At 41.2% G+C, this 141,130-nt stretch overlaps 3 protein-coding genes, 1 non-coding gene and 1 pseudogene across 6 annotated transcripts; 1 reads left to right on the top strand and 4 right to left on the bottom strand.

Moving 5' to 3' along the window:
• Positions 1 to 24,219: 24,219 nt before the first annotated feature.
• LOC136327775 (small nucleolar RNA U3) lies at positions 24,220 to 24,330 on the bottom strand (annotated as a pseudogene).
• Positions 24,331 to 29,402: 5,072 nt separating this feature from the next.
• SHCBP1L (SHC binding and spindle associated 1 like) lies at positions 29,403 to 47,776 on the top strand. The gene is given in 18 exon segments (XM_066255133.1): positions 29,403 to 29,650; positions 29,652 to 29,885; positions 31,802 to 31,954; positions 34,257 to 34,465; positions 35,356 to 35,439; positions 35,511 to 35,522; positions 35,524 to 35,727; positions 38,963 to 39,015; positions 39,018 to 39,064; positions 43,308 to 43,461; positions 44,631 to 44,652; positions 44,654 to 44,794; positions 44,796 to 44,877; positions 46,081 to 46,173; positions 46,175 to 46,204; positions 47,183 to 47,272; positions 47,626 to 47,678; positions 47,680 to 47,776. Coding segments are annotated over 18 exon segments (1,947 nt in total). The 5' UTR covers positions 29,403 to 29,461.
• Positions 47,777 to 51,638: 3,862 nt separating this feature from the next.
• DHX9 (DExH-box helicase 9) lies at positions 51,639 to 95,409 on the bottom strand. 3 transcript variants are annotated; one of them, XM_066261305.1, is made up of 28 exons: positions 95,267 to 95,409; positions 92,477 to 92,609; positions 91,427 to 91,567; positions 85,226 to 85,340; positions 84,083 to 84,195; positions 83,368 to 83,516; positions 79,529 to 79,575; positions 77,135 to 77,271; positions 76,703 to 76,792; positions 76,449 to 76,610; positions 76,236 to 76,313; positions 75,547 to 75,738; positions 70,852 to 70,993; positions 70,365 to 70,447; positions 68,729 to 68,885; positions 64,563 to 64,663; positions 63,077 to 63,290; positions 62,588 to 62,682; positions 62,227 to 62,300; positions 60,609 to 60,761; positions 59,681 to 59,841; positions 58,779 to 58,890; positions 58,043 to 58,204; positions 57,802 to 57,929; positions 55,794 to 56,023; positions 55,506 to 55,621; positions 54,598 to 54,798; positions 51,639 to 52,475 (listed from the first exon to the last, which is right to left on the bottom strand). In XM_066261305.1, the coding sequence occupies exons 2-28, from the start codon at positions 92,585 to 92,587 to the stop codon at positions 52,091 to 52,093; spliced, it is 3,849 nt and encodes a 1,282-aa protein (XP_066117402.1). In that variant the 5' UTR covers positions 92,588 to 92,609; positions 95,267 to 95,409; the 3' UTR covers positions 51,639 to 52,090. The 3 variants fall into 3 exon arrangements, with proteins under 3 accessions (XP_066117402.1, XP_066117403.1, XP_066117405.1); XM_066261306.1 differs by having other exon boundaries at positions 95,271 to 95,409; XM_066261308.1 differs by lacking the exons at positions 83,368 to 83,516; positions 84,083 to 84,195; positions 85,226 to 85,340; ... (1 more) ...; positions 92,477 to 92,609; positions 95,267 to 95,409 and adding an exon at positions 82,059 to 82,187.
• TRNAI-AAU (transfer RNA isoleucine (anticodon AAU)) lies at positions 80,363 to 80,438 on the bottom strand. Its single transcript has one exon. It is a non-coding gene; the product is annotated as a tRNA-Ile (tRNA).
• Positions 95,410 to 106,064: 10,655 nt separating the features above from the next.
• On the bottom strand, positions 106,065 to 140,583 carry NPL (N-acetylneuraminate pyruvate lyase). Its single transcript, XM_066261304.1, has 12 exons — positions 140,146 to 140,583; positions 136,486 to 136,572; positions 127,282 to 127,355; positions 125,577 to 125,664; positions 123,494 to 123,551; positions 121,639 to 121,714; positions 119,945 to 120,037; positions 118,699 to 118,847; positions 118,525 to 118,571; positions 116,157 to 116,241; positions 112,600 to 112,639; positions 106,065 to 107,668 (listed from the first exon to the last, which is right to left on the bottom strand). Exons 2-12 carry the CDS (start codon positions 136,551 to 136,553, stop codon positions 107,484 to 107,486), a joined length of 963 nt encoding a protein of 320 aa, XP_066117401.1. The 5' UTR covers positions 136,554 to 136,572; positions 140,146 to 140,583; the 3' UTR covers positions 106,065 to 107,483.
• Between the last annotated feature and the right edge of the window lie 547 nt (positions 140,584 to 141,130).

Here is a 141,130-nt window from a genome sequence, read left to right as displayed (position 1 = left end):
ACCCCGGGCTTGCCTGGTCAAGGCACATATGGGAGTTGATGCTTCCTGCTCCTTCCCCCTTCTCTCTCTCCTCTCTCTCTAAAAATGAATAAATTTTTTTAAAAAAGGGACAATGAGGAAGGGCGCTGCGGCCTGAGGGATGGGCTCAGACACAAGCCTGAGAGACCTCAAGAGGTTGGAGGGGTCTAGGAGCAGCAAGAAGAAACTGGTAATTAAAATGGAGGGTTTCAGGGAAGTAGAAGAAAATAAGTGATTATGAAAATTGGGAAGGGCATAAATATCATTCTATGGAGGTTGTTGTATTCTGATCTATAGGCAAGGCTGAGCCACTGGCTTTTAGACAAATAAATAACTTTATCAGCTTGGTGAGTAAAAACGACTGCAAAGAGAAGACACAGGAGCTAGGAGAAGTGTCTAGGAGACTGTCATACAGTCCACCAGAGAGGTGAAGAGGTTCACGCTTGGAAAAGGCAGTGCAGATAAGTATCAATACTTAGGAGATAACATGGGCGGGGCTTAGAGAACCACTGACTTGTGGCCGTGAGGGAGGAGAAGCTGTGGAGAACAAATTTCAGGTTTCCAGCTTGGTCAGCTCAATGGATGGTGAAGCTGTGAACAGAGATAGGGAAAATAGTCATCGGAACAGATTTAAGAGTAAAACTGTTTCTACAGTTAGAAATTCAAGACTCTAGAATCATCCTTTGTCAAAGTTTGTTCACCAAGAACTAATAATGCATGTTGTCTTGATATTTTCCTTAAAAAATAAAAAAAGTTCTTGTCACGGAAACACCGAAAGGGTGGATTTTGTAATTAGCTCAAAGCGCCCCCTTCTTTGGGTCTTGGTCCAGTTTCTACTGCCTGCTGGATCCGAAGCGCTTGGAGCGTGGAAGCATCTGGAGCCCCACACTTCCTCATTCAAGCCAAAACAAGTTAACTCATCTGTGGCTTATCTCATATCCGCCCTGTAGATCTCATGGGAGGATGTAGCCCTTCTTTCTAAAATAATGTGTAAAAAACAAAAATAGCGTAGAAAGAAGTTTCTGAGCGTGATCTTTATAATTGCTTTTCAACATAACTTACTCAAATAAAGTTAACCTAAGTAAACATTTGTGTTTAAATTTTGCTTGGTATTGATAAAGTATCTTTGTTATTTTAATTTTTAATTATTTTTGGTATTCTTGTGTGCGTTCATTTAACTTTGGAGAAATCCGTTTTTGTAATAAGAAAAGAAACTCTTAAATTCTGTTTTATCCTCTACTGACTGACTTAATAACTTGTGGAAAGCCACTTGATGTTTTGACAATTAAAACCCTTGATTGTGAAACAGGATAATAATATTTAATTCTCCTACAATAATGTTATTGAGATTTATTTTATTAAAGTCTTTAAAACATTATTGTATCCTAGGGTGAAATGTATTTGTAAATACTAAGTATAAATAATTGCTGCTATTTATTTTGAATATAATCTTTATTTGGTTCTATATTTAGTGATATTTTATGTTAGGTGTTGAAGATAAAACGATAAATAATATATGGCTCCTACCTTCAAGGACTCCTCTATTTTACTGTGGAAGATAAATCAGAAGATCAAAAAGTCAACATAAAAATGTACAATTAAAAAAAAAAAAGTACAATTTCAGCCCTGGCCAGATAGCTCAATTGGTTGTAACATCTTCCCAAGCACAGAGGTTGCCGGTTCAATCCCCAGTCAGGGCACATACAGGAACAAATGTTTCTATCTCTTTCCTGCTCTCTCCTTTCCTCTCTCTAAGATCAATAGAATAAACATAAAAACAAAAACAAAACCACATACAATTAATCCCATGAATGGTCAAGTGAATCACTAGAGGGAAAAAAAACTGAAAGAGAAAAAAATCAACAGAAAATTACCTGAGATAGCTGTTCCAAAAAACTTCAAGAATCTTGGTCAAATCTCTTTTCAACTAATCATATTATAATAATTTTCAAAGCTTCCTTTTGATGGCAAGTTATTTGAAGCAAGTCATATTTTTCACCTTAGTATCTTATCACAACAAAGTAGTTAAGAGAGTTGACCCTGGATGTGAACCACCTGTATCTAATTATTGATGTGTGACCTTGAGCAAGCTTCTAAGCCACTTACTGTATTTCCCCATGTATAAGATGCTCCCATGTATAAGGCGCACCTTAATTTTGGGCCCTGAAATTTGACAATGTATTACATAAAGTTACTGAACTCAAGTCTTATTCATCATAAAATTCATACAACTCCTCATCACTGTCGAAACTCCTATCCATTAGTTTGTCCTCGTCTGTGTCTGATAAGGAATCACTGTCTTCAACAATGAGCGCAAAAACAAGTATGAAAAAGTGGGAAATGCAAAAAAATCTACAACCACTGTATAAGACGCACCCAGTTTTTAGACCCCCAAATTTTTCAAAACAGAGTGCATCTTGTAAGTGGGGAAATATGGTAATACCTCTGTTTCTTCATCTGTAAAATGGGAATAATAATAGCAACATCTCATACTCTGGCTGAGAACTAAACAAGTTATACATGCAAAGTACTTAAAAGTGATTGGTATTCAGTAAGTTCAAACTATGGTTATTATTATTATTACTATTATTAGCCATACCTCTTAGCATAGTGTTTTGCATATAGTAGATACATCCTCTTTGAATTAAATTAGCAGATACTTAGGCCTAATCCAAAATCAGATTAAAAGATCCATTCAACTGTCACTGTGATTGACAAATAAAAATCTGTAAAGATTTCACCTCACAGAGAAATATAGAATATATGAATAATTACTGAGAGATAAAAACTAAGTGTGGATCATGAAAACGTTTTGCAGAATAAGAGAAAGGAACAGTATCTTTAATGTCATGGAGCAGGGACAATGGCAGTCTTACAGCCTGGACAGCTACCTAATGCCTGGCATGGAGAAGATTCTCCATAAATATTTGTTGACTGATAATCCAAATGGGGGGATGGGAATAGGTAAGTAGAACGTAAGTTTGAAAGATTACCTACAGGATTATTCAGAAGAATATTTCCATTTTTCTGACCTCTGCCATAAAATGCAAGAAGATACATCCTCTATGTAACAGTATCAGAAAACCAAACGAGAAAAGGATGGGACATTGGTAGACCAAGCACCAGTGACAGAATACTTAAATGACCACCTGTGATGACCTTGAAGGAAGTGTCTCTAGAAGGAAAGGACCTAGCAGATGTCATATCTGCTGCAATACATCTTAACGGGAGGTAGGCGTGCGTACACAAAAAGTTAAATCTGTCAGACTGTGAGAACAGCGTCTGCTTCTAAGTACTATTTTCTATTATCCAAACAGTGAATATGTGTGGTAATGAACTCTAAGGACGTTAGCTCAGGAGGCAGGAACATAACATTAGATTGGGCTGAATTTATCAATTGGCATGCATCCATGAGAGATTCTGAATTCAGTGAGCTAATCCAAGCAGCTGAGAATAGCTGTGTTAGCTTTAACAGTGTTCTATTCTGAGTTAAGTTGAGATAACAGAAATTCCTTGGTATTAGATGAAACAGGGATTTTCAACCCTGTTAGACTCAATGCCCCCTTTTTATGATAATTTATGAAAATATACCCTTTATTCTCAAACTAAATTCATAGTTAAGATAATCTACTTCTATATATTATTTTAAATCAACATAATATTCTAACTGTAACATAAAGAAATAGAAGGAAAGTATTATTTCATGTGTGAATGCTTAGCCACAACTCCACTGGAAGATACAGCAAAGTAATCATGTCTGGAGCTAGTATGTGTGAAGCCACCTGACCCACAGCAGCCCCAAGGCACTGATACTGATGTCAGTATCATTCTGAAGATGAAAGCTCACAGGCGGTACTGCTGTCACACAGGCGGTACTGCTGTCACTGGTACAATCTTTCCAAAAACAATAAAACAAGTATTGGTAAAGTTCTGAACAAAACAATACAGAACTGAATTTCACAGTCAAGTTGCCAGAAAGGCTGGGAAAGGTCGTCTTTATTCTGGGTAGCCAAGGTGACCAGCTAAAAAGAGAGTACTGTTGTATAAAAAAAGAGAAAGGACACACAGGGATGACTGTGCCCGCCGGTGCCCAGCGCTGCAGAACTCAGCACTGAGGCCTTGAATTGGCACTCTCCGGGCTCCAACGTTGAACGCTTTCCACTGTAGTGAAGGTAAACAAAACATTCACTCTGAAAATGGATTTCCCTTTACTGCTTACCATGCTTCCTGCCAGCAACACTATCTGTGGGTTTACTGAACATCTTAATCCTCATCATAGCATCTCATGCAACCTTGCTTCTGTCTAAATAATTCGTTTATGGTGAAAGAAGCAAGACAATGAGCTGATACCATTGACATATGCTCATCCCTGGGCTCTGCTGTTTAGAAATCTTAGCGACCCACAGGGAAATGTCTCCACCAATGGTTCCACTGAGTGGGACCTTGAGAGTCCCACCTGGTCACTTAGCCTCTTCACTGCTGGACTATAAGCAAATGGGTGGGGTGGTGGTAACGGGGTTATTCTATTGACTGAGGTGATTGATTACGATTATGATACATTAGGCCAAAGAAGAGTATGTTTAGAACTCAGAATCCTCTAGAACACCTCCTGGTGCTGCCATGTCTCGTGCTAAAACTTCATGGGAAACCAAGCAACTCAATACAGGTAGGACTGCCAGAGGCGCCAGCAGCTCGAGAATAAAGGTTAAGTCCCATCACCAGGTGAGAGCCCCGTGCCAGCTGAGGGGCTGAGGCCGAAAGGAACGCGGAATGAGTTTTAGAAGTACAATACGTCCTCACTCAACGTCATCAGAGGGTTCTCGGGAACTGTGACTTTAAGCAAAGCGACATATAACAAAACCAATTTACTATAAGCTAATTGATAGAAATAAGTTACAAAATGTCACCCAACTTATAATATCCAAAACACTTCTAAAATTAAACACTGAAATAAATGTGAGCTATACATCCGTTTAAGAAAAATTAATAAAAATAAGTAAGATACGGATTTTCCAGGCCTCTGGGTCCATGCCTCAGAGTCACAAGGTGGCCAGAGCCTGTCCGGGCATCTCAGGATGCAAGGCGGGACCCCACCCTGACCACGACGCCCTTCCATGGTAGGGCCTCTCACACACACCCAGTCACTCAGAACAGGACAATGTGGACACGCCAGTTCACCTCACATGCACATCTCTGGGGCGTGGAGGAAGCGGGAACACCCAGAGAAAACCCGTGCAGACATGGGAAGAACTCTACACACATAGGGCCCTGGTCGGGAATAGATTTTCCCCTCATCTTTGTTATGACAGAACAACGTTGAACTAAACAAGCTTATTTGAGGACCTGCCATAGGTGGTAATGAACACTATTCCTTAGGATCAGTTACAGAAACTAGACTGCAGTCGCTATGCATATGTTCTTTTTTTCTGTTCCATCTATATTTATATAGAGAGGCCAATTGTCCTTTTCCGTATTGCTTTTCTCTGCTATTTCATATAAGATGTGTTGGACGGATGAGTCTATTTAGTCCACATTTCACGGGTTACCAAGAGGGGATTGTGACTGAACCAGAGGAAGAAAGATCCCCACCCAGCGGTGAAGTGACTGAGATCTTGGGTGTTCTCTCTGGGGAAGATGGGAGGATGTTTCTATGTGTCCAAAACTGCATTGTGTTAAGTGGAAATATATTGTTGTTGGAAGAAGTGTCAGTATGGGAAGAAGGGTGTGTATAGATGTTGGGTCACTAAGAGGACTGGTGCACATACTGTAATCCTCTAAGAGGACAATCTACATACTATAGAATGGTTTGCACAACACTTATTGCACACCTGTCCCACCCAGATGCCCTCCTGCATGCAACACAGAGGTTGGAAAGCTGAAAGTCAATCATCCCAGAATTTAGATCTAAATTGCAGCTAAGTTTCCAGATTCGAATGACTTGGATTGGGCCAAGCAGAGGCATCCAAAAGAATTTGCTTGGAAGTGAGATATGTGAAGCTAGAGACTGGTACCGACTATGGGCAGGAAGTGTGGTTCTGAGCTGGCAGCCGTGGCTGTAGCACCCTGAGTCCCAGGGAGCCTCCTGATTGAGCAGGAGGCTTTCAGATTTAGCTTTGGTGTGGCAGAGGTGCCCTGGGTCTGGTGCCAGCCATTGTGGAAGCAGCTTCCTGACCATGACAGAGTCAGCCCCTGCCTAGTTCTATGATGTGACTTCGGGAGAGATCCTGGAAGCTCAGCCTGGAGATTCTTCTTTCAGCTCAGTCGATGAGCGTGTAAGTCAAATAAATGTCCTTGGCCTTACACTAGACAAGTGGTAGTCAACCTGGTCCCTACCGCCCACTAGTGGGTGATCCAGCTTTCATGGTGAGCAGTAGCAGAGCAACCAACATATAAATAAAAAGATAGATTTAACTATAGTAAGTCGTTTTATAAAGATTTATTCTGCCAAACAGCGAAAATCTGACATAAAGTACTTGGTAAGTAAGTATTATTATATGCTTTAACTTGCTGTAACTCTGCTTTATAAATTTTATAAAGTAAAGTTGCTTCCCTAACTTATAAATCATCATTACTGTGGAACCAGTGGAAGGTTAGAAAATTCTACTACTTACAGAAATACAAAAGTGGGTGGTAGGTATAAAAAGGTTGACTGCCCTTGCGGGGGTCTCAAACTCGCGGCCCGCGGGCCGCATGCAGCCCGCCGAACAATTTTGTGCGGCCCGCAGACTAATCCACAAACTACAGTTTCTGGTCGTTTTGTGACACTGAAAAGTGTTGCGTAACAGTTGCCTTTTGTAGACTTAGTGCGGCCCGCCAAACGGCTGTGATCTTGCTCTGCGGCCCACATGCTGAGTTGAGTTTGAGACCCCTGCTTAAGAATCTACAACAACACATATGGGAGCTAGATAAGAGGAGCTCTCTCACTGGAGAATGGTAAAGAAAGGCTCCACTAACAACTACACACCAAGCCTAGAGGCTAATCAGTTCATCTTAGAGTGGAGGACGGCGGACTTTGGGACAATGGTATCCAGCAAACTACAAATGGAACTCACGGGTTCTCTGCAGTGACTAAGCATCTGGAAAAATCATTACTGAGTGTATTGGAAAAACTAATGGTAGAAGTATTTGGAAAAAGCTGAAAGCTAGGTACAGAAAAAAACATAAGCAAATAAAAAAGGAGGCAATTATTACCAGCAAAATAATCAGTACGTTTACCAAAAAGATGCATAATCCAGGTACACTATTTGGCTCAATAGTGAACTATTTACATAACCAGAAAAAATATAAATTATTGCAATAAAAAAATTGGGGGTGGTGGAAGAAATTACAGAGGCAAATCCTCAACTACCATAAGAAATAATCTATAGATTCTATCTAAAATTGATAAATCAAGAAATAGCAGCATAAGTATACTCTTGGAAAGATGGCGATGAAGAGCAGGAGACACAGCTAAAAGAATCCAAGATGCTCCTGAGGAGTTCTGTCTGATGGTGGAAAGAGGAGAGGCTATGGCTTGATGTAAGCCTTTAGCGCTACTTGATCGTTTATCTATTATAAATTATTACTTTGATGAAAATTTTAAAAATTCAAAATAAAATACTGAAAGTTAGAGGAAAATAGAACAAAATATACCCAAATACGTGAAAAGAAATAATTGATCAGAACAAAGAAATGACTAATATATAAGAACTACACCAAAAATAAAAATGGTGTCTTAATTGAGAAAACCAAAAGCTGCTTCAGTGATAACACCAATGAAATAGAAAAGCTTTAGGTAAGATTAATTTTATTTTATTTTATTTTCTGTGAGGTTTTTTTTTTTTTTTTAAGATTTTATTTATTCATTATAGAGAGGGGAGAGAGAGAGAGAGAGAAGGGGGGAGGAGCAGGAAGCATCAACTCCCATATGTGCCTTGACCAGGCAAGCCCAGGGTTTTGAACCGGCAACCTCAGTATTTCCAGGTCGACGCTTTATCCACTGCGCCACCACAGGTCAGGCTAGGTAAGATTAATTTTAAAAAAAGCAGAAATCAGTAAGCACCATCAAAACCAAGACGAGGGCCCTGGCCGGTTGGCTCAGCGGTAGAGCGTCGGCCTAGCGTGCGGAGGACCCAGGTTCGATTCCTGGCCAGGGCACACAGGAGAAGCGCCCATTTGCTTCTCCACCCCTCCGCCGCGCTTTCCTCTCTCTCTGTCTCTCTCTTCCCCTCCCGCAGCCAAGGCTCCATTGGAGCAAAGATGGCCCGGGCGCTGGGGATGGCTCTGTGGCCTCTGCCTCAGGCGCTAGCGTGGCTCTGGTCGCAACATGGCGACGCCCAGAATGGGCAGAGCATCGCCCCCTGGTGGGCAGAGCGTCGCCCCATGGTGGGCGTGCTGGGTGGATCCCAGTCGGGCGCATGCGGGAGTCTGTCTGTCTCTCCCTGTTTCCAGCTTCAGAAAAATGAAAAAAAAAAAAAAAGAAAAGAAAAGAAAACCAAGACGAGGACACTCTGCATATAGTGAGATTAGACATTCTTAGATAAAATTGTTAAATATTATATAAAATTTATTTGACAATGTATTTGAAATAAATGGTTTTCTTGGAAAATAAAATACAAATATTACTTTTGACTCAAGAATAAGTAGAAACATTGAATATATTGAAACCTTGGAAAAAATTGGAATCTGTCAAAGAACCACTCTAGAAAAAATGAACCAGTTTTGTACAATTTCTTTATGTAGTTTCAAAATTTTTTATGTTGTAGAAACTGTTCAGGGACATGTGTTTAAAACATATCTTTCCAAGCCACTCAATAAATCCAACTCTCCTTTTTTGTTTGTTTGTTTTTTGTTTTCTGCAACCACTAAAAAAAAAAAATTAGATTACTTACATCTACCCCCATGTTTTTACCTTCTATCTAATAATTTCCATTAGCCTTTTTGTTCTCAATTATGGGATAACTGACCAAAACTTAATTCATATATTTAATTTTCCACAATTTGGTGATCATTCAGTCACACTCTATTTTAACTGGTTTTGTTTAAAATATATCAATAGTTCTCTTTCTCATTCTCAGATTGTTCCCTGAGCAGAAGTAGAGCCTATGACCACAGGGACAGCGATCTCCCCAGAGCAAGTGTCAAGCAGGCTTCCTCTTTGGTAAGTGGTTTTGAGAAGCTGGACATACAAACCTGTGAAGAGACTTCACCAATGGGGGAGGCTAGTAAGTATTTATGGGCCAGTCAGCTCTTCTAGCAAGCAAAAAAGAATATGAGCCTGACCTGTGGTGGCGCAGTGGATAAAGCGTCAACCTGGAATGCTGAGGTTGCCGGTTCAAAACCCTGGGTTTGCCTGGCCAAGGCACATATGAGAGTTGATGCTTCCCGCTCCCCCCCTTTCTTTCTTTCTTTCTCTCTCTCTTCTCTAAAATGAATAAAATAAAAAAATAAAAAAAGAATATGAGCTAAAGCCAATCCGCCCACCGCTCCCTAGAGAGAAGGGTAAAGGTAACCACAGGACAGGCTGGTGCGCCTCTTTCTTATGTTAGCTTGGTGACAATCCCTTGAGTCTTAAGATACGTAGGTGGGATCAGTCTTTAGTTGTCAGTTTCAAGCAAGTATATTCATTTTATATTTGCTAGACTATTTTAGTAGATGTTTCAGAAGGAAGGTCATTATATGCATGTGCTTATGTTATTTTCTTAACTGCATCACAGGGAGAATTTCCAACAGTGTTCATTGGAAAGTAAAAAAAAAAGGATGTGCAATTAGAAAAATAGTAATTATAATTTCTTTTCTTGTAGAAGTATATTATGCATACTGTAATGTGCACAAAATTTTATGTGTATAACCTGATTAATTTTTACAAAGTGAACACAATTCTGCAACCACCATCCAGGTGATGAGGCCTCTAAGAGGCCTGGCTGCTTCTTCTGCTGCCCTGGCAATCCAGTCATCCGGCTGAAAGAAGCTTGGGCTAGATTCCTGAATGATGAGACACCATGTAGAGAGAGGGGACCACATGGAGGAGCACGGAGGAGCCAGACAGTGAGTGAAGATTTCTTGGAACTCCTAGCCCAACCTCTAGCTGAGTGTTCCTAAGTGACCCCAGCCTTTGCTACACGGAGCACAAAAACTGCCCAGGCTGAGCCCTGCCTGAACCCCTGACCAAGTGAATTGTGAGAGAGCTGCATTCCTTTTCTTTGTATACATCACATGATTTTGATATTACCTTGAACTTAGAGAGAAGTTGCAAATACACTACAAAGGATTTCTTCCTAAGTCATTTGAGTTATGTTGCTACCTTGATGCCCTAACACTAGGAATACTTTGTGAATTCATAACCACAATGCAGTCATCAAAATTAGGAGATTAATCTCATTTATCATCTCTGTTATAGGACACAGATCTAATGCAGAATCACCTATTACATTTACTTGTGATGTCTCTTAAAACTCCTTAGCCTTTCTTTGGCTTCCATGATTTTGATATTTTTGAGAATCACTGGCAAGTTACTTCGTAGACTGTCAACTTGGATGTGTCTCAGATTTCTTTATAAGTTCAGGGGTTGCAGCTTTGTCAGGAACATTGTGGAAGTAATGCTCCATTCTCATTCCCCCCAATCTGGGCACAAAGAGTTTTGATTTATTCTGTTTAACTCTGATCACTTGATTAGGGTGATGTCTGCCAACCTTCTCTACTGTATACTACTCTTTTTCTCTTTGTCATTCATAAGTAAAGCAATACTTTGAAACTATGCAAATCTTCATCAAACCTTCAATTTATTCATTTATGTTAACATGGACTCACAAATTCATATCTTGTTACAAGCATTACCTTGCTGTTCAATGAGTCCCCACTGTGGCCAATAAGAACTCTCTTCAAACTCACTTCTGTGTCCTTTTGACATGTATTTCCTTTCAGTCTGGCTCATCTGTTAACTTCCCTGAACCAACTCTGGAATCAGCCATTTTTATAAGGAGTCCTGATTCCTTTTAGTGGAGGATGGTATTTAGAAGCCAACTTCTGGATAGTTGGTGTGCTCATTGCTATTGAGAGGGTTGCTACTCCAGACCAGAATTAGGTATCTTTTTTTTTATGTATTTTTCTAAAGAGAGGCAGAGAGACAGACTACCACATATGCCCAACTGGGATCCACCCAGCAAGCTCACCAGGGGGTGATGCACTGTCTATCTGGGGCATTGCTCTGTTGCTCCATTGCAACCAGAGCCATTCTAGTGCCTGAGGCGGAGGCCATGGAGCCATCCTCAGCACCTGGGCCAACTTTGCTCCAATGGAACCTTGGCTGCAGAAGGAGAAGAGAGAGATAGAGAGAAAGAAAAGGGGGAAGGGTGGAGAAGCAGATGAGCGCTTCTCCTGTGTGCCCTGGCCGGGAATTAAACCCAGGACTTCAACACGCCAGGCCGATGCTCTACCACTGAGCAAACTGGCCAGGGCCTCAGAATTAGGTATTTTAATATGTGTATCTTTTACCTATGTTTACATATCTCTCTGTAAGATTGAAATCCAGGAGTTTAAACCAATACTTCTCATTCTAATTCAATACAAAGTGCTTGTTCTAGTTTTCTCCTTTTCCAAATTGTTAACTACCTTCTCCAAAAAAAGTGAGGAAGCTGATGCCCATTATTGTTAACATAGTTGTTATTTTTGTGCATTTTTATTATTTATGTTTATGTATTATCTCCCATTGCTTCTGCTGCATGTTTAACTTGTTCAAGAAATAGCAATCAGTCTAGTTTAGGGGGAGCAAAAAAGAAAATCAGTAGAAGATGAAATCCGTATTGTTCACTAGCATCCTAATATTAAATCTTTGTTCTAACTTCATGAGAACACTCAATAGGTATTATATATAGATGTGAGCTAAATTTAAAGTAAAGGGCGATCTTATAGGTGGACTTCATTTTCAGATGTGTACTTTTTTCTTCCTGTTTTGTTTTTTAAATTATTTCTGTCTTATTTATGTTTGTGGGCTTCATAATAATTACTTAGTACATAGCAGATGACCCATATAATTTTATCATTTAATTTAAATTTATATTTAAAAAATTTAAACTTAATAAATTAAAATTTGGTTTTAAAAACATGATTGAGCCTGACCAGGCGATGGCTCAGTGGATAGAGCATTGGACTGGAATGTGGAGGACCTAGGTTCAAGACCCCAAGGTTGCCAGCTTGAGTGTGGGCTCATCTGGTTTGAGCAAGGCTCGCCAGCTTGAGCCCAAGGTTGCTGGCTCAAGCAAGGGGTCACTCAGTCTGCTGTAGCCCCCAGTCAAGGCGCATATGAGAAATCAATCAATGAACAACTAAGGAGCTGCAATGAGGAATTGATGTTTTTCATCTCGCTCCCTTCCTGTCAGTCTGTCCCTATCTGTCCCTCTCTCTGACTCTGTCTCTGCCACAAAAAAATAAAAAAATTAAAATAAAAAATAAAAACATGATTGAATATTTTTATTTTCTAAATAAGTATTGACTGCATTTTTTATAAAGGAAATAATGATTTGCAATATTTCCGAGGAAACTGGCTTATTTTTATATATTCTTAAGGTTTTCTTTTTAAAGCGTTCTATTGTTTTAAATATGTAGCTTAGACTCCTAAAAATAACATTTCCTTCCCCTAAATACCAATATATTCTTTTTTCCTATTTGGCAAACATTGATTTGGGGCTTCCTAGGTTTATAATAAAAGGAACATCAACCCACACCATTATTATGAATTAAAATTAACACATACCTTATTGCATTCTTCTTTTTGGATCTTGTTTCAGAATAACTATGTAATATCTTTTTAATACTATACCTTGGTGAGAAAATGTATTTTGTAGAGTATAATAATAGGGTTCATTCAGGAAATGGAACCACTCTAAGGCCTGTGAACAAAGGGACTAGAGTATAAAGACTTGGGAATGTACGTGATGAAGGTACTGAGAAGACTCACAGGGATAGGATGGCAGCCCAGGTATTAGTGGGGGCAATGGGGTGGGGACCTCTTACCAGAGCCTAGAGGCCAAGGCCATGGGTGGGGGTGGGGGTGAGAACCACAGTAGAGTGTGGCCAGGAGGTGCTAGGACCCCCACGGAGAGAGGCACCCAGTTGGAACTGTGGCCACAGAGAAGGCACGGTGACTGTTGGATGTGTCACCTGAAGCAGAATGAGGAACACAGCGATACTTTGGTTTCTTCCTCCTACCATCCAGTCTTTTGCCAGTGCCTCCCATTTGGGTAAACCTAACAGGAGCTTAAGTTAGCAGGGAGCTGGGAAATGTAATTCCCCATGATACAGACCAGCGCAGGGGAATGTCACATTTGAAATCAAACAATCTATGGCTTTAGAAGGCACGTCAGTCATTCTTTTTGAAGAAAGAAGGCATTAGCAATTAAGGGAGGGGAGGAAGGACAAACCTGTGGATTCCAAGGCCTGTTATTGTTCTTCCTCTGGGTTGTGTTATAGGATGTGTTCACTTTGTAATAATTCATTTACGTGTCTATGAATAATGCAATAAAAAGTTATTAGTCAAATATATCCAAGTGAAAATATACTGAACATGTTCAGTAAAATCATAGTAAAGGTTGTGTTAAGGTATTAAAATTGTGATTTTTGTTTTTGGCTTCCATTTTTTTCCAAAATTTCTGTACCATTGTTACCCATTTATAATATAGTCATTTGCCATAAAATTACCTCTATTATTTTTAAAAATATATGCTTATTAACATGATTTACTTTTTTAAATGGAAATCGGATCTGAGATATCTGTGAGACAATTTTTAAAAGAACCATGCATGGAAGTCATGAATTCTATTAATTTAGAAATCTTTCAAAACAGATGATCTCTGTTTCTCATAATCATGGTTTGGTAGATGCTCTATTATAGCAAGTTATACTTAAGCACTTTAGATAAAAACTAAGTAACTTCCTCAGGTGAGTTACTTAGAATGTGTTCCCTTCCTACAGAAGCTAAACCAGTATATCTAACAATACCTGGATGAAAATGAAGTCAGGCATAAACACCATAGTTACAAAGGGCAATTTCCTGTTTTGTATAGTATAAATTATCTGTTCGTTTTTAGTTGTAACACAAATGTTTGATTTGTTCTAGAACAAATCCTACTCTGTAAAAATTAGCATGTTGTTAGGTCTCCAAAGATGGACCATGACAATGAGCCATTATAGATTATTTAAAGTGTAGCATTTTATAGCCTCCCCACGTCTCAATCTAATTCCTTTCTCTTCTAATAATGTATCTTCATTTCACTTAAAAAAAAAAAGTCGCCTGACCTGTGGTGGCGCAGTGGATAAAGCATCGAACTGGAAATGCTGAGGTCGCCGGTTCGAAACCCTGGGCTTGCCTGGTCAAGGCACATATGGGAGTTGATGCTTCCAGCTCCTCCCCCTTCTCTCTCTCCTCTCTCTCCCTCTCTGTTTCTCTCTCTCTCCCTCTCTCTCCTCTCTAAAAATGAATAAATTTTTTTTAAAAGTCTTCTTTATGTGCTCAACCACAAGTACATCAAGATGTATTTTGATGCTATAGTAACTCAAACTAAGAAGCATAAGTGAAGGGACAAATAAATAGATCAATGAAACAGAATGTAAAAACCAAAAACAGATTAATGTATATTTGGGAATTTGGAATATGATGAAAAAGGCTACTTAAAGTTATGGGGAAATAATGAACTTCAACAAATGATCTTAGGAACAACATTTTTAAAAAAGCTTTTAGATCTCTACTTTAAATCTTACCCAAAATTTAGTTTGAGATGGACTGATGATTTAAATATGAAAAGTAAAACTTTTAGAAAAATATTTATGACCTTAGAAGGAGAAACTTTTCTTAAACAAGACATAAAAATCATAAAATGTTCATTGCAGTATTATTTACAATAGCCAAGATCTGGGAAATAGCCCAAGTGCCCATCAGTAGATTAGTGGATAAAAAAGCTGTGGTACATTCACACAATGAAATACTACTCAGCTGTAAAAACCCATGTTAAAACATTCACATTCATTACTCTATACTATTCCATTCTATGACCAAGTCACAACTCATTTATCTATTCTCCTAAGGATGCAAATCTGGGTTATTACTAGTTATATACTACAGTGAACAAAGCAGTTACAATCACCTTGTGTAGGAGTCTCTTGGTATACTTGAGCTAGAGTTTCTTGATTCTAAAACTGAGGGGTAGAATTTCTGGGTTATAGGGTCTGATCTAGCTTTGACCCTTCCAGTCCACTAAAGGCCTCCATGGTGCCAGGTGGGTAACTTCATATGCTCATTATGCTTGTTCCTCAACTCAGCTTTCCCCTCCTTGAAACACCCCACCCCGGGTTCCTGGGACAGCCCTCTCTGCTGACCTTGCTCGCATCCCAATGACAGCACCTTCTCCATCTAATTGCCAGCTCCTCCTAATCCCTCCATCCTCCCTCTCATCCCTAGAGCTCCTTAGGAGTCCTTCCTGAGCCCTTTCTTTTTCCTCTCTGTCCATACTTTCTCTAGATAAACTTATCCATCTGACTTTACATACCATTCATTTATTTTAGACCCTAATTTTATTGATCCTCAGCTTTCTTCTTTAAACCCCAAGTTTATAATTAACTGCATAGATCACTCATAGTCATCTCCAACTTGTGTTTAAAGGGAATGTTTTTTCCCCATTTACATCCTATTCTACTCCAGTCGTCTTTATCCCAATAAATATAGATAGCTCTAACACTCTCTCCGTTTCTGAAACCAGAAGCTTGGGACTGGCTCTGGATGCCTCCCTTTCCCTCATCCCCATCCATCCAGCCCATCACTGTGCCTGAGGGTCCTACTTATGAAATACACCCTGAATCTGAACACGTCTCTTCGCCTGCATTGCCACCACCCAAGCCTACGCGACTACCATCTTCTACCCGGGCTTCTACAGAAATACTAAACCGGAGCCCCCCACCCCCCACTTCCATTTGTGTGACCCTTCACTGTTCCTACAGCTGCCAAAATGATTTCACTTACAAATCCTGCTTCCCCTTCCTTAAAGACTTCCAACAAATTTCCAATCTCTTTACCCTAGCCTACAAGGACCTTTGTGTTTTTGCAAAAATTCATTAGCTGGTCAGGAAGTCAGTTTGGGGGGAAGAACCAGCATTAGGAAATGATGGAACAAAATAGAAAAGATCATAGACATTCACACATAATAAGGGGAGGTTTCGTTTCGTGTGAACATTTTGCTACTAGTGCTGAGATATAAAATACATTTCCTACTGTGAGTTATGGTGATGCTAAGTAAAGCTTCCCTCCAGCACCTGCACGCACCTCTCTCCTCAGCCTCACGTCACGCCTCTGCCCCCTGGTCCCAAGGCTCCAGTCACACGGGCCTTCTGTCAGGTCTCTATAACTGCCAGCCCTTTGCCATGTGGGCTTTTGCCCGCCCAGTGCCTCTGCCTACGTTGTCCCTCCTATCAGGCTTCCCACAGATGGCTTCATTTCATGTTTTGGATCTCAAGTTAAAAGTCCCCAACTCAGAGAGGCCTACTCTGACCATCCTATTTACTTAGTTCCCCACAATACCCTATTTCTGCAAAACACTAATACAACCCTTGAAACAATATTTTAAAAAGATATTTAAGGTCTGTCCCTACCAGTAGGATCTGAGGGCCATGGGAACAGGAGCTTTCAGTTATTGTTGAATCCCAGCATCCTATAAACTCCACCCTGTTCTAGTTGCTAAAGCCTTACAGTTGTGAATAAGACCCATATCACATCCTCAGATTTCCCACAGGGAATAATTTAAAATTATTTGTAAAATATTCATCAGCCTTGACAGATATCAAAAGAGTCTGTGCATACTGTGGAAATAGAGGGGAATTTCCTTAATATATTCCTGTCTGACTCCATCTATCTTATGACTTTGCTTCCTTAGTGGAGGATGTTTGGTGGTGGCTTTCGAAATGCCATTGAATCATTGCTTAAAATTCCATCTAGCTTTTTAGCCTGGCCACACAGCGCTGATCAAAAGTGGTCTTGAGGAAATGAGGCAATCCCTTTTTCTTGGCTTGGAGTCCACCTGAACAGTCACCAAGAGTCTCTTTGTTTGGCTGAGTGGATCCAACTTTATGAATGAATAGCCCCTTTGCCAACAAACAATAGCACAGACCTGGACCACTCACTGGTTGGGAGGTATTAATCTCCATGCAGGTCATTATTTCCAGAAATCTAGCAACTACTAGAATGATTCAATCTACTGAGTTCTAAAATCTGAACACACTTAAAATGTTCTTTAAAACTCTAGAAATTTCATAGTTTTCTGCTGCAAACTTTTCAGTTCCAAATTCATGTTTTCATTGAAATAGTGAAGTTCCAAATATTTTTCTTGAAGTTATTAGGAATTTATAATTTAGAATCTAAGAGACCAATTTCATTGATAAGTTTAATTCACTTTCAACTCTTCAACGTGAGGAACTGATACAGTACACTGATCAAACGGATAGTTTACCCCTGTACCTGAAGTGATATGTAAACCTACAGAGAGCCACTGCCGTGACCTGCAAATGTTGACTTCAGGAAGTTAAACATGAGACCTCAGGCAGAGGTTAATCAACAGTCTATTTCTAATAGCTTGCTGACAAAGGCATCCTTATTCTGTGTGTTTCTAAAAACCAAGTGAGTTCCTGTGACCTCACCATGAAAATGACAAGCGTGCTTTGCCTCAATGGCCCGAGAAACCATGGAGTTCTTCAGAAACAAAAGTAAACTTTAGAACAAGAAAATAACTTAGACCGATTTTCCTCCAAGTCGAACTGTTGCAGGTAAACCGGGCTCCTCCCACACCTCCGTGTGAACCGGAACATTTCATGCTGAATCAATTGTGTTGAGTAACACACCAGGCTGTACTTAGCTCTCATCTGGAAAATACCACAGCCAGGCTCTATTGTTTGAGGGCATTCACTTTTTGGCAAGAAAGAACTTCCAAGGGGTATTCATTCTCTCTCTGTTTCTCTTAGGCGCTGAACCTTCGTTCATAGTGCTACAGCCATGTATGGTGAGACTTAGGTTGAGTCCTATCGAAGTAGAAAGGCATTATTGGATTTATCTAAAAATACCATTTGAAGACACTATCCATGTCTTACTGTGTTTTGAATTCATCCCAGTCCACTTTTACACAAAATTTCTGACTGACTTAATGTTTAAGATGTCCCACGACCTCAGATTTTTTAAAGGAAAGAAAAAAAGGTAACAGAAAAACCCGGAAGCTCCTTCATTTCTGATTTAATCTTGCTGTTGTTTAGATATCAGTCTCTTCATTCCTTTGCTGTGTCTGTCAATTTTCAGTTTTTTCATTGAACTGCTTCGGGATAATCATGATGTGTCTGTTGAGTGACCCAAGCTTGGAACATTGAGGTGTGCAGAACCTAATATTATATCACAATGACATTAGGGGGGGCAGCCTTCTAGAAGGGGGCTTCCTGTTTGGTAACATTTTATTGTGACATTTCCATTTGTATTTATCTAATGACATTATTTTTATTTAAAATTTTTAGTTTAAAAATTTTAATATAAAGATTGTTTTTGTGAAAACTAAATTGAATGAATGCTTTGGAAACAATAAGATCAAATAGCTTCTAACTACTTAGCTGTCAAACTAGGTGTGGCTTAAACAATAAGTGTGACAGGCACACAAAGGCCTCAGGACATACATCTCAGGCACAACAGAGAAGCCAGCTGGCCACAAGAGGGAACGCTGTGGGCGGCAGGTAGGTCAGTTAGGGGGGGAGGAAGGGGGAACCATAAGACAGAACCTACTTAATGTTGACCTAGCCATTTTTATGTATTCCTTAATTTAAAAATATAGCACAGGTGTTATAAACTGTGCCAGAAATATGCAATTGAACAAATAAAGTAAGAGAGACTGATGAATACCTTGACAACGATGACAGTAAAAGTGGGAACAAAACATCCCAAAGAAAATGCCATGTCACTTTATGATTATGAACAACTCACAGAGTTTTTGTTACAAACAACAGGACCTGACTTTAGATATTTAAGCAGTTTATTAAAAGAAGTTTTTAGAGAATATTGGGTGAATATTATGGATGCATAGTTTGATAAAACTGTAAAAGAAAAAGGAACAAGTCACTGGGTGTCCAGAGTGTGTTCTTTCAACACCACCAGGCAATTAACCTGGAGATGGAGTCACATCCCACAGGTTACAAGCTCAGTCCTACGAGGACAAGGCTGTCCCCAGCCATACACACTTCAGACACCAATGGCAAGTCCACATTGTCACCTGTGCTATACAGAGGTTCCTAAGACCTCACCTTGAGTTCAATTAATATGCTAGAGTGGCTCACAGAACTTGAAGAAACATTTTACTTACTAGAGCACCAGTTTGTTATGAAAGAATATACCTTAGAAACCACCAGGTGGAAGAGATACGTAGGGCAAGGTATGTAGGAAGGGGTACGAAGCTTCCACTCTCTGAGTGAGGGCTACTCTCCCCTCCTCTCCAAGTATTTCCTAACTTTGAAGCTCTCTGAACCCCATTTTTGGGATTTATTACATAGGCATGATTGATTATATCTTCAGTCATTCGTGATTGAAGTCAATCTCTACTCTTCTTCCATTCCCAAAGATGGAGTGGGGAAGGGGAGCCACTGAATGCTCCAACCCTTTAATCACATGATTGGTTCCCCCAGCAATGAGCCCCCATCCTTACTGTTACTTAAGGGTTTTCCAAAAGTCGCTTCATTCACATAACGAAAGACATGTTTAATGCTATCGTTACTAGAACAAAGACCAAGTCTGTATTTATTATAAATCACAATATCACAGGGTAGCTCACAGCATCAATGAGAGGACTGGAGAAAACAGGCTTGAGGCGACCCTTCCAGGCACAAAACTGAAAACCAGGATGCAGAACTGGTCTGGTGAGGAACCTGCTGCTTCTGGCCCTGCTCTCCCCTCCATGGAGGGCACACCATGGCCCTTCTGCCAAGGGCCAACTCCACAGTGCTCATACTGCCGGCCAGGACCAAAAGCGACTCCTGGGTAAGAACTCAGCCTGACCACCACAGTCACTCCTCTGTCTCTGTCTGCAAAGATGTGCATCCTCTGTGGAGTCTGATTTCCTCCTGCAGCTTCTTTTTTTTTTTTTTAATTTTTCTGAAGCTGGAAACGGGGAGAGACAGTCAGACAGACTCCCGCATGCGCCCGACCGGGATCCACCCGGCTCGCCCACCAGGGGCGATGCTCTGCCCACCAGGGGGCGATGCTCTGCCCCTCTGGGGCGTCGCTCTGCCGAGACCAGAGCCACTCTAGTGCCTGGGGCAGAGGCCAAGGAGCCATCCCCAGCGCCCGGGCCATCTTTGCTCCAATGGAGCCTTGGCTGCGGGAGGGGAAGAGAGAGACAGAGAGGAAGGAGGGGGGGTGGAGAAGCAAATGGGCGCTTCTCCTGTGTGCCCTCGCCGGGAATCGAACCCGGGTCCCCCGCACGCCAGGCCGACGCTCTACCGCTGAGCCAACCGGCCAGGGCCCTCCTGCAGCTTCTGAAATAAAATCTCACGCGCTTATGCACCCGCTGCAAAGCGTCTCAAGCAACTGAGTTTTCTGGGTTTCCATCTTGGGGAAGCAGAACTCCTGGACCAGAGATGTCCTAAGATGTCCTAGCCTTAGCAAGAGTGATCAAATGATGCCAGACAGCCTGAAGATGTAAGCAATGGCTACTTCAGCAGCTTTTCATTTTCCATGGATTTACTTCTATTCAGTCAAATCTTCCTAATCTAGTACTTGTGGCATCAGACCTCTAAAACTCCACTTCCAAAGTGTGGCTTATCAAAGTCTCTAATTTCTCCAAAAGAATACAATAATTAAGATGAGTGGTGACTCTGTACACATCTCTTCGTAGTTAAGAGCATTACTCAGGAACCAGACTTCCTGGATTCATGTCCCAGCTTTGCTAGTCATTAGCTAGGTGGCCTTGGGCAATATATTGTAACACCTCAATCTCCCAACTGTAAACTGTGGGTCATAATGGCAGCCTACCTCATAGCAGTGTTGTGTATTTTAAATGAGTCAATATCTGTAGAGCCCTTAAGACAGGGTTTGAATGGGTAAAGATGAGCTATTATTTTGAGTAGTAAGGCAACGTGAATACAGAGTCTATAAACTTTACGGTAGCAAAGGTCAGAGTTGAAAGCTCAAAGGTGAGAGAGACATTGCCCTTGCATTCTGAACTGGAAACCTAGTGTGGGAGCCAAACACATAAACAGCTGACACCAGACAGATGACAGTAAGCGCACAACATCGTTACATGAAATACTGTGAAAATATATTAAGGATGGTGACATTCTTTCCTGTCAGAAGAATCTTGTGAGCCACTGTGGAGTATGTCAAATTTGAGCTATGTCTTCAGTAAAGAGTTTAAATGTGATGGGCAGTGTAAGGTCGGTGGATAACGGGGGATGGTCACATGGGGAACCCAGGCCCGTGAACTTTGGCTAGGACCGCCCACAACCAAGCGGCCAAAAGAGGCTTCACAGGAACCGTTTGGGAAAAAGCGACCGTCTGCCAACCAGTGAGATTTCACCACGTCATATTAGCTCGACTTCCCTAGAGGGACCCTTTAAATATCTCCCACGGGTTTTAATCCTTGCAACTTCCCTGGCCTCCATCTTACCTCAGGGCCAGGGAACCTTGCCGGGTGGGATGCCTGCTCTGTACTCACTCTGTACTCAATAAAGCCGTTTGCTATTCCACACTTTGTGGCTTCGAGCCCTCTTCCTTCCTTCTCTGTGCGGGGGTGGGGGTGGGGGAATACCTTCAGGCAGATGCCGAGGGGAAGGAGAGGAAGAGGGCATTTCAAACAGGAATGGAACGGCTTTAACAAAAGCCTAAAGGAAAGAAATGGCATAAAAGGCGTCACAAGTGTCGGTCTGGGATAGAGAAAGTTTAGCAGGAGATCAGCCTGGAAGGGCAGCAGGGACCAATGTGTAGAGTGCCTTCAGCTCTAGGCTTGGGAGCTACACCTGATTATGAACGCAATCACATCTTCCTTTAGTACCAGGATGTCTCCACCCACCCCATCATCCCACTCCAAACCTCTCCATTCTTTCTCTACTCCATTAGCCTCAGACTGTAAGTTCTATAGAAAGATACGAACTTTTCCAGGCTATAAGAGACAAAATTAATGACAATTACAAAGTCTATTGGAACCTGTTTTGAACTGGCCTCGCCTGGAGGTATCCCACCCCCAGTGCTGTACTCCTCCCCCAGCTGCCTGAAGGAGGTTTTTATTATCTAAACAGGCAAAAGCCAGCTAAAAGTATTTGGTGGTTCAGGTTTTTCAGCATTGAAGAGGTAAAGACATGACTTGCATCCTCTTACTCACTCTCCAAGATCTAAGAGAAAGGCATGGAGAAATTCTGTTTAAGTCAAGCAGTTATTCATTTAAAATGTAGCTCATTTCCCTTTCCCTTAGTGTTTGGTATGTTCCCTCCAGGGACAAATTCCCAGAAGTCAGAGGGTGACAGCCTCCCTGGATCAGTGCTTGCTCACAGAGTTCAGTGGAGCTGGGGGTCCCGGGCCACAGCCAGATCTGGCCGACACCACAGGGCACCCAGGGCTCTGGGACCTCTCAGCCAGAAGTGACCCCTGCAGTAGGCGAGCCTTCCAAATCTGCAGCCAATCAGTTGACTTATGAAATGTCTTCACCAGTAAAATATATGATGGCTTAGACTTTTAATACATATGAAATGAATCTTAGTTAAGAAGTAGTCCAAAAGAAATACGATTTAGAATTGCTAGTGATAGGAACAGAATAGAGAGCCCAGAAATAAGCCCATGCCTATATGGTCAATCAACACTCTTAGAAGAGAACATAGGCAGTAAAAATCTCTGACATCTCTCTTAGCAATGTTGTTCTTGATATATTTCCTGAGGCAAGGGAAACAAAAGAAAAAATAAATAATGCGACTACAGCAAAAGAGACAATCAACAAAATGAAAGATAACCCACTGAATGAGAGAACATATTTGCCTACGATACATCTGATAAGGAGTTAATATCCAAAACTGATAAAAAAAAAAAACAACCTCATACAACTCAACACCAAAGTAACAAAAATCCAATTAAAAAGTTGTCAGAGGACCTGAATAGTCACTTCTCCAAAGGGGAGATACAGATGGACAATAGACATATAAAAAGATGCTCAATGTCATTAATCATCAAACCTGACACCTGTCAGAATGACTATCACCAGTGAATCAACAAATACGTGCTGGGGAGGCGGTGGAGAAAAGGAACCCTTATGCATTGTTAGTGGGAATGCAGACTGGTGCAGTCATTTGGAAAACAATTTGGAGATTCTTCAAAAAATTTATAAGAATTTTAATGATCCAGCAGTTCCACTTCTGGGTATAGATAAAAAAAAACCCAAAACACTAATTTAAAAGAATATATATGCACTGCCATGTTTATTACAGCATTATTTACAATAGCCAAGATATGGTAGCAGCCCAATTGTCCATCAGTAGATGAGTGGATAAAAAGTGGAGTTACATATATAATAGAATATTACTCAGCCATAGAAAAGAATGAACTCTTACCATTGGACCACTTTGTAAAGTATGTTATTGTTTAACCACTCAGCTGTACACCTGAATCTAAAACAAGATAATATTGAATGTAAACGGTAATTGAAAATAAAATTTAAAAGTAATTTTAAATAAATATGTTTGCTGTACTATTAGATATCTATGCACTCTTCCAAATGTAAGCTAATTAGCTATTGTCGTTCTTAGTGTCCTTTACTGTCAAGACTGAAGTATATGACTTCTGATAGTTGTTAAGGCAAGTCTGGGCCATTAGTTTTTACCACGGGAGGCTGTGCCCTGAAACACGTCTGGTGATTCTTTACTTTTGTGTGGCTATGTAAAAAGAAATTAAAATCCTGTATATATTTCAAAAACTGCTAAAAACAAAACCAGAACACAAAACAAGTATCAGGGAGTTAGTACACATTGTCAAAGTTTGAAGATTTAGCAGAACATCGTGTTTGAGGTTAAAGAGGTGTTAGACATTAGAGAAATGTGTCTGAACTTGCCCTTTAGCAAAGTGCTGTGCAGCCTGCTTCTGAGTCAGAGGCAGGGGCTATCAGGACTCAAGGAATGCTTCAGGCTCCACCCCACCCTTTGGGATGAGACCCCTTAAGCATCCCAAAAGCTCTCTGATGCCCTCTTCTGGAAAAACTGAGGACCTACAAGCTTCCAACAGAGTTGTTCCTGCATTCCCCCATCATTCAATTTGTAACAAACTATAGAAATGATTCCTGAAAGTATAGTCTTCACCATTCAATTTGTTTACACAGTCAAGGTCAAAGTGTTAAGAAAGAGGGAAAGATCATTGTTCTAAGAGAGAAAAAAATTAAAGTATTTGGGAACAAATTGTTGATTGGAGTGTTCAAGTTCAAGTAGTGAAACTGTAGCTGCTCTGTGTTTACCTGTGTTGCTTGTATCTGAACTTCCCTCTGGGAATGACTGGTTGATGGGAAAAACATTCCTTCCCTTGCAGCTGTCAAAGTCTAATATTTTCCTCTAGACTTCCTTTAGATTTTTACTCAAATGTCAACTATCCTCCCAATTCTGTATAAAAATTGTATCCCCAGCCCACTCTCCCAAACTCCCCCATCCCTGCTGACCCCTCCTCATACTTTTCTCATTCTCCCTAGCACCTACCACCATTTAATGTACTATACCTTTTACTTTTTCAAGTGAGGTATAATTCACATACCATACAATTCACCCATTTAAAGCATACTATTCCATGGGTTTTAGTATATTCTCAAAGTTGTACAACCATCACTACAGTCAGTTGTACAACATTCTTATCATCCCAGAAAGACCTCCTGGGTATCAAGGAGTTCACAACCTCAGGGGTGAGGAGGACAGATACACAACCTAATCCTGGGTATCAAGGAGGTCACAACCTCAGGGGTGAGGAGGACAGATACACATTTCAATTCAGGAGTTAAAAAAATATTTATTGTGTCTCTATAGTGGTGCGATTCTTTTTTTTTTTTTTTTTTTTTTTGTATTTTTCTGAAGCTGGAAACGGGGAGAGACAGTCAGACAGACTCCCGCATGCGCCCGACCGGGATCCACCCGGCACGCCCAACAGGGGCTACGCTCTGCCCACCAGGGGGCGATGCTCTGCCCCTCCGGGGCGTCGCTCTGCCGTGACCAGAGCCACTCTAGCGCCTGGGGCAGAGGCCAAGGAGCCATCCCCAGCGCCCGGGCCATCCTTGCTCCAATGGAGCCTTGGCTGCGGGAGGGGAAGAGAGAGACAGAGAGGAAGGAGGGGGTGGGGGTGGAGAAGCAAATGGGCGCTTCTCCCATGTGCCCTGGCCGGGAATCGAACCCGGGTCCCCCGCACGCCAGGCCGACGCTCTACCGCTGAGCCAACCGGCCAGGGCCTATAGTGGTGCAATTCTTAAAACTTTTACTAGTTATGTGCCAAGGGTTGGCTAAGTACTGGGGATAAAAAATATGAATGTCATTGTCACTGCATGTGAAACTTCTGCAGATTATTATTATTATTATTATTATTCCATGCAGAAAGTACTCTGAAGCACAGAAGAGGGGCTCCAGGTGTTTTTTTTTGTTTTTTTTTTTTATTTATTTATTCACTTTTAGAGAGGAGAGAGAGAGGGTGAGAGAGAGAGAGGAGAGGGGTTTAATTTTTTTTTTAATTTATTTATTCATTTTTAGAGGGCTCCAGGTTTTTATAAGCCTGATGGCATTCCAGAGAAGGTCAAGTTCTCAGCTGGAGCAGGATTACCAAACCAAAGCCAGGCTCTGAATGGGAAAGAGTGAGATCCTGAGACTTGGGATGGTGCCACCTTGCCTGACACATTTGAAAATAGTGAATCCTCAGATTCCCCTGAACCCTCTGAGCTCACTTGTCACCGTTAAAGGCTAGAGTCCCTAGGGCTTGGAGATGATGAATAGGATTCTAACTGAAGGATTATGTGTACCACCCCCGAGAATCCACCCCATATTCCCTCTTGGCCACCAGTCCAATAAATAGTGCTAAGATATGACATAACCCAGCTCCAAAAGTACTGGGTCTGCCAAGGAAGGAGAAGGATACTGAAGCAGTGGCCCACAGATACTGGCAAGAGCTGGATCAGAGAGTGAATAAAGGAGAGTTTATTAATATGGCTAGAATTCAACTCTTACATACATAATACACATGATCCTTTGTGATATAGCTTAGGCCATATTATATCTCTCCAACCTGATGTTTTGTCTCGATTTGGCCTCTCTATTCCAACTATACCAACTACCTAGACCAACTTGTTTTACCCCTCTGTAAAAGCAACAACTCACTTGCCTGGAACATTTACTCCAACCCCCATTCTGCCCCTAACTCAGGTGCCTATAGCTTCCTTCCATTTCATATTGCAGCCTATATGGGAATTGTATCTGCTAACTAGGGTAGAAATGAACACATCCACTTTGGGAAACAATTTGGCAAGACTGAGAGTTTTAAACTGTTTACACTTCCTGATTCAGGAATCCCACATTTCCTTGGGTGGGGGGATCTGAAATATTGGCAAAAAATTATGCATAAATATTTTTAAAGGAATATTTATTATTATGAAAATGAATGTAACCCAAACATCTGATAGTTTAAATTAATGAAAATTATATCCATACACAGAAATTATGTGAAACTATTGAAAATAATGTGCTTAAATAATCTGTAATGATAAGAAAATGCTTATGATATGTAAGTTAAAAAAATAAAAAGCTAATATGTCAACTTTTTAATAATGTGATAGAAAAAAATAATTGAAAGAAAATATTCCAAAATCTAACAGTAGTTATTGCCAGACATTAAAAGTACAACTGATTTAAATTTTCTTCTTTCTTACTCTTTTCTGTATGGATTGACCAAACGGGCTCCAGGAACAGAGACTGTTTTAATAATCAAGATAGCTTAAATGTCCATTCTTCTGGAAAGAAAGGTCCTTTCCTTCCCCCACCCTCATGTAGATTATATGTGTGTGTGTATATCTTTATTATATGCGGCTTAAGTGTCTGTTTGTCGCCGATAGCTTATTGGTTGCTTGCGTAACTGTACTAGCCAATGGGGTGAAGTTGCCACGGCATTCAAATAGGCCCGCCTTCTGGCATGCCACCTCTCAAACTGAGGTTAAAGATTTGAGCAATTATTATGCTGTTAAGAAATCTTAACACCAGAAGGGGTCTTTGCAATGGTACAAGACTAGAGGTTCTCCAATTGAAAAATAATGTCATAATAGCTAAGTCTTTGACTGGCTCCTCTAAAGGTGAAATACATGTCATTCCAAGAATTGATTTGGCTGCATCTCAAACAGGGTTGCCGTTTCAATTGAGACGTAGACAATGTCCTCTAAAACTTGCCTTTGCTATGACCATCAATAAGTCTCAGGGCCAAACGCTTAAGCGTGTTGGCAATTTTTTACACGAGCCTGCATTTGGACACGGTTATGTTGCCCATTCAAGAGTTTGTGAAAGAACGGAGGTAAAATTAAAAATAATTGATGGTCCTCTGCAAGGCAGCTTAAAAATGATGGCAAGATCTACACAAGAAATGTTGTGTACAAAGAGATCTTTGACATGTGAATTAACATTTTATTATTTAAATCACCTTTATTTATTGAGCTAGCGGTGGCTCTTAAGAAATGTACCGCCAGTGGTTTCCTTCATTGCACTCTACTTTAAGCAATTAAGCAAGTAGAAGGGGGAAACCCCGTGGGGCAGTAAGCAAAGGGGCATCCTCGCCGCCTGCCCTGGGTAATTCAGTTTGAATTAGCAGACACCTTTGCACAAATCATTTTAATTACAATTTATAATATCTAGAACAGCGGTCATTTCGTATGACCGCAGGGTTTTCTAGTATATATATAATTTTTTTATGGTTCTTACTAAACACAATAATCTATTGACCATCTGCACCCTTCACTAGGATTATGAAGATAGGAATTTCTTTTATTTCGATAAATTTGGAATCTATGGACTGCCTGGCACTACCTAACAAATAATTGTTTGCATGGGGGCGGGGGTACAGGGAGTTGCTGTTTTTGAACTTTTGACTAGGACCAGTGGTCTCTTATTCTGAACCGAAGAAGAAAAACCCCACTACAACTTATTTAAAAACAAACATTTTGAAGAAACGCTAGAGTAATAGAGTTTACTGCTAGTGAGTGCAAACTCGAGTTGGGTATCATTTTAAACAAAATCCAGTACTCCTGACAAAAGGAAAAACTTTAGAGTCAAAACATGATGAATGTTATAATTATTCCTTGAACTGTAGTAACATAGTATTAATACTAATATTTTCCTCCAAATAAACTCCAAAGTTAACACAGTGTCCTTCCAAATGAGCGTGGAGGAAGGCAGGTGTTTTCCCAAGGCTGTGCTCCCTAGGGGCGGGGCCTCAGGGCAACGCTCCAGCTAGACGGTAAACAAAAGTTATTCCAATTGGCTCAACGTGCGCCCCAGAGTAAAATAACAGAAACCAGTGGTCTCTGTTCTAAATGTATTTGAGCAGACTTTTATTGTGAAAGTGCTCATAGTTTGCACACATTAATTACTCCTTGGCTAGAAATGTGTGTCCAGTTTAACTGTTACATAATTTTTTTGGTGTGTGTGTGTGTGTGTGTGTGTGTGTGTGTGAGAGAGAACTTTGAGCAGTACAACAGAGATATGAAAATAGTCCAACCTATTTTTCTTGGCAGAAAGTGGCTGTCTTGTTTAATATGTAAAGAAATCTTCATTTGGGAACCACGTGAATAGGCTGGGGAAACGCTAGGTCGCTGGATTTGTCAGAAGGGCCTCTTCTAGCAATTACTGGAGGGTGCCAGGTACTATTGCCTCCCAGTACAAGCATAAATATTCCAGTCAGAAGGCTGTGTTTGTGCAGATAGGCGTGTGTGGAACTGTAGGTGGCGCATTTGTTAGGTCACGATGACCTGTAGGTGGACTCACAATCACCCAGAAAAGTATGAGGACCTAAGGAATCCTCCTCTAGGGGTGAGAGTTCTGTCACGGGGTGATTCCAGGGAGAAGGGGGTGAGGGCACAGCACTGAGGTCAACACTGTCCAACCCACTCCAGCCGACCTGTCCAGAACCTCAACCCGTGACACCCCATGCCCAAGCCCCGCCCCCACAACCATGCCCCGCCCTCTGCCATCACACCCCACTACAGCTCCGCCCCTTGACACCTGTCTTGGAACCTTCCCCTCCGCCCCGCCCCGCCCCACCCCACCCATCCCCAACGCCCACCTCGGACACGTCATCCCCAACTCACCCGGCGGGACTCCCTCGAGCCACCGCGCTCGTTGCGGGCACAGTTCGCCCGTTGGCCAGCGCAGCGCAGGGCGGGAAAGGTGACCAACGGTTGCGCTGGCTGGCCCTCGGGGCGCTGAGATGGCGTCTGGGTCCAGCGCTGTGGTGCCTGAGGACTGGGGGCGAACCGGGAGCCCGGGCAGGCGAGGCCAGAACGCCGTCTCCACGCTCAGCGGGGCCTGGGAGGCGGCGGGGACCCTGAGGAACAGCGTGTCCCCGGCGCGCTCAGTGGTGGCCTCCCCTCGGCCAGTGATAGAGGAAAGTGGGCTGCGAGGCGGCCCGGCGGCGGCTGCAGCTCCTGCCGGGTCTCAGGCCGAGGGCTTGGGAGAGAGGGCCCGGGGAGGGGGGGGGGGGGGAGAAAGAGGGGCCCCTTCCCCCTGTGCCCGAGAAGGACGAAGAGGAGGCGCGGCCACTGCCCCCGGTCTGCGAGTCCCCCATGAGGGGCATGTTGCGGGGCGAAAAGGTGGCGCTCTATTGCGACGATGTGCTGCGGGGTTGTAAGGAGGTGAGGCAGAAAACGGACCAGAATCCAGCGCGCGGGGGGGGGGGGTCACCAGGAGAATTGGGGTCTAACACTTAGGGTAATGGGGGCACAAAAAACACCTGCATTTCAAAAAATCAAATTGATTTAACATTTATAAGGTTTCCACCTTTAAATAGGCCTACATATATATATAAATAAAGGGTTTTGTTTGGGGGGTGCATTTTTCTGAAGTTGGAAAAGGGAGGCAGTCAGACAGACTCCCGCATGCGCCTGTCTGGGATCCACCCGCATGCCCACCAGGGGGCGATGCTCTGCCCATCTGGGGCGTTGCTCTGTTGCGACCAGAGCCATTCTAGCGCCTGAGGCAGAGGCCATAGAGCCATCCTCAGTGCCCCGGCCAACTTTGCTCCAATGGAGCCCTGGCTGCGGGAGAGAAAGAGAGAGGAAGGAGAGGGGGAGGAGTGGAGAAGCAGATGGGCTCGTCTCCTGTGTGCCCTGGCCGGGAATCGAACCTGGGACTCCTGCACGCCAGGCCGACGCTCTACCACTGAACCAACCAGCCAGGGCAAATAAAGGGTTTTAACCATATATATGGTTACCTAGGCCCTGACCTAAAGGAATTGCAGTTAGGTACCTGTCAAATGGAAAATTTGTCAGTTAAAGGGACAGCTCTAGTAGTAATTTTTCTGGTTTTCTTAGAGCTTATAAAAAAATGAAGCTAGATAGGCCTTATCAACAGAAGATATATACTGTACCTGGTAATAATGAATAGAATATTGTATGTTTCTGACCTATTTTTTTTAAGTTACAGCAGAATTTATGTACCCAGATATTTATTGCAGTGATATGTATAAAAGTTAAAAATTAGAAACTTATTTCCAACTATGGGGACAGTAAAGAACTTTTGGCTTCATATAATGAAAAACTATGTACCTGTAAAAATTATATTTTCAAGAACTGTAGCTATTCCTATGCTATAATGTTAAGTAAAATAAAATCGGGAAACAAAACATCGATTCATAGGTATGATGAATTAATTATATGCTAGAAAAAAGACTGGAAGGAAATACACCAAAATATCAACAATGGTTACATTCTGGCTGCCAAGATTAGGGGTGATTTTGTTTTCCTTATATTTTCTGTATTTTTTTCAGATTTTTCTGTAGCTTAACCATATTTTATAATTAAAAAAGTTTCAAAACACTGTTATCATAAAACTAGGACAGTCTTAATAACCAACTTTAATATTGAGGGTTGGAGAAGGCTAGGTCTCTCATAGGCATTGAAAAACTATCGTGACATTAATTGAACAGGGTCTAATGACTTTCATATAGCTTAGATTATCATCCTTGAAGTAGACGAATCAAAAAACTCAAATGGGAAAATATTGAATGGTTGATATACTCATTTCTTATACAGAATTGGCTTCTATTTAAAATTTTTATGTACTGAATATGTTTTAAATAGTTGTCATTACAGCTTTCAAGTTCAGAAAAGTAACTTTTTAAATATAATAATTCTTGCCTGACCTGTGGTGGCGCAGTGGATAAAGCGTCGACCTGGAAATGCTGAGGTCGCCGGTTCGAAACCGGGGCTTGCCTGGTCAAGGCACATATGGGAGTTGATGCTTCCAGCTCCTCCCCCCTTCTCTCTCTCTGTCTCTCCTCTCTCTCTCTCTCTCTCTCTATCTATCTTTCCCTCTCCTCTCTAAAATGAATAAATAAAAAAAATTTTAAAAAAAGTTCGTAAAAAAAAATAATAATTCCTATGTTTATATTTCCTCTCCATTAAATATATACTCAGCTCAAATCTATATTTTTCAGCTTCATTACTTAAGAATATATTGATTTTTTATTTAAAGTAGAAATCAGTAAAATCTATATATAAATCCAGAATTTCATATACTTTACACATATATGTGTATTTTCTTTTGCTAGGCAGAAGATGCTGATAAAACTATGAGTAGTAAATACCTATCAGAAAAATTAAAGTTGAAAGATAAATGGCTTGGAGTCTGGAAAATTAAACCTGAGGTGTTCTTTGTGAAATATGAGGAAGCTTCTATCCCTTTTGTTGGTATACTAGTTGAGGTAAATAATTTTTACCTGACCTTTGTTCTTTTGAGTGAAATTATCAGCTCTTTTTAAGACCAAAATATGACCTTATTAATTTAGGGCTTTGATACTTAAACAGAAGTTGGCAAAAAACTTACTTATATTTTAAGTTTCTAAGCAAATTAGTGAAAAAGAAGATTAGGAGGAATATAAGTACCCATTTACCTAGAAACAGTTATTAAATGTGATCTAGTAGTATCAGTCAGTGTTCTTAGCTTAGTTTTAACTGCTCAAATAATGTAAAAATAACAAAAGTGTATTAAAAATTAGTAATTTAGGTTTTAACAAATTTGGGGATTGTCCCACCATTTCCCTTCATTTTTCTCCAGTATGATAGATTAGGACAGAAAAAATGGATTAGAAAACTATCAGCCTGACCAGGCAGTGGCGCAGTGGATAGAGCATCAGACTGGGATGCACAGGACCCAGGTTCGAGACCCCAAGGTCGCCAGCTTGAGCGTGGGCTCATCTGGTTTGAGCAAAAAGCTCACCAGCTTAATTTTTTTTTTTTTAATTTTTTTTTTTTATTTATTCATTTTAGAGAGGAGAGGGAGAGACAGAGAGAGAGAGGAGAGACAGAGAGAGAGAAGGGGGGAGGAGCTGGAAGGCCCAGGAGAGGGAGAGACAGAGAGAGAGAGGAGAGACAGAGAGAGAGAAGGGGGGAGGAGCTGGAAGCATCAACCCCCACATGTGCCTTGACCAGGCAAGCCCAGGGTTTCGAACCGGCGACCCCAGCACCTCCAGGTTGACGCCCTATCCACTGCGCCACCACAGGTCAGGCAAAGCTCACCAGCTTAAACCCAAGGTCGCTGGCCCGAGCAAGGGGTTACTCGGTCTGCTGTAGTCTCACGGTCAAGGCACATATGAGAAAGCAATCAATGAACAACTAAGGTGTCGCAACGAAAAACTAATGATTGATGCTTCTCATCTCTCTCCGTTCCTGATTGTCTGTCCCTATCTATCCCTCTCTTTGACTCTCTCTGTCTCAAATAAAAAAAAAAAGAAAGAAAGAAAACTAGCAGTATATTTTGAAATGTTTTCTTACAAAAAGTACCCTTTAAATAGCCTTCATCTGAGAAAATTTTGCTTTTCTATGTCTGTAGGTAAAACATTGTGGCACAGTTGATATCATAAATTTGATTCCCTTAAAGGTCACTTATCCCCATATGGACACTAATATTTACAATCATAAATGGTACCCCTACCTCAGATTAGAAATTTCAAATCTTCGGTTTTGTTCTCAAGAAGAACTTGTGTTTGAAACATAGCATTGCACGCACCTGAAAACAATTCAATTCTGTGGTCTATGGGAAAAGGAGTTAGTGGTATTTTTACAGATAAAGAATGGCATATTTTTAAATCATAGAGACTACCCTTGCTGAGTTGTATCAAGGCATACTAACCCCATTGCCAGAGTGGTGGTAGAGAAGACCTTGTGGGAAGAAAATAATACTGATTTAAAAAATCAAAACTAAAATTTAATAAGGTATTATCAAATTTTATACCTACTTTTTGGAAATATATTTTTGTTCTGTTAATTATAAAGACATTATTTTTTAGATCATTTTTAAGTTCAAGCATAATTAAGAGGAAGATAAGATTTCCCACAACCCCCCTGACCGCAATCATGCGTAACTCCCCTTTATCAGCCTTCCCCACCAGACTGGTACATTTGTTGCAATTGATGAACCTAAAACACTGACACATCTTAATCACCCAGAGTCTATAGTTTACACTAGGGTTCACTCTTGGTGTTGTACATATGGGTTTGGACAAATTGGTAATGTCATATATCCATCGTTATAATATATATTATACCAATATTTTCACTGCTCTAAAAGGTCTCTGTGCTCTATTCATCGCCCTCACTCCCATCCAACCCCTGGCAAGCAATTATTTTTTTGTATTTGAATAGCCTTTCTTTTACAAATGATGTATTATAAATAGTAGAATTTTTTTAAAAAAGCATACATTCATGGCAAAATTATTCCAAAAAAGTACTTTTAAAATATTACTGTTCTATAAAATCCAGGTCTGGCAACTGAAACTTAGAAATAAATAATATAGGAGATGTGCAATTCCTTTTATTAGTCTTAAAATCTAATGTCTTTAATAAATAGGGTTTCAAATTTTACATTGATATTTAATATTAATCTATACTTTGTATTGATTATTAGAGAAGTCATAAAAGTTTTTTAAAATTTTGTAAGTAGCTAATATATGTGAAAAAAAGTCCTTGTGTCATTTGTAATTACAAGTTTTATAATATTTATTTTAGGTGTACACACCACACCAAAGCTCATCATCTTGTTTCAAAGTGACTGTTTCTGTTGCTGAGCCTTTTTCTTCTAATATAGCAAATATCCTGAGGGATTTGGTTGATGAGATTTTAGAACGAGAGCATAGCGTGCCCCTCTTGGAAGTGTACCCTGTTGAAGGACAAGATTCTGATATACATGATACTGCTTTGGCCTTGGAAGTTGTAAGGTATGACAGCTTTATACTTCTGAAAATTAAAATGATCATATTCAAAATTTTAATTTAATATATAAGTTTAGTTCATACAAGCATTCTGTGAATATTTATTGATTTAATTTTTACTCACTGCTGAATTCAGTTTGTCTGTTTTTAATGAACATTTTTGTAAGTCAGTTAAAACAGTCTCTTGTGGCCCTGGCCGGTTGGCTCAGTGGTAGAGTGTCGGCCTGGCGTGCGGAAGTCCTGGGTTCGATTCCCGGCCAGGGCACACAGGAGAGGTGCCCATCTGCTTCTCCACTCCTCCCCCCCTCCTTCCTCTCTGTCTCTCTCTTCCCCTCCGGCAGCGAGGCTCCATTGGAGCAAAGATGGCCCGGGCGCTGGGGATGGCTCCTTGGCCTCTGCCCCAGGTGCAAGAGTGGCTCTGGTCGGGGCAGAGCGACGCCCCGGAGGGGCAGAGCCATTTAAGGGCATTACAAATACTAGATGTCATTCACAATACGATTGTTTCTTATAATCTGGTACAATTTGAGAAGCTATCCATAAACTTAATACAGAATATTTTGGGGCATGTTTTTGTTTTTCTAATGCTTTTTCCCCCCTCAATATACAAAGTTGATGATATCTTAAGTATTTTTTTGGTGAACAAAATAATCACCCAAATGTATGAAACTTACAATTCCACTTCAGAACATTATTTAGTCTGTAGTAACCTAAAATAGAATCCAGATAATCAAAAATTTAAAGTTTACTTTTAATATTCATTTATTGAAAGGTCATTTAAAAATATTTTTCTTAGAAGTTAGAATTCATGTAAAAAGAATTCTGACATCAGAATGTCTTTTTAGTCCTAAATGTGGTACTGGTTTTGATCACTTTCATCTTAATTTGATTTATCACAGGTTTTTTAATGACTTTCTTTGGAGAGACTGGGATGGAAAAAATTGTGAGCATTATACTGCTTTGACTGAAGAAAGAATTAATTTGTAAGTATACTTAAAACCTTGTTCAGCACATTATATGAGATCAACATTGTAACTATATTGATACTTTTCAGGTAGTGTGATATAAGATGGAACAATACCTGGTCCTATCGCACAATGTTACAGAAAAACTTTGGAGAAATATAAAAACAAGTGTGTCGAGCTTTCTGAGTATCAGAACAATATTAAAGAAGATGGGTCAGCAGCAGAGGCTGTTGAATGCTGGCAAAAATACTATGAGATAGAAATGCTCTGTAGATTATTGAAAATGTGGGATGATTTACATCTCCGGTAATAATTTGCTCTATTTTATTTATTTATTTATTTAGCAGAGACAGAGAGAGTCAGAGAGAGGGATAGGGACAGACAGACAGGAAGGGAGAGAGATGAGAAACATCAATTCTTCGTTGCAGTTCGTTAGTTGTCCATTGACTGCTTTCTCATATGTGCCTTGTTGGGGGGGGGGCTACAGCAGACCAAGTGACCCCTTGCTCGAGCCAGTGATCCTGGGCTTAAGCTGGTGAGCCTTGCTCAAAGCTGATGAGCCCATGCTCAAGCTGGAGACCCGGGTCTTCTGCGTCCCAGTCTGATGCTCTATCCACTGCGCCACGTCTGGTCAGGCAATTTGCTCTATTTTAAGTGGAAAATAAACTATTGTTTGGTCATTCTTTTATCATGCCACTTAAGTTATATATGTTACCTTGATTGATATAATTATAAAATTAGATGTCCAAAATATGAGATAAGCATAAGGTGCAACTACCAATATTGGAAAATTATTTTATATAGCTTATTGACTGAACAATTTTTATTTTATTTTTTTTTATTTTTTTTACACAGAGACAGAGAGTGAGTCAGAGAGAGGGATAGACAGGGACAGACAGACAGGAATGGAGAGAGATGAGACGCATCAATCATTAGTTTTTCATTGCGCGTTGCAACACCTTAGTTGTTCATTGATTGCTTTCTCATATGTGCCTTGACCGTGGGCCTTCAGCAGACCAAGTAACCCCTTGCTGGAGCCAGCACCTTGGGTTCAAGCTGGTGGGCTTTTTGCTCAAACCAGATGAGCCCGCGGTCAAGCTGGCAACCTTGGGGTCTCGAACCTGGGTCCTCTGCATCCCAGTCCAACGCTCTATCTACTGCGCCACCGCCTGGTCAGGCGACTGAACAATTTTTTAATGAAAAAAATCCCATAGATCTGATCTTTTTCTTATCTTTCACCTTCATCTTCTTGATTATGGCCAAAACATAAGAAGGGAGGTAGACTTCCTCCACATATAATATACAAAGTAAAGAGATTTGCCTAATTTGGCTACCTCATAATTTCTGCTTTTCTAACCAACATGAGTTGTTTTTTATGATAAATAAAACAATATAGATTTAACCAGCATCATTCTCCTTTAGAATACTTCCAAATCTATTAAAATATTTTTACATTGCTGTGCAGTAAAAGTATATATTTCTGTCTTTGTGTTAAATAGGGCAGAAACAGGATTTCTTGCTCATGTTCCCCAAATTAATGGAAAATCTTGAATGGAGCCAAAAAACTTCTATTTCATACTAAATTGCTAAGCCCCTTCTTTTGTATTCTGGTTGAATACAAGACTAACAATCTTTAGAAGAACATAACACAATCTAGAGTTACTAAAATATATTATATATATTATCCAAAATCTCCAGTGCTCAACCAAAAATTAATAGACCTGCAAAGAAACCAGAATGTTAGTTCCATACTTGGGAAAAAAGTTAATAGAAACTGATTTTTAAGGGGGCTCAGATGTTGGATTTATCAGACTTCAAACCAATTTTCATGAATATGTTTAAAGAATTAACAGAAAATATTGTGTTAATAAGTTCATAGAAAATCTCAATAGAGAAATGGAAACTACAGAAAAGAACCAAGAATTTCCAGATTGAGCTTGTGAGTTAACATTACCATATTTACCACAAGAAAATTGGTCTCCCATATATTAACTCAAAGTGATCCGTAGGCCTAAATGTAAAACAATACTATAAGATTTCTAAAAGAAAACATAGGCAGAAACTAAGGTGACCTTGGGTTTGGCGATGAGTGTTTAAATACAACACTGAGTGTGATGGGAATATTCTATATCTTGATTGTTTTGATTGAGGTAAATGTGTGTATATTTTGAAACCTCATGAAATGATTCACTTAAAATGAATGTCTGTGTAAATTATACCTTAATCAGTTTGATTAAAAGACACTGATATATACATCTGATTTTAAAACTAGGATTGCATGATTACTGTTATATCCTGTATGTAGGATGCTTTCTTCTTTGAGCAACTAGTAATCGGGTATATGGTGGGGAAAAATGTCTGAGTAGTTCCCTTTCTCAATATCAAAACCACTTGCTTAAATTCGTATAAAAATGCTAAGTGGATCTGATTTTGAAATGTTAAATGAAACTTTTGCTTTGGGAGACATTGCTAAAATGTTGGAATACACGTTTTAATAACTCTCACAATCAATTAGTATTATAACCAGTTTCCTGAGAATTTAAACTTCACAAAATATTTGATAAGTGAAATATAACTGGAAAAATATCGGTATTAAAGCTGTACCCTGTTATCATCAAGCAGTAATCAGAGTGCTACAGAGAACCCAAAAGTTTATACTTCGGGAGAGTAATGGTACATCCACATCTATTGGAAATGGAGTGTCCCTTCTCTGACAGCAATGATAAAAGTTATACTCAAATTTCTTTTCTTTCTTTTGATGACACTTAAATGATTAAGAGACAAAGGACAGGAAATTTAAAGAAAAGGAAAAAGAGAAAGAATGGAATTAAAAGTACTGAATAGCAAACAATATAAAAACAGCTAAGAGAGAAGCTAGAATTTCTATGGAGACCCTATCCTTTGAAACAAAACAATCTGTTAATTTAACAGTGCATCTAAAATTAGACGTACCCTAAAACATTCTTATGCTTCAACCCACCTCTGCTTTGTGTGAGTCTACAATTCATTCAGTGGATTATGAAAGTATGATCAGGAATTTTTTCTACTGTATTGAAGAGTTGAGGGGACTTAGGTACTGTATGTAGTGTGTTGCATACAGATTTTGGGTATAAACCATTAAAATGAAAAGATTTTAGATTTCAAAGGTTTAAACACTCAGTTATCTAAAATATCTTAACCAGTCAGACCTGTGGTGGCGCAGTGGATCAAGTGTCGACCTGGAACGCTGAGGTTGCTGGTTCAAAACTCTGGGCTTGCCTGGTCAAGGCACATATAGGAGTTGATGCTTCCTGCTTCTCCCCCCTTCCCCCCCCCCTGCTTCTCTTATCTAAAACGAATAAATAAAAGTAAGTTAAAAATAAATAAATAAAAGATCTTAACCATTCATTGTTCTCAAGTTGCTCATTGCTTTCCAGGAGCATAAAATTAGTGAAATGTATTTCTCAAAGATGCTTAATACCAAGTTTTTATTTTCTAAGTTAGTATAGCTTGTTGAATCTTTTTCCATCATTAATTTAATCATAAATGGTATCAACTTTAGAGTCCACGGACCTTTTTTCTCAAGAATTCTGAGGCACAGGAAAGGAAAAAGAATTTGGAAAGACTAACACATGTTGTAGCAAAAGTGATGACTACTGACATGGTAAGAAATACACTGTGTTCTTATTTGTTCGTGTAAGTTTATCCACATATAATCAGAAAGGGAGCTCTTTGAGGGTAGGGTTCTTGTCTGACTTATGTATGCCTTACTTCCCCCATTACATCCATCGTAGTGATTGGCATCTCGTAAGTACTAAAGGAATAAATGTCAACCATTATCTGCTGAGTACTAACCTTTGTTGTCAGGCGCTCTGCTGGAAGTATGGAGAGGACAGAGACAAATATGAGGAAGAATGCATCTGATGGAAATACAGGGGTGAACCAGACCCATAGTCTTGCTTCTTTATACATTCTAGATGCTTTTTATCCCTCCTCTGTCTTCTAAGTGCTTGGGACTTTTTTCTGCACTGTTATCCCTAAGTGATTTCTCTGCTCTCTACCCATGACTTCAGTTATATCTATGATGATCTAAAATGTGCATCCACAGCACAGGTTTCTGTGCTGACCCCCACACCTGTATGTCCAACTGCCTATTGCTGATCTCACTTCAATTCAAATCTCCACAATTAAATTCATGATCTTATTTATTGACTTGTTTATATTCCAGAGTTCCCTGTTCCAATAAATGGTACCACTGTGCACCCAGCTGCTAATTACAATTTTCTGAAAGTTATTCTATTTGTATTCACTTCCACGTATCCACGTCCTCCCTCAGGAACACCGCATCCTATGTATACTGTCATTTCCAGCCGTTCTCAACCTTCCAGAATACATGAGACTGCTGTGTACGATCACAGCACCCTGCCCTTTCCCTTTTCATGTCTGTATTTAATACCTTTTGTTGGAATCTACTGAATGTCCATCTCTTACTAGAATATGAGCTGCTTGAGAGCAAAGGCTATATAATGACTATACATCCATCATGTAGCATGAAGCTTGGCACGTGGTGGGTACCCAACTGTTTTGGTTGAATTAGTCAATGAGTGCATGCTTGACGAAGAGTAAGTATGTGTGAGAAATTGAAAGAAGTCCAGCAGGGAGGGGCGTGAGTTATAAAACTGGTTTATTAGACTGGTCTTGTCTCTTGTCCTACCCATATTGCTTATTGGACCAGATTATTCAACATTAACTGTTCTACCAATTATCTTTCCAACATCTTTATAAAAAGGTACAGATTTTGTGTTTATCTCCTGCCTTATTTTCTCATTTTTATTTTTGCTTCTCTTTTTTTTTTTTGTTTTAAATCTGTTTCTGGGCCCTGGCCGGTTGGCTCAGTGGTAGAGCATCGGCCTGGCGTGCAGAAGTCCTGGGTTCGATTCCCGGCCAGGGCACACAGGAGAAGCGCCCATCTGCTTCTCCACCCCTCCCCCTCTCCTTCCTCTCTGTCTCTCTCTTCCCCTCCTGCAGTGAGGCTCCATTGGAGCATAGATGGCCCGGGCGCTGGGGATGGCTCCTTGGCCTCTGCCCCAGGTGCTAGAGTGGCTCTGGTTGCAACAGAGCGCCGCCCTGGAGGGGAAGAGCGTCGCCCCCTAGTGGGCATGCCGGGTGGATCCCGGTCAGGCACATGTGGGAGTCTGTCTGTCTCTCCCCGTTTCCAGCTTCAGAAAAATACAAAAAAAGAAAAAAAAAAATCTGTTTCTAACTTTATTTTCCTACATGAGAAGTTTCTTGCTTTTTATCCAGTGCTTTGCAGCTCTTTCTTCTGTGTGTAAGTAAATGGCCATGAACTTGGGAGGTGAGGATCAGCTGAAAAGGCAGCATCAGCTCCCATTTGCTCAGATCTTTGATTTTATACTTACCTTTGAGGTTGACAAAATATTTGATAGTAGTCAAGCTGTGTATACAGCCTTGAACAGCTTTCCCAACTTTGAAGATTCCTGACTCAGCGTTCTGCCTGCTCTGTACTCTCTCCTGAAACAGTTTTTGCCACATTCATCATCCTGCTGGTGGTCTCATAAGCAGCACAGTGAAAAAAATGGACTTTGTAGTCAGATCACCCAGTTTATATAGCTTCTCCAAGACCACTTAGTAACTATGTAATCTTGGGCAAGCTGCCTAACCTCTGAACCTCGATTTCCTTATTTGCAGAGTGCTTTAAAAGATAGGTAAATATCTGTGTGCTGTGTGGATTAAGAACATGGGCTCTGGAGTCAAACTGCTGGGATTCAGATTCTGGCTTTGCCACTTCCTTAGTTGTGTGATTTTCAACAAGTCATTTATTTACCCATCAGTTCTTCAGTTTCTCACTCGTAAATTGGGGGTAAGAGTTTTTACAGTTTTAGATCTTATCATTTAGGTCATTGATCCATTTTTAGGTTTGTTTTTTTTATATATAGTATGAAGTCCAATTTCATCCCTCTGCATAGTCAATTATCCAATTATTCCAACACCATTGTTGAAGAGACTCCTTTCTTTACCCACTGGACAGGTTTGGCAACCTTTAGAAAATCAGTCGGCCATGATGGTGGTGTGTGTTTATTTCTAGGCTTTCAATTCTGTTCCATTGGTCTAAATGCTTATCCTTATGACAGTATCAGTTTGATTACTGTGGCTTTGTAGACATTTTTGAAATCAGAAGTGTGAGACCTCCAACTTTTATTTTCCAATAATGTTTTGGATATTAAAGGTCTCTTGTAATTCCATATGAATTCGAGAATGAGCTCTTCCATTTCTCTAAAAAAAAAAAAGCATTGGAATTTGGATAGGGATTACATTGAATCTGGAGATCAATTGGTAGTGCCATTCTAGCAATATTAAATCTTCCAATTCATGAATATGGGGTTTTCCAATGATTTATTCTTTAATCTCTTTCAGCAATGTTTTGTAGTATTTGACATACAGGTTTTCACCTTTTATGGAGGTTAAAGTTTATTCCTAGATCTTTCATTATTTTGGATGCTATAGTAAATGGAATTGTTTTCTTAATTTCCTTTTCAGGTTATTCATTGCTTGTATACAGAAACAAAACAGTTGATCTTGTACCCTGCAACTTCACTGAATTTATTAGTTATTACACATTTTTGATGAATTCTTTGGGATTTTCTATGTATAGGATATATAGGATCCTGTTGTCTGCATATAGTTTTCCTTCTTCCTTTCTAGGCTTATCTTACTGCTTTGTATAGAACTTCTGGCTAATATAATGTTGAATATCGATGTTAAAAGTGGGCATCTTTGTCTTGTTTTTGATCTTAGGGGACACTATGGACTGAGTTGTCTCTCCCCATAATTCATACGTTGAAGTCTTAACTCCCAGTACCTCAGAATGTAACCACATGTATTTGGAGATAAGGTGTTTAAAGAAGTAATTAAATTAAAATGAGGCAGTCTTAACCTGCTTTTCTAACAAGAAAAAAAAAAATATATATGAAAGATAATGCTCTATTAAAACAAAAGAATAGGTATTTTTTCAGAGTATATTTTTAGTTTCCAAATTTATAGTTCCTCACTCTTCATGGCACTAATAATGAAGCCCTCTACGCTTTTCTATCCCCAAGTGAAAATTCCTAATATTGTATTTTTTTTTTAGTTCTACAACCTTTACTACATAAGATTTTGTGGATTTACCAAAATTGTAGGGTTAGTCTGAGTTAAAGAAAACTAAAAAGTATATGAAAAGAGATCTGGTGTCAGAGGAACCTAGGCCTAAAGCTTAGCTTCACTGCTCATTTTGCTGTTTCCTTGGGCAACAACTTACCGAATGTCCCCATAAATGAGACGCACCCTTTTTGAAAAATTTGGGGTCTAAAAACTGGGAGCGTCTTATATAGTAGTTGCAGATTTTTTTACTTGCATTTCCCGCTTTTTCGTGGGAATGAATTTTATGATGAATACAATTTGAGTTCAACAACTTTACGTAATATATTTTTTTCAAATTTTGGGCCCCAAAATTAAGATGCGTCTTATACATGGGATTATGGAGAAATACTGTAATCTCATTGTTTCAATTTCTTTAACCTTTTAAAAGAACAGTAATACTTTACCCTCAAAGAACTGTTGTGATGCTTAGGAGATAACAGGTAAAATTCAAAATATGACTCCTGGCACACAGTATTTAATAGCTGTAAAATTACTAGTGATCATAAAAAAAAATTCTCATTTCACCACTCTCTTAAATGATGGACTGATGCTTTGAACATTTAACAAACATAAACACATATAATAACTACAGTGCATTATTTATGTACACGATTAAGTCTTGGGAAGAGCACGTTACCAATAAGTGACTAAAATGACCTTCCAGTTTTCACCTGTTGAAGGTGTGCTGTTTTATTTCTTCTTTTCAGGTAAAGGACTTCTCTTCAGACATGTTTCTCCAATAGCACAATGATTTGGATTTGGCTTTGGAGAGTTGTTATAGTGGAGACACAGTACTTATTTTTCCAGGAGAATATCAAGCTGTAAATCTTGCTTTATTGACTGATGACATCATTATAAAGGGTTAGCAGATTTTATAGTGATGTGTAGATTGTATATTATAAACATGGTTAATCAAATTATTAAAAATTAGAACAGGGTTTATCTTTCACAAAAATCCCTTATGTGCCTTTTACAATTGAGATTTTTTCATGTGTATGTTGTCTGTACAGATGACCTTGTTTGGCTATACTGTATCAGAGCAAATCAATGAGACTACTTTTACCCCATGAAAATGTAGCACAGATTCTCAATAAATGATCAAAACCAGAAAAAAAAATAAAACATCTGCTTATAATATTTTCTATTAGCACTATCTGTGTTTTTACCAAACAGCTTTCTTCTTGTCTGCCTCCACTGTACTTCATATCATTTTAGAGGGAAATCCAAATGTAAGGCTATATTAAAATATACTCAGTATTTTCTAAAAAAGGTTAATTCACATGCAAACTCACTAAAATAGAAGTATAAAAGCAGTTTATTAACTTTTTCTTAAGGTTCTGAACATACTTAGTACCTTTACTCTTGCCCTTTTATGTTGTAGCATGAGTATGTATTCCCACTGGCCAAAAGAACAGGTTATGTAAATTTTGCCTATCTATGCAAAAACTGAGCAAAACTTGCACTCGATTTTTATTATTATAATCAGTAGTATTTTGCTGAACTACATGAATAAGGTTCGTGGTTGTAATTTTAAAAATGTGTAGCCTTGAAGCTTCAACTCATTTTGGGTTGATGTTAAATTTAGGTGATTGTTTTGACTACTGTGGAGCAAAATTAGGGATATGACTGCATTACTCTTGTCACCTAATTCAAGAGTCTCTGCCCGCTTTTTATCAGTATGGTAATTTATTATGGTTTTAAAACTAGGTTATGGTAAGATACGTTTTGTGTCTTAGATATTGTGTAGAATGATTATGTAATTTAAGGAAATATGTAGTGGAAAGCATATGTTAAATAAATATCATAGCTAGATTTAGATGAACTATAAATCCAGAATCTGGCACCAAAATATAGACAAAAGATTATATTACAGGTAAGTCTCTAATTAGTTAACAACTGAATTGTTACAAATATTACTTATTAAAATATGTGAAAAGAAAAACTTCGTAATAGCAAGTATTAGTGAATGACCAAAGGGCTTTAAACTTTGGGACTACTGATTTAATTATGTATTTTTCCCTATGATTCAGGAGTTGGAAAGAGAGAGGAAATTGATTACTTCTGAACCTTTTCATGACAGTTTTGTGGTATCCAAAGCTGACAATGTGAAACTAATACATCTATCTTTGATACAACATGGGACAGTGGACGGTATTGTGGTGGTGGAGTCTGGTCACATGACTCTAGAAAACTGTATTAAAATGTGAAGGAACAGGAGTGTGTGTGCTTACAGGAGCTGCTTTGACAATTATAGACAGTGAAATGACTGGTGCCCAGGTACCAGTGAAATAACTGGTACCTCTGCGCCCAGGGCCAATTTGCTCCAATTGAGCCATGGCTGCCGGAGGGAAAGAGAGGGAAGGAGGAGGGGGAGAGGTGGAGACAGATGGGCGCTTCTCCTGTGTGCCCTGACTGGGAATCAAACTGGGACTTTCACTGGGTTGGCAGATGTTCTACAGCTGAACCAACCAGCCAGGGCCCCAGATAGTTCATTTTAAAAACCATGGCTGTACAGGACTATCTATAATTTTGAGTGATCTTAATATACAAACAACAGGTAACAATTACTTCATCTTGGAATTATAATTAAGCTTAGAAACTAATGAAAATAAACAAAATGAGGACAAGTACAAGAATGTCATAGTACACTGAGGAAAAGTGATCTGCCTAAGTCCAAAGTAAGAAATTGTTAGCTTTGCGTTATGTGATTTTTTAAAAGAAAATATAGGAATCAGTGGCTATAAAATAGATCATGAATCAATTACCTGATGGCTTATTTAAAAAGAAATAGTACTTATAAGCTGTCAGACAGTGTTGTAAGGTATTGTGATTAGTTCTGACAGTTTGAGTCTTCAAGTAACAAATACAAAGATCATTAAAGGACTGGAAAGTTGAACTAGAAATAAGATTAAAGGAAGCAGAAAAATGCGAGGATCTTATCACTAAAATGAGTAAACAGACTTTAGCAGCATTTTAAGGAGAGAGGGCCTGACCTGTGGTGGCGCAGTGGATAAAGCGTCAACCTGGAAATGCTGAGGTTGCCGGTTCAAAACTCTGGGCTTGCCTGGTCAAGGCACATATGGGAGTTGATACTTCCTGCTCCTCCCCCCTTCTCTCTCTCTCTCCCCTCTCTATAATGAATAAATAAAATCTTTAAAAAAAAAAAAAAAAAAAAAAAGGAGAGAGGATATATAAGTAAATTTTTATAAATGCAAAGAATTAAAGAAAACTTTGACTCCCTTCTAGAGACTCCATTTGGGTGGTGAGCAACATAACTTCTTTCTAGGCTTAAGACTCTCCAAACACGGATAAGTTTCCCACAATTTTAAAACATCTATATAATAGTGTTGCTTGCACTATCATGTATTTTCATGTAACTTAGTGTTATGTATTATAAAATTGTAACTTTCAAATCTTAAGAAAATTTTGGAGAGGTATGTTTGTGTTGAATAGATTGTTTTATTTGCTTTTTATTTACAGGGTGCTGGGGTTGAACTGTATCCTGGGAGCATAGCCACTTTGGAAAGAAATGAAATTCATCACTGTAATAACTTCAGAGCCAGTGACAGTTCAAAAAAGCACTTTAGATGGAGTTAATATAAAGGTATTCTTACATTTCTTAACATAGAATTGTTATAAGATTTATAAATAATTAAAAAGGTGTTAAAATATTATTTATTAGTCTAAACATTATCAATGATTTGTAATAGTACAAATAAACTATGGTTTAAATGATAGCTGATAGGAAACAAGTTTAGTTTTATAATTTAGTAATTTTGACTTGAATGCTTACCAAATAACTTTGAATATGAGAAAGTGGGTAAGTTTGCTGTTATAAAAAATATCTTAGATTTCTCAATGAGCAAAAATTAAAATGACTATACTGAGAAATATATTTTCAAACTTCATAATTTGAACCAATTAAAACAAATAGTAACAATTTACAAGTGAAATGCTCTCATTATTTTCCACTTCTGTAATTACAACCTTTTTAGATCCCTTCCTAGACTTGTGTAGTTAATGAAGTTTTTCCATAGAAATCTAGTTTACATAGCATTAACGGACATTATTTTCATTATCTGAAATAATTTATTTTTATACTTATATTAAATGATAAAAGGGGAGATAGCAAGACTCCCACATACAGCCCAACTTGGATCCACCCAGCAACCCCCATCTAGGACTGATGCCCAAGTACCGAGCTATTTTTAGCACCTGAGGCTTATGTGCTTGGACCAATGAAGCCACTGGCTGCAGGAGGAGAGAAGCAGATGGTTGTTTCTCCTTTGTGTCCTGACTGGGATTCAAGCCCAGGACATCTATACACTGGGCTGATGCTCTATCCACTGAGTCACATGCCAGGGCCAATCATGTTATATTAAAAGTCACCTTCATGGGATATTGCTGTAACCTCATCCAGAATCAGTTATCTTCATCAATAATTAAAAATATACTTGTTCAAAACTGGGATTCTGTTGTCTTAAAACATGTAAACCAAAGAATAAGTTCTAGAGTTTATGACATGTTCATTAGTTCTTATATTTATAGATTGAAAAACTAATTTTCTTGAATCCTATAACAGGCTCTTCCTGCACTGAAACTGAAGATAACTAATAATCATATTCATAGCAACAATGGCTATGGAGTAAGCATTCTTCAACCAATGGAAGTTGTTTTTGTTTTTGTTTTCCCCCTGAAGCTGGAAACGGGGAGGCAGTCAGACTCCCGCATGCGCCCGGCCAGGATCCACCGGGCATGTCCACCAGGGGGCGTCGCTCTGTTGTGACCAGAGCCAGTCTAGCGCCTGAGGCAGAGGCCATGGAGCCATCCCCAGCGCCCGGGCCATCTTTGCTCCAATGGAGCCTTGGCTGCAGGAGGGGAAGAGAGAGACAGAGAGGAAGGAGAGGGGGAGGGGTGGAGAAGCAGATGGGCACTTCTCCTGTGTGCCCTGGCCGGGAATCGAACCTGGGACTTTCGCACGCCAGACTGACACTCTACCACTGAGCCAACTGGCCAGGGCAACAGTTTTTTATTGTATCAGAAGCCCTCAACAGAGGGGCTGTTTCAGGAGACAAGATGAAAACATGCTATTGAAAAAATGCAAAATCTGAATCTGGAAATGAATAAAATAGAAGCAAACTTAAAAGGGGGATATATCAGAATAGTTACAAGTTAAACCATCTGGGTTTATGTTAAAGGTTTTTTATTTGATAGTTGCTTAATCTCAACTCCCACAGAAATAGCAGTTTTAATTAAAGTCAAAACTTTAAACATTTTAATGCTTTCACTGATTCATTTTAAGATTAAAAAAATTTTTTTTTAAATTTTTTAGAGGCTGAGAGTGAGTCAGAGAGAGGGACAGACAGACAGGAACGGAGAGAGATGAGCAGCATCAATCATTAGTTTTTCATTGCGCATTGCAACACCTTAGTTGTTCATTGATTGCTCTCTCATATGTGCCTTGACCGCGGGCCTTAGGCAGGCGGGGTAACCCCTTGCTCGAGCCAGCGACCTTGGGTTTAAGTTAGTGGGCTTTTGCTCAAACCAGATGAGCCCGCACTCAAGCTGGCAACCTCGGGGTCTCGAACCTGGGCCCTCTGCATCCCAGTCCGACGCTCTATCCACTGCGCCACCGCCTGGTCTGGCCATTTTAAGATTTTTAAAAAATGTTTTGAAATATAACTCACAAACCATAAAATTCATCCTTTTAGGTATTTAACTCAGTGATATTTAGTGTATTTTTAGTATATGTACCATCATCATCACTAATTCCAAAAACATGTGGTTTTAAACTGTTTTTAATATTCTTAGTCCAATAAGAAGCATTAGATGTTCTATGTAGAAGTTTACAGCTAATTCCTGATTCGCTGCCTTTTATATGAGCTAGTAACTGTAAGACAGCACTATTACATAGGACCAGGCTCAACTGTAGGGAACAAGGAAATTCAAAATAAGAGAGGTAAACAATACAGAAATCTACTTCTCCCTCATATTCAAGTCCAAAGGCGTTCGTATAAGACTAGTAGATGTTCCATGTGGCTATTTAGCATAGAACTGGTAGGTCTAGCTGTCCCATGCTAGAAAATCGTTTCCTCTATCTTGTTTTACCACTGCATGGTTTCAATTCAAAATTACGTGGTCCAACACAGCAATCATTGCTCAAGCCATTGTCTAAATCCCAGCAAAGCAGAGGGATTGTTCCAACTTTCATGCCTCTCTGCAGCTAGAATCTAATCACATGGTTATATCTAACTACAAATGAAGGTAGGAAATAAAATCTTTAAACTGGATGGCTATGTGTCCTCTAAGAGGGGATTCTTCTTATAAAGTGAATTTATATTGACTTCAGGATATGAAAGGAAATACACTCAAATACTTTTCCTTCATCAATTTGCCTTTTACTTTGTTACCTGTACCTAGCCAAGGTGAAACTGTCACCATAAGGAATTTTTTGAGGCTGAGTTGAATAAGGCATAGTTTTTCTGCAGTGTTTGAAGAGTCCTTTTTTTTAAAAAAACAAAACACATATAAGGTCTTTTTAGGTGGGTGAAAAAAGACAATTTCAGGGATCTTCCATGGAGGCTGTAACAAGAACAATCGCTGTTCCATAATGAATTTAATGAGCTGTAAGAGTGGGGATTTTCCTTTCCAGGCCTCTTCCTTGACCTCTGTTTTTGGCTTCAGTAAGTGTAGGTGATAGACAAGTAGATCTTTTGAGTGTGAGCAGACGGCTCCCTCATTGGCCATCGGCCTCTGTTCTTTTGCTGCCATTGGTTTCCAATTGCTTTCCCACTTTGGAATAGTTTTCTCCTATTCTTATTCCTAAAGCATGCACAAAGCATTAAGATTTTCTAAGAAATTTGATCTTTCATAGATTGTTTTATGTCCCTCCTTGACCTTCCCACACCTACCTTTTCTCTCATTAACAAATTACCACAAATTCAGAGGCTTGAACATTATCTTAGTTCCATGGGTGAAAGTCTGACATGGGTCCACTGGGCTAAAATCAACGTGTTGACAGGGTTGTTCCTTTCTGGATGCTTTAAGGGAGGATTTGTTTTCGGGTGTGGAAAGAACTCAGTTCCTTGCAGTTTTGAGGATTGAGATGTTTCAGCTAAGGGCTGTTCCTGCCTCCAGTGGCCAACTGCATCCCCTGGGTTTTGGCCCCCTTTTACCAGCTCCAATGCCAGCAACAATGGGTTGAGTCCCTTTCGTGCTTTGATTTCCCTGCCAGCTATTCAGTCTCATCTCCCTGACCTATTTGTCTCCCTCTTCTACTTATACAGTTAGATTGAACCCACCCGGACCATCCAGGATAATTTCCCCATCTCAAGGTCCTTAACTTTATTTTAGTGTGTGTTGGGGAGGGGGGATTGGGGGAGCAGACAGGGAGAGCAATGAAAGAGGTATCAAGTCATAGTTGTGGCACCTTAGTTGTTCACTGACTGTTTTCTCATACGTGCCTTGACTGGGGGATGGGGGGTCCCAGCAGAGCCAGTGACCCCTTGTTCAGGCCAGTGACCTTGGGCTTAAGCCAGCAACCATGGGGTCATGTCTATGGTCCCATGATCAAGCTGCATGAGCCCGCACTCAAACCTACAACCTCAGGGTTTTGAACCTGGGTCTTCTGCATCCCAGGCCAATGCTCTATCCCCTGTGCCACCACTTGGTCAGGCTCAAGATCCTTAACTTGAATCACATCTGTGAAGTTCTTTGTGTCACATAAAATTGGTAATTCACAGGTTCCAGGGATTAGGATGTGGACATCTTACTGGGGGTGAGGGGGACTATTCTGGTCATTGCTTACCTTAACCACTTTTCCAGGTTAAGGGAAAAGAAATCCTAATTCTACTACTCAAGTGGAATTTAATAAGTTTACTCCACCAAGACCAGATATACAATGCATAGCTTGTGTACATTTAAAAGAAATTCAAACTTAGTACCTAATGGAGATGGTTCCACATTTCTGTCATCTCATTTGTGCACTCATCTGGGTCTGAGTAACCATTACATCCTGTGCTATACTGTGCATTGCCACTAATAACTACTCAATAGTTAAAAAGAATGCTCATAACGAGTCTCTGCCTATGCAGAAGACTCAAGTGAGACACACCATCCAGGAGTTCTAAGAACATTTCATTAGTCAGAGGATGGAAATGCTAGCATTCTTCTAGGAGGGTGTCATAGAACCAATTCCCCGTGGATACTGAGACAACTGAAATTTTAAGTAAAATTTCTATGTGTGAGGGGTTGGCATTCCTGACCTGTGTTACTCAAGGGTCAACTGTATTTTTTTCCCCCAATTTCAATAGGACAGCTAAGCAGAAATGTTTGTCCAGTAAGCAGCTGTTTAGACCACTTCAGTAGCAGTCCGATGCTCAGAAAGAAAATCTCAGTTGGAGATAGATTTGAGTCGGTAAATAGATTGGAGCAATTGGCTCATCAACTGTAATTCCTGAAAGTGATCTAAAGCAGTGGTCCCCAACCCCCAGGCCATGGACTGGTACCAGTTTGTGGGCCATTTGGTACCAGTCCACAGAGAAAGAATAAATAAATTATTTCCGTTTTATTTATATTTAAGTCTGAACGATGTTTTATTTTTTAAAAATGACCAGATTCCCTGTTACATCCATCTAAGACTTACTCTTGATGCTTGTCTCGGTCACGTGATACACTTAAGACTGTAAGGTATTATAAATGTTGTATACACATCTCTACTAAAATAAACTAGCTAACAAATACCCCTTGAGATATTTGTATGTTAATGTAGGCAGTTTATTGTCAAATATACAAACTTTATGCATTGGTGAAATTTTCCTTAATTCTTTGCCTAAATAATATAAACTTTATTCACGAGGTTTATGGGTTAATTTTTAATTGTAATTAAAATTAATTTTAAATTAAGTTTTACACCGGAAACAAACTTAGAAATGAGAAAGCTGAACTTGACCTTAGATTTTTCAAAAACAAAGCATGAGAAAAAGCCAAAATGTTCAGCCCTACATCAAAAGTCTTATTCAGATGCAAAGATCCATGTGAACTGTGTACTAGCCAGTATTTATTACAAGAATAACAATTCCATTCCAAGGCTAATTATTCTACTATAAACATTATCACTTGGTATACTTTTGAACAGTACAGTTTTTCCTCTGAGGTTTTAAAATAACAGATGTAACTAGCATTGTAAAATTATTCTGTGTAGACTCAATAACTACACTGTCTATATTTAGTGTACTACTTTATTTTCTATTGTATTAAACTAAAAAGAAAAAAAAACAAAACTGGGGTACTTTTACGACAGATCGTTATATTTTACATAATACAAACAAAACCACTAATGTATCTATCTATGCTTGGTTTTCTTAAACTATGAGCCAAAGGCTAGGTGAAAAATGGGTTTACTTATTAACAACAAATAAACAACTTGGGAAAATACGGAGCATGCATTTTTTGCTTACTGTCTATGAACTGGCCTCAACACAGCCAAGCTTCAATAGCCACCACCCCCTCTTCCTTGCCCAAAGTAGCCACCCCCAAAGCCCCCTCTGCCACCTCCTCGCTGGAATCCCCCTGATCCTCTGTAGCCCCCTCCACTGGACCCTCTGAAGTCTCCTCCTCCACCGCCTCTGTAGCCACCTGGGGAACCTCCTCTATAACCCCCGCCACCACCACCTCCACCATAGCCTCCCCGATAGGAGCTGGGGCCGCCACCATAGCCTCCGCCACCTCCATAGCCTCCGCCACCTCCGTAGCCTCCACCACCTCCGTAGCCTCCGCTGCCATAACCGCCACTGCCATAACTAGAGCCTCCCCTTCTATAGCCGCCTCCATTGTCATATCGGGCCATCTTGGGAGGACGTGGACCATCTCCATACCTACAGAAAGCACAAAGCCACCTTTTTAACAAAGCACCCTTAATACTTCTAAACTAGTCACAAAACATAAACATTTAGTCATATTTGAAAATATAATGCATAAAGGGAATAGAGCCCCATGTTTATGGCAGCATTGTTCACAATAGCAAAGATCTGGAAACAGCCCAAGTGTCAGTGGATGAGTGGATTAAAAAGCTTTGGTGCATATATACTATGGAATACTACTCAGCCATAAGAAATGATGACATCGGATCATTTACAACAACATGGATGGACCTTGATAACATTATACTGAGCGAAATAAGTAAATCCGAAAAAACTAAGAACTATGAGATTCCATACATAGGTGGGACATAAAAATGAGACTCAGAGACAAGGACAAGAGTGTGAGGGTTACAGGGTGGGGAGGAGGAGAGGGAGGGGGTTAGGGGAGGGGAGGGGCACAAAGAAAACCAGTTAGAAGGTGATGGAAGACAATTGGACTTTGGGTGATAGGAATGCAGCATAATCGAATGTTAAAATAACCTAGAGATGTTCTCTGAACATATGTACCCTGATTTATCAATGTCACCCCATTAAAATTAAACAAAACAAAACAAAAAAACAACTTCAGCTTTCCCTTAGTATCTGTGGGGCATTTGTTCCAGGACCCCCTCCCCCTCAGAAATCCAAATCCACAGATGCTCAAGTCCCTTACATAAAATGGTGCACAACAATGCACCCAACCAGCTCTCTGAATGTGTGTATTCTCAACTGTAGATCAGATATACGGTTTCCAATCAGCAGTTGATTGAATCCTTGGATATGAAACCCAGGGATATGGAGGGCTGACTATATATTCATTTGGAAAAACCCCACGTTATAAGAGGACCCATGCAGTTTAAGCCCATATTATTGTTCAAGGGTCACCTATATAGCATCATAAATGAAAGCACTGTTTTCAGGAGCCATACTGCCTTTGAACTCAGCTTTACCATTCACTAGTTGCACAACCTTGGATTTTTTACTTCTCTGTGCCTAGTTTCTTTATGCATATATTACAGGAAATAATGACTTATGTACACCATAGGTAGATCAAATACTAACAAGGTAAAATCAGGAAAGCACTCAGCGCAGTGCTTGGCACATACTAACTACTGTGTTTAAGTAATAAATTTTTAAAATACTCAGTTATAGCCAAAATGAGAAACCAGAACCCATAAAGCACAGAGTTTTATACGTTAAAATTATAACAGCTTATAACTAGAAGTATTTTAGTTTTAGTTAGCTTGTACATTAGTGTTACTATAACTTAAATTTCTGGGGTGTGACCACGTTATTGTTGCTATGTTCTTAAAAGATATATGGATTATATTGATGTAAAATGTGACAATGGCTGCAACTCAGTCACAAATGATTTAGCAAAAAAAGTCAGCGTGTATGTAATATGTATACATGAAATCATGTGTCACAAAAATCTGACTAATCAGTGAACCTAAGTTAATAAATTATTTAGATGCTCACTTTTTCTGCAGATATCAGCTATTTTCAAAAGTTGTGGGCAAAAAATTAATTAAAAGGTGGAAAAAAAGCAAATAAAACATTTAAGAATTTAAAAAAAATTACACACTTAAGATATTCATGTTTTTCTATTTCCCTAGATAAACTCACATAATGCTATTGCACACTCAACAGACTACATACAGTATACAGGGTGAGGCAAAAGTAGGTTTACAGTTGAGTATGCAAGTAACAGTTTAATTTTGTATTATTATTTGTTAATTACTGTGTTATCTTCCCTACAACTGTAAGCCCACCTTTACTGTAAACATAACATTTATATGCATCGGGAAACCAAAAATCCATGGGACTCGCTGTACTGCGGTCTGAAACCAAAGCAACAATATGCCTGTATGCACTTTAAGGGCCCCACAATCTCTAACATGTACTGATTTAAAAGATTATTAACACAGACACAAGTAAATAGCCTTATTTTCAGTGTGGTAATCAAGAATTAAATGCCATATTCAGTGTATATCTAGAATTTTAAATAACAAGGCTTCTACCAACAAACTGGGAATTTGAGGCCATTGTAAGATCACTACTCTCTGCTTACCCGGAACAGAAGTTACTGTGTACTCACCGTGCAGTGCCTATCATAAGGCTGATGCCAGCAGCCGAGGGCCTAGAGATCTGGCGGATCATGTTCAGCATCCGTTCATTCACGGGGTCCAGCTGGCTGATAATTTCAGGCTGTTTGGTTACCTCAACAACCAGCGCCTCCATGGCTGCCCGGAGAGCAGTGATGCAGGCAGCTGCTTCATGAGACATCTGCAGCCTGATCCTAAAAGAGAAAAATGATTTAAACAATGAGAAGAAATACATAGAAAAAGATGATTATCACTCAACTTCACACATGTAAAGTGATGGAATAAATTTAACTTCTTACCAAGTACCAATACTTTCAAATACCATATTGCATCCCCCTGTGACATAGGCAAGCACAGACACGAAGAGAAACAGTAACGTCTGAAAATTCATCAAATTCACCGCAGGGGGTTGGCAGGAGTTGTCAACCACAAAGCTTATCAAGCACAATCCCATTAGCAATACAGATCACTCAGCCTCCAATTAAAGACTAAGAGTTCAGGTTGTTGATACTGGTGTTTTCAAGAATATGGCTGAGCCTAATAACTGTTCATTAAGTTCTATTTCATTTTTGCCAAGTGCTTACTATATGCTTACCCTTCATCTCTAACCAAAATACAGGAGTACATGAAAGAGGTACCCAGGCTCCAGTGTGATGCTAATTCCCTGGTAGAGTACTCATGTTGACAGATGCCTATAGGACACATTTGCTCTTATTGGTGCAGTCGATTTAAAACTTACTACCGAGTACAAATCAAAGGGAAGGAAGAGAATGACCAAGTTGGAAGCATCTCATTTGTGCCACCAAATTCTGCCATGTTTTACAAATTAAGTTAGATTGACAGCTAAATTTTATCTCAATTCTCAGACCTCACTTTGGAGCCCTTATCTGAAAATCCATACCAGTCATCAACAACCATAAGCTGCCCATCGGACTGGACTTTCTTGGAGGCAAAGAGCAGCAGCTGCAGTGGGGTGACTAAGGTCATGCCTTTAGCAGAGATGGCCCGGGTTCGAATCTGCAGATAGACAAAGAGGCAAGAGGTAAGAGTTGACATTCCACTGTCAACCAGCAGCTATATAATAATGAGTGATGCTTTGAATTTCAAAACTCATGTTCCCACTGCATATTAGTAAGTATGGACAATTTGAATTTTCAACCTAAACTCTTCTAAACTAATCTTTTCTTACCTTTTCACCAAATACAAAGAAGGGAGATGGGTACTTCATGTCTTGGCTGCTGAAAGGACAGTTAACAGATGACTTGTGGATAAGTGCGTTACGCCCTTCAGTGGTGAGAATCTTTCTCTTTTCCTTATGATAGCATACGTTGGGGTACACCCCAAAGGCCAGAAGAGAGATAACAACATCCAAGTTATTATCTGGTCCGGTGTTAGTAAACACTTGTGTCAACAAACAAGCTGTCAAGAGGAATAGGGTAAAGAAAAAAAAATCAGATATTTAGGTATTCCAAACAGTACATGCAAACTATTTAAGAGAATTAGAATGGACTTCTCCTCCATCCTCTTTTTTCAAATAATCTGCCTCACTTCCTCCTTGCTCCTCAAAATTCTTACACCCAGATTAAGTTCAACAAGAAATTCTGCTGAGTTTCCATAATAAGAGAGCTAAAATGCCAGTATGTTCTTACAGACTCAATCATAACATAAGGAGAAATTACTTAAAGAAAGAAAAAACCCTATTAATTATCCGTTTTCAGAATAAGAGTCAGAGTGACAGGACCAAAGTACTTCTGATGTTAACACAGTCTCCTTCTCAGAAGGACACAGAGGCCATCTGAGGGGAGTCCAGGGAACGACGCAGATGTTCCTCCCCTCAGACCACACCCTGGGACTTCCTCCTATTGGGAAAGTATGACTGCGAAGTGCAAGCAGCATGGATATAAGTTTGCTCTAGACCCGTGATGGAGAACCTTTTTATATAAGCCACCCACTTTTGCAGTGCTGGTCAACCTGGTCCCTCCAGCCCACTAGCCATCTGGGCTCTAGACAAACCTGAATTCTGGCCTGGAAAACCTTCTAACTAAATGAGTTTGAACAAGGAGCTGAAACATCTATGTCAGTTTCCTCATTGATAACATGTGGTAATCATATCTGCATCTCATGAATGTTGTGAAAATTCTATCATAAAAAATGCTCTTCCCTTTTCCTCCGATTTCAATAAAAATTACCAATTTAGTCAGTTTACAACATACGAGAACTATCTTGTTTAGTGTCGTTCGTATCCTTTTAAAACTTGCCATCCTGCCTTCTCTAACAGGTCCTACTTGTGGTTCTATGTTCCAGTTCTCAACGGTATGGGGAACAACTTGTCTATTATATCTAGTTAAAGAAGAAAAGCACAAGAGCTCAAGTTCACATGAAGATATAAACAGCTGGATTCCTGTTTTTACTTCATATATTCTAACATCTTCCGTGACTGTCCACACACTAAAAACCTTCATTAAAGCCACTTAACATGTAGCATGGTTGTTTACTTCATGTCAAAAATAAACACAAGGGCAGACTGATAAAATCACTTCATAGACTATTTGAGGTTATTGAACAGCTTATTCCAGAGGACTGAAAGCTAGACCAGTGCTCTTTTAAAAAAATCCCAAAGTAGCACAATTTTAAATCATCTATTATCATCTATCTCTACATTATAATGTGAGTACCACAGCCTTTTGCTTGCTTTTGTAAATGAGAGAATGTGAAAAACTGATCCCTAGCACAGTTCCAAGAATAGCCGGGAACACAGAAAAAGCACTGGGTCAAAGTCTGAAGCAAAGATAGATGGCATTGTCAATGGGGGTACCACACAAAAGTCCCTTCAGAAATGTTTTAAGCCTAACCAGGAGGTGGCGCAGTGCATAGTGTTGGACTGGGATGTGGAGGACCCAGGTTCGAGACCCTGAGGTGGCCAGTTTGAGTGCGGGCTCATCTGGTTTGAGCAAGGCTCACCAGCTTAAGCCCAAGGTCGCTGGCTCGAGAAAGGGGTCACTCAGTCTACTGTAGCCCCACAGACAAGGCACATATGAGAAATCAATCAATGAACTAAGGAGCCACAACAAAAAGTTGAGGTTTTTCATCTCTCCCCCTTCCTGTTTCTCTGTCCCTAACTGTCCCTCTGACTCAGTCTCTGCCACAAAAAAACCCCCAAAAAACAAATAAAAGTTTTAAGACTGTAAGAGCCTTACCTTTTGGAAATCCAGAATTGATAAGAATCTCTTTGAGCTGAACTTTGGCTTCCCAGGTCATTCTCAGTGTAGCCATATTGAGTCTTTTGTGCTCACAAAAACGTATCTCGGCTTCTTCTCCACCCATTCTAAAGTAGACAGGGATGATGAGAGTCATTCTCAGAGCCCAGAGAAATAGAGCCAGATTAGAAACTGGAGACAGTTCACCCAAATCTTAAACTGTCCTCTTTCAAACCCATACCTAGCATCATCCCACGCTTGAAATACTGATAAGAGGGCCACGTGGTCAGAAAATCTGTTTCCAGCAAAATTGCGATGGATGTAGCCCAGTCGCTTTCCTTCATTGATGAAAGGCTCGGGAAAGCAGGTGGCAGCTGAGATGGTGCACACGGCATCGCCCACACTGAAACAGAGGCAGGAAGATCCTGTCACCACACCCTCACTCCAGCAGCTGTGCTCAGCAAGGTTACTGGCTATGGTGCTGCTTTATTCGCACCAAAAGGGGCTGAACAAAGACCTTGACAGCTGCTCTCTCCCAAAGCAGAAAGGGTAAAGATGATGAGCTCTGATATTAATGAATGCGTATTTATTATAAATTATAACCAAGCAGTCTAATTTTCCTTTCCTATCCTCTCTTCCCCATCTCACTAATCTCTCAATCTTCAAACAAAACTTTCTGATAAAATATACATTTTCCTAACGCCATTTCTCTTCCAGGGATAGCTACTTAACCGAGCTCCTGGGAGCTTGGAGCAGCCTTCCTGAGACTTGGAGCTCCCCCCACCCCAAGATGGCCTCAGCGTGTCTATCTCCTGGAACTGCCGTTCTTCCCATTTCACACTTCTTCCAGTAGCCACTTCCCCACTGAAAAATATTTCCTTTTTTCTTCTCTGAGCCTATCCTTTCTTATAGGGAGAGGACTAAGATTCTGAAACTATCTTACCATTTAATTATCAGCAATAAAACAAAGCACTTACTAGAAAATACACCCCATTATCATCATTTTGCCAAAACGAGGCTCAATGGGGAGTTTAGCCAGGATTCGTCCCAGAGGAGTTAACTCATCATTGATATCTAATGCATCAAGCTCTGTGGGAAGAAATTTCTTTTGTGAGCAGAAACAGTCACAAACATCCCTTTATCCTAGGCAGAGATGACACATTTCTTTATAGATTAAAGTTAGGACAGTACACTTAAGTTTCATGATTTGTCAAGCCAATTGCCAGGGCTATGGCCATAGCCAACTGTTTTCACTCAGAAACAGAAAACCAAATTCTGAGCACTTAATATGAAGAAGTACTAAAATTGTGCCTTGCAGGTTATAAAGCTGAATACAGTCCATGAGGTCTGTAAATACAGTAATAAATATTATTAGCAGCATAAGTACCTATGTGCCATAGCAAGGGTGTTATCACCTGTTGATAATTTTAAGAAATGTTATCTTGAGAGCAAGTCTGAAGTTCACGCAGCACATGAGTACTAGATTCAAAATTCAAAATCAGATCTACTGGTTCCAATAACCTTATTTTCCCTCACTAAACTACATGGCTTCAATCTTAAGTGTGATTAGGAAAAAACAAATGCTCTAAGGTATACACAGAATACTAGATCATGAGTAATTCATGTTCTGATTAAATTAGGAGATGACACCCTGCCTTTTCTCAGTTTTTTTTCCTGAAAATAAGACATTAGTTCTTTCTTACCTCATGTTGCTAATTTTACAGCCCTAATTTTTAATACTAAGTACATGAGACAGCACTGGAAGCATTAGCATGAGAGCCCTGTGGACTGTCTCCTTCCTGATTCACTGTTAAGTGTTGACTGCCAGAACAAGACAGACCTAATTCACGTGTGCTAGGTAGGTCTGTTTTTGTAGTACCTCTGAGTGTGTGCTCGGCTTCAATCACAGCATCCAAAGGTGGAGGTTCAATTGCCTTGGCCAAAAACTGGCCAATTGCTCCTAGACGTAGAAGTTTTATGCTCAAAGCAATTTCATGTAATGGGGTTCGGAACATCTCTGGTGTCATGTGGGTTTCAAGTCTAAGAAAACAAGCATAAAATAACTATCCTCCCTTTCAAAGCCACACATTTGTTTAAAACATTTGCAAAGATAACCAAGAACACAGAGCTGCCCTTCCTTTATCCTTTTATAATTCTCGAAGAACATCTTAATTTTACTGCAAAAACTCTTTGGACAAGACCCTCTTAACTGGTTGGGTAGGGGTTTATGACTACACTTACAGGTTGGCAACATTTTCACTTTGAGTGAAGGAGAACGAAACAATTACCACAAATCCCTAATGTTATTACTTCCACCTATGTCTTCAATTCCCTCCTGCTGACAAATACGGGCTAAAAATGGTAGCAAGGCCTTTTGTGGGGATGCGGGGCTGATACGAACATTTTCCTTATCTAAATAATGGCCTCTATTTCTTAAAAACGAGGAGGATCATGACACAGGTGATATGCTGAAAAAAATAGAAATATTCTATAAATACAGATTAACATTTTCTAAAAAGTTACTTATTCCATAAATATCAGTAATACCAAAGTGATAAAGCTATGTGGACCCAAAAGAAATCTATTCTCTTAAAAGCTTATTAGTAAATAGTAAATGGTATAAAACAAGTCACCATCAACAATTTCTGATTTCTTCTCATTCTTTATTCAATCTTGCTAAGTTTCCTCCACTATGTTCTATGTTTAACTGCAGGTATTTATGCAGAGTTCACCCAGAGAGGAAGGAGAGAGAGAAAAGAGGTGTATAAAGAAAACCTTCACTCTTTATTCTATAACTGGTCTCACACCTCTCGAAACGAGCTCGACTGCAGAGGTGGAAGCAGAACCCAGGGCGTACGCGGCCGGCTCGTCCTTTCCGCTGCTCCAGGTTTGTTTTGGATGCCCAGACCGTGGCATAGTTGGTCATGTTGTTATGAGCAGTGAACAGCTTCACCTTCTGCCTACAGAGCAAACAGAGGTTAATTCTACAGCTCATACGAACTAATGATACAAAACTACTAAGATTGCACCAAGGGGGGAATGATTTCCTGACAGCCATGCCTACTGTGATGCTACTTGTGAACAGCACCATCCTGTCAACTTACTGAAAGGCAATGCACACCACGTGCCACCAACCAGCTGGTGATCTTGGCTAAGTGACTAACCTATTCTGTGCCTTTCCTCATCTGAAAACAAATAAACTATGATCTACTTCAGGTGGCTTTTTATTTTAATAATTAAGTCAGCTAATATATGTAAAGCATTTAAACAAAATCTGGCACATAAATGTAAGCCAACAATTAGAAGATCCACATTATCTATGTAGGTAGGACATGTGCTAAACTACAGTATGTGACACTTCTCATGACTTCACCAAAGAGTGCTCTGTGTTCCTTCTGAACTCCTATGCAACCTCATACCCCTCAATGTTACACACGGGCAGTTGGCACTAAAGACTGGGATTGGTACAAAAGAGCTGCAGAGCACTCATCATTCCCTAACTGGGCGCTGGCAAAAATTTTCCCATTGCCAGGCAGGCTGAGAGACCATCTAGAGAAGATGGGGGCACAAGCTGGCCAAATATAACCAAATTTGGACGTTTTATCCTGTGCATCAATTACCATAGAAGTACTTTCTATTCACAATGCCACCCTGTGTACTTCCCAGGACATCTCGTATCAAATATGAAGTCTTTTAATTCTGAAATGAGTGTCCTACAGGTAGGACGTTTGTCATATGCTAAATATTGACCATGTTTATACACCAAAGAGCAGCTACTGTATAGGCATTATCAATGGAAACACCTGGGACATAAGCCTAACACTTCAGACAAGAACTGTGAGAACCAGTCAGAAGTCAGAGCAGTAAGCTTGTTACTTGCTCCCATGATGAACTTGTGATGCGTAACAAGGAATTATTCCTCAGCATGTTACCTAGTATCTATAAATGCAAATTTTTTTTTTTTTTACAGAGACAGAGAGTGAGTCAGAGAGAAGGATAGATAGAAACAGACAGGAACGGAGATGAGAAGCAACAATCATCAGTTTTTCGTTGAGACACCACAGTTGTTCATTGATTGCTTTCTTATATGTGCCTTGACCGCAGGCCTTCAGCAGGCTGAGTAACCACTTGCTCAAGCCAGCGACCCTGGGTCCAAGCTGGTGAGCTTTGCCCAAACCAGATGAGCCCACGCTCAAGCTGGCAACCTCGGGGTCTCGAACCTGGGTCCTCCCCATCCCAGTCCGACGCTCTTTTGACTTGCGCCACCACCTGGTCAGGCAATGCACAGTAGTATAAGAACTACTTTGATGGTATAAGAACACAGGAATTTAAAAATAAGGTCTTTAATTCTGTTAATGGACACTAGACACTGCATGGAACACTCTAAAGGTTTATTTCAGGCAAACAGTGATCTTGTGTACTTACTTGCAAGAGTCAATGACATAAACAACATCGTTTATGGTAATGCTGGTCTCAGCAATGTTTGTGGACAAAATCACCTGTGAAGAAATGACAAGAAAAATCACACTTCAGCAATTATTTTCCCAGTATGTACTTTAAAAGACTGATGTGCTTATACACAACTCAAAAGAGAATTACAGAAGCCTTAAAAAAAAAAAACCACTCGTCCACTGACCATGTAATGAAAAGCCTTCTGAACTTGTAGAGAAGATCCCTTTTTCCTAAACTTAGAGCAACTACAATTTTTCTATAGCTCTCTGAAGGATGGCAACATCTAGGAATTCATGTCACCCACAACTCAGCAACTGCAATGCTCGTGACTCACCTTGGTCACGCCGACCGGTACTGGATCAAACACTTTGCGCTGCTCCTCACGAGGGATCTGAGAATGCAGGGGAAGGATCTGATACCTGTGGTTTCCTGTAACAACACAAAAAGGTTAAGGTCTAAGAACAGCAGCTAGTTTAAAAGTGCTCTACATTATGCATATTGCTATTTAAAAATGGTGCCTGGCCTGTGGTGGCACAGTGGATCAAGCCTGGACCTAGAATGCTGAGGTCACCGGTTTGAAACCCTGGGCTTTTCCAGTCAAGGCACATAAACAAGAACCAACGAACAACTAAAGTGAGGCGTTCTTATGAGTTGATACTTCTGGCTCCACTGCCACATTCTGTAAAATCAATAAAGAAAATCTTAAAATAATAATAATAATAGTAATAAAAACTCACTAAATTTTTGTTTTCACATACTGTCTGGGTACAAGCAAAAATATTCATGTTAACTTTCATATATGTGAGAATTCAAAGACTCATACCAAAATGTGGACTCATTTCCAACTGTTTCTGCATAGTGTAAATCAAATTCCAGCCAGGCAAAAAGACCAACACGGCTCCAGGAACATTGAGGGTCTCAATGTACTTAAGAAGAGCTTCAATGAGTTCAAAATAAGTTTCCTTTTCATTCAGTTGAGCCATGCTTATCCTTGTTTCTGGACCATATTCATCACCACAGATGAGGTTGCAATTTGCCTGCAAAAAGAGGCCTGTCTTAATTACTACAGCTCTTAAGTCTCTTATGTTTGTTCTTAATCTTCAAATGACACCCAATGTCTTCCTTCATTCTAGCTATGATTAATCTTTTCTGGAATGCAGAAGAAATTTAATTTCTGAAAATGGTGAACCTGCTTGCATGGTGACACACTGAGTTTATCTACTGAGCGATATTTCCCATAGGGCATGACTAAAATTCAGGCAAAAACTCTTATATTTGACTCTGAAACTTCTAATGGCTCCTTTTACCAACTATATTTCTCTTATGACTGATTATAACTCTTGGTTTTTCAAAGATATTTTCCTTTCTGATTAATGAACTGCTCCTATGATCCTCTGGGCATATCATTTACCACATAATTACTTATCACACACACTGCACTCCCGATGTAATTTCCAAACTCATCCCATACCAAACAGGAAGTCCTTTAGTTCTTAAACAGGTGTCCTACAGGCAGGGACTTTATCATGTTCATCTATTTCTGAATTAAAGTGGTCCGCCTTTTCCAAAGAGTCTGCCTTAGAATCAATCCATGACAAACCAAGTCTTCAGTAATGAAAAACAAAGTTGTTACAACTGGTCTTTTTTCCCCTGATAAACCTTCTAATTTGCTATTCATTGTCATTCTTGGGTCTTCTAATTAAAAATATCCAACTCCAGGTTAGAGTCTATCAAATTCTGAAATGCTGGTTGTCTTACTATTCATTTGGTCCAAATCTAGAGCTCCAAGATGAATTTTTACCTCATCACTGGTCCAACTCTACAGTATTACAAAATAAATGTCACTTCCCTTCCCTGTCTCTTCTTAGGAAACCTCTTATTCCTCCCTAGTTTGATGTTCTCCCTCCCTTTAATAATGCCACCAATGTGCTCTCTAATCTAGTGATAAAGCTGCTGCTTACACTCTAAATAAGGACCACCTGGATGTCTTGTTAGAGCAGATTCTGGTTCAGGAGCTCGGGGTACAACACAAGATTCTACCTGTCCACCACTTAATGACCCAGCTGCTGTGGCCCTGAAACATCTGTTTCTCTCCTTTTCCCCTAGAGATTATTTAGCTCGTGGTATGAAAAGAGGTTGTCACTGAATGTGAAATTCTGTGGAATGAAAGATATTAACTCAAAGGTAGACATCAGTCAGTTTTGTAAACAGTTTCCTGTAATGCTAACTTACTGTTTTTAATAAAATTGATCCTTTCCTCTGTAACAATCATGTGCCCATAATGAAAATACTTCATGAAATTCACTTACATCATCCTCCTCACAGCCGTCATCCTCCTTGTCCTTCTTCTTTTTGTCCTTTGGTGGAGGAATGAAGTGGGTCATCTGAATGCAGTCTTCCAAAAAATATTCTGCCAGGACAACCCAGTCAGTTAAGTACTATCAATTTTCAGAATGGAGCAGACTTTAAAACTCATTTTCTAATTTATCATTCAAATTTACGTAATACCCATCACCCTGATTCTTCACAACTGTCAGGAAATGCAGTGGTAATAACCTCTTTTCTCAATCTCAGTGTTCCCATCTCTTGAACCTATAGGAGGGTTGGTTATCTTGTAGATATTCCCACAAAGACAGTCAAGATGTACAAATACCATGTTCAAACATTCATCAAATGCCTGCTGTGCACATGCACTGTGTTGTGCACTCGCATGGTATAGACAAAAATTAATGGCCAAGACATTTATTATTTAATAATGTAATGTAGCAGACACCAGAACAATATGAACTTCAGGATAAGCCTGAACCACATCACATCAACACAATATACCACAGCCCATCCCTCCTCTATATAACACGTACATATAAAATGGGTTCAGTTTAGTTAACACTCTAAGAAGGACCTCAAAAGCAAAAGTTGGAACATCTGCTGGTCCATTATGCTCCTGAAGTTTTCTGATGGGCCCAGGAGTGTCTCATAATCTAAACATTTACGCTCTCTAAGCCTTAATCCCCCAAAGTGCCATTTTCATCACATTACATTCAAGGTACACACCTTCGGCATGACTCTGCATGAAGACATTATTAATCTTGGTTACCTGAAACAGTGTTTGCCATGCTCTACACTGTAAAGTGCCACTGGCTTCATTTCCCCTTTCCTTACTTCACTCTTTGGAAACAAGTCACTAAGCACAGCACACTCAAGGGACAAGAAGTTAAGCCTCACTTTTTTGAGGGAGAATGTCTACACATATGATTTTGAACTTTTTGGTATGAGAAATTTTATTAACTATTTATTTAGTTACCATATAAATTCATAATTTGTGATTTTATACTTAAGAGTTATAATCCAAAACTATTATTCTCTTACTCAAACTAAAGCAGCTTTGGCCATTGAGATCTCTATCAGTTTGGCTCTTAAGTGTATGGTTTTTTTTAAGCACTTCCTTACTTTCCAGTGTATATAATACAAAATATTCCAGGCTCATCTTAAATAGGCTCTCCCTTAACCTTAGAATCACAACCATTTCTCCAAGAATGTGTGGTTCTTTAACTGAATATAAGATCTGAGTGTTAGTATGCTCCTGGCTACTGGGATGTCATTGCTTCTAAAACCACTCAGCAGAGCTGAGAAATGCATGTACTGTACTTGTATTAATCCATGCATTCATTCAGTTATTTGTCTCCATACACTTGTACCGATACAAATATACCTCATTCAGTTATTTGTCTCCATACACTTGTACCGATACAAATATACCTATCCATTTGAATTAACACTATTGAATTAACACTAGTCCTTACAACTGTACCCATGTTCACTCAAGCCCTCTCACTTCCTGAGGACCTCTCACTCTCACAGTAAACCTAGCTCCTACCATCTGCCTTCCATATTTGTTTTTCAATATCAGTATACTTTCTTTTTTTTTTTTTTAATTTATTCATTTTAGAGAGGAGAGGAAGAGACAGAGAGAGAGAAGGGGGGAGGAGCTGGAAGCATCAACTCCCATATGTGCCTTGACCAGGCAAGCCCAGGGTTTTGAACAGGCGACCTCAGCATTTCCAGGTCGACGCTTTATCCACTGCGCCACCACGGGTCAAGCAATATCAGTATACTTTCAAAGCTATTTCAGTACTTTTGGGAGATACAACTGCATTGGCTTTTCTTTCAGAGATACCCTACCCTTACTTTAAAAATTTTAAAATTAGCCTGACCAGGCGGTGGCGCAGTGGATAGAGCACCAGACTGGGATGCTGAGGACCCAGTTTCGAGACCCCGAGCGCCAGCTTGAGCGCAGGCTTATCTGGTTTGAGCAAAGCTCACCAGCTTGACCCAAGGTCTCTGGCTCAAGCAAGGGGTTACTCGGTCTGCTGAAGGCCCGCGGTCAAGGCACATGAGAAAGCAATCAATGAACAACTAAGATGTCGCAATGTGCAACAAAAAACTAATGATTGATGCTTCTCATCTCTCCATTCCTGTCTGTCTGTCCCTGTCTATCCCTCACTCTGACACTGTCTCTGTAAAAAAATTAAATTAAGGTCCTGGCCGGTTGGCTCACTGGTAGAGCATCGGCCTGGCGTGCAGAGGTCCCGGGTTCGATTCCCGGCCAGGGTACACAGGAGAGGCACCCATCTGCCTCTCCACTCCTCCCCCCTCCTTCCTCTGTCTCTCTCTTCCCCTCCCGCAGTGAGGCTCCATTGGAGCAAAGATGGCCCGGGCGCTGGGGATGGCTCCTTGGCCTCTGCCCCAGGCGCTAGGGTGGCTCTGGTCGCGGCAGAGCGTCGCACCCTGGTGGGTGTGCCGGGTGGATCCCGGTCGGGCGCATGCGGTAGTCTGTCTGCCTGCCTGCCTCTCCCCATTTCCAGCTTCAGAAAAAAAAAAAAATTTAAATTAATTAAAAAAAAAAAATTTTAAAAATTTAAAAATTAACACCCTGAAATTTCCATTGATTTCATACCTACACTGCAAAGTTTATTTTTATGCCCTTAATTAGACTCTGCCATAATTCATTTCTTACCCCAACCTACTAGAAAATGGTGATGACAAAATCTTTTAGGCCTGACCAGGTGGTGGCGCAGTGGATAGAGCGTCGAACTGGGATGCGGAAGGACCCAGGTTCGAGACCCTGAGATCGCCAGCTTGAGCACAGGCTCATCTGGTTTGAGCAAGGCTCACCAGCTTGAGCCCAAGGTTGCTGGCTCAAGCAAGGGGTTACTTGGTCTGCTGAAGGCCCGCGGTCAAGGCACATATGAGAGGGCAATCAATGAACAACTAAGGTGTCGCAACACGCAACAAAAAACCACTGACTGATGCTTCTCATCTCTCCGTTCCTGTCTGTCTGTCCTTATCTATCCCTCTGTGTCTCTGTAAAATAAAAAAAAAAATAAAATAAAAATCTTTTAGGAAAAGTAAAGATTTATAACTATCAGAAATACTTGACCTTGAAATACCTTAATCTCACTTCAAAAGTCTGCCTCTTCTGACTTTAAGAAAAATTCTCTTGTTAATTTGACCCTGGCTGCTTAAACTTTTAACAGTATTTCCCATGATCATCTATAGATCATAATTGATTTACCTCTGATGTAACGATTTTAAAAGTTTGGAGGCCCTGGCCGGTTGGCTCAGTGGTAGAGTGTCAGCCTGGCATGTGGAGGTCCTGGGTTCAATTACTGGCCAGGGCACACAGAAGAAGTGCCCATCTTCTTCTCCACTCTTCCCCCTCTCCTTTCTCTCTCTCTCTCTTTCTGTCTGATCCCCTCCGACAGCCAAGGCTCCACTGGAGCAAAGTTGGCCCGGGCACTGAGGATGGTTCCATGGCTTTTGCCTCAGGCACTAGAAAGGCTCTGGCCACAATGGAGCAATGCCCCAGGTGGGCAGAGAATTGCCCCCCTGGGGGGGCATGCCGGGTGCATCCTGGTTGGGCAAATGCGGAAGTCTCTCTGCCTCCCCACTTCTAACTTCAGAAAAAAAAAAAGTTAAGTTTGGCTAAGGGTGGGAAATTTACTAGATATGCAAATTCTTTTTTTTTCTTTTATTCATTTTAGAGAGGAGAGAGAGAGAGAGAGAGAGAGAGAGAGGAGAGAAGAGAGACAGAGAGAGAGAAGGGTGGAGGAGCTGGAAGCATCAACTCCCATATGTGCCTTGACCAGGCAAGCCCAAGGTTTCGAACCGGCGACGACCTCAGCATTTCCAGGTCGACGCTTTATCCACTGCGCCACCACAGGTCAGGCGTGCAAATTCTTAATATAGTAAATGGAATTAGTTCTCTCTCTTCAGACTATACTCATTCCTGCTTGACTAAAATCCCAAGAATACTACGATGCGTTTGATATCCTAACTTGGCCTGTTCTATAATATATATACTTTATAGGTCAAAGGACATGTCTTCATCTCCAGAATTAAGAAACTGGTCAACTGTGCTTTTAAGACGCATAAGGAGATATTCACCCTCCCACCTCACCCCCACAGCATTTACCTTGAACTGGGAAAGTCCTCCCGTAGACTTCAATGATGGGACAGTTGAAGAAATATTCACAGAACATGCTAGTATCAATAGTAGCAGACATGAGAACAATGCGAACTTCAGGATAAGCCTCAACCACGTCACGCAGTACCACCAAAAGGAAGTCTGTCTACTCAAACAAACACAAACAAAACAAAATTGCATTCTAATGAGATAACACCCAAAAGATTTGTTTCTTAGGTGACTTGCAGAAGCCTAAAATAAAGGGTTCCAGTGGGATGCAGTCACAGTATTTTAAAGAACAATCATGAGCTAATAGCTATGAGGATGAGAAACGAGTGTTATTCCGGTAAGGAAGAGAAGAGAAAGAAAAAAAATGAGAGCAAAGAACTCAACTCAAATTTTTCAGTGAAATTTATATTTGTAGGCACAGAAACTTCAGCTAGAAAAAAGGGGAAAGTCTCGATAAGCAAAAAGCCAGTTATCTGATCACATGTAAAGTAAACCTTGACAATGTTGAAAAGGTCCTACCTAGCTGGTTCATTCACACACCATAATGATTGAGACACTTAGTATTTAATAATGTGAAGTATCCACTGACCTACCAAACAACATGAAAGCCCAAACTTTGTCAAAACTGTTCTCTAGCTTGTGTGGCCCTCGCACACATCACTCTCTCCCCCAACTGCAGAAAATCACCATCCTGAACCTTATGTTTACATTCCTTTTCATATATATCATCTCGATACTTATAAATACTTACATACAGAGCTATATATTTTTAATGTTGCTTATTTTTAACTTTATGATAATCTGATATTCCACACAATCTTTCAGGATTTTCTTTTTCCCATACTATGGCAAAACTAAGATTCATCTACGTTAGTTATTCTAATGACTGTTTAATATCCTGATGTGTGAATACCAATCTACTCACCAACTGGTTGCTGGGTTACCAACTAAAAGGAGCTACTGCAGGTACCTCGTTGTTTCTAGATCTTACTATTGTGTATTGAACACTCATGTTTGTGTCTCCTGCTGTACATACACACCAAGTTTCCATGGGTAAGTGGACATGCTAGCTCTTATATTTACTTTACAAGTAAAGGTCTTTACTTTTAGAATTCAGTGAATTCAACAACAAAAAGGGTTCAATGGTGTCACTAAAATAATGTTTGGCGCTAGCAGGTTGGTGCAGTGGTAGAGCATCAGCCTGGTGTGTGGAAGTTCCGCTTCAATTCCATGTCAGGGCACACAGAAGTGACCCACCCCTCCCCTTCTCCTACAGCAATAGCTCGAATGGTTGACCAAGTTGGCTCTCAGCACTGAGAATGGCTTCATGGACTCACCACAGGTGCGCTGAAATAGCTCAGTTGCTAAGCAACGGAGCAGCAGCCCCTGATGAGCAAAGCATCACCTTGTAAGGGGCTTCCTGGGTGGATCTCAGGGTGCATGCAGGAGCCTGTCTCTGAGCCTCTCACTTAATAAAAAAAATAAAATGACAGTGTTCAACATCTTAGCAACCAATGTTCATGGTTTTGATAGAAGATGCAAACAGTTGGAAAAGAAAAACAAAGCAGACATTTTATTTTGATTTCTTTTTAGATTAGCGTTAGTACGTTAGTTACCATAATGCCCAGTTACTTACATTTATGTCTCTCTCATGAATTTCATCCACGATGACGTGGCTGATTCCTCGAATGCCTGCTTCTAATTTCCGTAGGAGCACGCCTTGAATAAAGAAACCAAAACAACAATGCAGATGAGTTGATTAAAGTAGGGAGGACAAAGTGTAGAGAAACAAATTTCTAGACAATCAACCATGTTCAACTACTATAATCCCAGCATCACACAAAAAAGGAAATCACTTGCATATTTAAAGTTATTAAAAAGGTGATGGCGTACTCTGAAATATATTTGTTTAATGAAAGAATTATTAAGCTACAACTCTAGTAACCTAAGCTGATTTCATTTTTTTCTAAGCTACAACTACCCCAAGTTTTACTTAAACAAGAATTTGGGACTGGCTCCTTGCTTTATAATTTCCAGATATTCTGTGCAATTACTAAGTTTTCTTCAAAAAAATAACACAAAGAACCCCCAAATGAAAGATCAAAATACAACACATTACTGACCTACAGTACAGAACATTATACTGGCATGAGGGCGGGGCAGTATGGACTCGAACCGCACGCTGTAGCCACAGCTCTTTCCAGGCTCTTCTCCTCTCTCATATGCGACTCGCTCCGCCACAGAGACCGCACTGATTCGCCTGGGCTGAGAGACAGATGGAAAGGGATGTAAAAAGCTACAAATAGTTAAATTTAAGGTGTACAGGTATCAGGAAGGTGAAAATTTTCTATGTTGCATCTACTGTGGCTACCTTTCACTCATTTATTAATAAGGTAAGCATACATTGCATATTTGCACCAGGGGCCAAAGGTGCTAGACAGGACACTGAATGGGCTGACATGGTGGAGAAAACAGTGTACCTTATTTCCCCATGTATAAGATGCACCTTAGCTTTGGGGCACAAAATTTGGAAAGAAAAATACGTATGACAAAGTTACTGAACTCAAGTTTTATTCATCTACAAGTGCAAAAACAAACAAAAAAAACTGGGAATTGCAAGTAAAAAAAATCAACCACTATGTAAGATGCACCCAGTTTTTAGACAAATTTTTCAGGAAAAGGTGCATCTTATAAATGGGGAAATATGGTATATTACTGTTTCTAGCAATACATATGCTGAATACTAGGAGCAGTGTTAGGTGTTAATGTTTTAAGTGTTAGACTTGATTTTTCTGAAAACTTTTCTAAAGTGCTTCACATTATTTGGTGGTACAGCTATAACTATGAAGGTACAGGAGGATTTATAAAGACTGAATGCTTCTAAGCTGCCTTGAATTTGATTTGAAAAGTTCCTGAAGACAGGTTGTATTTCAGTTCCTTGCTTCAGAAAATTTTCCTGAGTTTCATGCCTTGTTAAGTACCTACAGAAAGATACACCAGGTTATGACAAGACTACTTAGGAAATCAAAGGCTGATAGAATCTTTAAAAACAAAAAATAACACAGTAACTTCACTAAAACTATCAACATCCTTTGAATTAATACAAAACATGATTATTAATTTCTATATCCCTAATATAAGATTCCATTAAGGTATGTATGGGGCTAGTACCAAATACTGTACAGGTTTTAAGTGTACAATCACTTAGCTCATATTTATCCTGGTCAAAGATAAGAGACACCTTCTTGAATATACTGTGCTGAATTTTCCTGAGCTTATGTTCTGATTGTTGTGCCTTTACTGAACTTATGCTAGCGTTTACTGACCACACTTGGCACCTCACTAAACCCGAATTCTGCATTACATGAAGAACTGAGCTCTGTATTTGTCCAAGAGAAAAGCTCTCCTACATACTCATGTCAGGAAATGTGATAAAGATATTCCACCAAAAGTTCAAAATACAGTTTTCTGGGCCCTCTTGAGTTCTTTGCATTCTGTAACAGGTAAAATGCTCAATGCTATTACCCCCTTCCTCAACCTTTCCTATAGTTTTCAGCATTACTACTAAGTAGCTGGCTTCTAGAACTTAAAACCTATTAAGGTATTTGGCTCTTCTGAGGTGTACTCATATGTTGTTGGGTACTCAGGAGTTGCTTTTTATCTCTTCGGGGTTACTCTCAGGTCTACAAGCTTTTTTGAGTCCAATCTTCTAAAGGAATACGGGCAGGAGAGGGCACATCCCCTATGTAGTATATATTTCAGTTCTTAACTTGACTGCCCCAAACACAACTATCTTTAAGACTCTAGAAAGCCATCATGACAGAGACTGTTACAAATTAATGTAAGAAGTGTTATGGAAAACAACCACCTTCAGAAGCCCAATCAGTTAATAAACATGAGTATATACAGAAAACATCAGTATCAAGATGACTATTTAAATGACAAAGAAACATTAAAGACACTGTAAGTTCACTCCTGTATTTTATTATGCTTCTTGGTCTTAGCCCTAGTTTCAATAGCCCTGACCTTGAAACAAACAAAACATTTAAAATACATACTAAAAAGAACAGTGTTTTTTATTTTATTTTTATTCATTTTGAGAGAGAGAGAGAGAGAGAGGCAGGAGGAGCAGGAAGCATCAACTCCCATATGTGCCTTGACCAGGCAAGTCCACGGGTTTCGAACCAGTGACTTCAGCGTTCCAAGGTCAACGCTTTATGCACTGTGCCACCACAGGTCAGGCTGTTTTTTAATCCATAATTGATTCGATTAGAAATCAGTGTGATTTTTCCTCAGGGAAGTATGGCAAAGCACATATAAGTTAAAATATGCACACCCTCAGATCCAACAACTCCATGGCCAGTAATTTAATCCAATGAATCAAACGAGTGTATAAAGATGTATATGCACTGCTCACAAAAATTAGGGATATTTTATCGCTTCATATTTATTTTTGAAATATCCCCTAATTTTTGTGAGCAATATATATGTACATTCACTCCAGCATATTAGAAACAATCTTAAAAGAAATCTTTATCACTTAAAAAGTAAAATAAGATTATATGCATAAAATGGGAGATTATGAAATCAATAGAAAATTATGCTGTTGCTCTAATATCACATTATATTGTTATTAGGGGGTAGGTTAAGACTGTGTAGTTGTACATACACACACATTACAGCCTAAAAAGTTAAGATCAAGAGTAAAAACTATTACTTCTGGATGGTGGGATCCTGAGTGAGCTTTACTTTCTTTAATATTTACTCCATTTGCCTGACCAGTGGCGGCGCAATGGATAAAGTGTCAACCTGAAAACACTGAGGTTGCCGGTTCAAAACCCTGGGTTTGCCTAGTCAAGAAACATATGGGAGTTGTTACTTCCGACCCCTCCCCCCTCTCTAAAATGAATAAAATCTTTAAAAAAAAAAATTGCTCCATTTTCTAATTCTCTCCCAATGTGTATATATTCCTTTTATAGTTAAAAAAAGAGGCAACTAAAAATAATCCTCCAATTTTTACTATAAATATTCATAAAAAAATTTTTGTGTAGAATACTGTTTAATGTAAAAGACTACTAAGGAATGTTTGAACACTTCTCAGACTGCGTACCACATGAGAGCCTAAGAAGTTTGCCTGCTTAATCCTTGAATAGCTTACCAGTTCTCTCTTACTGACTCTACCGAACTCCAAAATAATAATTAATATCTGTGTAACAATAGTAAATACCATAGTTGCATGTACTATTTTATTTATGCTTCAGAACTAGACAGGTTTTTCATTCTGATAAAAAAGCTCAAGTAAGTTAAATTCATAGAAATTTCTTTAGATGTAATAGGCTTTTATTCCTAATCCAATCCTTTTTCCAATTATTCTGCCGTTTATTGTTGCTTTATATTGTATTTGATTAGATATGTTTAAAACACAATAACCAGTTTAAGTGAAACCAGTTAGAAAGTAGTTGCAATGAAAGCAGGGAGTAATGTTAAGTTATTCTAACAATATACTTCAGTTATCCAAGATATAAGCTTTTCTTTACATTTTCATTGCACATAGGTGCTGATCTAAATTTCTCTACAGAATCTTGTAACTCTTGTCAGGAGTCCAGCCTTAGTAGTAGGCTGGTTTTTGTTTTGTTTTTTTAAATGAAATTTTTTGTTTTTTCAGAGACAGAGAAAGAGTCAGAGAGAGGGATAGACAGGGACGGATGGACAGACAGATAGGAACGAAGAGATGAGAAGCATCCATCATTAGCTTGAGCACAGGCTCATCTAGTTTGAATAAAGCTTACCAGTTTGAGCCCAAGATCACTGGCTTGAGCAAGGGGTCACTCGCTCTGCTGTATGTAGCCTCTGGTCAAGGCACATGAGAAAGCTATCAATTAACTAAGGTGCTGCAACAAAGAATTGATGCTTCTCATCTCTCCTCCTTCTTGTCTGTTTGTCCCTAACTGTCCCTCTCTCTGTCACACACACACACAAAAGTTCTCTGTGTTCACTCTAACTGAAACAGCTAGTCTTTACTGAGAACTCATTAAATTCCCTATGTGCCAGACACTGGGTAACACCTTCTACACCACAGGCAGTGGAAGCCCTGTCTTAAATGCTCTTCAGTAGTATTCTAGGATCCACTTTTCCGGTGTACCCTACCCGACATTATGTAAAACTGTAATAACTTCCCTTAGTTTAGCGTTGTCTAACTGAAGGGTACAGGTCCAGAACTCTACCTCATTCCTATCTGAGTATTAAACACATGGTAGTAGAATGAGGATGCAATGAAGTGATTTCTAAGACACCAGATATCACAAAACTATTTGGCTCCACTTTCTCCATTTTCTGAGTTTATTTTACACGAAGGACAGCTACGCCCTGAAATGATGGCCTACATTAAGTGCTCAGTAAAAGTTAACCATTATGTTTTGCTATAGTGTACCTACTCTTACTCTGACTGGTTTTCACTGAAGATTATTAGGTGATTAAGACAGAGAGGACCAAGATCTGGATGTGAACTGGAGGGGCAAGTACTCTCTGTCCTGTTTGACTGTAGGCCCCAAAGACTCCGTTTAGCCCAGACGAAAAGAGCCTCCTACACGGTTCAGTTCAGCTCACCAGTGAAGGATACTAGATAGATGCCAGAACAAAATAAAAATTTCCTTTTTATTTTGAGAAATTTTAAAGTTTCTGGTGCTCTGCCACTTTCAGAACCTTACATGACTACAAAGGGGTGCTGATCAAAGAATCAAAAATAGTCTGGCCTCTATTTCCACCATCAAACCCATCTACAGCAGACACACACTTTAGCAAGCGGACTCACTACTCACCTGAGTGACCACAATATTACACTCTGCTGCTCGGTTGTTCTGGATGAAGTCATCAAGAATAAACTGAGGAACCTGTGTGGTTTTACCACATCCAGTAGCTCCTCGTATAATGACAACTGAATTTTGACTAATTGCTTCCAGGATTTCACTTTCAAATTTCTTCACAGGCAGTAACTCTCTCTCCTGCAAGATCTATATTAGAAAAGTTATACCTCAGTCAAATTTCTACCAACATATAAGTTAGAAGCAACTGTCCTACTGCCCCCCAAAAGTAATCAAAATACACTTTTCATAAAAAACTGTATATATTTATGTAATAGAAGTGTCTGTTCTCACTAAATTTCTGAAAAATCTCTCTAGTGGCCTTGTATACAACCTATTTTTCTCTTTTCTACCTGAACATTTTATATACATTCCCTTTCTTTTAACATTTTAATGTTGTTTTACTTGAAATACTGTATACTAAAAAAATGCCAAGATAATACTACCTCAAATCTCTCTACTTAAATTAACTAAGAATCCTGGGCCCTTCATTCACAACTACTACCCTCCGAGGTGACACAGATGAGCGCACATCTTTGATCTACTTTCCTAGAAAGGTCAAAACACATTTTTTACTGTCCTTTGCCCATACCTAGAAAGTTCTCAGGCTCTGAGCACTATGTATCTACTCTACTTCATAGACTTACAGCCTGCAATTCATGATCTTGGTCCAGCTGGTACTGCAGTTCACTCTTGAGGTCCATGCTTATTTGCTCTGGAGTAGCCTATAAAATGGGAAGGCAACAGTCAAACAAAAGCACTTAACTCATCTTTGAACTAAATCTACATTTTATATAGACACTCTAACTACTCAAAAGTCAATTATCAGAGTCTGATCTCAAGAATAGCAATGCACTCACATAAGCCAGGGGCCCCTCGTCAATGTTGCTGCTAGTCCAAGGATTCCAGTTGGACTGAGGAGGTGACCAAGGAACCACTCCCATTTGGTTTTGTCGCTGAGCTGGCTCAAAGTGAGCCAATTTGCCGAGGTTCAGTACAACAGGCACAGAAGGATCCTCGGGCTAGTAAAAAATAAAATAAAATAAAAAACCAATACGAGGCGCCTGTCTGATGAGAGAATGTCCAAAGATGAACTGAGGAACTGTGTGCTTACCGGAGGTGGGATCTCAAGATTTAGCTCTTGAATGATGGTTTGCAACTGTTGCTCTAATTCTTGAGTGATGTTAACTTTGTAAGGCTCCACCTACAGAAAAAAGAGACCATGAAAACCATGGCACACACATACAAGCACTAACACTCAAATCCACTATAGCAGGGTTAAGAGTATGTGCTCAATGCTAGGTCTGCAATATTCCCAAATTGCAATAATGTTTCAGTTCCCTCCCGAGAAAGAATTACTTCAACGACCATTGCCCATTGTGAACATGGCAGCCGGCCAGGCACAGATGACCACTAAGGCCATTTCCATTTCTTAAGATAAGACTTATACAAGTATAAATGAAACTTCTCTAGCCAAATCCTAAACAACAGCTAAACTGAATTTTACAGTATCTCTCTGGGCTACTAAGTCTAAATAAAGACTCACTATCTCTCCTTCTTTCTTCTTTGTAAGTCCAGAGTAAGCTTCAATCACTCCAAGATGATAAAGTTGTCTGACAAGTGACAGGGCACAGGACTGGGCTGCCAGTTTTTTATTTGATCCATGTTCACGTGCAAAAATCCCTGTAATTTAAGGTCAGGATTACCAGATAGAAGAACAACTCATCTAAGAAAAGAAATATCTTATTTCATAAGTAGTTAGGGCCTTAGGTACCAAAGCCACCCTAAAATACAAAGTAAGGGGTTCTAAGCTCTTTCTCATTTTAACTGCTAACAAAAAGCAATACCATCAGAGCTGTCAACTAAATAACCGCCATCTCGATTATATGCTGATACTAAGACACGTACAAGTCCATCACTACAAATTCAAATAACCTATTTTAATAAAAGTTATCACTATTACTATCATTTGACATTTAAAAGGGGGAAAAAAACATAATTTAACTTTGTAAAAGCAAAACAAAACAAAAAATGAAAATGTAGTTATAAAGACCAGTAGTTAGCATTCTTCTGTAAATAAAAAAATATTTTAAGCTTTGCAGGCCACATGATCTCAGTCACAACTACTCAATTCTGCCTCTAAACTGTGAAACCATCCATTCACAATACTTCAACAAGCTACAGGCCCAGGAACTAAGGATAGTTTTTATGTTTTTCAAATTGCACAAACACGACAAAAGTATGATATATTTGACCTGCAAAGCTAAAAATATTTACAATTCAGCCCTTTATAGAAGCTTGCCTTACCCTGGCTCAAACAAATGAATAAAACTATTCCAACACACTTTTTTTCCCCACATATATATATATTTTATATTTCTCTGAAGTTGGAAACAGAGAGGCAGTCAGATTCCCACATGCGACCGACCGGGATCCACCCGGCATGCCCACCAGGGGGCGTTGCTCTGCTGCAACCAGAGCCATTCTAGCGTCTGAGGCAGAGGCCACAGAGCCATCCTCAGCACTCGGGCCAACTTTGCTCCAATGGAGCCTTGGCTGCGGGAGGGGAAGAGAGACAGAGAGGAAGGAGAGGGGAAAGGGTGGAGAAGCAGATGGGCGCTTCTCCTGTGTGTCCTGGCCGGGAATCAGACCCGGGACTCGCGCATGCCAGGCCGACGCTCTACCACTGAGCCAACTGGCCAGGGCCTCCAACACACTTTTAATAAAACAGGTATTGGGCTGTCTTTGGCCAGAGGGCTGTAGTTTGCTGATCCTGACACTATAGTGAAGCTAGTAGTTGTTTATATTCTTAAAGAAAATGCTAATACAGTTTCCTCTTCTTCACTTCATTCAGCTTTACGGGTGATGACAAAGCAAGAAGGGGCACAGGTCCCCCCTGCCTAATTAGCCAATTTAGTTAAATTTTGATGGTGAGATCAACGGGCTGACAGACATTAGACTGCCTTTATCCTCTTTCCTTAACACCCCATCCACCCAAACTAACTTATTTTTAAAGTCTAGGATAAAAAAATTCTTCATCTCCTAATTTTATTCACAGGTTTCATTCTATCAGGATAGTCCTTTATATACATATATAAAATCTGAACCACGACTGCCAGTTGCAGAAAAATTCAAGCTGGAAAGAATCTTAAGTTATTTCTCTCAATTAAGATAAAAATTGATTTCCAGCGACATAGAATGTGATATTCAAAGTCACAAAACCTGTCAGTAACAAAGCCAGGTACACAGGCTAGGTCCTCCAAGCACAATACATCACCTAAACCAGGGGTCTCAAACTCACGGCCCGCCGAACCATTTTGTACTGATTTTTTTTCGTTTTCAACTGCAGTGAGAAAAGTGTTGCGTAACAGTTGCCTTTTGTAGACCTAGTGCGGCCCGCCAAACCGCTGTGATCTTGCTCTGCGGCCCACATGCTGAGTTGAGTTTGAGACCCCTGACCTAAACTGTCTAAGCATAAAGACATGTATCATATCTTTGTCTTTTTACCTTTTGTATAAATAATCCCAATCTATTGTTTCTTGGGGTAACTTTACCTTCTCTCCTTGACTCTATGACTAGCAAATGCCACATACCCCTTTTCTACATCCAATTTACTTTTTCTCTAAATTTCACCAAGCCAGTTTTACCTAAACTGAAAGAATACTTTTTGTGCAGAAAAAGAACATATCTTAAGGTTCTTTGACACTGGCAGACTCCTAAATTGCCTACCATATCTTATCCTTTGAAATGTAACACTAACGTGATTTTTTTTTCCACCTGCAAATGGGGAAACTGGGCCCTCTACTTTATATAATTACTAATATTCTAAAAACCCTAGAGGCTACTTTATATCATTTATTTGTTCAATTAACAAAGCCCATGTACTCAAGACTATTCCACTACACAAGACTCAGCATATCAAGGGAGCAGTAACACTTACTTCTGCCCATCTGCTTGATATAAACGGTCATTTCTGCAATAAAGCTCCTGTAATGACATATACAAACAAGGTTAGAAATTTCACTGTTGGAAAGGACTAAATGCAGGACTTCGAAATCAAGCAGGCCTTCCAAGTGCTTAAGCAAATGACAGCAAAAAACATTGTAAACACTTGCTCTGTTCAATCCTAGAACAAATGAAGTATGTAAACTTCAAATAACATACAGTATGGCACAAGACTGCTATAATCAAAGTTGATGAGCCAATTTTTCAAGGAAAGAAAATGTTAGGGTTTAGATTCTATATTTATTTACACTTGCTCTTATTCCAAAGGTTGTACTTACTCTGAATAGCTATAACACATCCAATGAAAAGGAATTTTTCACTTAAGTTGGGGCCAAGAAATAAAAGGACCAAAGCTCTCTAAATTCTAGTAGTGATTACTTTAAGATGCCTTTGCATAGGCTACCCATTAATGATTTCCATTTGTAAAACTATTGGGTTGGGGACCAAGTTCGTAGCGTTTTTACCAAAGACCTTTTTTTTTTTTACATTTTTCTGAAGCTGGAAACAGGGAGAGACAGTCAGACAGACTCCCGCATGCGCCCAACCGGGATCCACCCGGCACGCCCACCAGGGGCGATGCTCTGCCCATCCTGGGCGTCGCCATGTCGTGACCAGAGCCACTCTAGCGCCTGAGGCAGAGGCCACAGAGCCATCCCCAGCGCCTGGGCCATCCTTGTTCCAATGGAGCCTTGGCTGCGGGAGGGGAAGAGAGAGACAGAGAGGAAGGCGTGGTGGAGGGGTGGAGAAGCAAATGGGCGCTTCTCCTGTGTGCCCTGGCCGGGAATCGAACCCGGGTCCTCCGCACATTAGGCCGACGCTCTACCGCTGAGCCAACCGGCCAGGGCCCAAAGACTTTTATTTAAACAAAAAACAATAATTATATCAGTAAGTTAATCAATTATGTATTCGCCGTTGCTGTTTACAACCTCTTCCCACCTCTCGATCAATTTGTTGATGATGCCGTTCCGCCAAAAATCACCTGGTCTGGTGTCAAAGTTGTTGAGCCAGTTTTTAAGGACCTCTTTGTTATCGAAGGTAACGCCCTTCATATGGTTTGACAGGGAGTGGAAAAGATGGTAATCGGTCGGTGCAAGGTCAGGAGAATACGGTGGATGCTGAAGGACCTCCCATTCGAGCTCTTGGAGTGTGGCTTTGACGACTTGTGCAACATGGGGCCTGGCGTTGTCGTGAAGGAGTATGGTTTGACCATGTCGATCAGGTCTTTTCAGTCGAATAGCCTCATCCATGCGGTGCAGTAGGACAATGTAGAGCTCCTTGTTGACCGTGGCATTCTTTTCAAGCATTTCCCAGTGCACCATGCCCTCCCAGTCCCACCAAACACATATCATGATCTTCTTTGGATGAAGGTCCGGCTTGACTCTCGGCTTTGGCGTATCTCCTGGAGCCACCCACTCCTTTCTTTGCTTCATATTGATGTATAGGCACCATTTCTCATCTCCCGTGAGGATTCGGTACAAAAATCGCTGTTTATAACCACGTGTTGCTCGATGGCGGGCGAGATGCTGAGAAGCAATTTGAAGGCGACTTTTTTTTTCATTGAGCTCGTGAGGCACCCAGGCTCCCAATTTTTCGGTAAATCCCATTGAATGAAGGTGATTGAGAATCGTTTTATGATCACAGTTCATTTTTTCCGCCAATTCACGACTGGTTTGGCGACCGTTCTCCTTCAAAAGTGATTTGAGACGTTCTTCATCGAATTCAGGTCTTCCACTGCGGGACGTGTCATCGACGTCAAAGTCGCCATTTTTGAACTTTGCAAACCATTTCCGTGCTGTAGACTCGCCTATGACACCTTCTCCATACACGTCACAAATGTCCCGGGCTGCTTCGGCAGCTTTTTGACCTCGATGAAAAGCAAAGAGCAGGTGTCGAAAATGTTGATTTTTGCCTCCTGGGTATTCCATTTCTAAGCCTCAAAACTAATAAAAAATTAAATAACTCAAAAATACAATTAACATAGTTTTGTAGAGCAGAAAGAGTTTTATCGAATGAATACTTACCCTTTGCCAAACAGCAAACAAATCGTTGTAAAATAAAATATAAAAACGCTACGAACTTATTCCCCAACCCAATAAACATATGCACACACACACACACACACACACAAACACTAAGCAGTGGCACTGAGGCGGGGGCCTGGTGTCGGCCTGCAGCTGGAAGCAGCCCTTGATTAACAAAAACGGAGCGTATGTATTTATATTACATTTACTCAAATCAGGTCCTGGAGAACAAAATAGTTTTGAAAATTATAGCTAACATTGCTAGCAGATTTTAGGGAATTCTTTAGGTTTTCACAAGACAAAAACAGCCCTTTGAAAACTATGCTTTCTGATCCTTCCACTGCTCAGGTACATTCTAACCTTGACCTTGTTCTGTGGATAAAATGTTAAATGAGGGTTAAGAAAAAAATGTTAGACTCCTTCCTATACATCTTGTGAACTGACCTTCAGGCACAGCTGCTTCAGGGGTCAAAGGTCACTGACTTTCAGGGGAACAACATCCACCCTTTCATTAATGACACCGATGCCAGCATGTTTCTCAGCCAGGCTTAAAGTCAATTTCATTCTCCTCCACCTGGGGGGGGAACAGCGACACCAGAAATCAGTTTACAATCGTTTCCCATGTGATTGCTTAGTTCAGCCTAAGCAGCAGCACATGTGTATATGAACACAGACCTCTGGTGTTGCTGTCAGTTATGCCCATAAATAAAGGACATATGAGGAGCAATGCTGTCCCGGCTCTCCCACTGTCTGCCTTCCTCATCCTCAAATCCTGAATTCTTCCATTTCTTGTATCAGAAGTCAGTGGTAAGATAGTGACATCAAAAAATGTTTATAACAATAGCTTTGGGCATACTTAAATTACCCAACTGTTCTGAAAGTCACCAAGTGCTGCTGGCCCAATCAGTTCAGAAGGACAAACTATTAAGAATCATGAACAAATATGTCCTTCCTCACAACTTCAGAGTGTTTTGAAGTCTCACATCAGAATTGAGTATTTGAGAATTCAGGATTGGACGGAACAGTGGGAATCGGGTAGCAATGCTCTAAATATCACTTTGACCGCAGTGTCAAAGTTTTATTTTAGTAATAATCATTTTAGAGCTGCTAGATATATCCAAGGGAAAAAGAATGCTTTGATTTTCAATAAAAACTTTTAATATATTTTGAATAATTTATTTCATTTAAGAACAGCAAAGTAAATCATCCAGAAGGTTGCCATTAGGAGCTTCCTTCCAATAAAAATACAGTGCCCCCAGAAAAGTCTAATCCATATGAGCCTTCCTGGGAGTAATAATTACTACACCCTGGAATGCTCTCAGGAAGAACACAAGCAGGCTGAGAAACATACTGTCACTGCTACAAAGACCTCCCCTTTATATTCAGTTTTATAAAGTTAGCAGACTAACGGTAGGCTAATTCACATACAAAGACTGAGGCTGTGGCAACTTTCAAAGCTGAAAGGAAATCTGGATCAAGATGTAATGCAATCTATCTCCAAGACTAAAACTTAAGTGTCTAACTTGACCTATAAAAGAAATAATCATTATAACTGCTGGTAACAATACTACATTGAATAAGCCTCTGGCTGGTACCACCATGTGTGGCTATCATTTATGCCTTTCAGTCAAATGAGAATCTTAAAAGTCTAGCAATATAAACAGCCGAATTCTGCAAACCTTACAAACATACAACAATGAATATCCAAAACAACCTAACTTACTATCGAAGGGAAAGAGTGAAACACACAAACCTGTTGTGGTCAGGACCCACTTGGGTGTACTTATATTCTCCTTGGATCTTTTCCTTTTGGAAATATTGGTTCAGCCGAGCCTTAGCATTTTCCAAGGTCCAGTTTCCATGAAGCCCAGCATTTAAATCTACTTCTTCTGATTCTAGAGTCTGTTGAAACAATGAAAATTAAATTTGGCTGCTCTAAATTTAGTTATGAATATTTCAGATACAAAAGTGTAAAATAATTTCTTTGTATCACCCAAAAGCTGCTTTTAATAGTTTCTATTCCTAGTCAAAATTGAGCCAGAATTAGCTTGTATTGCATAAGATGGCTCATTAGCTATTGGTTAAATGCATTTGTATTTAAATTGTTCCTAAGAAGTCTGACATTTTTTTGTGTTGGTTTTACCACTTTAAATATTCTAAGTAGGAAAATAAGCTGTCTTATCAAAGCATTTTCACAATCAGGGCTCATAAAATGAGGTTTACGGAGGTAACTATATTCCCTATTGATCTTTTATTACAACCTAGGAAACTATTATCTTATTTCACAGGCAATTCTAGTGACCAAATTTAATGGGTAGCTTATGTTTATGGTGTCTATGTGCTCAAGCTGCTCTAATAATCATTGAAAAGAATCATCTAATCATTAAGTGGCCAGTATCTTAAACCTTGCTGTGACTAAGTCCTCAATCCCAGTCCCAGAGACATGGCAGGGTGGTGAGAGGCCTTACCGCTTGCACTTCCTGTTCTTCCTTTCTTGAGTAATAATCCTGCATGTTGGCTCCTCGATCCCAGGGGGGCCCAGGAACACCATAGCCAGAGGCCCCGATTTCAGAATTATTTTCTATTAAGAAAAGAAAATGTTTTCTTGATGAATCAAACTGCAGGAAGACCCTAAATATTTTATAGAATATTCCTAATTTAGATTTTGGTACTCCATGATTAGAAATCCAAGGTTTCAATTATTCAGAAATGGGCCTGAAATATCTGCGACTTACTTGAAAAGCGTTCCATGGCTAACATATAGGGCTAAATTGCTAATTCCAAGGCTGGTCTGCAAGGGGAAGCTAGCAGTAATGATCAGAAGTGACTAGCAACTAGCATACATTATCAACATAGCTTTGTTTTACATGCTGTCACATATGAAATGAATGATTAAATGATAAAACTGTTTCTTTGCAAAATATGATCCTGGAAGGAAGCTATTTGCTAGGGCTGGCAATGAAAAAGAGAAGCCGAAAAGGTATAAGAAAGTGATTAATCCTGACAAAGAAACAGAATTAATGTTGACTGATCATTAACTTGAGTTTATTACGTTTTTAAAAAAATTTCTACTCACAAAAATATTAATAAATACCACTGTTATTCTCACTTCATAAATACTGGATAGGAGAATTAAGTAATCATACAAAATACCCTAGTTCATCTACCCTACAGTGGACACGCCAATAAAAGTAGTATATACAATTCAGCAATGGCTTCGATATATAAACAAAACTCCCCCTTTCTCTCTCTCTGTCTCCTCTAAAAAATGAATAAAAATAATTTAAATATATAACATATTAGGTAGAAGTTAGAAACATAAATGGGCAATAAATAAGACCCTGAAACCAAATATTCAAGCCTATAAAAAACCCACCCAAAGCTCAGAAATTAGTAAATGTTAAATTACAGCAAAAAATTAACTGTGTCACATTTTCTAAGAGAAATTAAATGAGCTGGCAGTACCTGCAAACTCATGATGACTGGGCATCTCTTTCAACATTAAGAGTTTACTACAACTAGTTATTTCTATGCAAGTGAAAAAGAGATGACGAGCAAGCAAGATCGTGTCTAAGTTATCCCAGTCATGAGCACACATTTAAATCCCCTACCTGCCAGGAGAGCCAGATGTGGAGGAAGAGGTCCTCCCATGGTTGTTGGTAAACTTCCATCAGAATTTGCTGCAGTATCAGGTGAATCAGTAATTGGGGGTAGAGGGGGTACTACCTGCAAGTGAGAAAGGCCTATCAGCAATTTCGCCTTCACAGGGACTAGTAAATTCTTTTCTGTTTAGAGTAAGCCCATATGCTGCCCCTCCTCTCCCTATAATATTAACACCTTTGTTTTCAGTGACTATAAACCTAAGTTCTCATTTCAGGTAGAAAAGAGTAAGAATAGTATAAATTACCTAATTCTCCAACTGAAAATTTTTTATGTACACAAATATAATTTTCCCACAAAAAGTGGGATCAGTTTATGCTATATAGTTAATTTACTTTCTCCACTACTACCTTTATCATTTAAGAAGTTATCTATCAGGGGTCTTCTACATGGTAGACACTGTTCTGGGTACTGAGGATAAAAAAATGCAGACAGCACATGTTCTGTACTTACAGAGCTATATATTCACTCAGCTATATTCCAATTCTGTGTTCTTAGAACTATACAATAAATAAATACATAGTATGTCAAGCCTGATAAAATACTATAGAGAAAAATAAGCAGAAAAGAAAAATTGGGACTATGAGAAATGACTATTTACATAAAGTGAACAAGAAAAGCCACACACATAGGTGACATCTGAGACGAGAGACAAAGCAAGTGAAAATTCCAAAAAGGACAGCATTTGAACATTAAGACAAAAATCATGACTACAAAATATATACTTTAACACAGACAATAAAGACATTGAAATTGTTAAAGATTTTGCTTACCTTAGTTCAGTCATCAATTTAAATGGAGACTACAGCCAAAAAAAATCAAGAGAAGGACAAGACTCGGAAGGGCAGCGATGGAAGAATTAGGAAAGTATACCAAGAACAAAGCTGCGTTAAAAGACCAAGGCTAAGATCATTCACATCCTCATCTTGACTACTACGTAAGGATGTGAAAGTTGGACAGTGAAGAAGGCTGATAGATCCAAATATGGTGTGGAGGAGAGTCCAGGGGCTACACTGAACCGCCAGTAAGACAAACAAGTACACCCCAAAGCAAATTATACCTGAAACATTGCTTGAAGCAAAAATGACAAAACTGAAGCTGTCCTACTTCAGGCACATCATGAGAAGGCAGGTCCTTCGTAAAAGACAGTAATTCTGAGGCAAACAGAAGGCAACAGGGAAAGAGCAAGACCAATACAAGATGGGCTGACTCCATAAAAGAAGCCACAAGCAGGATTCCACAGGAGCTGAGCAAGGTTGTTGAGGACAGGACATTGAAGATGTCACTCATTCATAGCATTCCACCGTGAGTCAGAAACTACTCACACACACACACTACACAATCCAAGCAATACCATGTTGATGGATACTGAGGTTGTAGCCAATTTTAAAGGCATTATAAAACACTGCCATGAACTCTACTTAGGCTTACCTCTTTTAGAAAAAAATTCGTAAAAGTAAAATTCCTGGGTTAAAAGGCATCAAATTTCCACTAGGTTATAGCTGTTCAATTTGTTGAAATTTCAAAGGGAGAGAGATCAGAAGTATCTCTCACACCACCATTATTCTGATGTCATCTCAAAAGGAATCAGGATGTGAGGGCAATCTGGCTGTGACATCTGTCACCCCATTGATCACCAGGGTTGATTCGGCTGATGTGGCTGGCTAGGCGGGTGTCCCCTTTCTCCCTCACCACTCCATGTGCATCCCACCCAAACCTGGGTGCTTGGTTGAAGAGGACGACCTTCCCCAGTAGAGGAGAGGACTATTATTCTTCGGTCAAGGATATACAAGTAGCTGCTCTCCCTTGCTAGAATCTCCAAACAAGTCTCAAAAGGCATCAAATTTTATTATTTATTTTTTGTGACAGAGACAGAGAGAGTCAAAGAGAGGGACAGACAGACAGGAAGATAGAGAGATGAGAAGTGTCAATTCTTCGTTGCAGCACTTTAGTTGTTCATTGATTGCTTTCTCATATGTGCCTTGCGGGGAGGGGGGGGGGCTCAAGCTGGTGAGCCTTGCTCAAACCAGATGAGCCTGCACTTAAGCTGGCGACTTTGGGGTCTCAAACCCGGGTCCTTTGCGTCCCAGTCCGACGCTCTATCCATTGTGCCATCGCCTGGTCAGGCAAAAAGATATCAAATTTTAAGAAGCTCCAGTGCTTTCCACAGAAAGGTTGTTGAAATTCCATACTCACCCAACACTATATATGAGAATCCATTTCACATCCTCCCCAATTCTGGGAATTACAGAGTATATGTTTTATATTTTTATCAATATTTGTTTGGTTTTTGTTCTAGCAACCTATTATTTTAATTTTCTTTGCCCATTGTTCTATTTGGAAAGTCAACGTTATCATTAATTTAAGAATTTAACATTTCAATGCCATTCATTCTTTATCATATAAGTTATCAAAAGAAAAAAATTGTCCTTTTCCTTTTAACTTTATTTATTTAATTTATTTTTTTTTACAGAGACAGAGTGAGTCAAAGAGAGGGATAGACAGGGACAGACAGACAGGAACGGAGAGAGACAAGAAGCATCAATCTAGCGTGCGGAGGACCCAGATTCGATTCCCGGCCAGGGCACACAGGAGAAGCGCCCATTTGCTTCTCCACCCCTCCGCCGCGCCTTCCTCTCTGTCTCTCTCTTCCCCTCCCGCAGCCAAGGCTCCATTGGAGCAAAAGATGGCCTGGGCGCTGGGGATGGCTCTGTGGCCTCTGCCTCAGGCGCTGGAGTGGCTCTGGTCGCAACATGGCGACGCCCAGGATGGGCAGAGCATCGCCCCCTGGTGGGCGTGCCGGGTGGATCCCGGTCGTGTGCATGCGGGAGTCTGTCTCTCCCTGTTTCCAGCTTCAGAGAAATGCAAAAAAAAAAAAAAAAAAAAAAAAAAAGCAGCATCAATCATTAGTTTTTCATTGCGCGTTGCAACACCTTAGCCCAGGGGTCTCAAACTCGCGGCTCGCGAGTTTGAGACCCCTGCCTTAGCTTAGTTGTTCATTGATTGCTTTCTCATATGTGCCTTGACCGCAGGCCTTCAGCAGATCGAGTAACCCTTCGCTGGAGCCAGCGACCTTGGGTTCAAGCTGGTGGGCTTTTGCTCAAACCAGATGAGCCTGCGCTCAAGCTGGCGACCTCGAGGTCTCGAACCTGGGTCCTCTGCATCCCAGTCCAGAGCTCTATCCACTGCACTACCGCCTGGTCAGGCCCTTTTAACTTTATTAATGCTGCTTACTGTTCAAAGGTGTTATTTCTAAAGTCAAATCTATGTAGTTTCTGCTTTTTACATTCTGTATAAAATGGCCTTTTCTATCATGAGACCTGTTCTGTATTATCATCATATATATACTTTTTTTGTTTTTCTTAAGTGAGAAGCGGGGAGGCAGAGACAGACTCCCGCATGTGCCCAACCAGGATCCACCCGGCATGCCCACTAGGGGGCGATGCTCTGCTCATCTGGGGCTGTTGCTCTGTTGCAACTGAAGCCATTTTAGTGCCTGAGGCAAGGCCATGGTGCCATCCTCAGTGCCTGGGGCCAAGAGATAGAGAGAAGGATAGAGAGACAGGGGGAAGGGTAGAGAAGCAGATGGTTGTTTCTCTCCTGTGTGCCCTGACCAGGAATCGAACCTGGGACTCCTGCACACCACGCCGATGCTCTACCATTGAGCCAAACGGCCAGAGCACATTTAGAACCAAGTGTTCAAGTTTTCAAATGTTTAGTAAGATTCTTTGGGTTCCTTTGCTACTTTCTCACATTACCATTTTAGTTTTGTCACTGCATACACTGGCATTTCTAATGCTAGGTGGATTAGTACACTATGAATTGATGTTTTCCTGTCTTTTCTACTTTCTTCCTTAAAGTTTCTTCTAATATTAATATTGCAACTCCCATTTTAGTTGTACTTCACTTGCCTGATAAACTTTATATTCACAGCTGTATTTTCAATTTCCCTATTTCTATATTTTATACAGAAAGGTACTGGAACTGAGAGAAGGCCAGTGTATCTGGAACACAGACAATGAAGAAGAAAATAGGACATGCACAATCAGAGCATTCAACGGAAAAGTCTAACTCTTGCTTAGTGTAGCTTTTATAAATAGTCTGAAGGAAGCCCGTGAGAGACAACTAAAACTCTTAAAAAAAATCCAGTCTTCCTGGACAAAGTATCAGATTTTGGGGATATCAAAACTGCTAGAAAGTTAGGAGGAAATCCTGGAAAGCAAAGAGGTAGGAACCTCAAATTCTGTGTATGAACTCCCAACCTCTAGCCTCTGAACTACTACATATGCACAGGACAGACTCCAAGCTGCCTAGCAAAGGATCAGAAAACTCAAGATTGGAGCTGGTACTCAAAAGGCAGTGTTTGTAGGTTGCATCCATCAAATTTAACTGCCTGACTACAAAATGAAAGCAATCCTTTCTCCAGAGGAACACAAGTCTCCACAACGTAATAGTCACAATGCTTAGGATATATAGAGTACAAAGTTACATGACATAAAGGAAGGAAAAGGTAATCTCATCAAGAGAAAATGCAATGAACAGAGCCAAACCCAGAGAATGCTCAAATGTTAGAATTGTTAAAAAGAAATGCCAAATACCATGGGGGGGGGCACTAAAAATTCTAGAAAGGACAAAGACAATATCTGAAATAAATTTCATGAGTTAACAGCAAAATGAAGTTGAGAGAGAAAAAAAATCAGTGAATCTGAAGACAACAATTTGAAATCATCCAATCTAAGGAACACAAAGCAGGGGGCAAAAAGCTTCATCAATCTTTGGTGTAACACCAAAAGGTTAAACATACAAGTTAACAGAGGAGTCCCAGAAAGAAGAGAGAAAAAAGGCAGAAAAAATATCTGAAGAAATAACAACCAGTTTTCTAAATTTGGTAAAAGACATAAATTTAGGTTCATGATCTCAGCAAGCCCCAAGCAAGAGAAGTACAAAACAAAGCAACAACAGAAAAATAACAAAACACCTACATTACAAACTATGGAAACCAAAGGTAAAAAAAATGAAAGCACCTCCCAAAAGGGAAATGATTTGATTACAGTTGATTCCCCATTAGAAAACAATGGAGATAAGAAGACAATGAAAAATTATCTTTAAAGTGCTGAAAGATGAAAACAAATACCCCAAAATCCTAGTTTAGTAAATATATTACTCAAGAAAAAAGGTAAAGAAGGTATAATAAAAACATTTTCACATAGAAAAAAATTAAAGAGAATTTGCCACTGGCCTACACTGCAAGACAAAAAAGCAGCAGCTAAAAGACACAAAATACTTCATAACACATGACGCATATATGCCAATAGTGTCAAATATTTGAAAGAAGTGCAACATTATTTTCACAGCCAGAAACATCAAGATCATTTTGTCCAATCCCTTCATTTTACAGATGAGAAAACCAATACAATTTAAAAAATCTTATAGTTATCCAGTGATGCAATATACTAGAAAGTCTCTTGACTTTTGGATCAAGAGCACTGGAAGAAAATAAAACATATTTTTACAAGTTGAAATGCAGAAATTCAGTGAAAATAAATTGTTAAAATTTGTATCAAAATGACTTCTAAAGGTTTTATAAAATTGAATGTTTCATTTAAATTACCTAAGAGACCTACTTAAATAACGTGAACCTTTTTATAATGTCAACTATCCTTCAATTTTTGTGAAAAATCCAGTTTCCTTTTAGTTAAATGAGAATTAAAGTCTATTTCTTAAAAACAGTACAAGGGTCTCTGGTGCATAGGTACATATTTTAAAACAATCACAGTATCAAAGACACTAGAATTTCATTGCATGAAATACTATTCTCTCTGTTGATGGGACCGGACCCTGTGTCTTAAAATTCTGTTCAACATGTTATCTTTGGAAGTACAGAGATCACATCCAGCTCTGAAAAATCAGTTTGAATTAATGAAATATATATAACTGTTAAGACATACAAGCTGAAAGAGTTTCCCAAGCCCACAAGGCAGGTACAGAGTAAGTAATGAAATCAAGTCTTCAGGAACTCATCCCCAAGCTCTGAGAAAACCCCGATGCCAAGGTATACTAAGGAGAATGTGTTAATATATTGAAAACGAATTAAGAAACTGTCGCTCTGAGACTCCATACCTCCCCTCAAGTGTGTGGCCAGAATTACTTACCCCAACAGCTGGGACTTCTTCACTTTTTACTTCATTTATTCGAACCAAATAGTTAACGAAGTCTCTGGCAGCATTACTCTGGGCATCTTTTTTATTTGTGGAATTGCCCATGCCAATATAATTATATCCTTCCACTCGAACCTTTAATAGCCAAGAAAAAATTTTTATTAAGGAACCGAATTCAGTTAATTCTAGGACTTAAAAAAATACACATACATAATTTAACAATTCATTAAGGGATAACTGTTAACTGTTGGAGATATACTCCATACACACACTGAAAATAATACACCAAATAAAATTCATGGATTGACTGCCTTATGAAAAAGTTTGAATCACGTTGTCCAATGATAAGCTAATCCCAAACAATATTAACTTTGACCTAAAGCAATCAAGAATTACTCTACTTTCTACAAGTTAGCAAAACTGCAACAGCTGATCTAATTTTTCTAATTTTTCTAATTTGTACTACTGGTACCATGAAAGTTGAAGATGCATATTACAATTAGTGTTACCTACCAGACTTTTTAAAGTAATGCTCACTTGGAAATAATTCATAGCTGGTTGGCTCAGTGGTAGAGCATTGGCCTGGCATGTGGATGTCCAGGTTCAGTTCCCAGTCAGGACACACAGAAAAGTGACCATCTACTTCTCCACCCCTTCCCCTCCTCCCTCTGTCTCTCCCCCCATCCAACAGCCATGGCTTGATTCGTTAGAGGGCCCTGGGCAGGTGCTAAGAATGGTTCTACCCCCCCCCCCAATAGCTTGGTTGCTAGCATGGCCCCAGATGGGCAGAGCACTGGCCACAGACGGGTTGCAGGGTGGGTCCCGTCAGGGCCCATGCAGGAGTCTGACTCTCTTATCTCCTTTCCTCTCAGTTAGAAAAAGAAACAAAATAATTTATAGAGATACAGAGAACAGCAAGCAAGTCACAATAAAGAATATTTTCCAATGTATAACACATTAACATTTCCAAATAGAAAACAATGATCTTTTAATACCAAAATAAGCCTCAAAAATCATATTAATGTAAAATGTATTCTTTAGTACCTCACACATGAACTTCTGCCTGTTTTTGTTCCCCACTGCTCTAATTTCATAGTTTAGGGGCATCTTCCTTTTGCCACACCAGGCAAACAGAAAATTTTTAATGTCACCCATGATTCAGGTGTCTTCTTCAGACCTAAGAAAACAAAAATTTAGTTAAAAATTGCATTATTATTAAGAGCAAATACTGGAAATTACCAAGCTGAAAATAACCAAACTGAAATTTGCTGAAAAATCTAGGCTAAATACCAGACATTCTATCATATTGCAATTAAAATTGCCCATGAAGAAATTTTAACGAGCATCTACGACATAACAGCAGAATAGAAAACTGTACAAAATTTGAACTACATAAAAAATATATACCTGTACTCATAAATCAAGACTGGAAAAGAATCAGTCCCCAAAATGGTTATCATTGGGTGACTACAAGTGACTTTTATTTTTTCTTCAAACAATTTTGTCATGCTCTACTTCTTAACAATAGGTACCCTTATGTATTTTAACTAATTTAATCTTCACAAAAATGGTAGGTAACATTATATGGTAGATACTATCATTTTCTTTTTACAGAGCAAGAAACTAGGGCATACAAAGTTTAAGTAACTTTTTCCTGTCATCCCCTGTGGAGGACAAAATTCAAGCTCAAACTATACTTACTCTAAGAAATGGTCATCCTTCATTTTGTGCATAGAGCCAATAGCTTCTTCTCATTCTGAATATATCTTCTAGCAGACTATCCTCAAAGTTGCAGGCTATATATATTGTTAAGTCCAAATACTTTAAGTATCCATTACTTGAACTAAAAACAGTAATCTGTTAATTTAAATCTCTTCTTTAGGCTTGTTATTTTTTTATCAGTTTGAAGACATTAAGTTTTCTTGAAGTGCAACATACCATACTTGGCACTCCCCTCTACTCGCCAGTTTATAAGATACCAAAAGATATGAAGCCTATGGGTCTAAATTACAAGCAAGATATCTGAGACCAAATTTAGAACAACAAAACCAATGAATTTAGTTGACTGTGAGAAAAAACCCATAACCAACATCAAACTTTTGTCTTCTGTTACTTAATGTTTAGTGTGTTAACATCTATTATCTAATGTCATCACACTGGACCGTGTTTGCATAAACCTTTTCATTCTGTAGCCAAGAACTAACCCCTGGGGACAGCCTATTAATGGAAAAGCTGTGGAAAGCCGATGATGACTATCTATAAATTCCACCCTTAAATAATTAATTAAAAAAACAAGCCTTTAGGGTGAATGAGTAACATAAAATAGGAAGAACTACAGCATCAATTTTCTTCCTTCTTAGGTATGTAGTCTCATCTAACTCCGTAATATCCAGTATCAACTCCAGGTTAATGCCAAAAAATACATTAAACATTTAGTCCTTTCTCTCTCTAAGCTACAAAATCAGGTTCTCAAACCGCAGCGCTAATGTACTTATTTGAATGCTAACTTGGCGTCTCAGTCAAAACAGAATTTTAAATTTCCTTCCCAAACCTGTTCCTCCTTTGACCTCCAATTCCAGTGTTCCTACCTCCTTGCATGACACGAGCATCTACCTAGTTACATCAACTTGGAGCCATCTCTCAAGATCCTCCATAGACCCTTTACTAGATGTCAGACTATGAACTATTTGATTTAATCCTTACAACTACTGCAAAACTCTTGTTATCTTGTTCTCCCATATCATCTCTATGTGCTGTAAATGTTAACTATTAACTTAACTTGTACCCTCCAATGTAAAATGTTTTACTTTCTACCCCACTTGGCTTCCTCTCACCCCCTTCACCTAATACCAATGGATTTCCTCCCTTTACACCTTCTCCCCTGATTCTAATGTAGAAAATGAAGTGCAAAACTGCCACTCTCTGGAGCACATTATCAATCCCTTGAGATTTTTTGCTCCCCAGGAATTGTCAGTTTGGCTCAGATAAACTCATAAATATTCTTTACAGCTCTGGACACTTCCCTCCAACTCCTCTCTCAACACTACTGCACAACCGGGAGACTGCAACGTCGTCCCTGAACGAGTCCGTTTCCCCTCTGGCCACCCTGAAATCCCTTCTTCTCTTAAATCCTCCCCACCGCACTGCAGGCCTTTTCTGTTCCTTTCTAATCTCTGTCTTTAAACGCTAATCTCCGCTACCTGGGCAGTTCGGTTTTTCCTTGGTCTTCCCGGCTAACAGCCCCATCGGTTCAGTTCAAAGGACTCTCTCCTCCCAAAAGCATTCCCTATCCACCCTAGGCGGCTCTCTCCCTTCACACTTTCTCGTATCTTTTCATGGAAACCAGCAGACGTTTGTCTTCCTGTTATCCCGACGCCCCACCCCCACCCGGGACCTCGGCGAGTGCGGGGCTTGATCACCCCACTTGTTTACAGCGCCACTCCCTGCCTGCGGGCCAGCGCCCAGGGCCTGCGGCACGAATGAATGAAGAAGGGCCCGCGGCGCGTGCGGCGCCGAGGCGCGCTCACCACCGGGCTATTGTTCCCCTTCCGCCGAGCGGGACAGCGCCCCGCCGCGCAGGCCGGAGAAGAAAGTGAGGTTCGGCGCCTTCGGAAACAGGGCTGGGAATGGTTGGACGAAAGGCTGGGGCCACCATGCGCACCCCAGCAGCACAAAAACGGTGCGGTGAGCGGCGCGCATACCGCAATCCCCGCACGCGGCCTGGCGGCTCGCCCCTCCCCCACCCGCCATCGCGGCCCGCGCTTCGCAACAAAGCCCGGGTGCGGAAAGGCGGGGCCCTGCGCGGCCAAAACGGTTGGCAGCGTCGTCTCTCACCTACTGGTCTCCGCTGTCTGGTACCCGAGAGCACAGCCCTCTTAGGACCGTCCGTGGGTCCAACCTTTCTCTCAGGCAAAGGGCAAGCGCAACACAACTTGCACGGCGATGGCGGCGAAATGGCTCCCGCGGCGACGACTGAGGGGCGGGGCCCTGGCACGTACGCAGGCGCAGAAAAGGAGCCTGGGAAGGGCGGCTAGAGGGAGGGCGGAGCCTGAGCATCCAGTCGCTTAGGAGATTCCCTGCGCCGCCGGCCCACCCTTACGGGTGGCTTTCCGTAGTTTGCTGGCTGCTTTAGAACCTTTCCGGTGGCTCTGATGCAGCAAAATGTTTAGCAGTTTTTGTGGTAGGGACCTGGAGTGGATGAGGTGCCCTTGGACGACAGAACTGGAAATCTTCGGTGCTAACTTGATGGGGTTGTTGTGATGAAATGAGATGCCAGAGGAAAGGCGCTTTAGCTGAATATTGGGCAGGAAATAGGCGTTCAATAAAGTATTATTGTGGTAAGGTACCAAAGAATTGCAAAAATTAATAGTATTTTATGAAAGAAAGTCAGGTTTCTTGCCCTGTCCTTTCTTTAGAGAATGGAGGGAGAAGGATATGGGAGTTGCCTGACTTACAAGGACTGGGTCATTTAGTTTCACTATAATTCTCTGAAAGGATTAAGGTTATCTGAAGAACTTCCTTTCCCTTTCAAATAAGAGACAAAATTTACATACCGCCCTACACTGATTTTAACTCTCCCTCCCTTCCCGGAATCCTGAGAGTAACATATACCTCTAGACCAGGGGTCTCAAACTCAACTCAGCATGTGGGCCGCAGAGCAAGATCATAGCCGTTTGGCGGGCCGCACTAGGTCTACAAAAGGCAACTGTTACGCAACACTTTTCTCACTGCAGTTGAAAACAAAAAAAATCAGTACAACAAGCACAATCGTACATGCAGTTTACTCAGTGTCACAAAACGACCAGAAACTGTAGTTCGCATCACAACTGCTGTTAACTAAGCTAATATCTAGCTAGGATGCTAGAGAAATGAAAAATACAAGTAGGCCCCTACGCTTACTTAATTTTATCCAAAATATTTTGAACTTCGTGGATAAGTCTGCGGGCCGCACAAAATTGTTCAGCAGGCCGCATGCAGCCCGCGGGCCGCGAGTTTGAGACCCCTGCTCTAGACAAAGGAGGGAAGAGAGACACTAAAAGATTTATGAATGTCTTTAATATGTAAAATAACATCGCTATTGTGTTACCTTAAAAGTTTTAACGTTTTTTTATAGATCCTCTAGACAAATGTTATAAACTTGTTAATAACTGTATCATGCTGTCATGTCCCCCCAACCTGTATATTAGGGGTCCCCAAACTGTGGGCCGCATGCGGCCCCTGAGGCCATTTATCTGCCCCCCCCCCTCGCCACACTTCCAGAAGGGGCACCTCTTTCATTGGTGGTCAGTGAGAGGATGCATCTGCATCCTATGCTCCTGGAGTACTGTAAGTGGCAGTGCCGCAAAGCATGGTGTCACTCACGTACAGTACTAATTCCGGTGACGTGGGCGCTCGCCTCACACTCCGGAAGCGCATCATATCACTTGTTACAGCTAGCAGTGACAAATATGAAACTGGACATTGACCATCTCATTAGCCAAAAGCAGGCCCATAGTTCCCATTGAAATACTAGTCAGGTCGTCTGACCTGTGGTGGCGCAGTGGATAAAGCGTCGACCTGGAAATGCTGAGGTCACCGGTTCGAAACCCTGGGCTTGCCTGGTCAAGGCACATATGGGAGTTGATGCTTCCAGCTCCTCCCCTCCTTCTCTCTCTCTGTCTCTCCTCCTCCCCTCTAAAATGAATTAAAAAAAAAAAAGGCACCTCTTACCTAAGAGTGTGCCTTAAAAAAAATAAAAAAAGAGCCTGACCTGTGGTGGCGCAGTGGATAAAGCGTCGACCTGGAAATGCTGAGGTCACCGGTTCAAAACCCTGGGCTTGCCTGGTCAAGGCACATATGGGAGTTGATGCTTCCAGCTCCTCCTCCCCTTCTCTCTCTCTGTCTCTGTCTCTCCCTCTCCTCTCTAAAATGACTAAATAAATTTTTAAAAAAATTAAAAAAAAATACTGGTCAGTTTGTTGATTTAAATTTACTTGTTCTTTATTTTAAATATTGTATATGTTCCCGTTTTGTTTTTTTACTTTAAAATAAGATATGTGCAGTGTGCATAGGGATTTGTTTATAGTTTTTTTTTATAGTCTGGCACTCCAACGGTCTGAGGGACAGTGAACTGGCCCCCTGTGTAAAAAGTTTGGGGACCCCTGCTGTATGTAGTCAAGGGTATATAACCAGCCTCAGAGTTATATTTGACACTACACAATTTGGGTCAGCTATACCCCATGTTAGTCATATGTAGCCGGCTTAATCAATAAAACTCCTCAAAAATTCATTTGGACTTGGTGTCTCTACTTAAACCCGCAGAAGTAAGGTATGGTACTTTAGAACATTTGAGGGCTTGTCCGGGATCCAGTGTTCTGCATCACCAGGTAGAGACACCTGGATTGGCTGGTCTCTCTGGAGGGTTGCCTGACCCCACTTGGATCTCAAGGAGAGGCGCCACCTGAGACGTTCCAGGGCTCCTGTTTTCCTGTGGGGTTCGGACAACTCTTTGGCAGACACCCCTGATCCCCAAATTCGACTGTAAAGCCATTAGCAATCACAGCTGCCTAGCCTGTTCAGGTTTGCATTTGATTTAAACAGACAGTAATGAAACAAGGGAGCCAAGAACTGGTGGGCCATCATCTTTAATCATAACTTGTACCTGGCGGGCAAGAAATACAGTGGGAAAACACTTCCCTTTTCATTAAGGGCTCCCAAAGCCACTGACTTATCTGAGTTTCCTAGAATCAAAGTATTCTACCTCACCAGCCTTATTCACCTCTGTTTCCCATCTCCTTCTCTCTGCACAAACTCTGCACACACTAGCTTCTCCTTCAGCACTCTACCATCTTGGCTGTTTCTCATCTCCTCCATGTGGCCTTTCTCTGCTCTCCTCCAGCATGGGCTCCGCTGCCCCATTTTATAGTGTAGAAATCAAAACCTTTAATCCAATATACAAAACAAGGAAGTCTCTGATACAAAGCCACTTATCTGAGGCATAATGGGATTCCTCATGAGAGTGCACCACCCCACATCATGCAACAGTCAAGGGTGTGGGGAAAAGCTTAGTTTTAAAACTAAGCGTTAGGCTATAATGACTTTGCCAGCTTACAGCCTGTCTCGCACACCCAAAGCAGGCAAACATATGTGTCATATTTAAAAACTTATTTGACCAACATCGAGAATTTGGCAGAGAGATCAAGGAATGTAAAGTTCTGACCTCCAGAGGTAAGTATGTGAAGCAAATCTTTTGCTTTGCTGTTTGTGACAGGTCAATCTGGACTATTGCGTAGGACCAGACGCAGTCTCACTCTCACAACAGGCTCTCCAAGACTGAGATGTCGGTGGAGAGTTTTGGGTTCTGCCTCGGACTTTTCTGGGACAGAAAACCTGAGTGGGGACATTTGGTGATGCTTTCAGGAAGAAACCTGAGTAGGGACTGAATTAATCAGTCTTGTCTCGGACTTCCAGGGACACCTTTGTGCTTGTCAAAATATCATTCTTTGTTTTTAATGTTTCTCTCTAAAACCCCTGAGTGATTGGTGTGTGAGTGGGGATCTCTGACGTCTGAGTCTAAGTTCCAGGAATGTGGCCTGTGAGCACCTGAGAGGCCCCTGATGGGGAACCGCTTAGTGATTGCTGTGTGAATGGGAATCCCTGGTACCTAAGCCTAAGTTCCAGGAACACGGCCTGCGAGCACCTGAGAGGCCCCTGACAGGGAAACCCCCTCCTCTGTCTGTTGAACTGTGTGCCTAAAAGTCAAGTGTAAATGTAAAATAGTAGATTGTCTGTTTTGTAAGTTCTCTTTGTCAGGAAAACCTCTGGTATGATTTTAATTGGAATAGGTAAAGCACGCTCATTTAAATTTCTTAATTTGTATGACTGTATGTGAAGTCTTTGTTTAATGTCTAACTGTGTCTGTTTTTAAGGCCTGAATTAAGTTCTTGCATGAAAAAATTTGAAATTTCTGGCTTAAAACCAGAGGACAAAAATGAAGGGAAATTTGTAAACCTCATATGAGCTAGAGGCTGTCCACCAAAGCCTGCAAGTTATAAAGTAGCAAAATTCATAGAAATAATAAAAATTCTTAAATAGTGAATTGTCTATACTGTAAATTCTCTTTGTTCATCTGAGAAATCTTGTGACATTTCATGGTATGGGCCTTTTTCCCCAGATCCACTAAATCTCTTTTCTTGGATCCAAGACCTCTGGCTTCAGGGCACTCTGTCTGACTTCTCCCCTGAAGAAATTGTTCTCTTCTGTTGGCTCCTGCCTCTTGCCTTGTGTGATGATTGACACCTCTATAGTCAAACATCCTTTATTCTGAGTGCTAATTATTATGTCTTATCTTTCTTGCCTTTTATTGGTGTGCTGATTTCTGAATTCTCCCAGACAGTTTCAATTTTGTAGATCAGTGCCCCAGACATTAAATATGGGAGGAGAGGGCTGAGGAATGTGCTCCGGGAAATGTTTCTCCAGCCTCTGGGGGCAAAGGGCTGGCAAGTAAGTGATTTGGGTAAGAGAAGAGCAGAAGGCAGGACCAGGATGTGCTGTGTGCGGAGTGACAGGGGGAAGGGAGCTAGAGTAAGGTGGCGGGGACGACTAAGGGTGGGGTGACTGAAGGAAGTATAGAATAGAAACTAGTTTCAGATATTCAGATATCCACCTACTGACCAAAAGAAGTTTTATCCATTTGGAAGATACGAGTTAGGAATAATATTAAAAAATTAGAACTTTGCTTTAGAAAAATCTTCGAAAAAAAAAAGAAAACAGGGCCAGGTAGAAATGTTTAGAAATTAACAAACCACGGGTGTGGACCTTGTTAATTATCGGTTTCTTGAAATGAATTGCCACTCCAGGAAGGAAAATGAGTAATGAAATCATGAGTAATAGGATTATAGAGAATGGGATTGTCAGGGACAGGCCCTCTGGCTGCCTCTCCCCTTCCCCTCCCTAAGACATGGGGGTCACGTGGGCCCTCCATGGGTTGGGGTGGTGGTTTTTCACCCTCCACTGGTGTGTAGGAAGTTGTGAAAGGGAGAATGAGTGCAAAGTGAATGGGGCTGGCACTAGGAGAAGGGCCCTGACTCTCTCCCGAGGGGCCGAGGCGGGTGTTTGGTCCCCTCCAAATTTCCCCTACCCTTCCCCAATTCCTTTGTGTGGCATAATTGTTGTTTGACATGGGAGGCATGAAGTTCACAGGGAAACTCACTGCTTTAGCCACTATGGTCAAAAATTGTAAGAAAAGGTTCTTGGGATTATGGGGTTACTATGTCCCCAGAGAAACTGAGGACTTTGTATGAACTAGAATAGCCCACTGTTGGGAAAATGAGTTTGTAAAATTTGTGGGTTTTAATTTGCTGCTTTTCTTGTTAGAAATAACGCTGGACAGCTACTCAGAGCAAGGCTGAAAAAGATGTACCGGATCACATGGCAGTGCTGGAAGCACCTTTCAGACAGTCTTTTAAACAGCCTGCTGAGTAATTTACAGACCCTGTAAGTACCTAAGGAAGGAGTGGTTACTTAGCTTTTATTTCTTCTCTGAGTTTTGGTAGTAAGGGAGGGGTTTTCCAAACATTATTTAAAAAGCATAAATCCTTCTCTATAGGGGGTACACCTTGCCCTAAAGAGGGCCAGTTTTCACCGGTTTCAAAAACAAATTTGGCCCTGGCCGGTTGGCTCAGCGGTAGAGCGTCGGCCTGGCGTGCGGGGGACCTGGGTTTGATTCCCGGCCAGGGCACATGGGAGAAGCGCCCATTTGCTTCTCCACCCCCCACCCCCTCCTTCCTCTCTGTCTCTCTCCTCCCCTCCCGCAGCCGAGGCTCCATTGGAGCAAAGATGGCCCAGGCGCTGGGGATGGCTCCTTGGCCTCTGCCCCAGGCTCTGGAGTGGCTCTGGTCCCGGCAAAGCGACGCCCCGGAGGGGCAGAGCATCGCCCCCTGGTGGGCAGAGCGAAGCCCCTGGTGGGCGTGCCAGGTGGATCCCGGTCGGGCGCATGCGGGAGTCTGTCTGACTGTCTCTCCCCGTTTCCAGCTTCAGAAAAAAGAAAAATAAAAAATAAAAATAAAAAAAAACCTAATTTGGTTAAAGTTTTCTTTACGATTCGATTTATGTGTTCTACCTGCCCTGAACTGTTGTAATTCTTTGATATTTTACCACATTCCCCACTGGTTTTATATCCTGAGTCAAATCCTTGACTCATTTTTAACAAGGTATATGAGGCAATTCTTAATTTTTATAAACTTTCTTAACTATTTAGAAATAACTGGCTTTTAAAATAATTTATTTTTTCCCTTTAAAAAGTATTGTCATATTTCATATTTTTTATTATTAAAATTATACAATTTTTTTTAGTCAGAACTTAAAAAAAAAACCCTTAACCTTTAGTGACAACCAAACTGGCTTTTCTTTCACTCCAGTTTTCCTCCTTCCTCAAAGTCTGATTAAAAGGAGGTCCTCAGTGAGTTTTTTCATGCATTAGCTGTGTGTAGACCAACCAGCTTCCAGTTTGTGGCTGGAGCAGGGCATGCCATCCTTCTCAGGGTTAACTTACAAAGGTTGGTGGGGTCAGTCTCTGCTGTCCATGGGGGTGTCTCTCCTTGGACTGCAGGCTTCAACCGGCTATGGTGGACCCACACGGGCATGCAGTGGGGGTGGTCAGGTTCACGGTGTAGGGACCTGTCCATGTGGGAGTCAGTCCTTGGGGAGATAGACACTAAAAGATTTATGAATGTCTTTAATATGTAAAATGACATTGCTATTGTGTTACCTTAAAAGTTTTAACTTTTTTATTTATTTATTTATTTATTCATTTTTGAGAGAAGAGAGAGTGAGTGAGAGAGAGAGGGAGAGAGAGAGAATGGGTGAGGAGCAGGAAGCATCAACTCCCATATGTGCCTTGACCAGGCAGGCCCAGGGTTTTGAACCAGCGACCTCAGTGTTCCAGGTTGATGTTTTATCCACTGTGCCACCACAGGTCAGGTGAAAAGTTTTAATGTTTTTTATAGATCCTCTAGAAAATGTTATAAACTTGTTAATAACTGTATCATGCTGTCATGCCCCCCCAACCTGTATGTAGTCAGGGGTATATAACCAGCCTCAGAGTTATATTTGACACTACATGATTTGGGTCAGCTATACCCCGTGTTAGTCATATGCAGCCAGCTTAATAAAACTCCTCAAAAATTCATTTGGACTTAGTGTCTCTACATAAACCCGCAAAAGTAAGGTACAGTACTTTACAACATTATTATTGTAGAGATTTAGACACTGCAATGCAAACGTCTTCTGAAAAAGAAATAAACTCAGTGAAGGCAGGAACCCTGCCTAGCTCAGTCCACTCACCACAGTGCTTGACACATTATTAAGAGCTCAGTAAAAACTAGTTGAATGATGGATACATCCTTCAGGATTGTTTCGGCTTACGTTGTAGATCCTTTTGTCTTCAGAGTCTTTGAAATACTATATATTGTGAACTATTGTAGTTCTCACTGTTACATTTTGAACTTTAGTGCTTCTCTTGGAGGCAAAAATACAAAATATTTTATTGGGGTTGTTACAGATAATCCAGACTAATCAATTTATCTAAGCCCATCATACCTATACATCCTTATTCTTCACCTCTTTCATTACTTTTTTTTTTTTAACTCTTCTAGCTCAGTGATCACTCTCTTTAAAACTCTGTTGCTCTTACAATTAGATAATAGTTTAGCATTATTCACTTTTATTTTCTCCGTGAATTTGCTCTCTTCAATCATTCAGGGAAAGATATTAATTTCTAATTCTTTGTACCTTTCAAGGTGCTTACAGTTGCAAGTACCTGATATTTATCATAAGGGAAATTCAAATAGCATAAATGGATTGCAAGAATTTTTTTTTCTCTCTCTCTCTTTTTTTTTTTTCTGAAGTTGGAAACAGGGAAGCAGTCAGACAGACTCCTGCATGCGCCCGACCGGGATCCACCTGGCACGCCCACCAGGGGGTGATGCTCTGCCCATCTGGGGGGTAGCTCTATTGCAACCAGAGCCATTCCAGTGCCTGAGGCAGAGGCCTCAGAGCCATCCTCAGTGCCCAGGCCAACTTTGCTCCAATGGAGCCTTGGCTGCAGGAGGGGAAGAGAGAGACAGAGAGGAAGGAGAGGGGGAGAGGTGGGGAAGCAGATGGGCGCTTCTCCTGTGTGCCCTGGCCGGGAATCGAACCTGGGACTCCTGAACGCCAGGCCGACGTTCTACCACTGAGCCAACCGGCCAGGGCCAAGAATTTTGAATTAGATAATGAAGACAGTAAAATACTAAGTTTAAACAAAATTTTCAGAGGCAGAGCTTTAGCTTCCAAGGCTTATGGAAATTTTTATTGAGTTGGTTCTTAATTGAGTCCTTGCACCTGAGACATAGAATTTCTAGAGAATTGCATGCCAGAGACCGGCGTTACCTTTGTAGATTGCCCTAAGCAACTAGCACCCTCTAAAATCTTCCTTAACATTTGCAGATGAAGCTTCTAAACACGCTCCCTTTTCTATCTATGCCTCTTTGACCTACTGTTCCTCTAAAATCACTTAGCAAAAGGCATTTTCTCATTGTTAGTCACTGTTCCACATGGTCACACATGGGTCATTCAAGAGCATGCAGATAATTTCACTTCCTATCCTCTACTGTTAGAGGGAAGCATAAAATTCCCAGCCAAGGAAAAAATATGAAGGTGGCACTCTAGTCTGAGTGGTGGTAATATATAATAAATGCAAAGTTCTTGCCTTGGGTTTAGTATCATTTTCAACTTCATTTTGCCAGCCATTAGTTAGAAGGGTTAGCAGTGATGTATTGTTTCTCTCTGTTGTTTAAAAAACATATACTGAAGTGCTTGGATAGCTACAAAAATGAACACTTCACTGTACTTATGATGTCCCAGGCACTGTTTTCAGTATTTTATATGTATTACATCATGTGATTCTCACAATAACCCAATAGATATTCAAATATTCGTATTGTAGATCAGATAACTGAAGGACTGAAAAGTTAAATAACATGTAGGTCACAGAGCTAGTAAGTGGTGGAGGCAAGACTTGAACCCACATGGACTGGATCTGGGTCATATTAATAACCACAGGACAGCGCTGCCTCCCATACAACCATGTACTGCTTGCTATTTTGTGCTCAATTGAACCCAACTCTCCACTACATTACTAGGTCCTTGGGCTTGAATCTTAGGGATAACACTAGGTAAAAAGTGTTGTTAAAAGTGGACATATAAATTTAAGATTCTGTGTGTGAAATACAGTCTGTTGTCAATCTGTTAAGATTCATATCCTGGCTCTGCCACAACCATGTGTGACCTTAATTAAGATATTTAATTCCCTTTGCCATAGCTACTTCATTTTGAAAATGTACTATATCACTTCTAAAACACACTTAAAGAAGTCATTTGGAAATTTCTGGAATGAGATGTCATGTCATACTTTGTCAGTGTTTTTCTCTTTCTTAGAGGTGTATCTAAAATAATGTCTTACAATCAATCAGAGGATCTGAGATCCAATGAAACATCTGAGAACCTATATCACAACAAGTAATTATAAAGGTGCTTAAATCAGGGTCCCCTTGCCTCTTTGGATTCCTTTCTTCATTTTTGTTTACCTTTAAGGCATTTTCTTACTGTTTTGGCAGCACTGCAATTTATTTATTTATTTATTTATTTATTTATTTTTAAATTTATCCATTTTAGAGAAGACAGACAGAGAGAGAAGGGGGGAGGAGCTGGAATCATCAACTCTCATATGTGCCTTGACCAGGTAAGCCCAGGGTTTCGAACTGGCGACCTCAGCATTTCCAGGTCTACGCTTTATCCACTGCGCCACCACAGGTCAGGCTGCAATTTTTTTTAAATTTTATTTTATTTATTCATTTTTAGAGAGGAGACAGAGAGGGAGAGAGAGAGAAGGGGGAGGAGCAGTAAGCATCAACTCCCATATGTGCCTTGACCAGGCAAGCCCAGGGTTTCGAATCGGCGACCTCAGCATTTCTAGGTCGACGCTAGGTCGAGGCTAAGGAGACCATACGTGTAAAGACAAAATGCCTTCCACCTTCCGTGAAAAGTGAACACTAGCAACAATAAAACAAAACAAAATAAAAACTAAACATAACAACAATAAAACAAACCCCAGAAAAGGAGCAATGAAGGAGATTTGTGTATGATAAACCAGATGCCAGGTAGCGAGAAAAGAGAAGAAGAATTGCCTGACCAGGTGGTGGCATAGTGGATAGAGCGTAGGACTGAAATGCAGAGGACCCAGGTTCGAGACCCCGAGGTCGCCAGCTTGAGCGCAGGCTCATCTGGTTTGAGCAAGGCTCACCAGCTTGAACCCAAGGTCTCTGGCTTGAGCTAGGCGTTAATCGGTCTGCTGTCGCCCCATGGTCAAGGCACATATGAGAAAGCAATCAGTGAACAACTAAGGTGCCACATGAGAAACTGATGATTGATGCTTCTCATCTCTCTCCATTCCTGTCTGTCTGTACCTATCTATCCCTCTCTCTGACTCTCTCTCTCTGTAAAAAAATTAAATAAATAAAAAGAGAAAAAGACTTTAGTATTGTGTTGAATATTTCACATACCATTACATTAGTTTTGACATTAAAAACCAAATTCAGAGACAATAGTAAATTAATAATATTCCAAAATTTTACTTTTTATTAAAGGCATTATTAGTAACCTATTGCTCGATAATACAGTACTCATTCATTTCTATGGAGTTGGATGTTAAAATATAGAGCTTAACTCAGCCCTGCTCGTTTTGTTTTAATCATTATATTGCTCTCTGTGTTCATAAGATCTCACCATCTTAAAAATTAATATATATTTAATGCGTAATATAAAACTGATAAATTTCCTATCATTGAAGGAAAGTGCTTGAAAGTGTGAGTGGGAAGTACAGTAGCCCCTGGGCTCACTGCAGAAGGGACAGTGACTTTCACTTCCAATAATCCAGGGTGCTATGGGGGAGACACTTCCTTCTGGGTGGGGAAGGGGAGGATGTGGTGCTCAGAGCAGAACTCTTTGGTTCTTTGAAACATGGTGCTTTAAGAAGTTCTCACATAGCAACAAATGGAGACTTGAATTCTTGTTGGAAGGCCTTTCCTTTCTTATATGAAAACCACCCTAAAGCAGTGGTCCCCAGCCTTTTTTGGACTACGGACCGGTTTAATGTCAGAAAATATTTTCACGGACCGGCCTTTAAGGTAGGACGGATAAATGTATCACGTGACTGAGATAAGCGTCAAGAGTGAGTCTCAGATGAACAGAGGGAATCTGGTCATTTTTAAAAAATAAAACATCGTTTAGTCTTAAATATAAATAAAACGGAAATAATGTAAGTTATTTATTCTTTCTCTGTGGACCGGTACCAAATGGCCTACAGACCGGTACCGGTCCGCGGCCCCGGGGGATGGGACCACTGCCCTAAAGGACCCTTTAGCTACAAGAACTGAAACAAGTCCTCAGCTAACTCAGTGGTTTGGGGAAAACCCACTGACATCACAATCTGAAAACATGTTCTAGAGTTAGACTGAGCGGCCAAGGCAGCTGGTGTTCTCACACTTGTGTACAGTTAAGTCAGGCTGTAATTTGTCATTGAAGTTAGCACACCTGCCATATCTCAGAGTTTTCCTCGATTCCAAATGAGTATTTATTAAAATGAAAGTACATTATAGTGCTTTAAAATTAGAAAACTTGAAGACAGGATTAAGAACTAGAAATTAAGATAATGTGAGCTCCCAAAAGCAGATGGAATTCATTACAATTTTCCTCTTGATTCCATTTCATCCATATCAGCAGGAATTTGTCTGCAAAGATTTTGTGCGATGTTGAATGACTCAGGGCTCATGACACCTTTTGGAGTTTTTGCTCCTTCACAAAATAAAACTTTTTAAAGAGCAGAGTAGGTACTTCAATACTTGTTGATTGATGTGAGATTTCATTTGCTAGAAAAGAATGTAGTTCAAGCTCATCTATAAAGTCGCTGAGAAACGAATGCACTGTTCAGGTAGATTATACCTCCATGTAAACACCTGGACTTGATAGAAAGGCATCAGTCACAGGCTTCCAAGTTTCCATGCTTTAAATCAGTAAAAGAAAGAAAATCCAGACTCTTTAGTTTAGCTTCCGCATTATCAGTAAACTCCTTGGAGGCTTTCTGCAGTGGAAGCCGGGGTGGTCCCATTGGAATCCCAGACACTAGAGTCATGATGGCTTTGGTCTGTGACACTCCAAAACCTATACAGAGAAAATAAATAGGAAATGTGACTGGGATTGTACACTTCATCATCAACATCCTGAAGTAGAGATACTATTGGTACAGTGACTAAAATGAGACATTTGTAGTCAATATGGCAGACTGAGAAGACATAGGGACTCCCTCTTCCTCCTTCCAACACAGAAATACTGCAAACAGTGTTTTCAACAAACTGACAAGCTGTAAAATGAAACAAAGTACAAGACTCAAAGTTAACATCAAAAACAAGAAGGAGGGACCTAAGTTATCAGGAATAAAGAGGTCAGAGTCATGAGGAGTTGAAGCCAAATGGTCCATGAGAATCTGATTCAGGGGTATACTGTTGTTGCTCAAATGATACAGGACTTCATTGCTGGGAGAGGAATTAGTTCAAGCATAGTTTATGACTCAAAGCTGCTGTTCTGGGGCTGGTGTTATAATGTTGGCACAGGAATGCAAGAGGAAGCCTTGGGTCTGTGCATAGCGAGGAGCTAGACTCAAACTGCAAGTGTAAAAACTGGTAACCAGCCTTCTATGAAAACCAAGAGAAAAAACCTGGCTTAGGGATAGAGGCTGAGCCCTTGACTTCTGCCAGGACTGTGGATGGAAAAGAAAGAAGTTTCAAGCCTGTGCCATATATGAATGAAAGATCCATATTTGTATCATGCATGTGACATAGGAACCAGACTGAGAAAATAACATAAAGACTGGTTAGAATTGGTGAAACTATGTGTCCTAACAGATGCAAATATAAAAACACTTGGTAGGACATCTCACAACCTAGAGCACAGTGGGCTCTCTGGAAAACAACAGCTTCTGAAGACTGACTCAAAGTTAAAAATGACAAAGTATGTGAGGAAAAAGAAGCCTCATGAAAGCCAGCTTGTGCACAACTCCCAAATTTCAGATCCAGCAAACTGATGATACAAAATTCTGAAAGAGACATCACAGAAGTAAAAGAAGCAACAAAAGCCATAGGCTAAGAGAGGGGCATATAAATAAACAACAGCGAGATCTGAAGAAAAAATAAATAAAAACAGCCAAAGAGAAACACTGAAAATGAAAAATACATAATCAATGAAAGTAAACACAGCTAAAGATAGAATTGATGATTTTGAAGGTAGATCTTGGGAAATAACCCAAAATAGAAAACAAGATATTTGATTTCTCATCTGGCTATTGCTTTTGGATCCATGGCATAAGAAGTAATAACTTTTTGCTTGACCAGGCAGTGGCACAGTGGATAGAGCATTGGCCTAGAAAGCAGAGGACTCAAGTTCAAAACCCCAAGGTCACTGCCTTGAGTGTATGTAGGCTCACCAGCTTGAGTGCAGGGGTGCTGGCTTGAGCGTGGGATCATAGACATGACCCCATGGTTGCTGTCTTGAGCCCAAAGGTCACTGGCTTGAAGCCCATGGTTGCTGGCTTGAGCCCAAGGTCGCTGGCTTGAGCAAGTGTTCACTCGCTCCTCTGTAGCTCCCCCCCTCCAGTCAAGGAACATTTGAGAAAGCAATCAATGAACAAACTCAGGGGCCACAAAGAAGTATTGATGCTTCTTATCTCTCTCCCTTCCTATCTGTCTGTCCCTATCTACCCCTTTCTCTCTGTCTTGCTAAAAAAAAGAATAACTTTCTTTTGCTAAGTTAAATTAGTTACAGCCCTGGCTGGTTGGCTCAGCGGTAGAGCATCGGCCTGGCGTGCGGGGGACCTGGGTTCGATTCCCGGCCAGGGCACACAGGAGAAGTGCCCATTTGCTTCTCTACCCCCCCTCCTCCCTCTCTGTCTCTCTCTTCCCCTCCCGCAGCCAAGGCTCCATTGGAGCAAAGATGGCCCGGGCGCTGGGGATGGCTCCTTGGCCTCTGCCCCAGGCGCTAGAGTGGCTCTGGTCGCGGCAGAGCGACACCCCGGAGGGGCAGAGCATCGCCCCCTGGTGGGCAGAGCGTTGCCCCTGGTGGGCGTGCCGGGTGGATCCCGGTCAGGCGCATGCGGGAGTCTGTCTGACTGTCTATCCCCGTTTCCAGCTTCAGAAAAATACAAAAATACAAAAAAAATTAGTTACAACAACAATTTAGCATTGGGAAAGAAAATACTAGAATGTCTAAATATATAGAATATACTGTATTTCACCATGTATAAGACGCACCCTTTTCTGAAAAATTTGGGGTCTAAAAACTGGGTGCAACTTATACAGTGGTTGTGGCATTTCAAATGCCATAGATGGAACTGAGGACGAGGCAATATATGAAAACAGTGATTTGTCATCAGACACAGATGAGGACAAGCTAATGGGTGGGAGTTTTGACAGTGATTAGGAGTTGTATGAATTTTATGATGAATTAAACTTGAGTTCAATAACTTTAGATAATACATTTTTTTAAAATTTTGGGCCCCCGGGCCCTGGCCGGTTGGCTCAGTGGTAGAGTGTTGGCCTGGTGTGCAGGAGTCCCGGGTTCGATTCCCGGCCAGGGCACACAGGAGAGGCACCCATTTGCTTCTCCACCCCTCCCCCTCTCCTTCCTCTCTATCTCTCTCTTCCCCTCCCACAGCAAGGCTCCATTGGAGCAAAGATGGCCCGGGCGCTGGGGATGGCTCTGTGGCCTCTGCCTCAGGCACTAGAATGGCTCTGGATGCAACAGAGCGACGCCCCAGAGGGGCAAAGCATTGCCCCTGGTGGGCATGCCGGGTGGATCCTGGTCGGGCGCATGCAGGAGTCTGTCTGACTGCCTCCCCGTTTCCAGCTTCGGAAAAATGAAAAAAAATAAAAATAAAAAATAAAAATAAAAAATAAATAAATAAAATCAGGAAAAAAAAAATTTGGGCCCCCAAATTAAGGTGTCTCTTACACGTGGGAGCATCTTATACATGGGGAAATACAGTAGTTTGATGAATGCAAAATAGCCCTTCCAGGCTTATTATGAATGGTGGAACAGGACTACAAATTTCTTAAGACAAGTTTCTCTTTGATTAAACCATGCAAACTCCAACTCCCAAGAAACTCTTTAATGAGCTTAAGGTATATTCTTTTAGAGCATAAAAACTGTCTGCAAAAGTCCCCTTTCAAAATGCATATAATTCTGGCAAGAGTTAATCCTTTCAGCTAATACCTCACAGCTACATTTTGTAAAACTGTAACAGTATCACCGCTCGTATGCAAAAACAATTGTATATACACAAGTATATAAATTTAAAATTTCAATAGTTCAATATCTACTTTAATGCACTTTAGGAACATATAACTATCATAACAAACCTACAGGTTTTTTATTATTAATTAATTAATTTATGTATGTAATTTTTACAGAGACAGAGAGTGAGTCAGAGAGAGGGATAGACAGGGACAGACAGACAGGAACGGAGAGAGATGAGAAGCATCAATCATTAGTTTTTCATTGTGCATTGCAACACCTTAGTTGTTCATTGATTGCTTTCTCATATGTGCCTTGACCGCAGGCCTTCAGCAGACCGAGTAACCCCTTGTTGGACCCAGCGACCTTGGGTTCAAACTCATAGGCTTTGCTCAAACCAGATGAGCCCGCGCTCAAGCTGGCGACCTCGGGGTCTCGAACCTGGGTCCTCCGCATCCCAGTCCGACGCTCCATCCACTGCACCACTGCCTGGTCAGGCCAAACCTACAGTTTTATAGAAAGTATTTCTTAGAGCAAGTGAATAATAATAGGTCATTAATAATACTAGCTGCACACAAATATGACAAAAATCATGAAAGTGGAAAAGCAAATGGGAAACAACACTGTCTCTGAAAGACAAAGAGAGCTAGCTGAGAACCTTACGAGTTTAAGGGACATAACACATCATAGGTGCTTCGGCCAGGATGAACCAGAAAGGCTATGAAAGGGTGGTAGGAGATTTGCCAAAAATAAACCTAAAACTTTTCCTGAACTTGACCCAGGTTCTCAAGGAGGGCCAGTCTCTTGCAGAAGTGGAATGAGATGGTGGCATTTGCCATGTGTCATAGGATAAGGCTTAGGAGACGCTGGAGAGGTTGCTCTTCCTAAATTCACTATATTTTCCTCAAATTTTACTTTGGCATATTATCCAACCCTTCATCCATTTAAACTCAGTCGTGTTTGTAAACTCTTTTTTTTTTTTTCTTTCTGAAGCTGGAAACGGGGATGCAGTCAGACAGACTCCAGCATGCGCCCGACCGGGATCTACCCGGCACGCCCACCAGGGGGCGATGCTCTGCCCATCGGGGCATCGCTCTGTTGCGACCAGAGCCACTCTAGCGCCTGAGGCAGCGGCCAAGGAGCCATCCCCAGCACCCGGGCTATCTTTTTGCTCCAATGGAGCCTTGGCTGCGGGAGGGGAAGAGAGAGACAGAGAGGAAGGAGGGGGGAGGGGTGGAGAAGCAGATGGGAGCTTCTCCTGTGTGCCCTGGCTGGGAATCGAACCCGGGACTTCCAGCACACCAGGCGGACGCTCTACCACTGAGCCAACCAGCCAGGGCCTATAAACTCTTTTTAAGTTGCCAATACTCTTGGGAGTGCTGTCAGTCATTCACAGTTTAGTAAGGTCTATATTCAGACCGCCATCCCCCAAGCACTTAGGCTGAAATCAGCCACAGTGTAGCAGTAGAACTTTAATGAGCAGAGGCAAATAAAGGGAGGGAGTGCTGACAGTGCAGAAGAGAAGGAACAAAAATGGTGTGCCTGTGTGTAGAATGGGGAGGTCAACAAAGTATTCAAGTGGAGGAGAATGGTTTGAGAAAGGGTGCCCAGACCCTCCTTCACCATTTTATCAGGTTGGCCCTGAAGGTTAATATTGGAAAGAATTCTACTTGCAACAGAGCATTAAAAGGTGTTCTGGTTGAACCCTCAAAGAAAGTGATCAAAATGCCTCATCACTTTCCCTGAAATCCTCAGAGAAAGTCCATTTCCTTTATATTCTCAAGTAGCAGACAAAGCAGGAAACTTACCTAGTTTGAACACAAAGTTGATAAACCTCTGAATGCCAAACTGGAAAGGAACAAACAAATCTATAGTCAGTATTACTGAACTGTGATAACAATTTAAAGAACTTAGAGGTCAAATAACAGAAACCCCAAACCAAAAAGTCCACACACCTTGGTTTTCGGAAGGTCTGTCAGAATGGAGAAAACCAGCCAAGTGAGGATGGCTGAGATCCATCCAGGATACGGTAGGATCTTTTCATACATTTCAGCTTTATAAAATGGACCCGTTCAGAAAAGAAGCTCCAATGATAGAACAGTGCAGTAGAGAGTGAAGATAGGGAAGCCAGCCTTTAACCCATCAAGCTCCCACAGGTAAACTTATCAGAGATTGCAGTTGTTTCCAAACTGGGGTTCACTAACCTCGGCCAAGGCAAAGATCTATGGGAATCAATTTCTAGATACTCAACTTCCATAAGTGCTAATTTCCAAAATGGATCAGAATAAGAATTCACACAATGCAGAGGTGTGGGTTGTCCTTTTATATTTCTCCTTTCACAGTCTTTCTTTTTCTCCTACTTTTGAAAAAATAAAGACACATCACTGGCCTGGGACATGTCTGAGAAGCACATAATGGAGCAAATCAAAACACTGGTATTGGTACTGACAGAGAAGGTGACAGAGTGATTTCTCTAACTAATGGACAGCAAGTCCTCTAAAAAAATCAGACATTTTCAGTTTTCTTGCTTTCAATAGTGCTTTCAATAGTTGCTACTCAAGTTGTCAGCTGAAAATCACTAAATTATTACATTTAAAGCATCCTGAGTTTTGGCACATGACTCAAAAAGAATTGAGTGGCACTGCTGTAAGAAAATCTCTTCCATTCTTCTCTAGTAATTTATATACTACACTTGATCTTAGCCAAACAGCCGAGAAGCTAGTAATTTCTATAAGCACGGTTTTATAGCACTTACTTCTCTAAAAACAAAAACCAGAAATAGTGTCGATTCTGAACTTCAATTCATCTTAGCATTAAGTAATATTCATCCATGATTTCATGAACTAATTTATAAAAAAAGACTCCCATCCATCTCATTAAGAGACATTTTCAACATTTTTACTTTTACATTGGTTTAATCAATTGTTTACTAGTTAATAAAAATTCAATGCAGAATACAATTTTTATATCCAGAGCCTTACAAAAATATATGTATATTTTTGCCCTTTATTCCCAAACTACAGCACATCATATTCACGCGTCTGTACTTTGCTGCTTTTTAAAAAATTTAATATATCATGGAGATCTTTCTAGATCTGTACATGTAAAACTATCTCATCTTTTTAGTGTACTATATATAATTTGACTGTATAATTCACAATGCATTTAACCATTTCCTTAGAGATGGAGATTTGGGCAGTTTCCATCTTTGGCTATTATAAACAATGCCATAAGGATTATCTTTGTATATGTGTCATTTCACTTATATAAGCAGAAGAAATGGTATTTAAGTCCATGCTAATGACTAAGGTTTGCCCTAATTTGTTACTTGACTGACTCTTCCCTCGACTACAGAGACTACAGACTGCTTCAGGGCAGAGACCAGCTTTATTACATCACACACTCAGCCCAGCCGTGTCCTAAACACACAGGAGTCAATGAGTGGCACTCGCCCCCTTCCTTCTGTAAGCTGGAACAGAGTATGCGGAGAACTAACTTCCTCACCAGTACTGTTTTGAGCAGGACAATTTATCTGAGTGGGACTAAGGGGTGGGGGTGGACACCGGATCAGCCAACAAGAAGCAGCTATAAAGAGTCCATATCCTAGCTGTTTCACAGGTCACTCTACCCTACGCTTTCCCTGTCTTTCAGCTCAGAGCAGATTGGGATTTTCAGAACGAACTTTTTTCTTGGGAAACTAAGGAAAAAGAAAGCCAGGAATGCAAAGAGATGGCAGAGACCACACAATTCAGACTGTTTAACGTAATTTAAATCTAAGTAATGCCCATGTTTAATTTAGTTTGTATAGCCTCCTGGGCCTTTACCCTGTTCCTGCTCTTAGCTCCACCTGGTCTGGGGCTGAACAAAAGTCAATATTTAAATAAACTATTTAAACTTTACATAGGAGGCAGAATCAGGTTGGCTCCAGGACAGGTTACCTGGTCTGATCTGGCTATGCTTTTCATTCCCACTTACCGTATTTCCCTATGTATAAGATGCCCCCATGTATAAGACATACCTTAATTTTGGGTCCAAAATTTGAAGAAAAAAAAAAGTTATTACATGAAGTTATTGAACTCAAGTTTTATTCATCATAAAATTCATACAACTCCTCATCCTCACAAAAAAGCGGGAAATGCAAGTAAAAAAAAATCTACAACCACTGTATAAGATGCACCCAGTTTTTAGGCCCCAAATTTTTCAGGTGTGTCTTATACATGAGGAAATAAGGTAGTTTCCTGAGCTACTCCTCTTGGGCACGTTCATTATCCTGAACATCCCTGTGCTCTTTTTCTTGTGCTTACCCTATTTCCTCCCATCTCCTTCCACTCACTCAAAGCACACACACTGCCCAGCTGGCGAGATCAGTTCTGCTCAGCACAGCTCTTTGTTCCCTGGACAGCGAGTCTGTCCTCCATGTAACGCCCACGGCAGCCATTTCCCTGGGCACATGAGCCCCCACTGCACTTCTCTTCCTGTTTCAAAGCCAGCGGCTCCTGCTTCCTGCCGGGTGGATGTTTTCCATCCTCAGCACATTTCCAAGGTCAAGAAGGCTGATCTGCTCTGACTTTGAAAGAAGTCTCCCCATGTTAGGTCGCTAGCTTCACAGCTTCTAGTGACTTGGTTGTGACATCCTCAAGGGGAGGGCAAGGGGCCATTTGCTCACATGTCAATTGCTACTATTTTACAGTCACAAAAATACGATCATTGCTGGGAGGAACAGGGAGGAGTCACTCCTGTATGGGGCCTGTCCTGATCTAAGGTGACCAATTGTCCTCCTTTAGGGAAGACAGTCCTTTTGTAAGTTCCGTCCTCCCTCGAAAAGTGTCCTCCTACATGTCTTCCTTTTTGATACTGTAACACTAATCTGTAAATGTCCGTATTCGATCAATGCAGAGTCAATCTATTGCATGTGATGTCATGTATCTGTCACTGACATGATGATTTGTCAAGGATCAGTATATAAATGAGTACTTTTTTCTTACAATTATAATTAAAATTAATAGGCATGTAAGCACAATTACAATAGAAAATATTACAAATGTTTTTATTATGCATTTATCATGTTATAGTGTCTTATTGTTGCAATGAATAAAATGTTTCTTTTATTTATAATATTGTTTTCTTCAATTTATTTTTGTCCTTTTCATTATAAAAAAGTTGATCACCTTATTACACATGTGGGAACACTGACAATGGGAACAGGTTTGATTCTAAACAAGAAGAAAGTAAGAAACAGAAGGGAAAGAAAGAGGCAGTAAGGCGATTCTCATGAGGGCAGGTAGGGTGGGGTGAGAGGGACTAAGAGTTCTCAAGAGCGAAGGAAGAAAGGCTGTGATTTATGTGAAAGGAAAAGAAAGTTAACCTGATAATTGAGGGCTGAAGAGAAGTCCTTCTGTTCAAAGGCCTCCAACATCTGGTTTGTCCTTTTTCCCAGGTAATTATAGGTACTGGAAAAACAAAACAAAACAAAACAAAACATTATATAGTATAGAAACAATAACCTAGTGGGAAAGGTCCAGATCTTCAAACCCCTCTGCTGCTTACAGGGCATAAATACCTGATCTTCTAGGAACCCTATATGTAGGCCCTAACCTAGCAGAGGGTCAGGTGTCTTCAGCTGTGAGTTTCCCAGCATTGCTCGGCAGTGCCAAGAGGAGGCCGAGGACACCCGAGTGAATAAAGAAAATGAAGAAAAGTGGGAAAAGGATAAAATTAGAAAGAAGAAGAAATAATGAGAGATGAAGGTATTTAGCAAGGAGCCGCTGAGGCCAGCCCCTGCCCTAGGGCACACAGAACACAGAGCTAGATAAGAACTGTGGGTACAATGTAGTATCGGGGTGAGTCCTAAAAAGCCTTACGCTGAGGAAGTGAGTGAAGGGGGCACCACAATAACAGGCAGATCCCAACAAATTACCTAATTCCTTGACCACTTATATATTACCTAGAGGCCGGTATCTAGAAAATAATAATAATAGTAATAAAATGAGAGACCATTTCTTATGTGCCTGTTATATTCTAGGTGCTTGACATAAGTCAGGTCTCATTCTCTCAAACCCTGCAAGGTGGGCCTAGTTTCTGTGTCACTGTGGGGACACTATGGCTCAAGAACAGTGATGGAGTTATCACAATGTTTCCACCATGGCAGGCTGCCCTCTGTTACCATTCAACAAAAAGAAAAGTTATTTGGTCTGGAAAAATGGTTTTGTGGACTTAAAAAGAAAAGACTCTAACTTGAGCAATATAGACAAATATCTTGGACGAATCACTAAAGTCTTTGAGAAACCAGGAAGATAGGTTATAAAAAGTTGTAACTAGAATGTTTCCCTATTGATTGATGACTTCTTGTATTGTAAATCAGTAACAGAAAACATGCTTATCTTGATGGTACCAAGAATAGAACGTTCTTCATGCATGTAGACATCAACAGCAAGGGATTCCAAGAACGTGAAGTTCTTATTATCGTCTGATAGTAAAGTAAAAAGAAAATAATAATAATTAAAAAATATATATATATGAAAGAAGTCACTTGTGGGTGTGAAACAATCCCACATCCCAATATGTACACGAATGTCTGAGCAGTTTCAGAACACTACATTCAAATCACAGAGGTCTTAGGTGTGTGTTCAGTTAGAGAGGGATGTGATTCTAATTAAGAAGACATGAAATCTAACCAAATGTACTCTGCTTATAGATGATGTTGATAGAATCAAAATGTCTAGTATTGAGGCCAAAAAACAAAGAGTCAAGAAAGTCACAATTTCCAGGGTAAAAAAAGTTCCACAGGCAGATGCAGGCATTCAGGTTGCTTTGGTAGAAATGGCCCTGCAGTGACAATGAATGATATAGGCCTTCCTGGCTTGTAAACAAGCCATTAGGACTATGTGTTATAACTCAATTACTCTTCATCAAAACTATGCTCACCAAGACATGTTATAAATATTATTTTGCTTCCCCTGTACTTTTCCTGCAGAGAAGAAATGCACTTTCAGTCAGTGTAAATATTTCAATCAATCTGCTCGCAGGCACATTTCTAATGAATAGGTTAGCACGTGCAGTGGGCATGCTAATCGAATTGCCTGCTGACTAGGCATTGGACCACATGACTGACTTCTTGGCTGCAGCTGATAGGACCTTAGTGGACACTTTATCTAGTGATATCCTGAGCTGCCACCTTTGGGCAGCCACAGTTGACCACGTGTGAGCAGAAGCTGAGAAAGCCCATCTAGAGAGAAAGAAGGAAGGGGAAATGAAGAGTGTATAGAGAGACGCAGAGGTGAGCGTCTCCAAGGGACCACAGATGGGGAACGAGCCACCTTGGCTGCTGAGAGCATTGTAGTGCCGGATTCTCACCTTCCCTTAGGCCTGGCTACACTTCCTCGTCTTGAGTTTTATGTCATTTCCTGGTATTTTATAGTAAAACCTTCGTTTGCATAAGCTAGTCTGAATATGTGTCTGGTATTTATAACCAAATAATTTCCGACCAAGAAATTCTGTACCCGCACAGAGCTCATGCGCCTCACCTATAACTGCCAACGGAGGCTTCTAGTGACAATGACTGAGTTGCTACGACCTACTGAATTCCCTCTCACTGAAAGATTGTGGGGAAGAAAGGCAACTTCTATAGGAAAGGTGTATGTGCAGGAAGTATGACTACCGAGGAGATGAATGCCTCTGTGGGGGGACTTTCCATTTATACATTTATAGCCACTGGGAAAATGAGCCCTGCTTACCTGCCCACTGCTCCAGTTGCGCCCATCACCAGAGCACTCAGCAGTTGCTAAGCAGAAACAGATAAAGAGTATTCACTTTTATGAAAAAGTGAGAGGCAATGCTACTATATAAGCAGCTCCAGAAATTGTTTGGGAGGGACACTAACCCGTGGGAGATGCCAAGGGGTGACTTACCTCATCCACCCCGAAAAGGAAAGCAAACTGTTGCTGGCGATTCTGATCAACACACTGCCCGAAGTCTAAGAGATCTGTGTCACTAAACTTCAGCCCTTGGAAGCTGGGGATCTTCTCCCGAATCCCATCCAACAACTCCTCGGCACGAACTGCTCAGAACAACGAGTGCCTCATTAATCTGCACACCTCCGGAAAACATCAAATAACATCCTCCAGGCCCCCACACATCTACATTGAGTTACCAGGAGCTATTCTCAGCCTTAACTGACACAGGTTGGACATGACCACCTGCCCTCGCCTAGCAGGTCCTATGTATTTGTCAAATTATAGCCCCAGCTCTGGCCAGTTTTCTCAGTGGATAGAGCACTGGCCTGGCATATGGATGTCCTGGGTTCAATTCCCAGTCAAGGCACACAAGAAAAGTGACCATCTGCTTCTTTACCCCTTCCCTCTCCCCCTTCTCTCCTTCTTTCTCTCCCACAAGTCAGTGGCTTGATTGGTTCAAGCATTGGTTCTGGGCACAGAGAATAGCTAGGTTTGTTCAAGCTTGTCAGCCTCAGGTGCTAGAAACAGCTTGGTAGACTTGAGTATCAGCCCCAGATAGGGGTTGCCTGATGGATCCCAGTAGAGGTGCATGCGGGAATCTATCTCACTATTTCCCCTCCTCTCACTTAAAAAAAAAATTAAAGCTCAAGTCTTCTGTTCCTTGAAGACTATCAATTGGTATTTAGAGAGCACAACTTCTATTTTTATTTTTAAGAAAGTTAGAAAGGAATGGGATTTTAAAAAATAATTTAAAAAGTCTCATTTCTTCTTCCTGGAAAAGTGTAGTAATAATAAAAGAAAAGCTAGTAGAAAAGTGAGCAAAGGTCAGCGTACCTTCCTAGGTGTCAGGTACTGAGAATACAGTAGGTACGAGGTAGACACAGTCCTGTCCTAGTCGGGCTTCTAAGCTGTGTTTTCCTGTATAAGAAGGAGGGGCGTGTGTGATAGACATGGTGTCCACCAGAAGTGCCCAGGAATTTATTCCTCTTTCTTACTTAACTTCCCTTGTAAGGTGGTGTCAATGATTGATAAGGGCTGACTTAACTTTGATGAGTGATCTATTTTGGAGCCATTGGAACTGTCTAGTCGACAGTGTTGTGCATTTACACATGGGGTGGGTGGGAAGGAGTGGGGTTGCTCTGTGCAATGAGGTAAGATGTGAGAGGGGGAGAAAAAGAAACGTGGAAGGGGCAGTACTTACTCTTTACCCCCGTCAATGCGGGGATGTGATAGTAATAAAATGGCAGTTCCGGGGCAGCAGCTGCCACCTCCTTTAGGAAATTAATGAGGTCACCTGAAAGAACAACAGGAAAAGTCAAGATATGAACACATGTAGAACGCTGGCTCTCCCTGGTAGTTGAACCAGCTAACGAAATGCAGCCATTCTTTTCAGAAGCCAACAATTCTTGGCCCCTCTTACCATCCCTGAGATTGCATATTGCAAGGTCTTTGCAACTCACTTCATTCGAAGTTTTATTTCCCTTTCTGTAGGAAGGTCTACATAAGATGAACGCTTTCCTGCCATTCTAAAGTACTATAAAAAAACTGCTGCGAACCTTTCCATCTATTAAGAGAAGCTCATGAAATACTCTGACAAAACTCTAAAGTCCATCAGGTGGGACTCTTGTCCTCTTACCCCAGAGGGGCTAGGTGGAGTCAGTAACAACAAAGACTTTGCATTCAGACCAGAAAAATAAGGTTCTAACAGGAAATTCTACAACATAAAGATAAGCACCATCTGCTCAAAGAGGGAAGTTACAAGAGTAGTCGCACATCCCACAGTAATTCAACCCGAGTTCGCTAGTTTTCCCTCTTGGGGGGAAATCGAGGTACATCAGAAGAGAGCTCACTCTATTTACTGAGGGTTTGGGACTTCCTACATCATCCAATGAGTGCTTCAACGCGACATTACCGCAGATAGTAAATAATTTATCCAGCAGAACTGCTTCCAACGCCAAGGGAAAGTGGGAGAGAGAATCTTACGCTCTTCACCTGAATGCTGTGATGATGTAGGGTCTGTCTGTGATTAATATTAATACTTTTGACAAAATTATTACATATATTTTATTCTTTTTCCCTTGTCTGGCTTTTGGAAAAAGGATTTATGTAAAAAAATTTTAAAGCTTTGTGGGGAAAAAAACCCCAACAAAAACAAACCTTTTCAAATGTTCATTTTAAATTCCCAAAAGAGCAGTATTTAAATTACTTATCTATTCTAACAGCTATTTTCTACCAATCATAGGTGTTATTTCACAATAATTTCAACCTATTATACAGTTAATTATGGATATATTTAATCATGCATGCAAAAAACATCTTGTCTGTTTTTAACCCTTTTAAAATGTGTATCTCTTTTGTTGCTAATCAAAAGGATTAAAAGGACTCAGTGTACTGGGAAACCACAAATAGTTTTCACAGAGTGTGGAGGAAGAGAAAACAATGCCTTGATATTCTGGAATCTGGAAGACAATAGATGCTTCTGTGAAATCTCTTTTCAAGTTCATCGCTTACTCAACCTTGCACAGAACATGTAGTCTCAACATGCGCAGCATTCCTTTTCTTTGAGAACTATGGTCCCAGGCTTTGCCATGTGACTCTGACACTCTGCACAATTCATTCAACAAGGAGTGAACACCTGACCCAAACAAAGGCAGCTATAGGTTGACCTGGGGCTTGGTGGATGACCCAATACGATTACTAGGCAAAGGACCAGAAATCCTTTGATGAAGTCTTTTACGGATCCAGGGAGGCCAAATATTCTGGAGAATGGCTGTAGCATTGCAAATCACGCCTCCAGTCCATAAAACTTGACTCTCACGAGTTGACTATAAGCTTTGTGAATGAAGGCAAGAAGAAGTGAACCACGTGAGGTGTTCTGCATTCACACCTAATTACCTTTGTTTCTTGGCTTGAAAAAGAAAGGTGCAATGACAGCGATGGCATCAGCTCCTATTTCTGCTGCATGTTTGGCCTTTAAAAGAAGATGACCGTCATTAGAATCTGGTAACAATTCTGACGTGTGTAAGTGTGAGAGTTTCCCCAAACCAACAAGCAATTCTCTGACACAAGCTGGGTGTTCTACAATTTAACTCAACTCAGTCACTGTCCACCTGGGCACAGAATCAGATTTCACAGGTGGAGGGCTCATCCTCTACTTCCCCCCCCCGACTTCAAATGCCAGTCACAACGCCAGGTCCTCACCAGTGCCGCTTCACAAGCACCGGCTATAGATTAGAGGCTCTCACGGCCCCCTCCTTGGGTTGATTAATTTGCTAGAGGGATTCACAGAACTCAGAAGAACATTTTCCTTATTGGATCACCAGTTTCTTGTAAAGGATACAACTTGGGAACAGCAGATGCACAGGGAGAGGCATGGGAAGACAGTGCGCAGTGTCTGCGCCCTGCGGAAGGCACGCGTGTGCACCCTCTCCCCCGGTCTCCATCTGTTCACCCAGCTGGAAACACTCTGAAATCTCCCCTTTTGAATTTTGACAGAGACGTCATTTCATATCACAATGAAGTCATCGGCCATTAATGAGTAATTCAACCTCCAGCCCCTTCCCTCTAAGTTGGGGGTCCCCAAACTTTTTACACAGGGGGCCAGTTCACTGACCCTCAGACTGTTGGAGGGCCGGACTGTAAAAAAAAAAACTGAACAAATCCCTATGCACACTGCACATATCTTATTTTAAAGTGAAAAAACAAAACGGGAACAAATGCAACATTTAAAATAAAGAACAAGTAAATTTAAATCAACAAACTGACCAGTATTTCAATGGGAACTATGCTCCTCTCACTGACCACCAATGAAAGAGGTGCCCCTTCCGGAAGTGCGGCAGGGGCCGGATAAATGGCCTCAGGGGGCCACATGCAGCCTGCGGGCCATAGTTTGGGAACCACTGTTCTAATCCATTATTCACTTGGTTGGTTGTCTTGGCAATCAGCCCCCATCCTTAGGTGCTTTACAAAGTTACTTCATTACTGAAAAAGAGACACCTTTATTGCTTTCATCACAGGAAGTCCCAAGGGTGTTAGAAACTGTGTCAGAAAATGGACAAAAACCACATTAAAAACCACATATTGCAGTTCCCCCTAACCACGTGGCTAGTTTATTTCATTTAACACACTGCCTTCTAAGAGGTTCATCCATATTGTAGCATATGACAGGATGGGTTTCCTTTCTGTTTAAGGTAGTAATATTCCTCTGTGCGTATGCACCCTCTTTTGTTTAGCCATTTATCTGTAGATGAGCATCTGGGCAGCTTCCACCTCTTGACTATTGTAAATAGTGCTACTGTGAACATGGATGGGGTGATCTGTTGTGTTTCAGTTCTCTCCCACTCTTTAGGCAGCAAGTCTCAATTTTTACTACTCATCATGGCTGAACCCCATTTTCTATCTCCTCTCTGCCCAGCAGATGGCTTCGCCTTTTCACTTCCTAAAGAAAAGAGTAGAGCTCACAGTGTGTTTCTTCCTGCAAACTTTTAGCTACCTCTATACCCATCCTGACTTTGCTCAGAGGAAGAGGGGCCTCCGTCTCCTATTCAAACTGCTGCTACAGCACTTATGACCTTGGGCCATTCTCTCTGGGGCCCTGTGCCTGCTTCTAGATGGCGAACTCCCTGGGTTTCCATGCCTTATATTCTCTGGTGCAGCATCCAATATACAGCAAAAACGATATTGATTTTAACTTCAGCATAAAAATGGAGGCCTTTTGAGTGGTCTCTCCCAGATGGACCTACATACCTACCAGTTCTTGTGAGTCCTTCAAGCTCAGGGCTCCCACATGAATTACTACCTGATCCAGCCTGCAAAAGAGAAAGCACGGTGGCATCACTTGGAGCTTATGACAACGCAGAAGGGCTACACTATCTTGGTTCGTGCTGGTTTGGCAGTTAGCTAATATCTGATTCATATCTCTATCTCACGACTACGTCCCTGCTCTGGGAAGATGCCTTCGCTTCCTCAACACCAAAGGTGAAGCTGCTTTCACACATAGACTCCTTCACTCCTTCTCTGCACTCAGCTGCGTCACCATCTATGCTTTCTGCACAGCTTCTTGGCTGTCTTCCAAAGTTACTCTACCTGCTTTTGTTGTTGTTTTTTTCAAACCCTCTCCCCCAACCCGACCTGCCTCCCACCAAGACCTCCATCCAAGGCATCAGTTCTCCATTCTCTTTCATCTCTTCTCCCTTGGCATAGAAACATGCTCAAGACTTTCCCACGTGAAGAAAAAGAAGCCGCCCTTCCTCCTCCCTAATCTGCTGTTCCATCTCTCCTTCCTTCACCAGGAATGCTTCCTGAGGATGAGCTACACCCCGCCCCTACCTCCTCAGGTCCACCCCCTTCCTCCACCACCGCTGCCTGCTTCTGCTAAAACCCGCTGGTTCTGCTCTCACGGAGGTCATCGGTCACTTCCTCTGTGTCAATCCCAGTGGTCCTTCTCAGCCCTCCACCTGCTAACTTTCACAGCATCTAACAATTACCGCAACAAATGCCATAACAAACACAGCGTCTCCTGCAAATAACTAGGGTGAATTCTCATGTGATAGTAGTCTGTGTCAGGCACTGTTCTGCATCCTCCCCACCGCCTTATAAGATGGGGACTACCTTCACTCCTATTTTATAGATGAAGTTCAGGCTGGTTAAGACAAGCGCAGGCTTGTCTAAATTCATGGAGTTGGTGAGAAGCCCCAAACTCAGGCAGCCTGGCTCTCCAGTCCTGCCTTTAATTACCAAGTGATATGGACACTTTCCGAAACCATCCTTCCTTCAGTGGCAAGATTCACTCCTCACCTCCCTCCTCACTCTGAGGACTGTCTGTCTCTGTCCACTTCAGGATCCCTGCATCTGGTGCTTTTCCTAATGTTCATCCCTAGTTTTCCTCTTCTTTTATTTTACCCATGGTCTCTCTTCTTTTGGGGCCCCGGATCTGCCTGAAAATTAGCTGACAGCTTATGTAGACCTGTCCTCAAGGCTGGCACATAAGCTCAGAGCACTCAGGGTGCCCTCGTGCCATTTAAGGGTCACGGCTTCACACTGCCAACCTCTGCTCCAGGCTCCCTTGGGATTTACGGCCAATCTTTGCTTCCACCTGCTGCAACATGAGTCCCTCCCTCCTCTGGTCCCTGTTTATATTACTTATTAGGAGGATCAGAGTGTTAGTTTCCATGATCTGACATCTCCATTGGGTGGTAAGCCACCTGAGGGCAGAGGTGCTGTTTACATCCCTGGTGCTGGCACGGTGCACAACACACGACATAGTAGACAACGAATACGACTTGGTGAACTGAATGTGCTCCGTGAACTGACACTGTCCTGTTTGTTTCACCACGATGTGAACTGAGAGTTATAACAAACATATATCATCATAGTGAAGTTCAGTGGGGCAAGGATTTCACCACGACAAAGAGGCAGCCTCCTGAGGGCATGTGATCAGTGCTCGGAGATCTGGAAGAAGGAAGCAGGCCGGCAGAGGCACCAGGCACCCGGATGGAGTAGGAATTTCTCAGCAGAAGAGCCAGGAGCCCAGCGGAGTCGGTCACCAGCATCCCCCACCCCTCCCCCCAGCCCAAGGCCAGGTAACCCAAGAGGGCGGATTGGTGGGTAGAGGAGAGGCAGGTTCCAGCTTCGGGGCGACATCTCGAAGAGCCAGGCACTCCTCTCCCCGGCTTCTCATCGAAGTGCTAGGACCCTCGGGTCCCTGCTCATTTTTCCACCAGTTGACCTCGAGCCCGACTTGTGACCAGAAGTCAGGGGGGCTGTCATCGAGGAAGAGCAGCACTCAGTACAGCTCCGGCAGATGAGTGTTTCTATCCTGAGGAACCACTCACTTGTTCTTGCCTTTTGTCACCCACTCCTCTGCGACCCGGCGGCGCTCTGAGATGCTCAGGGACAGGCCTTCTCCTGTTGTGCCATTCACTGTTCCAAACAAAAAGTCAGTCAGTGGGACCAACCAATACCTTTCACTCATCCAATGCCAACGCTGGGAGTGCAGGGTCGGAAGTCCCCGCGCAAAGGAACTGATGCAGAGAAACACGAGAGGGAAGAATTGGGAGAAGGAAATGCCACATTTCCATTTTCACCTCAGACTCGGTATTTTTTCCATCTTCATCTTGTCAAAATAGCAGGAAGCTTAATCCTGACTTATTATTACAAATCTGTCATTGTTATCAGGGTCAGAGAACAAAGACAATGATAACTGCCCATGTTTTAGGCAAATCTCCAACACAGTTCGACATCTGGGCTTGAATGGCAGGAAAATCGACACCATCCAGTACTGGGAGGTCCGGGTGGTCATGACCTCTGCCTGTGGTTCGGCATGGGAGAACTCTAGGACAACTTATTTTAAAAAAAATAATTCATAAGCAAGCACCGGGATATTAATATTTCTTGTAGCAAGCACTCATATATTTACTTCTTCTTACAACAGCCCTGCAAAGTACAAATAATTCTTCTCATTTACAGATGGAAATAAGAGGTTCTGAATCAGTAACTAATCCAAGTTTGAATCCAGATCTTTACGATTCCAAAACTTTCCCTTCTACTAAAGTCATCTCTTAATGGGTCACAGAAAAATGTATTGTGAATGGCACGAGGATACATCACTGGACCTAATAATGCATATGGCGGCACTTTGGGTCTCCAACCACGGAATATTCCATTAGGTCAGAGGAGGAGGGTGGGAGGCGAGGGGGAGTAGAAAAGAGTGTTTTTATCACTCTTCTGAGGTCTTTAAACACTTCAAGTATGCTCCCTCGAGCCCTCTGAGGAGAAAGAATCTGTCTTCCCACCATGGCTTGGAGCTGTAGGGGGACCCTGAGCGGTATTGTAATCAGGTTTTGGTTGTGACATATGGCCTGGTCACCTTTTCACAAAAATTTTATCTGCTCTGATGATGACCTTGGTGCCTCTGAAGGGGACCCTGTTGGTAGAGCAGTAGCTTGAGGCTAAGGTGTGGTGTCCTTAGAATGACAAACAATCCAAGGGACTAAAGCCTAGAACGCAACTTGAGGGGCAGCACAGTTGCATGTAAGTGTAGTTGTCAGGCTGAAAATGTTCCAGGTCTGGTTTCTTTTCTTTTTTTTAAATTTCTAGGACCCATGAATAAATAAATGTAACTGTTAGACTTGTGATTCCTTTATGTGCTGCATTCAGAGTCTTTTCTTACACATACAACAGGAAAGGTCTGGGTGAAGAGAGAATAAACCCATTCATTCTTCAGAGAGAGAAGCCTGGATTCTGTTGTTCCTCTAACTCTTCCTGGCTGAGTAGACTTGGGCAACCTAAATAACATTACTAAACCATAAATTTTCTTTTATAAACAGGGATAAAAAAAATACCTTATTGGTTTTGAAGGCATACCACCAAATTAGATAATCTCTTGAGATGCTTTCTAGTTCTAAAATTGATACAAATTCACACATTTGACATAGCTTAGCCAGGTTCAGTCATAACCTATGACACGATAACCAGGTAAGAGTTGCTTTCGAAGGACTGAGCTAGAGTTATGTAGAGAACTCTCTAGAGATGACTTACCAAAAATATTCTTCACTCCCTGTTTTTTCACAAGATAATCCACATACTGACCAATTACTGAAAAGTTGATTTCTCTAAAAAAGAAAAAAAAATGCATATTTAGTTCTTTTAGACTAGTTTTTTAGGTCAGTCCCCAAGTCTATAACCTGCTCTTTGTTAAGTTTTTAAAATCCACCTAGTTAGTTTGTAAAATTCTTAGCCTCCTCTAAATAATACACATTGTTTTCCCTCTTGAGCTCAGTGACTTCTCTGCACTGCCACGTGTTTCTCACTTATGTGAGCAAAACACTATTAATAAACAAAGGCTTTAGATTTCAAAACTAAAAACTATCCCAAGTAATTTTTAAAAAGAAGTTACTGAATCATCTTTTGTTCTTTTTGGGACGAGTGATGGTTGGGGGCATGGTTAAACGAAAACACTTTCTATTGGCAAGACAATCATTTCTTATGCTTATAAAATAGGAAAATTCAGTCTTAATGATTAAACATTTTAGCATTTAATTTTGTGACAACAAATGAAGGCTTAACCCTATCTGTATTTGCTAGTTTTAAGTCAGAGAGGATTAACAGTGGGGAAAGAATTTTGCTGACACTTTGTCTCTCAAAGTGTGGTCTGCAGAATAGCAGCACCTGGGTGGGGGGTGGGGGGTCCTGTTAGAAATGCAGGGTCCTAGGCCCTGCACAGCCCTAGCCAGTTGGAATTTGCATTGTAACAAGATCCCCATGCTATCGGCATGCACTTTGCTCAGTATGGATCTTGAAAGGCTCTTATTCTAAAAATCATGTTGCTTTTAAAATCCAGAAACTGACTCAAACACAAACTATATAAAGCCACCTGTTCTCAATTAAAATCCAGGTGGAGAGGATGGGGATGGAGAGTGAAAACACAAAGGAGAATTGTGGGGCCAGTTCTGCGTGAAAAGCTGTGGAATCCATCCTTATGTTGCCAAGAACACAAAGTAATAGTTGGCTTCCATTTGCATTTCTGTCAGTGGGGCTGGAGGATCCTAGTTTAATTTTAACCTTATAAACACTCGTTTCTTATTTGCTTATTCTATTCCCTAAAAAACAAAACTAAAGATCTGGTGCATATAGAAAACAAAGACATCAAAGGGTACTGTCAAAGGAAATGGGAACAACAGAGACCAAAACAAGGAATTCCAAGTCAACTACGGCCCACAACACAACATGCAATGACAACCGGTCTGAACTGGCCCCTGCAAACAGGTGTGCATTAATGTAATTAGAAGGCCTCCAGGTGAGCAGACGCCTTCCAGAATGGCTCATGTACAGGTATCATTATCTGAACCCTCCCTGCCCCACTTACCCAAACGCCAAATCCCGACCTCTCAGATTTGCTGAGCAGGGAGGCTCCCTGAATGCATTACAGTATGAATTTAGGTTGCTCTTAAAGATAAGATTGGGGCATTAGCTGCCTGGTCAGTCCATCTGAGGACCCTCATTGAGGTCACCTTGACCCGCTCAGCTTCTTGAAATGTCTCTGCTCCTTGGGCAGTTCTGCCCACTTGGAACCCCATCTTCACCATACATCAGCACCTTGCTGCTTCCATCAGCTCGCTCCCACATGGGATAAGCTCTGAGGCACAAGGACAATCAGCAGGGGCTTTGTTTGTGTGATGCTAACCTTGGCTTTGACCAAGGGCGTCCATCTACTCATGCAAACAACCAACCAACAGCTTCAGCGGGCCAGGAGACTTCTGAGTCAGAGCAAAACTGGGAAGAACCCCACTGAGCAAGAGCCTGTGCTGGAGTTACAGATTCAAAGGTGGCTCCTGGCTTCCGGCTTCCAGACACTTTCACTGAAGCGTTAACACCTCTCCAGCCCCACCCACGTCCTCAAAGACACTGACAGAGGCCCCGTCTTTTTCACCAAGAAGCCTGCAGAGCTCTGGATGGCCCACGCCTGGTAGGCATGGTGTACTTCTTGGTTTAATCTAAGGCAGGGGTCCCCAAACTTTTTACACAGGGGGCCAGTTCACTGTCCCTCAGACCATTGGAGGGCCGGACTATAAAAAAAAACTATGAACAAATTCCTATGCACACTGCACATATCTTATTTTAAAGTAAAAAAACAAAACGGGAGCAAATACAATATTTAAAATAAAGAACAAGTAAATTTAAATCAACAAACTGACCAGTATTTCAATGGGAACTATACTCCTCTCACTGACCACCAATGAAAGAGGTGCCCCTTCCAGAAGTGCGGCGGGGACCGGATAAATGGCCTCAGGGGGCCGCATGTGGCCCGCTGGCCGTAGTTTGGGGACCCCTGATCTAAGGCTTTCTCATTTGGGAAAGGGATCTGGAGAGATTGTTTACATTTTCTGAAATCCTTACAGAGGAACTGCCCTACTCAGTCTGTTAGGGTGCATGTGTGTATTCCTCAATCAGACTCCTAAACTCAGCAGAGATCCAACCCCGCCCCCCCAAGGGGGCCTTGACTGGCCAGGCCGGGGCAAGTGCTCAGTACTGTTTCTGGCTCCAATTAAATGCTCAATCATGACTGCTGTTGTTATTCCTCAACGACCCTCAGCCAAGTTAACAACTCTTTCATTATGAACATTCATTATTCATGTCCAGCCTCTAGGCTTCAGGGAGAACTTCCAGAAGGCATTGACTGTGCCTTTTATATGTTGCAATTCCTAGTCTGCACCAGGCTCAGCATAGATGCTCAGCAAAAGTTGGGTACAGGAACTGTGATGTGGGGACTTACAATGATAATGAAATACCCGTGCTCTGACCTAAAAGCTGCTTGTCCTCACACTCGCACAATGATTTCAAGTTTCACTGCTGCATGAACTGAGTGAAGGAGGTAACGTATATAAAGAACTAAAATATGGAGGAAAACATGGTGAAGGCTATGAGCTAAAAATTATGTGTGTAGAGGTCAGAAGAGACACTATTCAAAATAAGGAGTCCAGGAAAGAGACTTCAGGGAGGAGGTGGACCTGGAATAATAAACAGGATGAAACCTTATGATCCCCCTTCCCTCCCACATTTTTGAAAGCGGCTGTTTGCTGGTCCTGTGTGGTGCAGCCCCCCCCCCCCTGCCCTTTCTAGGGAGCTGACTGCTCTGTCAGGCAGATCTAGGCAAGTTCTCTTCCCTCAGTGAACTCCACGCTATTTTATGGCTTCAGTGGACAGTATCTGCATCTACACTTGTTCCCCACCTCCTTCCCCACTCCTTTAAGCCTTCATGATTGACAAGCTACAGCAATTTTATTCAGGTTTGGGTTGCCAATGGGCGATAGATTATCTATCCCTCCAAGGAGGTTTGCTGCTTCTTATAAAATGCTTCTAAGGCTACAGGAGTGACACTAATGGAATTTCTGGGGCAGTGGCAGGCAGAGTCACCCACAATGTCCTTAGACTTAAGGCCTTTTGGAACTCCTAATACCCTTAGAGAGGTCAGAGGTTAAAAAGGAATGGCCCCCAAATGTCTTTGTTGACTTTCCTGATGTTAAAATTTCTTTTCATGGTAAAATAAAAAGATTTTATTTGAAAAGTAGGAAGATCTAACAAGGCCAGGCCTACATTTACGCATAGCACCAACTGGCTGGGAAGCACAGTGGCTGTCCCCTACGGAGTCTCAGAAGCCTCAGGTCACCTCAGGGATGTCAGATCCCTGCCTGACCACAGGTGCGAGTCCTCGGCCCTTGGCAGAGATGCTCAGTGGCCCCAGTCACAGGTGAGCTGAGTGAAATCACACAGAGCTGTTAGCACATTTGTCACAAAGGCACCCAAAGAGCAGGGCTGGGGTGGTGTCAGGATGATAATTCTCTCTGGGGACCTGGCTCCCTGCCCTGTTTTCCCACCCACTCTACCACCCCGTGTATGTGTTCAAGTTCATTCCCGCAGGCACTATGTCAGTTACCAGGAAGTGACTGGAGGGAACAAAACAAGGAAAATTAATTATTATTCTCCTCAATGGCTGATCTGGACTTGGTGCTCAAGGAAGTGAGAGGTGGCACCAGTCAGGTCACTTGAAAAAGCCAGACTGGCTTTTTACTGCACCTTCTCCGCCTCCTAGAGCCCCCTGAACACATCTAACCACTGGCCACCTCAGGGGACACTGGCCCAGAACCAAACCCCATGCTTACTGCAGTCACTCTTATTCTTAGCTCCAATTCAATACAGTATCTTCATTTCAGTTCCCGTGGGTCCATAATTATATTTGAAATAAAAGTATTTAACTTTTTTCCATATTACAGAAGCTATACAATTTATTCTAGAAAGTACACACAGTAAGAAAGGAAAAGAAAAAAAAACCCACTCGGGATCTCCCTGGAGATGATTATTCTTATTAGTTTGATATTTTTCTATTCACAAATACACAAAATAGTATTTCCTTAAATAAATATAGTATAATGTACATTATTGTAATACTTTTCCACAACATTCCAAAGTGACTATGTTCCTACATTTTTAGATATTCAGTTACTATACTGGCTACACAACATTTCACTGTATAAATGGATACAATTTATTTAGCTAAGGCTCTATTCTCAGACATGTAGTTTACCTCCAAACTCTCTAAGAGGAGGGACCTTTAATCAATTATTTTTAACCACAAATCAAGGCCCTGAGTGGGTAAACTGTGAAACCACATGTAGACTATATTTCTTCTCTTATGGTCTAAGGATAATAGGATTTTCCTGAAGTGTTTTTCAGAGAAAAATCCCACTTATTATTTATTTCCTCTCTTGGTACACGATTCACAGTGGAAGACTTGCACTTTGAGAATACGGAATCAACAGGACGGGCTCTTTTCATATGGGCATGATCTGACATGCATATCAGAAAATCAGACTTTCCAATTTTATTTTGCCTTTCACCTATATCTTGCAGCATCTGAGATCAGATGGAAGCCATGCGTGCTTTTGGCAGAATAACTACCTGGTTACATAGAAGCTCCTTCGGTAGAGAGCACACAGGGCTAACGACTGCCCCACCTCATGAGAGTGTGCTAAGGGCACCTGGGTCACGTGGTCTCCCAGGCACAGTTAAAAAGACAGTATTTTCTACAACCCCGGCCGGCCGGCTGGGTGGCCAGGCCCTTTCTGACTGGGGTAAGGGATTTTGTTTCACTAGAGAATGTGATGAAGATTCCCACGGTGAACTCAAGGGCATTCGAGAGAAAAACACAACCTTTTTCTTAACATCGTGGCCAGTCTGAAATGGACTTTCTGTTCTAATGACTGTGCCTGACCAAAGGAAAAAGTGACTTCTTGAAACAACTAAGAAAAGCAAACGTCTTGTACTCTAGTGTAGAATTAGTCAGGGGTTGGGCTGGGTAGAGAAAGATTTTTCTTTCCAGCTATGTGGCAGAGGGTGGGGGGGGCAAGATCTTTAAGATCTTGGTTTCATTCATTGCAAAAATAGGGATAATAGCTCTGTCACAGAGTCGCTGTGAAGATTCAACTGGAACACGTACATTAAAATGCCCAGCGTGGTGAATGACACAGTGTTTAGCCAATCAGTGTTAGTTTCCTTTCCTCCTTTTTCTTGACCATCAGCATTCCTTGTCCCTGTAGTATGTTCACTCAATAACAAAATTTACCACACACTGTAGATGCAAAGATAACTAAGACACCTGCTCAGTCCTTGTGTGTTGCCTGATACTTGAGAAATACCTATTGAATAAGGTTAAGCCACTCGAAACCTTCTGGAGAGACAGGCATGTAACAAACAGTTACTGCAATGCTTATAATAAACAAATAATTCTGATGTCATGTGAAAAGTATGCACAGGGTGTTGTGGGATCACAGGGGAAGGATCCTCAAACTCTTTTTAGGGAAAAGGGGAAAGAATCACCAAACGATGGTTTTGATAAATGAAAAGAAGTATTCAAGTGTAGCAGAGAAAGGCAAGGATAGAAACAGGCAGACGAGACGGTGTGGAAAGGGACGGAGGAAGGAAGGGTATGAGGTGCTTGGGGAAATGGAAATGAAGCAGAATGGGAAGATCACATAGGACTTCCTATGTCATCCCAGAAGGTCAAGGCTTTCACCTTTCAACCAGTTCATCTCAGACCTCAATGTGCTAAAGAAGCAACTAGAATCACTGTTATAATGCAGGTCCCAATTCACTGGGATGTAGTAGGGCCTGAAATTCTGAATTTCCTGCAAGTTCCTATGTAATGTTAGACCAAATGGTCCATGAATCGTAAAATAAATTGTAAGGCTTAGACTCCATGGAGATTCTTAAAGGGGACGGTGACATGATTACATCTGTTTACAAGGAAGCTCCCTGAGCTCCAGTGTGGAGGATAAGCTGGAGTCGCAGTTATTTTATCCATTCTTACTTAATGGGGATAACTACGATATCCCTGATGACATCACGCCAGAGGATTGCAGACTCCCAGAATTCAAATGGGCACAGAGATAATGCGCTAGAACTTCCTCTCTTCCTAGAATATGAAAGGGAACTTAAAAAGTGACAGGACTTCCCCAACATCAGACAACCCGCTGGTGGCAAAGATGGGGGTCAAGAACCCAAACAATCTATTTAACAGGTTCTTTCTGCCAATTTCTCCACTCAAGCACATCAGCTGATATTGAGAGTTGATATTTTAATGAGCATTCCTTAGAATTACGAAGAAAAAAGAATGCAAGGGAACAGCTGTTCAGCCATTCCAAGTCATGGAAGCCATGGTAGCCAGAATAAGCCAAGTAGGAGAACTCCCACAATGGCAGGCCACCAGGAAGAATGTCCAGGTGTGAGATTTCACATGACCTTTCTTTTTGTCCTATCTCTTGGAAACATGTCTAAAGTGCAGATTTCCTTGTGGGCAAGTAAGCTAATGGCCACCTGCTCCTTGTAGGTGCTCCAAAATTTCTTTGTTTAGAAAGAGTAGGTGGTGGGAGAAAAGAGAATTAACATAGCTTAGGTGCCTACTATGTGCTATATACTTTTCTTTTTTTTTTTTTTTACAGGGACAGAGAGAGTGTCAGAGGGATAGATAGGGACAGACAGACAGGAACGGAGAGAGATGAGAAGCATCAATCATCAGTTTCTCGTTGCGACACCTTAGTTGTTCATTGACTGCTTTCTCATATGTGCCTTGACCATGGGCCTTCAGCAGACCGAGTGACCCCTTGCTCAGGGACCTTAGGTCCAAGCTGGTGAACTTTTTTTTTTTAATTTTTTTTATTTATTCATTTTTAGAGAGGAGAGAGAGAGGAGAGAGAGACAGAGAGAAGGGGGGAGGAGCTGGAAGCATCAACTCCCATATGTGCCTTGACCAGGCAAGCCCAGGGTTTCGAACCAGTGACCTCAGCATTTCCAGGTCGACGCTTTATCCACTGCGCCACCACAGGTCAGGCCCTGGTGAACTTTTTTTGCTCAACCCAGATGAGCTTGTGCTCAAGCAGGTGACCTCGGGGTCTCAAACCTAGGTCTTCCGCATCCCAGTCCGACGCTCTATCCACTGCACCACCTCCTGGTCAGGCACTATATACTTTTTGAATGTACTAATTTAATTCTTACAAGCCCCTTATAAAAAATGTTTCCTTATTTTGCTTTGATTTGATGAAAAAAGAGGAAATGGTAAAATGCAGGAAGGAGAGCCGGAGGTCTTTGGGAAATGGAGAAGGAACCAACAGATCAAAGCCATGTTAGTACTCTCCTATACATGGGGCCTAGTGTCCCAGGAAAACAGCAGAATAGGGAGGAAGAACATACTGACACTCTCAGTGGGTCCCAGATGCACAAACATGACTGTTTTAAGAAGCCACTTCAAGGCTAAGAGGGGTCTTATTGAAAAGATTGAAGTAGCATCATGCAGATGCAGTGTTCTGAGTTTGCAAACAGGACCTTACTTCATAACAGGAAGTGAATTCTGCCTGCTCGTGCAATCACATGGCCTCTGCTTTATCTGTCTAACAAGTGGCTGACGCGTTGAGAAAGAGCTGACTTCAGACTTCCTTAGAATTTGTGGAAAGGGAGAAGCAACAGAAAAAAAAATTGCTGCCAACCATTGGGTAATCTAAATGCCATCTCAGCAAGTTTTATTGAGACTTAACAAAAATGTGATTTTTTCATGAATCTTAGAAGTTGGAAGTCTTGAACTCCAGTGATCTAAAGGAAAACTGTAACATGACCAACTCTGAATGAGAACAGTAAAAGTTATAAGAAATTTCTCCTACTTTAAGGGAGTAGGGTTAATGTCTACAAATTCAGTGACAGAAGACCAAAAGTAAGTAAAAGCCTCATTTAAAGATATCTTAAATACCTCATCTTCCTTTTACTTCTGTCTTATGCCACAAAACTATTATAGTTCAAGCTTACTGACCTAAGTGTATACTGATCCTGTGCTAAAAACTATTCTAAGGATAATCTCACTTAATGCTCATCACTCTATGCTGTATGATCATCATATTTTATGGAGGAAGAAAGAAGAAGCTTAAAGAATCTACAATTCTGACAGTTGTGGCAATCTACTCAAAAGTCAAAAACATTTAAATCCAGGAGGTGGATGAATCTCCTTTTTCTAAGTGGCAACATCCAGGGAGGAGTGATATGTCACGCATAGACACGTATGGCACATGACCATTATCTGATAGTCTAAGCAAAAGAACTGCTATATTATTAATTTGGAAGTCAAAATACTTGCTTGGCCAATGATTTCTCAGCAATCATCTGTTGTTACCTCCCACTCCTGCAAGCTCCCCAACATTTAGATGTTGAAAGGCAATGGTAAACACGTCTAGAGACTGTAAACACACCTAAGGGGTCTCTCTTAAAGCTCCCTTCCCCACTCTCATCTCTTCTATGAACAGCCTGGGGTGGAATCATGCAGGTGCCTAGAGACGGGATCTAGAGGGGCCAAGCCAGGGCTTGCAATAAAGTCCTGCGAACCTGAAAGTCTTATCCAACTCCACTGGCCTTCTTTGGGAAAGTAAAGTCTGTGATAAGATCCAAGGAGAATTTGCACTGTGATGCTACAGACCCAGGGCGAAAGGTAAGCTGCTGCATCTTATCTTCTCTCTTTCTTCACTGTGTGAGATATAGAGACCTCGTCTCTGACTTGGGCTCAGAGACAGTGCCGGCAGATGACTGACGGAAGCTGCCAGCTGGCAACAGTACCAGAGAAGTGCAGTTTAAGTGAGTGCTACATAGAGAACATCTTTCCATTTTGGTGGAGTAAGAACAGATCCCTTTTAGGTCCCCAATGGTAGTTACCCATGCTCAGTCATCGGCGTGATGGTTGCAGCAACCAGACCGTGAAGTTTCTTCTTCGGGGAGGCCATGGAGCTGCTGAAAAAAAGTCTGGAAAACATACAACATAATTCCTCTCTTCTTTAAGGAATGTCTATTAATGATAAAACTCCCGGGCAAAGTCCATTCACTGTTCAAAACTAAGAAAAATGCTTACAAGGGCGCAAACGCAGAGAGCATGTAAGAATGCAGAGTTTTGGGGCTTAACTCAAAAGAAGAGGAAACTATTTTTTGAAGTCAAAAGAGCAGTGCTTTGGCAACATACCATCGGAAAAGCTTCCGATTTTATCTAGCTGACTGAGGCAATGTCAAACCTCAAGAACAGGGGTTAAAAAACAACAGACCAGAGAAAGAACATGGTCCACACTCAGGGAGCTCAAATATATGAAGAATTATTAGCATTGCTTAAATTCAAATATGGTCAGGAGAAAAGGGACATTCATATCTTTTCTTATATCTTCTTTTTATTAAGCAAGCATTTCACCTAAAACCAGCACTTAGACAGTTTTAAGGCTTCCGTGGGATCTACATAGCTATCTTCAGACTTACCTAACTATCCTTTCAGATTCTAATTTTGACCAGTCTGTCCTGTCTTCCTAGTTCTTGTAAACCACATGAACTATATCACAATTATTATTATTTTTTTTTTTCTTTCCATTTTTCTGAAGCTGGAAACAGGGAAGACAGTCAGACAGACTCCCGCATGCGCCTGACCGGGATCCACCCGGCACGCCCACCACGGGCGGGCGACGCTCTGCCCACCAGGGGGCGATGCTCTGCCCATCCTGGGCGTCGCCATGTTGCGACCAGAGCCACTCTAGCGCCTGGGGCAGAGGCCACAGAGCCATCCCCAGCGCCCGAGCCATCCTTGCTCCAATGGAGCCTTGGCTGCGGGAGGGGAAGAGAGAGACAGAGAGGGAAAGCGCGGCGGAGGGGTGGAGAAGCAAATGGGCGCTTCTCTTGTGTGCCCTGGCCGGGAATCGAACCCGGGTCCTCCACACGCTAGGCCGACGCTCTACCGCTGAGCCAACCAGCCAGGGCTATCACAATTATTTCTGCACCTCTCTCCCACTAGACCAAGCTCTCCATGACAGGGAATACATTTCATTTGCCTTTGCTTTTCACTCATGGAGTGCTCTGCAGATACCCTGTGTCCAATTACAAACTGATGACTTTTTGATTGATTGAATGAAGTGTTCAGATTGTAGCTGGATGATGACTTCCACAGATGGGGAGATCCCTGCTGAGAGAGTCAGCCAGACCTAACTCATTTGGGGCAAAAGGATCCCTTACCATCTGTTAGTGTATTTGTCCATAATCAGTATAAAAAAGCCAAGAAGTTGTCCACAGCAGGTAACGAGAGGCAACAGAGCTCCCTGGTTAACAGCCTGGGCTCTATAAGCAGACTGCCTGTTGAATTCCCAGCTCTTGTCACTTACTAATTATAGAAAATGTTACTATTTTTTGAGCTGTTAAGATATAAAAATCTGAAGCCACAAATGCAAAGTCTAACAATTGAAAAAGAATATAAAATATAATCAGATAGTATTTGGTGAAAATTCTACAAAAGATGGTTGGCTTAGAGCAAATATAGTGTTGTTTGTAGGTATATTATGGTTTTGAGGTCACTGGCACATTTAAAAACCCACTGTGACTGTTATTTAACCCCTCTATACTTCAATTTCTCCTTCCGTAAAGGGGGTTAATAGCAATCGTCCTTCTTAGGGTTGTTGAGAGAATTAAATGAATTAATTCTTATAAAGTAATTAACGACAGTGCCAGACACACAGTAAGTAAGTACAAATTCAGCCCCCTCCATGAAGTCTTGTCTGATGGCTACAGGACATGAGCAAGGCCTCTCATTACTCCCTTACCAGCATCCTCTGCTGTCACTTCAGCTCAGCTGGTACCCCTTCCCCAACCCTAGCGACTCTTGCCTATTCAGGGAATAAGTCATTTCAATTCTGTTATCTTCCTGCATTCCTTCCCTCTCCTCTTACTGCCCCTCTCATAACTCACCCTTTGTTACCTCTTATCTATCACCAATGGGCACAACCCAGGTCCAAGGGGCCCATAGGGGCTCAAGAAGGTTCAAGTGATACGAGCCCCAAGAGCTGGATTGAGCACGTAAAGTCTCCCTAACAGGCTGTTCACACTACACTTGCAGGATCCTGGGCTTTTAGCTACATTTACTTCATTCTTAGGGCAATTACACTGATATCCTTATGATGGTCAGAAGCTGAGATGGGTAATTAATTTTACATATGTGCCTTTGCTTGAAAGAAATCAAGTTGTCACTTAAGTGTAGTTTGATTAGTTAAAACTTTCAAAGCATGGGGGAGGGTGATGAGAGTTGGGAACCACTCCCCCACACTCTTATTTTCTTTCAATCTACACAGGCTGCCAGATTAACCTTCCAGTAGCGCAGACAAATCTAACCTGGCCTTTGCCAGTAAATTCCCACCCTGGCTTCTGTGGGATAAACACCAAGCTCTCTGGTCTGGGTCTCTGTAAAGACCAATTCATACCTGAAAGTGCCCTAGGCCCGCTGTCTCCTGTTCCTACCTATCCTGTCCTGTCTGGCCTGCTTGCCTTTCTTCCCTGGTTCTCCAACCCAGAATGCCATTGTTCTACTTCAGCCCCATTAGTCTAGCCAACTTTTAAAAAGCTAGAAAATATCCCCTGATTCCCCAAGATGAAAATAACTTCATATTCTTTACATCAGAATTATGAGCAGGGTGGTTTGGTCTCCTCTTTTAGACTGTAAGCCATCTGGGGACAAGAACAGCTTAAAAAAAGAAAAGTTTATCTTTGCCCAGAACAACACACTAAATAAATGAGCAAAACTTGGTGACTTTGTGAACTATGAAACTCTTACAGGAAGAGATAGGGTAAAGATCACAGCAGCTGTAAAATGGAGAAGCAGCGGTATCACGTCATTTTGAGTTTTAAATAAACTTGGTCATGTTATGCTTTCTTTATAGCTTGTATCAAAAGCAAACGGTTAGATTGTTTTTCAGCCTAAGGTTTAATGTGAATTTAGAATATTATTACTGAAAACACTGGAGAGGGGGGTATTACTGTTGAAATCTTAAGCCTCTGTCCACAGACGAGAACGTTTACCGTGAATAATTCAAGTTGTCTCAAATTCTCTGAAAAGGGCAAAGTTGCAAAATACACACACACACACACACACACACACACACACATCTAGGGGAGGAAGAGGATGCCCCTCTGGGTAAGGAGAATAACTTGACAGAGAAATACTTGGAAAGGGAGAAACAGAAATGGAGAAACAGAACAAAAACAACCCAAAACAAAGGAATACAGTCAACCGCTCAATCGCTGATCCTGGTCATTTGGACAAAAGGATCTGGAAGGAATCCAGAGGCCTCTTTGCCCAGTCTGTCAGGACACTTGCTTCAGTCCGAGGGTGTCGCCTACACACTTCTTGTGGCTCCGATTCCCAGGTTATCTGCCTTCCCCTTTTCCTTCAGGCGGGCACCTTCTCACCCACCCTCGAGACCCGTCCCCTGCGCCTCTCGGCCCGCGCCCCCCCCAACTCCCCCCCCGGTGGCCTTTCCGTCCCCGCCCGTCCATCCACGCCCGGCGGGCTGCGCTCACCCGAGACACCCGGGGCCGCCTCCTACACCGTGGCAGTTGCCGCCGCTCCGTGCAGCGTCGCCGCTCCGCTCTGCCAAGCCGCGCTCTTTATCACCGCGGGGCGCCGGCAGGGAACCACGCGCGCCCCGCCCACGGACGCGGGGGCTGTCGCTCAGCGCCTCTCTCCGCGGGGCGCGCAGGGCGAGGCGGCCACGCACAGTCGCGCAGAATCCTGCAGCGCCGCGCGTCCCGCACCCCGACAGTGGAGTTTACTCTTCGCTGGGTCTCCGCTGACCCAGGTGGGCCGAGGGGTCGCCCGCGTGGCGCCGGGTTCCCCGAGGGCCGCGAGCAGCGGCGCTGGCACGTCGGTGCTCGCAGCGCGGGCCCACAGGCTCCTCCTAGCTGTCGCCTGTCAGCTTCCCGCTAGCGGTCGCCTCCAGGGCACCTTTCCGCCTTACCATTCCTTGTGACCCAAGCTCTGCAGCAGCGAGGTTTTCGTGGTTGTGCGCTTTGAACTTCCGCTGCTGTTTGCGAAGCGGCCGGACCACTGTCCCAACCTCGAACACCCTGTTAAAAAGACAGAAAAGCGGACCAAGTACTAATGCTTATTCTTGAGAACCATTGACAGAGTTTTGAAAGGGAAAAGTATTTTTAACCAAAATATCTACACTTGCAGGAAGAGCAAGAGTTTATTTTCACATGTCATATTCTGTACTAACAAATCAGAAACACCGCCCAGTACTCTACTTTCCCTCATTGATGTGAAGTCACCTCTGCAGTCCAAAGAAAGCAATAGCTAGCGTTTATTATTTCATTTAGAGAAATAAATATGGTTAAGGACTTTCTAGCTTGCAAAATGCTATTAAGTCTATAACAATTGTTCTTTTGTTGCACGAAGCACCAATAATTAATTAATTAATTCACAAAACAACTCTATGTGGTGGGCACTTTTTTAAAATTCATATTTTACAGACAAAGAAGCACCATCCTACTTTACAGATCAGAA

The sequence above is a fragment of the Saccopteryx bilineata genome, chromosome 2 (assembly GCF_036850765.1).
Source record: "Saccopteryx bilineata isolate mSacBil1 chromosome 2, mSacBil1_pri_phased_curated, whole genome shotgun sequence".
Lineage (NCBI taxonomy): Eukaryota > Metazoa > Chordata > Mammalia > Chiroptera > Emballonuridae > Saccopteryx > Saccopteryx bilineata.
The sequence above is the reverse complement of the archived record's forward strand: the minus strand, read 5'-3'. Positions and strand labels throughout refer to the sequence as shown.

What these genes read in the sequence shown, in the direction of transcription:
- NPL (XM_066261304.1), bottom strand. Translation starts at nt 136,553, where the DNA reads ATGGCCTCCCCGAAGAAGAAACTTCACGGTCTGGTTGCTGCAACCATC. An exon ending in GGGAGTGAAGAATATTTTTG is followed by an intron (nt 125,665 to 127,281) that starts GTAAGTCATCTC and finishes TGTTTGGAACAG; the next exon opens with TGAATGGCACAACAGGAGAA. An exon ending in TTTCAAGCCAAGAAACAAAG is followed by an intron (nt 120,038 to 121,638) that starts GTAATTAGGTGT and finishes TTGTTCTTTCAG; the next exon opens with GTGACCTCATTAATTTCCTA.
- DHX9 (XM_066261305.1), bottom strand. Translation starts at nt 92,587, where the DNA reads ATGGGTGACATTAAAAATTTTCTGTTTGCCTGGTGTGGCAAAAGGAAG. An exon ending in ACATCTGGCTCTCCTGGCAG is followed by an intron (nt 84,196 to 85,225) that starts GTAGGGGATTTA and finishes TTTTCTTAATAG; the next exon opens with AAAATAATTCTGAAATCGGG. An exon ending in ACGAGGGGCCCCTGGCTTAT is followed by an intron (nt 76,314 to 76,448) that starts GTGAGTGCATTG and finishes CCCATTTTATAG; the next exon opens with GCTACTCCAGAGCAAATAAG.